General features: G+C 44.4%; 4 protein-coding genes across 7 annotated transcripts; all 4 read left to right on the top strand.

Annotated features, from left to right (window-relative positions):
- Positions 1–31,410: 31,410 nt before the first annotated feature.
- RPL14 (ribosomal protein L14) lies at positions 31,411–34,827 on the top strand. The gene is made up of 6 exons (XM_060162221.1): positions 31,411–31,463; positions 31,975–32,076; positions 32,671–32,765; positions 34,044–34,143; positions 34,233–34,286; positions 34,499–34,827. Exons 1-6 carry the CDS (start codon positions 31,461–31,463, stop codon positions 34,778–34,780), a joined length of 636 nt encoding a protein of 211 aa, XP_060018204.1. The 5' UTR covers positions 31,411–31,460; the 3' UTR covers positions 34,781–34,827.
- Positions 34,828–37,372: 2,545 nt separating this feature from the next.
- Positions 37,373–50,882, top strand: ZNF619 (zinc finger protein 619). The gene is made up of 5 exons (XM_060164073.1): positions 37,373–37,497; positions 38,049–38,131; positions 41,991–42,117; positions 43,072–43,185; positions 46,778–50,882. Exons 2-5 carry the CDS (start codon positions 38,111–38,113, stop codon positions 48,220–48,222), a joined length of 1,707 nt encoding a protein of 568 aa, XP_060020056.1. The 5' UTR covers positions 37,373–37,497; positions 38,049–38,110; the 3' UTR covers positions 48,223–50,882.
- Positions 50,883–56,839: 5,957 nt separating this feature from the next.
- On the top strand, positions 56,840–66,274 carry ZNF620 (zinc finger protein 620). Its single transcript, XM_060163905.1, is given in 7 exon segments — positions 56,840–56,852; positions 58,109–58,235; positions 58,771–58,868; positions 61,291–61,982; positions 61,984–62,188; positions 64,566–64,599; positions 66,256–66,274. Coding segments are annotated over 6 exon segments (1,161 nt in total). The 3' UTR covers positions 64,592–64,599; positions 66,256–66,274.
- On the top strand, positions 66,255–90,935 carry ZNF621 (zinc finger protein 621). Of its 4 annotated transcripts, XM_060162225.1 has the most exons (6): positions 66,255–66,307; positions 67,175–67,298; positions 68,022–68,108; positions 78,841–78,967; positions 79,550–79,654; positions 81,427–90,935. In XM_060162225.1, the coding sequence occupies exons 3-6, from the start codon at positions 68,085–68,087 to the stop codon at positions 82,485–82,487; spliced, it is 1,317 nt and encodes a 438-aa protein (XP_060018208.1). In that variant the 5' UTR covers positions 66,255–66,307; positions 67,175–67,298; positions 68,022–68,084; the 3' UTR covers positions 82,488–90,935. The 4 variants fall into 4 exon arrangements, with proteins under 4 accessions (XP_060018208.1, XP_060018205.1, XP_060018207.1 ...); XM_060162222.1 differs by having other exon boundaries at positions 66,266–66,307; positions 67,175–68,108; XM_060162224.1 differs by lacking the exon at positions 67,175–67,298 and having other exon boundaries at positions 66,287–66,307; positions 68,023–68,108.
- Positions 90,936–143,633: the final 52,698 nt, after the last annotated feature.

Below are 143,633 nucleotides of genomic sequence, written 5' to 3' on the forward strand. Positions count from 1 at the left end.
ATTAGATTAAGAACTTCTGTTCAACAAAATACACCATTAAAAGAGTAAAAGGACAAGCCATAGAGTGGAAGAAGGTATTTACAACATATATAATGGATAAAGGACCAGATTTTATGAAGAATTATAAATCAGTGAGAAGAAGGCAGATGATCCAGTTTTTCTCAGTGGGCAAAAGGCTTGAAAAGACATTTTACAAAAGAAGAAATCTAAATGTCCAATAAATATAAAAAGGTGCTCAATCTCATTAAATAGATAAGGGTAATGCAAATTAAAACTATAACAAGATAGCACAATATACCCATTAGTCTGGCAAAATATAAAAGCCTGACAATACCAAGTGTTAGTGAAAGTATAGAAAAATGGAACTCTCTTACAGCAGGTGGGAATGTAAGTTAGTGCAACCACTCTGGGAACCTGTGCTATTGTCTAATAATGTTGAAGATATGCATACCAGATAGCCCAGAAATTCCAGGCCAAGGTATACATACCTTTGAGATGTGTGTTCTAATGTACATTAGGATACATGCCTAAGAATGTTCTTACCAGCAACCAAGATGCCCATTCCATAAAATGGAAGAATAAATAGTAATATATTTGTACTAGAAAATACCATACAGCATAAAAACGAAAGAACTACAAATATATGCTCAATATGGATGGATCCTACAAACATAATGTTGAGGTTAAAAAGCAAGTCATAAAGTAGGTAGGTAGATAGATAGAATAATTCCATTTATATAAAGTTCAAAAACAGGTAAAACTAAACAAAGAAGGTAAACTCTAAGGAAAAGCAAGGAAATTATTACTCTTAAATTTGGAGGAAGATAGGGGTTGTGTTTGGAAAGAGATAAACAGATGTCATAGTTGGCTAGGGCTGCCATAATAAACTACCATAGACTTGGTTGCTTAAACAACGGAAATTTATTTTCTCACTGTGCTGGAAACTGGGAAGTCCAGGATCAAGGTGCTGGCCAATTCAGGTACTGGTGAGAGCTCTCTGGTTTGTATACAGCTACCTTCTCGCTGACCTTCCCTCTTTGCTTATGCAGAAAGGGAGAGTGAGCGCTCTCTTTTTATAAGGGAACTAATCCCGTCATCATCAGTGGACCCCCCTCATAACCTCATCTAACCCTAATTACCTCCCAAAGGCCCCATACCCAAACACTACCACACTAGGGGTATGCTTTCAGCATATGAGTATTGGTGGCATACAAGCATTCAGTCCATAACAACAAGACTTCTGGGGTGACAGTGATGTTCTATAACTGGGTATAGTTACAGGTGTTCTCTTTTTTCAACCATTCATATGCTTTCTGTATGTCCTATATGGCATTTACAAATAAAATATAGATCTGGGGTAACTCAAGGATTTGCTACTTGCTACCTCTATGATCTTCACAAAGTCTTTCAATCTCTTTGACCCTTAGATTTTTTCATGTATAATGGGGATAATAGGTACCTCATGGTAAATTTTTTTAAAAGAGAAAATTTAGCACTCAGCTAAATATATTAATATAATATATATTATATATTATATATATAATATATTATATATTATATAATATATATAAATATTATATATATATAATATATATATAATATATATAATATATATATAATATATAATATATATTATATATAATATATTAATATTAATATTATATATTAAATATAATATATAAATATAAATGTAGCACTCAGCTATACTCTGGCACAGAGTATAGCCAATGAATAAAAGTATAAAAAAGTATTTCCTTCACCCATTTATTTATTCACTCATCATACATTTACCAAAAGTGTATCATGTGCTAAGTAAGCCCTGGGCGGGGAGACTAAGGCTGGGAGAGAAATGATACAAGTTACTTTCCTCTTGAAACACGAGACACTGCCACCCCCTGCTGGAGCCATGGAGAAAATCCTTCCTGGTTGTGCACTTTTTTTCTCTCCATAACTAAAATGCTGAAAAAAACTCATAGTTCAAAAACATTTTCAGGGACTTCCCTGGTGGTCCAGTGGTTAAGACTCTGTGCTTCCACTGCAGGGAGCACAGGTTCGATTTCTGTCCAGGGAACTAAGATCCCACATACCATGTGGTGTGGCCAAAAAAAAGGTTTTTTTAAATTTTATAAAATAATGAGACAATTCGAAATTTAAACATTTGATATTATCAATGAATTGCTGTTAAGTTTTGTTTAGGTAAGATAATGGTATTGTGGATTTTTTTCAAGAATCCTTACTGTTTAGAAACTTGCTAAACTACTTCAGATGAAATGATGTATGTGCAGTACAACAGTCAGGATTTAATCCGAGAAATAGAACCAATAGGAGATACATTGATATATATAATTTCAATTTCATAAGAAACTGTTTTTGAAAGAAATTGGATTATGTGATTGTTGGGGCTAGTGAGGCAAGTATGAAACTCACAGGGCAGCCTCACCTAGATTACGTAGGATAATCTCCCTTACTTAAAAATGACTGATTATGGTTTTAATCACATTAGGTTAATGAATAATGGAGGACTGTAGTCTAGCCAAGGTGAAACATAAAACTGACCATCACATCTGTGAATTGATTCAAAATAACATGGAAGGGAGAATGCAGATGGGACAGGACTAGTCCATGGTTTGATGGTCATTGAGGCTGGGGTGATGGGTACATGGAGGTTTGCTATAGTTTCTATCTGCTTTGTGTATTTCACAATTTTCTACAATAAGAGGGTTTTAAAATATACTTTAAAAGCACTCAGAAACTCTGCTTTATATATGATATCTTTCTTTCTGGATCTTTTTCTCTATACGTTTTCACATAGTTAAGGTAATGCTAGAGTTATATCTTTATATCTACTTCTTTCATAGCATTATACCATTAGCAGTTACACATCTCATTAAAACTTCTTCCCAAATATCAAACAAAATGATTAATAACTCAGGCTCTGACATCACAGAAACCTGGTTTGAATCCCAGTTCTGCTATTTGTTGCTGAGTGACCTTGGTCTAAACTTCTTAGTCTCTCTATTGCTCAGTTTCTTTTAATATATTCATTCATTCAGCTAATATTGTGAGCGTCCTGTGAGCCAGATCCTGTTCTTGGTGCCGTGGCTACACTAATAAACAAAATAGACAAAGTCCTTGCCATCATGAACTGACATCTGTGGAGGAAACTGACACTAAGAAACTAAATACATATTGTATAGGGGGTCACAACTAATCCAGAGAAAAATGAAGCATATTAAAGCATAGTAAAGAGTGCAGGGATTGCTGCAAAGTAAAGCATAGTAAAATCCAGAGTAAAATGAAGCATAGTAAAGCATAGTAAAGAGTGCAGGGATTGCTACTTCACACAAATAAGTCAGCAAAGTCTTTTCTGATAAGGTGACATTTGAACAAAGACTTGAAGAAAGTGAAGGTGTCAGCCATTTGAATATTTGTTAGAAGAGCATTCTAAGGAAAGGAAACGGCATATGCAAAGGCCCTGCGGTAGGAGCACAAGGTACAGAGAGGAGGCCAAAGTGATTGGAGCTGAAAGAAAAAGTAGAAGATGTGGGAAATGAGGTCAGAGAGTTAGCAGGAAGTAGACTATGCAAGATACAGTCATTAGGGGGTTTTGAACAAAGGAGGGACATCTATCTGGCTTCTGGTTTAGAAGGTTTACTCTCTAGCTGCAGTGACAAAAATAAAGTGAAAGGGGCAAGGGCAGAAACAAGAAAACCAATTGGTAGCCTATTAGAATCACCCAGACAAAAGATGCTGGTAGTATAGACCAGGGTGGTAATGCTAGAGGCTCTGAGCAACCGTTAGATCCTGCATGTATTTGAAAATACAGCCCACATGATTTGCTGATGTATGTGGGGTGAGAGAGGGAAGGAGTCTAGGATTATTCCAAAATTTTTGCCTGAGCAACTGGAAATATGGGGTTGCCATTAACTGAGCAGTGAATGCAGCAGAGGGAGAGAGTTTAATAAGGAGGAAGTTAGGATCCAGACTGCTTTTTAAAAGTCTGCTTCTACCAGCACAAATCCACAAGCATGGGAGAACAGGAGGGAAGAAAATGGCAACAACATATTTGACACATAAAAAGCTGATGGACCAGGGTTAATGGGTTAGCAAACCAAGAAAGCCTAATCCTAAATCAATGAGGAAATTGAGAATCAACCATTTTAAACAGCAGCATCTTCAGAAAGCTCAGGAGTTCATGGTATCATGTACAGCTGGAAGCTGGGTTGGTGGGTATAAAATAAGGATGATCAAAAGATTAAAGATTAAAACAGTTTAAAGTTGTTTAAGAATTAGTAGCTCCCTAATCCCTTCTCCCACTCTTTGCTAATGGATGACTACCGCTCCCTAACTCAGGAAGAGGACTGGAAAGCACAAGTTACAGTTGAGGTTGGAGGTGTCATACCCAAAACAGTAGGATTTAGAGAACCAGAGCACATTCAGTGTTTAGACCTCAAGCCCACTAACCCCATCAACCCTCAGGTTCTGGCTAACTCTCCCTCCAAACAGGCCTTTAGAAGAGTTTTCTATATAAGGGGAACCCAAACAGCCCAGGAGAAAGGACAAAATGTGCTGACATCTGGAGTTCCACAGTCAGGTCATCCGATAGTGAAGCTTGAGTCAACAACTCAGAACTTACATCACCTTTTTATCCTACCCACGCTTAAAAATGAGATGATAAACAAGGACTGTCAAGTATCTAAGCAGAGCCTTATTTTACTTTTACTGGAGTGTCAGGAAAGAATACAATTAGATGTTTGGGTTCTATCATACATCTTTACCCAGAGGCTGTCTGTTGTTATTCTTACCACCCCTCTACCTTTTGTCCTTTGCCCTATTCTTTCCTTAAAAAAAAAAAGTGATATTCCAAGCGGCCCCTGATTTTGTTCCTTTGTTCTTGTCTGCCTAAAACTCACCTCTGAATCATCTTAGAACTTGACCTTTCTTCAGGGGGAAAGTCATATTGCTTTTCTCTGGATTTCAGAACCATGGTCAGGGATAAAAACACACTCCTGGTGTGTGGTCAGGGGTGATGTGGGCTCCATCAAGCACTCCTGATGGGATGTAAATTGGTGTCAACATTCTGGAAAATTATTGGTAATATGCTGCAAGATTTTTTTTTTTTCCTGCGGTACGCGGGCCTCTCACTGCTGTGGCCTCTCCCATTGCGAAGCACAGGCTCCGGACGCGCAGGCTCAGCGGCCATGGCTCACAGGCCTAGCCGCTCTGCAGCATGTGGGATCTTCCCAGACTGGGGCACAAACCTGTGTCCCCTGCATCGGCAGGCGGACTCTCAACCACTGTGCCACTAGGGAAGCCCCAAGCTGCAAGATTTTAAATGAGCAACCCAACAATTTCTAACTTCTAGAAATTTATACTAAGGAAATTTTTTAATGTGAACATTATTATTAGTGATACATACTGAAGTGTTTATGGATATACTGATACAATGTCTAATACTTGCTTCAAAATAATATTTTGCGGGTATGTATACATTTTCTCATATGGAAGCCACTAAGTACATAGTCCCATTTAAATGTGCTGTAAATGTATAACACACACTGGATTTTTTTAAAAATATTTATTTATTTGGTTGCACCGGGTCTTAGTTGTGGCACGCAGGACCTTCACTGCCACGCACAGGATCTTTGTTGTAGCATGCAGGATCTAGTTCCCTGACCGGAGATTGAACCCTGGCCCCCTGCATTGGGAGCAGAGAGTCTTAACCACTGAACCACCAGGGAAGTCCCTACATACTAGATTTTGAAGACTTGATACCAAAAGAAAAGGTAAAATATGTCATTAATAACTTGCATACTGGTTATATATTGAAATAATATTTTGGATATACTGGAAAAATAAAATATATCATTAAAATTAATTTCACCTATTTCTTTTCTTTTTCAAATGTAGCTACTAGAAAATTTTAAATCACATTTAAGTAACATTTTTAATTATAACGGTGGCTTGCATTTGTGGTTTACATTATGTTTCTATTGGATAGCACTGGTATAAAATCTATATACAGTCAGCTCTCCATATCTGCAGGTTCCAACATCCTTCGGATTTCACCAATCTCAGATCAAAAATATTCAGGAAAAACAAAATTCCAGAAAGTTCCAAAAAGCAAATTTGAATTAGACATGTGCTGTTAATGATTTACATAGAACAGTTGATTCTTCAACAACCCTAGGGTTAGGGGTCCCAACCCTCCGAGCAGTGGAAAATCTGAGTACTGTGTAACTTAGAGTTGGCCCTCCACATTCATGATTATTGCAAATTTGACGTCCGCAGCTATGGATTCAACCAACTGTGAATCATGAGGTACTGTAGTATTCACTAGTTAAAAATATTCAAATATAAGTATACCCCTGCAGTTCAAACTCATGTTGTTTAAGGGTCAAATGTATTTACAACCATTTACATAGCATTTACATTGTGTTAGGTATTATAAGTAATCTAGGGATAATTTATAGTATACATACAGGAAGATGTATGTAAGTTATATGCAAATACTACATCATTTTTTAAAAGGTACTTGAACCTTTGCAGATTTTGGTATCCGTGGAGGTCCTGGAACCAATTGCCCATGGATACCAAGGGATGACTGTATACTATCAATAAAACAAAACTTTCCATTAAACATGAACATGTTTGGATGACTGACCATAAAGGGGTAATTATTGAAACTAGGTGATGGGTACACAGGAGTTCATTATATCATTTTCTATACTTTTGTATATGATTGAAATTTTCCATAATAAAAGTTTTAAAATACATGAATAAAGCTGTTTTCAAAAAGGTGTTCATTCCTGTTTATAGTAAAAACTGAGGAAAAAAGGCTCAGTGCTGGTAACAATAGAGGACAGAGGACTGGTTAAGTTAATTATGTTCATCTATGTGCTGTATGCAGTCGCTAAATAGTAAAATAAAAGTAACATCTAACATTTGTAGTCTAATTATATTCCTGGCTCTGTGCTAATATTCACAACAGCTATAAGAGGTTGATAAAATTTGTATCCTCTGACCTCTCCCACTGACTCCAGATTTATATATCTAATAGCCTGCCAATTGACATCTATTAGCTAGAATATAAGGATAAAGAACAAAACAAATTAACAGGAAAAAGTGAATTGAAAGAAATATAAACTATGCATGGAACAGAAAATTTTAAACAAAAAAGGAAATTTTGATTAATATCCTCAGAGAAATAAAAGAAGATATTGCTTCTATGAAATAGCAACAATTTTTTAAAAATATGTATTTACGGGCTTCCCTGGTGGTACAGTGGTTGAGAGTCCACCTGCCAATGCAGGGGACATGAGTTCGTGCCCCAGTCCGGGAAGATCCCACGTGCCATGGAGCGGCTGGGCCCGTGAGCCATGGCCACTGAGCCTGCGTGTCCGGAGCCTGTGCTCCTCAACGAGAGAGGCCACAACAGTGAGAGGCCCATGTACCGCAAAAAGAAAAAAATATATATATGTATTTATTACGACTTCCCTGGTGGCGCAGTGGTTAAGAATGTGCCTGTCAATGCAGGGGACATGGGTTTGAGCCCTGGTCTGGGAAAAGCCCACGTGCCATGGAGCAACTAAGCCCATGTGCCACAACTACTGAGCCTGCGCTCTAGAGCCTGCGAGCCACAACTACTGAGCCCATGCATCACAACTACTGAAGCCTGTGCATCTAGAGCCCATGCTCCACAACAAGAGAAACCACCACAATGAGAAGCCCCTGCACCACAACAAAGAGTAGACCCAGCTCGCCACACCTAGAGAAAGCCTGTGCACAGCGACAAAGAACCAATGCAGCCAAAAGTAAATAAATAAAATAAACAAATTTTTTAAAATGTATTTATTTACTTATTTGGCTGCATCAGATCTTCATTGCAGCATGAGGGAATCTTTTGTTGCAGTGTGCAGGCTCCAGAGCACTTGGGCTCTCTAGTTGTGGCATGTGGACTCAGTAGTTGCAGCGTGCACGGGCTTAGCTGCCCTGCGGCATGTGGGATCTTAGTTCCCCGACCAGGGATCGAACCCACATCCCCTGCACTGGAAGGGGGACTCTTAACCACTGGATCACCAGGAAGTCCTGTGACAAATTTTTTAAAAAGGTAGGTGGGATTCAGAAAAAATAACTCTTGAAAATTAAAAACCTGATAAAAGACGTTAAAAGTTAACTAGAAGGGTTGGAAGATAACATTGAGGTAAACCCTCAGAAAGTAGAGAAAAGACAAAGGAATGGTCTCACACCAGCCAGAATGGCCATAATTAAAAACTCTACAAATAACAAATGCTGGAAAGGACATGGAGAAAAGGGAACCCTCCTACACTGTTGGTGAGAATGTAAGTGGGTACAGCTATTATGGAAAACAGTATGGAGGTTCCTCAGAAAACCAAAAACAGAATTACCGTATGATCCAGCAATCCCTCTCCTGGGCATATATCCAGACAAAACTCTAATCCAAAAAGATACATGCACTTCTATGTTCATAGAGGCACAATTCACAATAACCAAGACATGGAAACAACCTAAACGCCCATTGACAGAAGAACGAATAAGTGAGCTGGAAGACAAAATGGTGGAAATAACTGCCGAGGAACAGAATAAAGAAAAAAGAATGAAAAGAATTGAAGACAATCTCAGAGGCCTCTGTGACAACACTAAACGTACCAACATTCGAATTATAGGGGTCCCAGAAGAAGAAGAGAAAAAGAAAGGGTCTAAGAAAATATTTGAAGAGATTATAGTCAAAAACTTGCCTAACGTGAGAAAGGAAATAGTCACCCAAGTCCAGGAAGCATAGAGAGTCCCATACAGGATGAACCCCAGGAAAAACACACCAAGACATATATTAATCAAACTAACAAGAATTAAATTCAAAGAAAAAATATTAAAAGCAGCAAAGGAAAACAAAAAATAACATACAAAGGAATCCCCATAAGGTTATCAGCTGATTTTTCATCAGAAACTCTGCAGGCCAGAAGGGAGTGGCAGGATATACTTAATGTGATGAAAGAGAAAAACCTACAACCAACATTACTCTACCCTGCAAGGATCTCATTCAGATTCGATAGAGAAGTCAAAAGGTTTTCAGACAAGCAAAAGCTAACAGAATTCAGCACCACCAAACCAGCTTTACAACAAATGCTACAGAAACTTCTCTAGGCCGGAAACACAAGAGAAGAAAAAGACCCACAAAAACAAACCCAAAGCAATTAAGAAAATGGTAAGGAACATACATATCGATAAACACCTTGAATGTAAATGGATTAAATGCCCTAACCAAAAGACACACACTAGCTGAATGGATACAAAAACAAGACCCATATATATACTGTCTACAAGAGACCCACTTCAGACCTAGGAACACATATAGACTGAAAGTGAAGGGATGGAAAAAGATATTCCATGCAAATGGAAATCAAAAGAAAGCTGGAGTAGCAATACTCATATCAGATGAAATAGACTTTAAAGACTGTTACAAGAGATAAGGAAGGATACTACATAATGATCAAGGGAATCAATCCAAGAAGAAGATATAACAGTTATAAATGTTTATACACCCAACATAGGAGCACCTCAATACATAAGGCAAATGTTAACAACCATGAAAGTAGAAATCATCAGTTAACACAATAATGGTAGGCGACTTTTAACACCCCACTCACACCAATGGACAGATCATCCAAACAGAAAAAAATTAAGGAAACACAAGCTTTAAATGACACAATAGACCAGATAGATCTAATTGATATTTATAGAACATTCCACCCAAAAGTGGCAGAATACACTTTCTTCTCAAGTGCACATGGAACATTCTCCAGGATAGATCACATCTTGGGTCACAAATCAAGCCTCAGAAAATTTAAGAAAATTGAAATTGTATCAAGTATCTTTTCTGACCACAACATTATGAGATTGGAAATCAATTACAGGAAAAAAAACTGTAAAAAACACAAATACATGGGGGCTAAACAGTGCACTACTAAATAACCAGATCACTGAAGAAATCAAAGAAGAAATTAAAAACTACATAGAAACAAATGACAATGAAAACACGACAACCCAAAACCTATGGGATGCAGCAAAAGCAGTTCTAAAAGGGAAGTTTATGGCAATACAATCTCATCTCAAGAAACAAGAAAAATCTCAAATAAACAATCTAACCCTACACTTAAAACCACTAGAGGGGGTGGGGGGTTGTTAAGATGGCGGAAGAGTAAGACGCGGAGATCACCTTCCTCCCCACAGATACACCAGAAATACATCTACACGTGGAACAACTCCTACAGAACACCTACTGAACGCTGGCAGAAAACCTCAGACCTCCCAAAAGGCAAGAAACTCCCCACGTACCTCGGGAGGGCAAAAGAATAAACAGAGACAAAAGGATAGGGATGGGACCTGCACCAGTGGGAGGGCGGAGACTGCGGGTGGCGGAGGGGGAAAGCTTCGGAGACGCGGAGGAGAGCACAGAAACAGGGGTGCGGACGGCAAAGCAGAGAGATTCCCGCACAAAGGATCGGTGCCGACTGGCACTCACCAGCCCGAGAGGCTTGTCTGCTCACCCGCCGGCGCGGGCAGGTCTGGGAGCTGGAGGCTCGGGCTTCAGTCGGAGCGCCGGGAGAGGACTGGGGTTGGCAGCGTGAACACAGCCTGAAGGGGTTACTGCACCATGGCTAGCCGGAGGGAGTCAAGGGAAAAGTCTGGACCTGCTGAAGAGACAAGAGACTTTTTCTTCCCTCTTTGTTTCCTGGTGCGCGAGGAGAGGGGATTAAGAGCGCTGCTTAAAGGAGCTCCAGAGACGGGCTCGAGCCGCGGCTAAAAGCGCGGACCCCAGAGACGGGCATGAGACGCTAAGGCTGTTGCTGCCGCCACCAAGAAGCCTCTGTGCCAGCACAGGTCACTATCCACACGCCCCTTGCGGGGAGCCTATACAGCCCGCCACTGCCAGGGTCCCGGGATCCAGGGACAACTTCCCCGGCAGAACGCATGGCGCGCCTCAGGCTGGTGCAACGTCCCGCTAGCCTCTGCCGCCGCAGGCTCGCCCTGCACTCCGTACCTCTCCCTACCCCCGGCCTGAGTGAGCCAGAGCCCCCGAATCAACTGCTCCTTTAAGCCCGTCCTGTCTGCGCGAAGAACAGACGCCCTCCAGCAACCTACACGCAGAGGCGGGGCCAAATCCAAAGCTGAGTCCCTGGGAGCTGTGAGAACAAAGAAGAGAAAGGGAAATCTCTCCCGGCAGCCTCAGAAGAAGCGGATTAAAGCTCCACAATCAACTTGATGTACCCTGCATCTATGGAATACATGAATAGACAACGAATCATCCCAAATTGAGGAGGTGGACTTTGAGAGCAAGATTGATGATTTTTTCCCCTTTTCCTCTTTTTGTGAGTGTGTATGTATATGCTTCTGTGTGAGATTTTGTCTGTATAGCTTTGCTTCCACCATTTGTCCTAGGGTTATATCCGTCCATTGTTTTTTTTTTAATTTTTTTCTTAATTATTTTTTATTTTAATAACTTTATTTTATCTTACTTTATTTTATTTTACTTTATCTTTTCTTTCTTTTTTCCTTCCTTCCCTCCTTCCTTCCTTCCTCCCTCCCTCCCTTTCTTTTTCTTTCTTTCTTTCTTTCTTTCTTCTTCTATTAATTCTTTCTTTCTACTTTTTCTCCCTTTTATTCTGAGCCGTGTGGATGAAAGGCTCTTGGTGCTGCAGCCAGGAGTCAGTGCTGTACCTCTGAGGTGGGAGAGCCAACTTCAGGACACTGGTCCACAAGAGACCTCCCAGCTCCACATAATATCAAACGGCGAAAATCTCCCAGAGATCTCCATCTCAACACCAGCACCCAGCTTCACTCAACGACCAGCAAGCTGAAGTGCTGGACATCCTATGCCAAACAACTAGCAAGACAGGAACACAACCCCACCCCTTAGCACAGAGGCTGCCTAAAATCATAGTAAGTCCACAGACACCCCAAAACACACCAACAGACGTGGACTTGCCCACCAGAAAGACAAGATCCAGCCTCATCCACCAGAACACAGGCACTAGCCCCCTCCACCAGGAAGCCTACACAACCCACTGAACCAACCTTAGCCACTGGGGACAGACACCAAAAACAACAGGAATTACGAACCTGCAGCCTGCAAAAAGGAGACCCCAAACACAGTAAGATAAGCAAAATGAGAAGACAGAAAAACACACAGCAGTTGAAGGAGCAAGATAAAAACCCACCAGACCTAACAAATGAAGAGGAAATAGGCAGTCTACCTGAAAAAGAATTCAGAATAATGATAGTAAAGGTGATCCAAAATCTTGGAAATAGAATAGAGAAAATGCAAGAAACATTTAACAAGGACCTAGAAGAACTAAAGATGAAACAAGCAACGATGAACAACACAATAAATGAAATTAAAAATACTCTAGATGGGATCAATAGCAGAATAACTGAGGCAGAAGAACGGATAAGTGACCTGGAAGATAAAATAGTGGAAATAACTACTGCAGAGCAGAATAAAGAAAAAAGAAGGAAAAGAACTGAGGACACTCTCAGAGACCTCTGGGACAACATTAAATGCACCAACATTCAAATTATAGGGGTTCCAGAAGAAGAAGAGAAAAAGAAAGGGACTGAGAAAATATTTGAAGAGATTATAGTTGAAAACTTCCCTGATATAAGAAAGGAAATAGTTAATCAAGTCCAAGAAACACAGAGAGTCCCATACAGGATAAATCCAAGGAGAAATACGCCAAGACACATATTAATCAAACTGTCAAAAATTAAATACGAAGAAAACATATTAAAAGCAGCAAGGGAAAAACAACAAATAACACACAAAGGAATCCCCATAAGGTTAACAGCTGATCTTTCAGCAGAAACTCTGCAAGCCAGAAGGGACTGGCAGGACATATTTAAAGTGATGAAGGAGAAAAACCTGCAACCAAGATTGCTCTACCCAGCAAGCATCTCATTCAGATTCGACAGAGAAATTAAAACCTTTACAGACAAGCAAAAGCTGAGAGAGTTCAACACCACCAAACCAGATCTACAACAACTGCTAAAGGAACTTCTCTAGGCAAGAAACACAAGAGAAGGAAAAGACCTATAATAACAAACCCAAAACAATTAAGAAAATGGGAATAGGAACATACATATCGATAATTACCTTAAATGTAAATGGACTAAATGCTCCCACCAAAAGACACAGGTTGGCTGAATGGATACAAAAACAAGACCCATATATTTGCTGTCTACAAGAGACCCACTTCAGACCTAGAGACACATACAGACTGATAGTAAGGGGATGCAAAAAGATATTCCATGCAAATGGAAACCAAAAGAAAGCTGGAGTAGCAATTCTCATATCAGACATAATAGACTTTAAAATAAAGACTATTACAAGAGACAAAGAAGGACACTACATAATGATCAAGGGATCAATCCAAGAAGAAGATATAACAATTGTAAATATTTATGCACCCAACATAGGAGCACCTCAATACATAAGGCAAATACTAACAGCCATAAAAGGGGAAATCGACAGCAACACATTCATAGTAGGGGACTTTAACACCCCACATTCACCAATGGACAGGTGATCCAAAATGAAAATAAATAAGGAAAAACAAGCTTTAAATGATACATTAAACAAGATGGACTTAATTGATATTTATAGGACATTCCATCCAAAAACTACAGAATACACATTTTTCTCAAGTGCTCATGGAACATTCTCCAGGATAGATCATATCTTGGGTCACAAATCAAGCCTTGGTAAATTTAGGAAAACTGAAATTGTATCAAGTATCTTTTCCGACCACAACGCTATGAGACTAGATATCAATTACAGGAAAAGATCTGTAAAAAATACAAACACATGGAGGCTAAACAATACACTACTTAATAACAAAGTGATCACTGAAGAAATCAAAGAGGAAATAAAAAAATACCGAGAAACAAATGACAATGGAGCCATGACGACCCAAAACCTATGGGATGCAGCAAAAGCAGTCCTAAGAGGGAAGTTTATAGCAATACAATCCTACCGTAAGAAACAGGAAACATCTCGAATAAACAACCTAACCTTTCACCTAAAGCAATTAGAGAAAGAAGAACAAAAAAACCCCCAAGGTTAGCAGAAGAAAAGTAATCATACAAATCAGATCAGAAATAAATGAAAAAGAAATGAAGGAAATGATAGCAAAGATCAACAGAACTAAAAGCTGGTTCTCTGAGAAGATAAACAAAATTGATTAACCATTAGCCAGACTCATCAAGAAAAAAAGGGAGAAGACTCAAATCAATAGAATTAGAAATGAAAAAGGAGAAGTAACAACTGACACTGCAGAAATACAAAAGATCATGAGAGATTACTACAAGCAACTCTATGCCAATAAAATGGACAACCTGGAAGAAATGGACAAATTCTTAGAAATGCACAACCTGCCAAGACTGAATCAGGAAGAAATAGAAAATATGAACAGACCAATCACAAGCACTGAAACTGAAACTGTGATTAAAAATCTTCCAACAAACAAAAGTCCAGGACCAGATGGCTTCACAGGCGAATTCTATCAAATATTTAGAAAAGAGCTAACAACTATCCTTCTCAAACTCTTCTTAAATATAGCAGAGGGAGGAACACTCCCAACCTCATTCTATGAGGCCACCATCACCTTGATACCAAAACCAAACAAGGATGTCACAAAGAAAGAAAACTACAGGCCAATATCACTTATGAACATAGATGCAAAAATCCTCAACAAAATACTAGCAAACAGAATCCAACAGCACATTAAAAGGATCATACACCATGATCAAGGGAGATTTATTCCAGAATGCAAGGATTCTTCAATATACGCAAATCAATCAATGTGATACACCATATTAACAAATTGAAGGAGAAAAACCATATGATCATCTCAATAGATGCAGAGAAAACTTTTGACAAAATTCAACACCCAGTTATGATAAAAACCCTGCAGAAAGTAGGCATAGAGGGAACTTTCCTCAACATAATAAAGGCCATATATGACAAACCCACAGCCAACATCGTCCTCAATGGTGAAAAACTGAAAGCATTTCCACTAAGATCAGGAACAAGACAAGGTTGCCCACTCTCACCACTCTTATTCAACATAGTTTTGGAAGTTTGAGCCACAGCAATCAGAGAAGAAAAGGAAATAAAAGGAATCCAAATCGGAAAAGAAGTAAAGCTCTCACTGTTTGCAGATCACATGATACTATACATAGAGAATCCTAAAGATGCTACCAGAAAACTACTAGAGCTAATCAATGAATTTCGTAAAGTAGCAGGATACAAAATTAATACACAGAAATCTCTGGCATTCCTATACACTAATGATGAAAAATCTGAAAGTGAAATCAAGAAAACACTCCCATTTACCATTGCAACAAAAAGAATAAAATATCTAGGAATAAACCTACCTAAGGAGACAAAAGACCTGTATGCAGAAAATTATAAGACAGTGATGAAAGAAATTAAAGATGATACAAATAGATGGAGAGATATACCATGTTCTTGTATTGGAAGAATCAACATTGTGAAAATGACTCTACTACCCAAAGCAATCTACAGATTCAATGCAATCCCTATCAAACTACCCCTGGCATTTTTCACAGAACTAGAACAAAAAACTTCACAATTTGTATGGAAACACAAAACACCCCGAATAGCCAAAGCAATCTTGAGAATGAAAAACGAAGCTGGAGGAATCAGGCTCCCTGATTTCAGACTATACTACAAAGCTACAGTAATCAAGACAGTATGGTACTGGCACAAAAACAGAAAGATAGATCAATGGAACAGGATAGAAAGCCCAGAGATAAACCCAAGCACATATGGTCACCTTATGTTTAATAAAGGAGGCAGGAATGTACAGTGGAGAAAGGACAGCCTCTTCAATAAGTGATGCTGGGCAAACAGGACAGGTACATGTAAAAGTATGAGATTAGATCACTCCCTAATACCATACACAAAAATAAGCTCAAAATGGATTAAAGACCTTAATGTAAGGCCAGAAACTATCAAACTCTTAGAGGAAAACATAGGCAGAACACTCTATGACATAAATCACAGCAAGATCCTTTTTGACCCACCTCCTAGAGAAATGGAAATAAAAACAAAAATAAACAAATGGAACCTAATGAAACTTCAAAGCTTTTGCACAGCAAAGGAAACCATAAACAAGACCAAAAGACAACCCTCAGAATGGGAGAAAATATTTGCAAATCAAGCAACTGACAAAGGATTAATTTCCAAAATTTACAAGCAGCTCATGCAGCTCAATAACAAAAAAACAAACAACCCAATCCAAAAATGGGCAGAAGACCTAAATAGACATTTCTCCAAAGAAGATATACACACTGCCAACAAACACATGAAAGAATGCTCAACGTCATTAATCATTAGAGAAATGCAAATCAAAACTACAATGAGATATCATTTCACACCAGTCAGAATGGCCATCATCAAAAAATCTAGAAACAATAAATGCTGGAAAGGGTGTGGTGAAAAGGGAACCCTCCTGCACTGTTGGTGGGAATGTAAATTGATACAGCCACTATGGAGAATAGTATGGAGGTTCCTTAAAAAACTAAAAATATAACTACCATATGACCCAGCAATCCCACTACCAGGCATATACCCTGAGAAAACCATAATTCGAAAAGAGACATGTACCACAATGTTCATTGCAGCACTATTTACAATAGCCAGGACATGGCAGCAACCTAAATGTCCATAGACAGATGAATGGCTAAAGAAGATGTGGCACATATATAAAATGGAATATTACTCAGCCATAAAAAGAAACGAAATTGAGTTATTTGTAGTGAAGTGGATGAACCCAGAGTCTGTCATACAGGGTGAAGTAAGTCAGAAAGAGAAAAACAAATACCATATCCTAACACATATATATGGGATCTTAAAAAAAAAAAAAAAGGTACTGATGAACCTAGTCACAGGGCAGGAATAAAGAGGTAGACATAGAAAATGGACTTGAGGACATGGGATGGAAGGGTGAAGGTGGGGCGAAGTGAGAGTAGCATTGACATATATACACTACTGAATGCCAAGTATTTGTCTAGTGGGAAGCAGCAGCATAGCACAGGGAGGTTGGCTCGGTGCTTTGTGATGACCTAGAAGGGTGGGATGGGGGGATGGGAGGGAGGCTTAAGGGGGAGGGAATATGGGGACATGTGTATGCATATGGCTGATTCGCTTTGTTGTGCAACAGAAACTAACACAGTATTGTGATGCAATTATACTCCAATAAAGATCTATTTTAAAAAAAGAGAGATATGCACCCCTATGTTCATAGCGGCACTATTCACAATAGCCAAGACATGGAAATAACCTAAATGTCCATCGACAGATTAATGCATAAAGAAGATGTGGTACATATATACAATGGAATACTACTCAGCCATAAAAAGAAACGAAATTGAGCTATTTGTAATGAGGTGGATAGACCTAGAGTCTGTCATACAGAGTGAAGTAAGTCAGAAAGAAAAAGACAAATACCGTATGCTAACACATATATATGGAATTTAAGAAAAAAAATGTCATGAAGAACCTAGGGGTAAAGCAGGAATAAAGACGCAGACCTCCTAGAGAACGGACTTGAGGTTATGGGGAGGGGGAAGGGTGAGCTGTGACAGGGCGAGAGAGAGTCATGGGCATATACACACTAACAAACGTAGTAAGGTAGATAGCTAGTGGGAAGCAGCCGCATGGCACAGGGATATTGGCTCGGTGCTTTGTGACAGCCTGGAGGGGTGGGATAGGGAGGGTGGGAGGGAGGGAGACGCAACAGGGAAGACATATGGGAACATATGTTTATGTATGACTGATTCACTTTGTTGTAAAGCAGAAACTAACACACCATTGTAAAGCAATTATACCCCAATAAAGATGTTAAAAAAAAAAATTTTCTGTGCCCTTTGGCCTCCTCTTTCCCCTCTACAAAAAAAAAAAAAAAAAAAAAAAGATGTGGTACATATATACAATGGAATACTACTCAACCATTAAAAAGAATGAAATAATGCCATTTGCAACAACATGGATGCAACTAGAGAGTATCATACTAAGTGAAGTAAGTCAGAAAGAGAAAGACAAATACCATATGATACCACTTATATGTGGAATCTAAAATATGACACAAAGGAACATATTTACAAAACAGAAACAGACTCACGGATGTAGAGAACAGACTTGTGGTCACCAAGGCGGAGGAGTTGGGGGGGAAATGGAGTCGGAGGTTGGGGTTAGCAGATGTAAGCTATTATATATGGAATAGATAAACAACAAAGTCCTACTGTATAGCACAGAAAATTATATTCAGTATCCTATGATAAACAATGCTGGAAAAGAACATTAAAAAAATGAATGTATATATAGGGACTTCTCTGGTGGCACAGTGGTTAAGAATCCACCTGTCAATGCAGGAGACACAGGTTCAAGCCCTGGTCTGGGAAGATCCCACGTGCCGCAGAGCAACTAAGCCTATGCGCCACAACTATCGAGCCTGCGCTCTAGAGCCCGCGAGCCACAACTACTGAGCCCGTGTGCTGTAACTAGTGAAGCCCACGCACCTAGAGCCCATGCTCTGCAACAAGAGAAGCCACCGCAATGAGAAGCCCGTGCACCGCAACAAAGAATAGCCCCTGCTTGCCGCAACTAGAGAAAGCCCGAGCGCGTCAATGAAGACCCAACGCAGTCAAAAATAAAATAAATAAACAAATAAATATAAATATATATATTTTAAAAAGAATGTGTATATATATATGTATAACTGAATCACTTTGCTGTACAGCAGAAATTAGCACAACATTGTAAATCAACTATACCTCAATTTAAAAAGAGGAGAGGAGAGAAAGGAATGGGGAAAAGGAGCGAAAAGACAAAAGAATTCTAAAACCAGTCTTCAGGGCTTCCCTGGTGGTGCAGCGGTTAAGAATCCGCCTACCAATGTAGGGTACACGGGTTCGAGCCCTGGTCTGGAAAGATCCCACATGCCACGGAGCAACTAAGCCTATGTGCCACAACTACTGAGCCTGCGCTCTAGAGCCCATGTGCCACAACTACTGAAGCCCGTGCACCTAGAGCCCGTGCTCCACAACAAGAGAAGCCACCACAATGAGAAGCCCGCACACCACAACGAAGAGTAGCCCCGTCTTGCTGCAACTAGAGAAAGCCTGAGCGCAGCAACGAAGACCCAACACAGCCAAAAATTAATTAATTAATTATTTAAAAAGCTCTTAGAACACATTTTTTTAAAAAGCTCTTAATTAGAGCTCTTATTCAATACATTACAGAGACTAATTGAAGATGGATTCTGTGATAGGTTAAGGACCTCATCTAGACCAGGGGTTGGCAGACCATGGCCCATGGGTCAATTCCAGCCACTGCCTGTTTTGGTAAATAGCTTATAGGAGCAGAGCCACACCCATTCATTTTTGTGTTATCTATGGCTGCTTTTGCACTAAAACGAATGAGATGAATAGTTGTGGCTGAGATTCTATGGCCAAAAATTCTAACATATTCACTATGACGCCCTTTACAAGGAAAGTTTGCTGATTCCTGATATAGATTATTCCTTTTAGTCCTAACAGCCCTTGGAAGTTGACATTTTTCACCTTTATTTTACCACAAGGGAAACTGAGGTTTAGAGAAGGCAAATGACTTGCCCAGATTCACAGACATTAAGTATTGGGAACATGATAAAACGGTCTTTTGACAATAACATATGGTCTCCTGTTAGAGTCATTTCCCCACCTCATGGGAACTTTGTCTTGTAAGGAATCATTGAGAGGACACAGTAGGTCATAGAATTCCAAGGTATTTAAGTATTGAGCCAGCCAAGATATCATGAGTACTCTCACTGGAGCTAAAGGTCATCCCATGTATCTTTGTCCCTTTACTTTTTCAGAAGTGACCCTGTCCACTGGTGCAGGAGCACCAACCTTGTTCTGGGATCCCAACCAACACTCTAATCCTTCCCACAAATTCCCCCTACATCTCTATCATCCCTTCATCCAGCAGAAAGCCTGACCTTCTGAGGTAAATTCATTCTACAGTTGGTTCAACACAGCCATCATAAAGGACACTCTTGTCCGTCTCTGCCAGAGTTCTGCCAGCCCACACTGAGGAAAAGCCCTCATTCCCAGGCTCTAATGAGCACAAAGGCAAGAGTAAACCAGATCCAACTCTCCAGAGGGAAAGGCAGTCCCAAGCTAGGGTACAGGGTCCAGTCAGGTGAATTCATCCCAGGCTGCAGCACTGAGCTATCAGAGGCTAGAGCAAAGAGTCGTCCCAGGATAGAGTTTTTTGAGGGCAGGGCATGTCTTATTGCCCACAGGGCCTACTTAGCACAGGGTTTGGCACAAAAAAATATGTCCAACAAATAAGAGCTATGATCGTTATGTGTTCATAAGCATTTGCTAAATAAATTAATCAAAAAACATGGTCTCATTACAAACCTTTCAGCACCAGGGTAGTTAAACACATATACAGTCTTATAATTTACAAATTATTTTTCACATCCCCTATCTAAATTCACCCTACCAACAATGTTTAGGGAAATAGAGAAAGCTTTTAAACCCCATTTCACAGAGGAAAGGAGATTAAGAGATTAAGTAACTCAGACCAACATCACACTGCCAGGGGGCAGGGGTGAACCCAGAGAGGACTCAACAGTCTGTGTTTCTGCCAGAGAACCAGAAGCAATGACTGAATGTGTCTGCCCACTCCTTGCCACGCCACAGGCATGCCCTTCTTTTTTCTCTATCTCTTCCCTTCTCCCTAAGGGTCTCACTTTTCCTCCCTCTCCCCTGTCTCAGGTTCCAAAAAAAGGATTCCTTGACTGTACTAATGATTCTATACTAGATACTGTTGCCTTTTTAACAAGTGTGCCTGAGTTTCTACCCAAGGTTTCTCTGCAAAGTTTCATGTTCTAATAACAGAAGGTAAAGAAAATTTAAAAGGCCACTTGCATTTAAGAGATCTGCACACAACTTGTTTTCTTTACTGAACCACAGTGATTGGATTTCAAATGTATTGAACACCCCTGCCTGCCTCTTATGCTATTTTCTCTCAACCTAACTGCACTAAAGGTTTGCAGGATCTACTGTTAGGTAGTTAGTCAGACATGAGCAGGTCCCTACCCCGTCCTGGACAGGGTCATCGTTCCCTCCCCCGACCTGGACACTGGTGATCAGAACACACCCAGAGATACTCCATTTTGTGGTCAAGGACCACTAAGTTTCCAGCCTCATCAGGATCAAGCAAGATAAAACGAGCAGCACAGGCTGACGCAGGTGCACCAAAAACTAAAAAGTAGCACAAAGTAACCTGGGGTTCATGATGCCATATTTGTAATAAATTAACATTGCAGTTTTGCACACACCCCCCACCCCGTGGGTTTCACTTGGGTAAGCGCCTGCGCACAGGAGAAAAGTTATATAAGCTAAAGCTGTCAGTCAATCAACTTGTCAAATAACAGGACACAGGGAGGGACCACCACCCTAAAAAACACAACCCTATTCCCATTGCGAGGCTGCTTCTGGTTTCCAGACAGCCTGCTCTCCTTTCCCGGGAACATACTTTCATTTTGCTTAATAAAACTCGTGCTGCTTAAAAACTGCTCTACATCTCTCGATTGCATTCTTTTCTTCGGGAGGACAAGAACTGAGGAATTGCCATTTCCTTGGTAAAACTACTTCCCCTAGTACAAGTACAAACTCCATTTACTGGAAAGCCTTTTTAAAACTTTTTTTTTTTGACCGCACTGCGCAGCTTGTGGGATCTTAGTTCCCCGACCAGGGATTGAACCCCGGCCACAGCAGTGAAAGCATGCAGTCCTAACCACTGGACCACCAGGGAATTCCCTAAAACAATCTTATAAAACAGACAGCAAATCCCAAAAACATGTTCAGCTGACACGTTTGCCCTGGGGCAAGTTCCAAGTACCCGTATATTCAGCAACTCAGAAAACATTCCAACCACGGTCAGTGTGAATATGGGTCAAAGTCATCCAAGACCTCATGCATATCAGCTGTCCTGAGGAATACATGTCAGGGGCAGCCCAGGCAAGCTCTTGCTTCCTTCCAGAGTGCTTCTTTCAGATTCTGATACTCTCCACCCTCCAGGCGGGACATAGACAGGTATAGTGGCCAAAATAGTGGCCAGAATGGAGAGAGGTGCATTAATGCTGGGGTAGGAGATGAGGTTCAAGTGTTACAGTGCAGCAAGGCTATTATTTGGTTGTTCTTGCCTGGGAACATCCATCTACCCAGCCATCTACCTCTGCAGCTGTGCTTTACACCTGGCCATGTAGGGAGTATATCTCCCTTGAAAGCCTCATACAGTGACACCTCGGCCTCACCATTCTCCAGCAAACACAGATTGCTTGGAATGAGGGACTAAGAAATTAATCACAGCAAGAACTTTGCTGTTCCTGCACTTCAAAAATGACATGGTTCAGAAGGGGAACGAACAAGGCCTTTCTGGGGTTCTCCTGGAGGCCCCTGGCTGTGAAGACACTTGTGGGGAAATTTTTGGCCACAAAACATGGGCAAAGTAGGAGGAAATTCTTCTCTTCCCATGCTTTACTTCATTGTACAAGGACATCAAGCCTGGGTCTCACTGTCCTTCATTTTCAGGAACCTCTGGATTACAAGGTGGCTTCATTAAACAAGTCAATGAGGTCAGTATCAGCCTGCTGCATGTCCTGAGGCAAGGAGTTGGTGTGTGAAAGGGTTTATTCAACACACCATCATCATTAGGAAGTCAAACTTGGTGATGGAACAAAAAAAAATGTCTTTCAGCACCCTGTGCGTGCCTATTTCCTGCAAAACTTTGAGGATGACTGTACACTTAGCCTTGAAAAGACACAGACACTGAGATGCTGTCCACCTGGTATTTTCTCTGATACTACTCTGTTCCTCCTTGAAAAGGGTTCCCAGAACCAATTCCAACATGTGTGTGTGTGTAGGCTTCCCCACACCAACAAGAAATTCTTAGACACCAGCAGGTGTCTGAGAAATCAACTCAGTTCTGACACTAGCTACCCAGGTAAAGGGCTCAGTCTCACAAGACCACCCTTCACTTCAGACGCCAGTCGCAAGCCCAGGTCCTTACCTGTGCTTCTGACCAACTGGCTACAAATCAGAGGTTCCCAGGACATCCTCCTCGGGTCCAAAGGACCTGCTAAAATGACTCACAGAACTCAGGAAAACCCATGTACTCATCAGATGACTGATTTATTATAAAAGGATATTAAAGGATACAAATTAACAGCCAGATGAAAAGACATACGGCGAGGTACCGAACAAAGGCACTTCTGGCCTCTTAGAGCATGGGGCCCTCATGTGAGCATGAGGAAGCACTGTCGCTCTCCAGGTGGAAGCTCTCCAAAAATGGGACCAAAAGCTGTCCTTCTGGGTTTTCATAGAGGCTTCATTACATACCTACAATTGACTAAATCATTGGCCAATGGCAACTGAGTCAATCTCAGGCTCCTCTCCCCTCTTCCTGAAAATCAGGGGGTGGGACTGAAAGTTCCAACCCTCTAATCACAGAGTTGGTTCTTTCCTGGCAACCCACCATCATCCTACTTCTAAAAGTCACCTCATTAACACAACAAGAGACACCTTTACCACTCTGAACATTTAGGAAATTCCAAGGGTTCTGGCCATCTGGATGACCAAATATATATTTTCCTTATAAATCACAACATCCCACTCCTCTTCCTCCTCCCAGTGTTCACCCCCTTCACTCAGGAATGCCTGCAGCAAACCCAGCTGAGCTGTGAAGTGCTCTGAGAATGCCTTTAGCGTACCATGACTTTGCCCACAGCGTCTAGAAGTTTGGTGACTGGCTCCACTGCACAGGACCAAATAATAGCTGAGTCCAGCTCCTGCATCTTAGAAGCCAAGAACAAATCCTTCCAGCTGGCCATTCATGGAATCACCCTCTGATCACAGAAACCCTGCAGTAATTCCTTTGGTAAACCGCAGACTGCTATTCTCTGCAAGAAGCATTCTGTCGGGAGATTCTCAGTCATGTCAACAGCCTCTACGAAATCAATCAGATATTAAATAAAACTCCCACTTACCTTCTTCAGTCTGGTGAAAACGGCACACAAAGAGGGAGAGATTTTCTTTGGAAGAGATACCAGTGTTCCCATCTACGATCACACTCAAGAATTCGGCTGCTTTTACCAGCTCCGGGAACTTGTTCTGGGTTTGGAGGCCGGTTAGCCTGTTAGTTCATTCTGCATTTCTTCAGCTATTTCGAGCACCATGTGGTACGTAGCTAATTTTCTCTTTCAAAACTGGCTCCAGTTCTGTAATATAATGTGAGAATGCATATGTAACCTTGGTGTTAGTGAGCCTTCTATGCAACAGAATATTCTGTGTTCCACAGAAAATGAGGAGTTTAATGATCTATTTTAGAGCATGACAACTGTTTGTCAACAGCTTCTAATACTCAAAGGCAACAAAAGCCACCAACTTTGCTGTGGCCTCACCATGTTCCTTAGATCTGATATGTTTCCCAAGTATTTTTTTAAATTATTTTATTGAAGTATAGTTGATTTACAGTGTTGTGTTAACTTCTGCTGTACAGCAAAGTGATAGTTCCCTGTGCTATACAATAGGACCTTGTTGCTTATCCATTCTATGTATAATAGTTAGCATCTGCTAATCCCCTTGTTCTATCACCATATTTCCTGAAATCTTTTCTTGACACTGGACCAATTTGTATTGGCACAGAAACCAACACTAACTCCTTGGTTATTAAACAGAAAAGACAAACCACATAATACCCCATCCAGGCATTTGGAGTATTAGACAAACTTGCACTACTGAAAGAAACTGGGCACTGTATCCCAAGAGTCCTGACCCATTTCAGGGTCCATCAACCTCTTTGGGAACTTGAAGTTGGAATTGAGCCACCACTGGCTTGCTAAGTAAGCTTCATTTGATCTCACTCAGGTTCCTGTGATTTAATAGGCCAATGTCCTCCCCATGATGGACATCTTGCTCATCCAAGTTTATGTCATCACCTGTGGTGAGTTTACCTCCTGCTTTGCAACAGAAAAGATCTAAAATTTCCCCATTGATGAAACCCTCAGGGTACCTTCCTGCTATATCGTCAACATTTGTTAAGTAAAAATTAGCTCTGGGGACTTCCCTGGTGGTCCAGTGGGTAAGACTCTGAGCTCCCAACGCAGGGGGCCTGGGTTCAGCCCCTAGTGGGGGAACTAGATCCCACATGCTGCAACTAAGTCCACGTGATGCAACTAATATCCGGCACAGCCAAAATAAATAAATAAATAAATATATTTTTTTTAAAAGTTAGCTCTGAGAAAGTAAAACCTGCATGGCTAGTCACTGGGCAGGAAAAACAGATATAAATAAAGACAACTGTAAAGTTAACAGGAAACAATATTTCTGCCAATGAATGCTACATCTATGAAGGGTCATAATAACCCTCTTCTTTGAGTAACTACTGATTTCTTACTTATTGAGAAACTTTGTTCTCTAAAATCAAAGATTCTCAGAAACTTTGATGTTTTACATTTTATCAGTATGAATGAAAGTTTCAATTTACAACCCAGGGGCAAAGCTTCAGAAAAGGGGTTTCTGGACAACATTTTCAAAGAAACAGGACCATGGGTTCATTTTGCTGTCTAGGGCTGATGTTGACCACTTTAAAAAGTCCTGCTTTCCTTTGAGTCTATCAAAACAGTGTTTCATTTAAATTTCATCTAAACTTCACATCTCCCCACAATCCTATAATTCTCTCTCTTCTTAGTGGTCTTAGGTTGATTGGGCTTGGACCCTGTCACGTTCAGCTTCCAGGCTCCTAAGATGAAAATTTTGAAAATAGATGTGTGAATGAAAAATGTTGCCTGACATATCAGTAAACAAAGGCTATTGCGGCCATCAACCCGTCAACCACTAAGGCCATCCCAACTGTGCACTCTGAGGGGATTCAGGATGGAAAAAAGAACAGTATATTGGTCCTAGATAGCTAAGGTGCATATCAAAGGAATAATTTCAATGAGCCCAGACTCTTGCAACTTCCCATACACAGAAAAGCCCTAAATTCACTAACTTGCAATGTCTGTTCTTTTTTTTTTTTTTCCAATTGGGGTATAGTTGTTTTTGGTTTTATTAACAGTAATCTTTTGATGTTCCACTACCTGGTTTTTGCTGGAAAACTCGTATATATCCTGGCTCCTCCCTTGCCTCTTTGGAGCAGTCCCCCAAAGCGATTTGAGAGGCTGTCTTCCTGGCTTACGTCCTCAGAAAAGCCACCAAATAAAAAAATTCTCAACTTTTAGGTTGTGCAGTTTCTTCACTTCACAGAAGTAACGTGCATTTTTCATTCCTAAATATATCATGCCAGGTAGGCATACATATGACGGCCATGCCAGTTCCATCATAACCGGAATTGGTTCATAACTCAGAAAGGTTACAGGAACAAGGATGTCAGGGTTCTGCGTAGCTTTTGCTTCACTTCTTGAACAGGCTGAGACTTTTTTCTCTTTTGGGCCCCAGACAAACAGTTTGTCTGCTAAACTGAAGCCTCCATCCCTCATGACTGAGGGGAAAAAAAAAAAAAAACCCGAGATACATCTACTCAGCTGAAGCTGACAGGTATACTGGGGTCCAGTGTGTACAGGTGGACAGCTCTGGCCACGCTGACACCCGCAGGGATTCTGGAAACAGCGGGGAAGGGGGCGAGCTGCTGCCCTCCCTCGCATCGCCCGGCCTGGAGCTGACATCAGCGCTACCCCTCTGCTCGGAGCCTCAACGCTGAAACCCGAAACAGGACGTCCGCCCTGCCTTTCACATCCACTTCTTGCCACAGACAGGCGCTGCGGCGCGCGGCTTCAGGGGAACATAATTTCCAACACAGCTCACGCCAACAGCTGACGAAAGACTGAAGCTCTGGAGCGTTCTGCGGTCGCCATCTTTGTAGCAGGCACGGACCTTGACCCGCCTTTCCTCTCAGTGATTGGACACGTAGGCACGGCGTACGGCAGGGGCGTGGCTCCGCAGGGAGAGGCCCCGCGAAATAACGGGTGGGGCCAGGACGCCATCTTGGATCCTGGCGTCGTCCCCGACTTGCCCTTCCTCCCGGTGATTGGACAAGCCGGTTGGGTGTCCTGGAAGGGGCGTAGCCGGCCAACCAGACCCGGGCGTGTGCTTTGTCTGGTTCTCTTGCGTTTGAACCGTATAGGTGCTTAAGATGTTTTTGCTTATTACTGGACGCCGGCGATGTAGCGAGGTAGAAAAGGCTTGCTTGGAGAATTATCTTGCCATTATAATGAAGCTTTGAAGAACTCTGAAAACCGCCTGGGGCTGCTTTGAAAGGTGTCTTAAGATGCTTCTTCAGGGACCTCTCTGGTGGTCCAGTGGCTAAAACTCCGCGATCCCAATGCAGGGGGCCCGGGTTCCATCCCTGGTCAGGAATCTAGATCCCACATGCTGCAACTAAGAGCATGCTGCAACTAAAGATCCTGCATGCAGCAACGAAGATCCCGCATGCCACAACTAAGACCTGGTGCAGCCAAATAAATAAATATATATTTTTAAATTTATTTATTTTTATTTTTGGCTACGTTGGGTCTTTGTTGCTGTGTGAGGGCTTTCTCTAGTTGCGACGAGCGGCGGGCTACTCTTCATTGCGGTGCGCGGGCTTCTCATCGCGGTGGCTTCTCTTATTGTGGAGCATGGGCTCTAGGGGCGTGGGCTTCCGTAGTTGTGGCTCACGGCCTCTGGAGCGCAGGCTCAGTTGTAGCACACGGGCTTAGTTGCTCCGCGGCATGTGGGATCTTCCCGGACCAGGGCTCGAACCCGTGTGCCCTTTTTTTTTTTTAAAAAAAGATGCTTCTTCAAGGATGGGCTTCCCGGGTGGCGCAGTGGTTAAGAATCGGCCTGCCAGTGCAGGGGACATGAGTTCAAGCCGTGGTCCAGGAAAATCCCACATGCCGCGGAGCAACTAAGCCCATGCGCCACAACTACTGAGCCTGTGCTCCAGAGTCCGAGAGCCACAACTACTGAACCCGCGTGCCACAACTAATGAAGCCTGCGCGCCTAGAGCCTGTGCTCCGCAACAAAGAGAAGTCACCCAATGAGAAGCCCGTGCACTGCAACGAAGAGTATCCCCGCTCACCACAACTGGAGATAGCCTGTGCACAGCAACAAAGACCTAATGCAGCCAAAAATAAAATTAAAAAATAAAATAAATTTTAAAAGAAAAGAAGGGCTTCCCCGGTGGCGCAGTGGTTGAGAGTCCGCCTGCCGATGCAGGGGACACGGGTTCGTGCCCCGGTCCGGGAAGATCCCACATGCCACGGAGCGACTAGGCCCATGAGCCATGGCCACTGGGCCTGCGCGTCCGGAGCCTGTACTCCGCAACGGGAGAGGCCACAACAGTGAGAGGCCCGCGTACCAAAAAAAAAGAAAAGAAAATTCTGGTTTCCTTTCAAAAAAAAAGATGCTTCTTCAAGGATGCACTGTCATTTTTCAGGGAGAAAGATGGGGAGCACATTCTAGGAAGAGGGGGGCTGACTGCATGAAAAGCCATGAAACGTAGCTATAGCGGGATTAGGGGTGAGGGGCGCAGAACGGCCAGAGAGAAGAAGCTAGGAAGGGGGGTTGGGGTGAGATTATGCAAGGCCTTGAATGGCTAAGGAGTTTGGACTTTATCCTGTAGATTAGGTGATAAAAATGGACTTTTGGAGGACTTTAAACCAGTGTGACATAACCATTTAGTGAACTCTAGAAAAATAATTCTGTAACTGGAGAATCCCAGTCTTTCCCAAAATGTGTTCAATGAACCACTTGGGGAGCTTGTTTATTACATGCAGATTCTTGACCCTCTGCAGACCTGCAAATCAAGATTCTCTGGTTGTACAGCCAGGAAACACATTTGGGGGAAAGAAATGTGCAAATCATAAAGGTAGAGATTCGAAAGTTCACAAGCTGAACACACTCTGTGTAACTAACACGCAGACGAAGAAACTCTCCAGCAGCTCAGAAACCCCCCTTCCCCCTCCAGCCATTGCTGACTGCACCAGGGGTAAAAGTGACTACTTCTAATATCATAGATTAGTTTGCCTGTTCTGAATTTTCTATAAATGAAATCACAGAGTATATACTCTGTCTGGTTTATTTTTCCCAGTGTTCAGTATAAATTCATCCATGCTGTTCCCACGTAGTTGCTGTTGACTCCATCACTGCAAACTTCCACAATTTATCCATTCTCTTGTTTATGGCCTTTGGGTAGTTTCTAGTTTGGGGCTGTTACCAAGAAAGTGCTGCTATGAATATTTTTATTCACGCCTTCTGCTTTATAAATTATAAAGCAGGATACCAAGGCCTAAAGACTACCCAATTACTGAGCCCCTCCCTATTCAGGTACTGTACCAAGAAAAGATTTCAAGGTTCTGCTTTTATGGAACTTATGTCAATTGGCACAAAACTACAACCTAAATGAATGGAAAAATCAGTCGAACAATTGCCATTATGATGATAGCTCTAAGGAAGACAAAAAGCTGAGCTAGAAAAGGGAGAAGTAGAACAACTGCAATTTTTTTATGAGGTAGTCAGGTTAAGTCTCAGAAGCGGTATCTAGAAAAAAATACAAGACGAAAGTTGCTACTGCTATTCAATGAGTATGAAGAGGGAAGGGCATTCCTGGCAGGGGAGACACCATGTACAAAAGTCACAGCACAAGACAGTTCTTGGTGGCCTGGTCAAGATCAGTGTGGCTGAAGAGGCACAATGGTGAAGGAGGGATGGCATAAGATGTGTTGGGATATAGGAACACATGATGCAGGGCCTTGTAGGCCAGAGTAAGGAGTTTAGATTTTATTCTAAATACTGTAGAAAGCCACTAAAATATTTTATGTATTTACTTATTTATTTATTTATACATATTCTGGACACAAGTCCCTTATCAGATATTTGATGTGCAAATATTTTCTCCTATTCTGTGGGTTGTCTTTTCATTTGGCTGCGCAACGCGGCTTGCAGGATCTTAGTTCCCCCACCAGGGATCAAACCTGTGCCCCCTGCAGTGGAAGTGTGGAGCCCTAACCACTGGACCACCAGGGAATTCCCTGAAGTACTTTAAAAAGAACGTGATGTAAGAGGAAAGAGATATGAAACATATGTATATGTATAACTGATTCACTTTGTTATAAAGCAGAAACTAACACACCATTGTAAAGCAATTATACTCCAATAAAGATGTTAAAACAAACAAACACACACACACACACACACACACACACACACACAAAGAAAGTGATGTGATCCAATTTACTTTTTAAAAAGATCCCTCTAACTGGTGAGCAGAGAACAGAGTAAAGGGAGCAATGGAGAAGGCAGGTCACTTAGAAAGCTGCTAGAACAGTCCTGGGAATATACACTGGCAGAGAGCTTAGAGGAAAGGACTGAAATACATCTGGGAATTGTCAGCACAATGATCAACACCTTAAGGATGAAAGTTAACATTGCCATATTGGGACAAAGATATATCCTGCGGGTGTTCTGATGTGATGCATCAAGGGCACGGCATTTCTACCAAAAAATGTATAATCTGAATCTAATCATGATGAAAACTACAACAAATCCACATTGAGAGACCATCTACAAAACAACTAGCCTGTATTTTTAAATGTCAGTACTATGAAAGACAAGGAAAGATTTACTACAGATTTTAAGACTAGACGTGATAACCAAATACAAATTGTAACGCTTCATGAGATCATAGACCAGGAAGAATTTTTTTCATTTGCTGGAAATGACATAAATGGAACAACTGATAATATTTGAAAAAGGAGTACAGATTAAATAATAGACTATGTAGGAATTCCCTGGCTGATGAGGATTCTGGGATTTCACTGCCGGGCCGGGTTCGATCACTGGTCGTGGAATAAGATCCCGCAAGCTGTGCCGTAGCCAAAAAAACCTCCAAACGCTATGTTATTATTAATGTAATGAGTTCGACCACTGAACTGATTATGTAGAATAATGTCCTTGTTTTTAGGAAATATCACATTTAAGTGTGTAGAGATAAAGGAACATCATGTCTGCAATTTCCTCTCAAATGGTTCAAAAAAAAAAAGATTAAAAGATAAAGCAATGGTAAAATATTACCACTTGGGGACAATTACCCGCGGTATCAACTAAGCCAATCCAGCAATTCCAGTCCGGGAAAAGGGGCGCGGCCTCCGCACACTCCGGCGAGCTCCAGCTTGTTTTCCCAGTGAGCATGCGTGCGCGTACGGGCGAACGTCCCAACCAATCAGTGCCCACGTCGGCGTCTCGTGCATCGCAGGGGCGGGGCGGCCTTCTACACATGCGCACAGTAGGGTGGGCTTTCTTCCTTTCCGCCTAACGCCGCCAATATGGTGAGTGTCCCGGTCGTGGGCTCCGGGTCGGCCTGCCATGCTGTTCCATCTCTACTTGGGTTGGGGAGTGGAGGCGCGGAATGGCGCCCAGTGGGTCTTAGGTAGCGCGCGGTGAGGGTCCTCGGGTGGGCAGGACATGGGGTTGGCAGCTTTCCAGATGCGCGCCCGACGAGCGCGTGTGGGGCCCGGTAGGCCTGGCGCTGCCTGGGCCACGCGTGCGCGCTTCGGCCGCCTGCGTCGGACCGCTGGTGTGCCCAGTCGCTTGGCCCGGCTGCTAGGGCCAAGCCGGAATGGGGCTGGTGATCCGGCCGTGCAGGCCCCGTAGGCCAGCGAAAACTTGGCTTTTGCCGCCGCCTTTGCGGATTTCGTCTATCTAAGTTCCATGGCACCTGGGCGTGTTATCCTCAACATTCTTTTTCCCTGTTGTTAGCCACACTGCCTTTAAGCTGCAAAGCCTTGCAAACTAGGGAGTATGTTTAATCATTTTCTCTTCCCCACCTCTCAATTTTAGGTGTTCAGGCGCTTCGTGGAGGTTGGCCGGGTGGCTTACGTCTCCTTTGGGCCTCATGCCGGGAGGCTGGTCGCGATTGTAGATGTTATTGATCAGAACAGGGTAAGTGCAAAGGAAGAGTGTCACAGCTTCACATGGCAGTGGATGGTATGCAGTGTAGATGATAATGGTAATTGTCCCAACAGCCGTCTTAGGATAGGAGTACTACGGGTGGTAGCTTTATTTTAGGAAACCCAACGCAGATAGGGGTTAGGAATACAGACTTGAATTGGTGGGTACTGCTGGGTTTGAGTAATACTTATGCTCCTTAAACTAGGCAGAGTTTTTAACTAATTATGGGCTAAAACATAGGTGAGGTTTAAATCAGTTACTATGTTTAAAGCAAGTTTAGAACAAAGCCAGGCACACAGAAAGCCATTATTTGCTATTGTCACTATTAGAGCACCACAACTGAGGGATTGACCAAAGGCTGTGAATAATCATAAAGTTATTTGTTGGGAATGCAAGGATTAAAGATTTTAAATTATATGTAGTTGCGTTTTATGCTGTGCTGTTGTTGCTAAGTCTTTTTAACCTTTAAAGAAAAGCATTTAAATATAAGGATTTGATGATTCTGAAAGGAATAATATATAGAATATTTGCATTTTGAATGCTGTTACTTTTTTACACTGAGATCCTTGATTTTACGTCTTCTAGGCTTTGGTGGATGGACCTTGCACTCAAGTAAGGAGGCAGGCTATGCCTTTCAAATGCATGCAGCTCACTGACTTCATCCTTAAGTTCCCACACAGGTAACTATCCACCAACCGTCACCCCTCCCCTAGTTTTGTTAATGCTAGCAAAAGCTTGCTTAGTTTAATTTAGAAATGTTTTTGCTATTTTGTTGATTTTCTCTTGAGAACATAGTAAGCAGTGTGAAAGTGAGAGCAGTTTAGAAGAGGAATTTACATCGTAGAAGTGGACAGGCATTATTTACTTATAAAATTCCCTGCGGTCCGGTAGTTCTCCGGCTTTCTCTCTATCCAGATTTCCCATCCTTTTTCTCTTGTTCCCCTTTCTTTCAGGTTTTACACAACAAAAGCCTCCCTGTATATGTGGTTCCCCCAACATGTGTTAGTCCATTTTAGCTTCAGAACAAAACTACCGATTGTCTCTTGCAACTCTATCATCAGTTGAGCTTTTTGTATGTGTCGGCTATTAAGTATTTAATATACATCATCTCCTTATGACAGCCACAAAGAGGTTCTATTCCCAGTTGTTTGTAAGGGATTAAGGCATTCTGTGATTCTTGACATGATTTAGGTTATAGAAGTTAAACACTACGGTGTGTTGCTGTGCAGTGACAGTTGTTTGCAATGGAACATGTGCTGTGACATATTGCTAGTTTATTTTCTAAGCATACTGGGTTTTGATATTTGAAAGGAATTTCAAAATGATTATAATTCCATTTTATGGTGTTTGAACACAAATCTTTATAAGCGTTATTGTACAAAATAAAAGCATAAGGCATAACGATTTACTTTACATCATTCTTTATGAAAAGGAAAATGCTTTCTACACATCCACTATTTGAGTGGTATTATATACATGATCAGGTGATTTTTAAACCCAGAAAGTGGAATAGTTTGCATATTTTTATTAAAATTTTGTTTGAGATTATAAGATATTCTGGCTTAGTGAACACCGTTCCAACAAGTAAAAGATATTGATACATTGTGCCAGGTGGTGTGTTTTCTATGGAGACAACTAGAACTGGAAGTAGAAAAAATGAGAAGGGTTCTTTTGGCATTTTCCTTATGCTTTTTTAATTTGAGGGGTATAAATTGTGCTTTTTCAGAGGATGAAAAGCTGTCCTTGGATCTGTGTGGTTTCAAAGATGATATCTATCTGTTTATTTATTTTATTTTTTGGCTATACTAGGTGTTAGCTGCAGCATGCGTGTGGGATCTAGTTCCCTGAGCAGGAATCGAACCTGGGCCCCCTGCATTGGGAGCACGGAGTCTTAGCCACTGGGCCACCAGGAATGTCCCAAAGATGATTTCTTAATCTATGGTATTGGCTCTTTCTAGTGCCCGCCAGAAGTATGTCCGAAAAGCCTGGGAGAAGGCAGATATCAATGCAAAGTGGGCAGCCACAAGGTGGGCCAAGAAGATTGAAGCCAGAGAAAAGGTAATGATTTAGAGTCATTTGAATTTGGACCTTCTCTGGGGAAGATTAGAAGGTGGTATGACAGAGGTTTTTTTTTTTTTTTTTAACAGAAAGCCAAGATGACAGATTTTGATCGTTATAAAGTCATGAAGGCAAGGAAAATGGTAAGTTTTTAATTAATTCAGGATTGTTGTATTCTAACCCTAAACTAGTTTGTCTGGTTAATTCTGCTTGCCTAAGCTTACAGACCAAAGTTGACTTATAGGAGTCTTAGACATCATAAGGGTTGTCTTCTGTACATACATATTCCATACATATAAGATGGACATGTGTTTTGTATGCATATATGGTAAACATTTCTATTGAAATTTTTCAGAGGAACAGACTAATCAAGCTTGAAGTTAAGAAACTTCAAAAGGCAGCTCTCCTGAAGGCTTCTCCCAAGAAAGCACTTGCTGCTAAGGGGGCAGCTACAGCAGCTGCTGCAAAGGTTCCAGCAAAAAAGATGACTGCTACGGGTAAGAAGGCTCCAGCCCAGAAGGTTACTGCCCAGAAAGCTGCAGGCCAGAAGGCAGCACCTCCTCCAAAGGCTCAGAAGTGTCAGAAAGCTCCAGCCCAGAAAGCACCTGCTCCAAAGGCATGTGGCAAGAAACCATAAGAGGCTGTTATAAACAGAATAAAGGTTCTTTTTGACATGCTGGCAAATCTGTTTAATGTATGGATTAAAGTCTGTTACTGGGGCCGGGATTATGAGGCAGATTGATGGTAGGGTTGTTAATGTTGTCATTGGAGAATCAGTTCCTTAGTCCCACTCTGCCCAGACTCAAAGTCATCACACAAAGTCATAAGTAATGTTCTCATGGGAAATCGTGATAATTAGACCACTGGGTTTTTTTTCCCTTGTACAAATATATTTCCCGTAAATAAGTAAAATCCCAGCTGCTTTTGATGCTCGAGTTTAGTAAATTTTCTTATAAAAATAAACTAGGAAAACAAATACATTATACATTGGTTCCTTAAAGATTCTGGTTCCCAATCATTTCTAATCAAAAGCTGGCTTCTGAGCCTCACTGGGACAAGGAGGACAGCTCCTTTTTGCTTGGTGGTATTAATAGGCAGGTGAAACAGTGTAATAGTTTCTGTGATAGAGGAAATACAGGCAATTTTGGGTTACCTGTCCTTGTCTGAGGGGGTTGTCTAAAGTGGAATCTTCAGCTTCCACCCAAAAGAAAGATGGTGTAAGGGGAAGGGTGGTATGAACCTCAGGAATATAGAAGACTGGCCAGAGACCACTGGACCCGGAAGCCAGTTGTTGGGTCTGTGTTGGGCAGGTGGGGTGTAAGAAGCCATAGGGTGTTTTTAAATGGAGTGATACCTGAGATTCAGATCATGTGCTGTTGAACTGAATAAAACCAGGCAACAAGAGTGGGAAGGTCAGATGGTGTCAAGCTTGGCCGTATTCCTTACCTTGACAAGAGTCCAAAATAAAGTGGCAATGGTGATGCCATTTGGTAGTCTTGATGTTAATGTAAATAAGTGATGCCTTCTACTAGTCTCTTGGTTTACCACTAGTGCTTCTGTCCCACCTTTTCTTCTTGGATTTTTTTTTTTTTTTAAGTTTCATGAACTGCATTCTCTAGTATTCCAGGTAGCATTCATGAGTAATAAACTTTTGAATGCTTGCTTGTCAAAGTATTTTTATTGTGTGCTTATGAGTTTTTACAGCACATCTGATAGCGAATGTATGGGTTTTTTTGTTTTGCTTTTTCCCCCACACCATTTCTGTAATTCTCCACACTTCAGTTAAATTCTGACCCTTAACTACCCAGGTGAGCCTCAGGTTAAGGGGTCTGCCCCGACTTCAGACATCAATTGCAAGTCCCAGGCCTCCTGTACTTCTCACTGTGCAGCTGAAAATTGGAGTTCCCATGACTCCTTCCTTAGGTTTAACAGTTTATTAGAGCTAAGGCTCATTGCAGAACTGGGAAATACGTTACCAGTTTGTCACAAAAGATAAAACTAGGGAACAGCCAAGTGGAAGTGCATGGGTCAAGGTGTGGGGGGAAGGGGCATACAGCTTCCCTGCCCTCACTAGCTTACCACCCTGCCAGCACCTTCATGTATTCATCCTGGAAGCTCTCTGAGCCCCCCATCCCTTGAGAGTTTTTATGGAGGTTCATTAGGTAGGCACGTTTGTTAAAATATTGGCCATTGGTGATTAGCTAGATCTCCAGCCCCTCTCTGCTCCAGGCGGTGGGGGTTAGCATTCAAGCCACGTGGTCCCAATCCCCTGGTGGATTCCTCTGGTGACGAGGACCCCCCAAGTGTCACCCCCAAAGTTAGGAGCCCCCAGCTGCTGACTTACCAGGAGACACAAAGGCAGTCTCACTACTCCGGAGACTCCAAGGATTTTAGGAACTTCTTGTGTCAGAAAGAAGTGAAGACCAAACATTTCTTTTTTTTTAATTTAATTTGTTTAATTTTTAAATTTTTTGGCCGCGTGGCATGTGGTATCTTAGTCCCCCAATGAGGGATGAGCCTGCGCCCCCTGCAGTGGAAGCAAGGAGTCGTAACCACTGGACCACCAGGGAATTCCCCAAATATGTATTTCTTAAATCACATTATTACAGCCTGTATCTGTATGATAGTTTAGAACCAGAAGTTGTTATGCTTTGCATGAATTGACTCAGTTAATCCATTGAATTTATGAGTTTGAAACTATTACCATTCTCAACTGAAAAACTGAGGAAAAGGTTAGTAATTCGCACAAGGCCATACAGTGAATAAATGGTGGAGACAGAATTTGAACCTGGATGGATAGTCAGACCCCTGACTTAATGACTTTAGGTCACAGTCCAGGCCATCAGCCACTAAAGTGGGAGAATGGGGCTTTACATTCATTAGGTTAAGTTGCTGCTAGCAAATCTTAGCGCCAGAACTCGAAGCATCACAAGAAATATAATGTCATCACAAGTGGTAACTGTCCTTGAGGAAGTGATCGTCAGCTTGGGGTGAGCAGCCATAGGGAAGAGCCGGTGCGGGAGCAGCGGCTGAGGTCTGGCTTGGGGGAACCATGGAGAAGGGCCAGCCTCCCGGCTTCCTAGAGAGGCGCCCAGGGCGCCGGCCGGGAGCGCTTCCGCCTTGGCTCTGTTCGGCTGGGCTGCCGGCACTCAGCGAGCGGCTGGGGATTACGTGACCCTGCTCCCCAGTGGCCCAGCCCTCCCCATCCGGAGCTCGGGCGTCAGGGCCTGGCACTCGCTGCGGAGGGGCCCTCGGGGCGCCACGAACCTGGTCCCAGCCTTCTGCTGGAGAGGCGCGATAGACCTTCCTGCCTCGAAGAGCCGGCCGGATCTCCTCTGATTCGCGGTACTCAAGGTGGGGTCAGGTGGCGTTTGGGGTCGCCTGCTTCCCAGGGTGGAGTGTCCAGATGTGGATGTGGTCTCCGGTCCGCATTGCCCACTGGGACGTTGAGAGTCTTAGCTTTTCCTCCCGGGGTCAGAACACCCCTTGCATTTTTTTCCGCAGGCGGTGCAGAGGTCCACGGACCCCTTTTACCCTACTTTCTCTCCAGAAGCTTGTTTAGAGTCTGCCATTCATGATCAGTAGAAGCATTCAGTGCAGACTACTTAGTAATGCATTCACAGTGAGTCAGGGATTTTCTTAAAAACCATGAATACACCGCAGTCCTTGACTCTTGCTTCAGAGATTCTTTCTAGGAATTTACATCCTCATCAGGCAAATTTGTAGAGTGTACAAAGGAGCAGTTGCAGCACACAATGAATCCCTAGCAAGGGTGCAGTGAGGCCATCCCCAGTGTCCTAAGAGTATGTTTCCAAGGATAGTGGCGAGGAGACTGAGGGAGGAAGAGGTGGCAAGTGTGGGAAACAACACAGGGTCAGTCTCATTGTGGTTCTTTCTCCTCTTAGCTCTGCAGGTTCTTGCTTTTCCAAACAGAGAGGGCACTGCACGAAGCCAGGGGTCATCAGCCATGCTCCAGAAATGGTCCCAGGTGAGCTGAGCTTTCTTCCAGCTTTCCATATTCAAAACAGATATGAAAGGGCTTTGCAGGACCCATAGCCTGCCTTGGACAGTCCTGTGCTTAGCTTTGCATCCATCAAAGAGTATGGCAAAGGAGTGTGTTAGGGGAGTTGATGAGGGAGAGTAGGATAAACTTGGGAGGATCAGGTTGGGAAAGAGGGGAGCACCGGCCAAGAAATTCTCCTAGAAACTGAGAATCTATGTCCATGCAAACTGCAAGTACGGTGCACAGATGAGCAGCTTTGATCTCACTGGGGGGCTCATTAGAAAGGCAGAACCTCAGATCTCCAGAATCAGAAGATACATTTGTACAATCTGGGGAATTAATGGGCAAGTTAAAATTTGGGGAGTGCCAGTCTGCGTGACAATACACAGAGGAAGGCTGCCTCCTAGGATTAAACAGGCACGCCCATAAGAGGAGTTTACTCTGCAGACCACGGAGTCAGGGTACAATGAAGCCCAAACAGGGAACATTGGAGGGTGTGGATCGATGAAGGAGGTGAATTCTTGGAGGAATGCTGAGTTTGGAGCTGAAGCCAGTGCCTCTAGCCCATTGCAAAGACTGCAGCTTAACCTGCGTAAGAGGCTGTATCCATTGTTGGCACAAATTCATGCAGCATTGGAGGAAGTTTTCCCTCCAGAGTTTTCTTAGTGGTACAGGATAATTTCAGTAAATTTTTCTCCAGAGTCCTACATCATGTAATGAGAAAGCTGGGTATATCATGTAATGGATGTATCATATAATGAGAAAGGTCCATCCCAAAAATTTAAGAGCAATGTGTACTTGGTTCATTTTTCTGGACACTGGACCATCCACTTCTGTTTCAGCACTTAAGCCAACATTAGTTCTGTGTCAGGAAATGTTTAAACATCTTTGGGGACAGTCTGTTCTCTCCAAGTGCTTTGTCTGGACTATAGTAGTCATGGGGGATTATGTTCCACTAAGAGAACCCCAAGCGATAGTCGCTTAAACAAGATAGAAGCTTCTCTCTCACAGCAAAGAAGTCTGGGAGAGGCAGCCTAGGGCTAGTGTGGCAGCTCCACTGTCATCACACATCCAGGTCCTTTATTTTTTTAATAAATTACTTTCGTTTTTAAAATTAATTATTTATTTTCGGTTGTGCTGGTTCCTCCTTGCTGCGTGCGGGCTTTCTCTAGTTGCAGCGAGTGGGGACTATTCTTCGTTGTGGTGTGCGGGCTTCTCATTGCGGTGGCTTCTCTTGTTGCAGAGCACAGGCTCTAGGCACGCAGGCTTCAGTAGTTGTGGCATGTAGGCTCAGTAGTTCTGGCTCGCAGGCTCTAAAGTGCAGGCTCAGTAGTTGTGGGTCACGGGCTTAGTTGCTCGGCAGCAGGTGGGATCTTCCCAGACCAGGGCTCGAACCCGTGTCCCCTGCATTGGCAGGCAGATTCTTAACCACTGTGCCACCAGGGAAGTCCTCCATGTTCTTTCCGTCTTTCTGCTCCACTGTCCTAGCACTGGCTCTCATGCCAAAGGTTACTTCATGATCCAAGGTGGCCGCTTGATTTCCAGCTGTCATGTGCATTCCAGCTAGAAGAGATGCTAAAAACTCAAACCTCTCAGCTGAGTTGCTCTCTTTTAGGACCTCTCAGAGGTGAGATAGATAGATAGATATATAGATAGATATAACTGTCAGCCTTTGCTCCAGTCTCTATGAGAAACATTTGTTATTTGGAATCTTTTAGGAAGTTCCCCTAATCTCATCTGTGGTTGTAATAAGTGCTGAGATTTATATAACATCATGTGCCAGGTGATGTTTGCTTTACACATATTAATTCATTCTATCCTTACAAGAGCCCCATAAGCTAGGTACTGCTATTATCCCAGTTTTCCAAATGAAGAAACTGAGGCACAAAAAGTTAAGTGTCTCATCCAAGTTCATACAGCTAATGGCTATAGGGATGGGATTTGAACCTAGGGAGTCTGGCTCTAGAGCAGGGTTTGTCAACCTCAGCACTGTTGACATTTTGGGTCAGGTAACCCTTTGCTGTGGGGGACCCTCCTGTGTCCCCCACAGTAACATCCGTCCCTGGCCTCTACCCACTAGGTGCCAGTAGCCGACAGTTGTGACAACTAAAACCATCTCCAGGCATTGCCACATATTCCCTGTTGAGCACAGTATCACCCCCACCCCGCCCCCCATTGAGAACCACAGCTCTAAAGTCCGTGCTGTTAGCCGTTATGCTGTGCTGCTCTGTTATCTGCTTCCCACGGAGAGGAATCTGCAACGCTGTTGATTTAATAATGGAGAAGGAGGAAGTACTAGCAAAGGACCAAAGCAGAGTGATGAGAGATGGAGCCGGATGTTGAGAAGCTGAATGTTGCAGAGAACAAAGAACGAAGGATGCGTCGATAATTAGAGAGGAGAGGAGGGTGGAAGCCATAATGTGAAGGAAGAAGGTCAGTACCATGGTCTCAGCTGTTGACTCTCAAGGAAGTAAAGACAGAATATTACATTCAGGATCAGCAAAGTGTCTGTTCTCTCCACTGTTTAGTAAGGGAGCCACTAGCTACAGGTGCCTATTTAAATTAAAATTAGAAATCCAGTTCATCAGTCACACTAGCCATGTTTAGATTTCCTGGTCAAGGTGTTATCTGATTTCTTCACTGTACAGTTATTATTTTCCCCTTGCGACTGATAAATCCGTTGGGAAACATTTAAGAGCATGCACATATCCTGCTTCTCATCAAAATTTCCGCCTAGATTTAGCATCCAGCGATGGTTCTTGTCTGAACCAATCTTTACAATGATGGCGTGTAAAGTATCGGATGGCTCCGATACTTCTTTGGTTATTTCTTCCACCCATAAGGGACTAAGAACAAAGAGACAGTTGTTGTCATGACAGACTGGGATAGGGGACAGTGTGATTCAGGGAGAGATATTATAGTAGGACTAATTTATATAAGTGGTCAGTTCATTTTGAAATTTTTGCTTCCTTATTCAGCCTTGTAATAAATACTCAGATAAAGAGGTCTCACTTTTGTCTATTTGAAAGTGCTTACTATCACTGATCCCCATCATCTAGAAATGGGAATAATAATTCTGACTTCACAGATGTGTTCTAAGGATTGAGCTAATTGATGTGAAAGTAACTGACACGGGACAAGGCACAATGGCCTAAAGGAGCTATGACTTTCCTTCTCCCTTGGGAAGGTGGAAACGTCCCCAGTGAGAGGCAGGAAGAGACACACCTGGTGAAGAGGACAGTGTTGGCAGGTCGGACAGAGCTTAGGTGATCAGGGACAGGTCCACGTTGAAGAATGGAGACTGCCTTTCTGTCCCTGGAGTCAGATGTGTTAGGAAAGGAGAAGGTGACATTGCCTTCATAGGACAAACAGCTTCCTAATAAGGCAAGATGTTGGGAAGAGGAAGAATCGCCCCTCTGTCTATACTAAAAGATATGGAGGGGGCCGTCCAGAGAGGAACTGAGTGGGAGGCCCCGATGGGGGCTTCAGAATGGGTGGAGCCTGGGCAAAAGATACCTGCTGTGGTCATTTTAGAAAACATGCCAGAAAGATGGACCCAGCCCATGGAACCAGACGCAGGGTTGCTGTGATCACCAGGCAGACAACAGTAGGTGCTGCACTGTGTGCTTGGGATGACAGTAGTGGGACCCCAGAGGCAAGCACATTGAAAATGGGGATGCTGGCTGAGGGCTGTGCCTGACTGGGGTGCTGTGTGGCTCTTCTTTCCAGTACACACCTTCCCTAGGGCTCAGAGCCATGGACTCCAGGAGATTCCTCCCTTCCCTGGAGTTCAGGCCGCTCCCTCTGTCCCATCCAGGGCTTGAGCAGGAACCTGTTGTTTCAGGAATCAGTGAGCTTTGAGGACGTGGCCGTGTACTTCACCCAGAACCAATGGGCCAGCCTGGACTCTGTGCAGAGGACCCTGTATAGGGAGGTGATACTGGAGAATTATGCAAACGTAACTTCCTTGGGTGAGTCCTCCTTCCTTCCTAAAACTCAGCTTTTGCCATTGTGGGCTCCTGGTTTCCTCCTTAATGGATCTGGGATCTCTAATACTACCAGGATTGATGCTCCATGAGCTGAGCTCCCCAATCCCCAGTTGTAGGAGAAGCTGCTGGAGAAAGATCTGGGTTTACTTTGGTTTTTTTTTTTTTTTTTAATTATTATTTATTTGTCTGTGCCAGGTCTTAGTTGCGGCATGCGAGATCTTCAGTTGTGGCATGCAGGATCTTTAGTTGCAGCATGCGTGATCTTTAGTTGCATGTGAAATCTTTAGTTGTGACATGTGAACTCTTAGTTGCAGCATGTGGGATCTAGTTCCCTGAGCAGGGACCGAACCCGGGCCCCCTGCATTGGGAGCGTGGAGTCCTAGCTACTGGACCACCAGGGAAGTCGCCACTTTGGTTTTAAACGAGACTTCTCGGGAATTCCCTGGCGGTCCAGTGGTTAGGACTCCACGCTTTTACTGCTGAGGGCACGGGTTCAGCCCCTGGTCAGGAAACTAAGATTCCCACAAGCTGCAAGGTGTGGCCAAAAAAAGACTTCCCCCCTTTCCCTGTGGGAACTCTCCTGGGAGGGGCTTTGCTCTGGGCACAGAGCACTGAGAAGGTTCCATGTTTGTTCCTTCACTCTTTCAGTTCCCTGGAGGAGACTCTGGCCCCATCTCCTCTGTGTGAGAGTCTCCTGGGGCTCCCGCATACACACTTCCAATGACAGTGGGAACTTCCTTTGTTCTCAGAGCCAGAATAAACTTCCTCCTGAGCAAAACAGTTTGAGCCCTCCTTACACCCCAGAATCTCTCCATACTTGCCTCACTTCATCTCCTAGGACATCACTTCTTTTTCCACCTGACAAAGCAGAGGGTGGGCTGAAAGGGGTCAGAGGAGACTCTCCTCAGCTTCCTGTTCCTTTTCTTTCTCCTTCAGCAACATTTCCGTTCCCCAAACCAGATCTGATATTCCAGCTGGAGCGAGGGGAAGCACCAGGGGGCCTGGATCCCTGGACACCCATCAGGAGAGAGGTGAGAGGTGTCTGCACAGGTAAGCAGGAGAACCTACCATGTTCCTCTTCAGCTTTGCCTCCTTCGGTCTTTTAATGATTTAACATGAAAAAGGTTCCCTTGCTGGAGCTTCAGACCCAAACTGGAAAAGACGAGTCCAAACATTTCATTTTCTGTCATTTTTCTTTGTAAAACTAAAGGATTTCAAACCTTTTGTAGTGAAAATAGGTTTCTATTGGTCAACTTAAGAATATAAACAGAATATAGTAAGAACTTGTTTCTGTAAGAATATTTTATATGGGTGCGTGTGAAACTGTACAGGAGAACGGAATGTTTATGAATTCCTGAACACTAAGTTATAAATTAGCTTTTGGAAGAAAGCCTGTTTATTTTGGGGAGTGTTTTTTCTACTTCTGTAAAAAATGCTATTGGCATCTTGATAGGGATTGCATTGAGTCTATAGATGACTTTTGGTAGTATTGACATTTTAACAATATTAATTCTTCCAATTCATGAACACAGGATATCTTTCCATTTAGTTGTGTCTTCTTTGATTTTTTTTTTTCCCTCAATATCTTGTAGTTTTCCGAGTAGATATCTTTCACTTCCTTGGTTAAATTTGTTCCTAAGTATTTTATTGTTTTTGATGCTGTTGTAAATGGGATCAATTTCATTATTTCTCAGAAAACTCATTGTTAGTGTATAGAAATTATTCAGATTTTTGTATGTTAATTTTATATCCTGCAACTTTACTGAATTCGTTGATTAGATCTAACAATTTTTTGTTGAGTCTTTAGAATTTTCTATATATAAAATCATGTTATCTGCAAATAGAGACAATTTTGTTTCTTTCTTTCCATTTCTGGTACCTTTTATTTCTTTTTCTTGCCTGTTTTCTCTAGCTAGGATTTCCAGTATTGTATTGAATAGGAGTGGTGAGAGTGGGCACCCTTGTCTTATTCCTGATCTTAGAGGAAAAGCTTTCAACGTTTCACCCTTGAATATGATGTTAGCTGTGGGCATGTCATTTATGGCATTTATTATGTTGAGATATGTTCTTTCTATGCCTAATTTGTTAAGAGTTTTTATCGTGTATGGATGTTGAATTTTGTGAAATGCTTTTTCTATATCTATTGAGATGATCATACAATTCTCTTCTTTCATTCTATTAATTTGAAGTATTGGTTGGTTTGCAGAAAGCATGATTGGGAATGAGTGGTTTCCTTTCTTGAAAGATATTGAATTGAAGTAAATGTAAAGAACCATCCAGAGATTTGGTGTATAGCCTTTCTCATTCAATTGGCCCTGTTCTTATACTCTCTCAATCGCTAATGCTATTCAGAACCTCTGTAAACCAAATGCCCCTTTATTATTCACCCACACTCTGTTTTCATCAGTACCTTTAGGTTGACTCCAGCACTTCAGGTCACCTTGATGAAACCCTTTCCCAGGGACCCACCTGCAATTGTCAGTGTCTCCCTTTGCCACAGCTACACATTATTTAGTTAGCCTGCCAGCAGCTTTAAACCAGCATTGTCCAGTAAAGCTTTCTACAGTGATGCAAGTGTTACATATCTGCACTCTCCAATATGGTAGCCATTAGCCACATGAGCACCTGAAATATGGCTAATGCAGCTGAGGAACTGAATTTTTAATTTCGTTCCATTTTAATTAATTTAAATTTAGGTAGCCACATGTGGCTAGTGACCACCTAATCAGACAGTACAGCCTAAAACCATGAAAAAACAGCCTCCAACTGCCTCTTTTAGTTTCTAGATCGGTGGGTTTCAAACCCTAGTGTGCATCAGAATCACTTGCAGGGCTTGTTAAAACACAGACTGCTGGACACCACCTCCAGAGAGCCTAATTTGGCAGATTGGGGTAGGGCCTGAGAATCTGAATTTATAACAAGCTCCCAGATAATGATGGTCCTGGAACCACACTTTGAGGACCACTGTTCTTGAGAATCTTGAACTGTGTTTTTAAAATTCTGGGTTGCAACTCCTCAATGAGTTGTGCTCAGCATTTAAAAATTAGACTAGACTGTGCTAGGCTTAAATAAAATAGACCAAACTTGTATAAAATCTGTCATACGTTCATTACTCTTAAGGGTATCATTCTGCGAAACTTTTGTTTCTGTTTCAGTTTTGTACGAGTGTATACGTTTTTGTGTGGAAGCATGTGTGTACTGAGTGAGTCATGATCAAAATAACTCAAGAAACACTAAGCTAGAAATTTCACTTTTGGTGCCTGAAAAGGCAAAAACGGCTTCCCTGTTGTAGTGCCACCAGTGAGAGTGTGGGTCCCCCTTGCCCGCCAGTTGCCTTCTCCAGTCCTAGAAGGGTCTTGACTAGCCATGTCTTTTTTCCTTTCATGGGTAAGTCTCTCTCCCAGAGGACAGCACATAGGTTTTGAAATTGCGGTCCTTTTATGAACCCCTCACAACCGGCAGTGTTACAAACCGTTTTTGCCCCAGTCAGACTTGCTATAGAGCACATCTCCTTAAAGATTACAGAATACTCTAAAGCATTTGGACTTTCTTGCCTTGACAGGGCCTTGAGATCCACTGTTGTGGACAGCATCTCCCAGCCCTCTGGATGCTGTGTGGCATGAGAGCTGCTTACCCAGCTCTCTTTGCTGTAATTCAAAGATCTTCTTCCTCTACCTCAGCTCCGTCTGCTTTCCCTTTTTTTTTTGGCTGCTCTGTGTGGCTTGCAGGATCTTAGTTCCCCAACCAGGGATTGAACCCAGGCCCACAGCAGTGAAAGCGCTGAGTTTTAACTACTGAACCACCAGGGAATTCCCTCCCTCTACTTTTCTTAATTCCTTTCTATTCCAGCAATTTCTCCACCCCATTCCCATTTTTCTTCTTCCATTCGTCTCCATTAACAGTTTCTGCTGTCTGCACTGGTTTTGTTGTCTTAATGGCATTGCTTTACTTCTCCACCTCCAGTATTTTTTTTTTTTTTCGGTATGTGGGCCTCTCACTGTTGTAGCCTCTCCCGTTGCGGAGCACAGGCTCCAGACGCGCAGGCTCAGCGGCCATGGCTCACGGGCCTAGCCACTCCGCAGCATGTGGGATCTTCCCGGACTGGGACACGAACCCGTGTCCCCTGCATCGGCAGGCAGACTCTCAACCACTGCGCCACCAGGGAAGCCCCACCTCCAGTATTTTTAACTGTTCCTTCAGGGCACCATCAGGAGGCTATGTCTCCCTCCAAAAAGTATATATGTCCCGGGCAAGCTAGTACTGCTTAATCCCTTTCTCCTTCTAGCATAAATAAGTGACTGTTATGTTTTCTTTTTTCTTTTCTTTTTTTTTTCTTTGATACCTTTATCTTTATGTAATGCCCTTCTTTGTTTTTTTGTCAGTCTTTGTTTTAAACTATATTCTCTCTGGTATGAGTATTGCTACTCCAGCTGGTATGAGTATTGCTACTTCAGCTTTCTTTTTGTTTCCATTTGCATGGAATATCTTTTTCCATCCCTTCACTTTCTCTGTGTGTGTGTGTGTATTTATTTATTTTAATTTTTACTTTATATTGGAGTATAGTTGATTAACAATGTTGTGTTAGTTTCAGGTGTACAGCAATGTGATTCAGTTATATTATGTTTTCTTTTTATCATGCTAGGTTGTAAAACCAAGACTGAGAATGGAGGGCAAACTCCAGAGCTGAGCATTTCTAAAGGACCAGAGTCACACAGACCGATAATGGAGGTACTGCTGGTGGTTGTTCCCCAGCACCCTCACTTTGAGAACAGCTTAGAGAAGCTGAAGCTGTATGACATGGGGAAGAAAACAAACTCAAAGAATGGCGATTTCACAGATTTGCCAGTCCAGGATCATACATCTTCCACTGTTGAAAGAGAAGAGATAGCCAGACAACTGGAAGGAAGATGTGGTGTCCACACACATCTCATTGCAAAGCAGGGCCTCCCTAGAGAACAGGTATTTTATAAATGTGGTGAGTGTGGCAGATATTTCAACCAACGTTCAGACCTTCACCAGCATCAGAGAATTCACACGAATGAGAAGCCCTACAAATGCAAAGAATGTGGGAAAGCCTTCAGATATAACTCAAAACTGTCACGGCACCAGGAAATCGACACTGGGGAGAAACCGTACCCGTGCCAGGAATGTGGACAAGCCTTCAGTCAAAACTCCCACCTCCTTCAGCATCAGAAACTCCATGGGGGAGAGAAACCCTATGAATGTAGGGACTGTGGGAAAACCTTCAGCTACAACTCAAAACTTATCCGGCATCATCGAATCCACACTGGGGAGAAACCCTTTAAATGTAAGGAATGTGGGAAGGCCTTTCAGTGTAGCTATGACTGCGTCATCCATGAGCGAGTCCACACTGGGGAGAAGCCATACGAATGTGAGGAGTGTGGGAAAAGCTTCAGCTCGAATTCAGTCCTGATTCAGCATCAGAGAATCCACACTGGGGAGAAACCTTACGAATGTAAAGAGTGCGGCAAGGCTTTCCACCGGAGTTCGGTATTTCTCCAACACCAGAGGTTCCACACTGGGGAAAAACTCTGTAAGTGTCATGAATGTTGGAAAACTTTCAGTTGTAGCTCACGCTTTATAATACATCAGAGAATCCACACCGGGGAGAAACCTTATGAATGCCAGGAGTGTGGGAAGGCGTTCAATCAGAAAATCACCCTGGTTCAGCACCAACGAGTTCACACTGGGGAGAAACCCTACGAGTGTAAGGTGTGCGGGAAATCTTTCAAATGGAGCGCAAGTTTCATTCAGCATCAGAAACTGCATACTAGGAAGAAACCTGCCCAAGTTACAGGGCCGTCCCTCGTTAAGCCCCACTGCCCCACTTCAGTCCTCTCCCCTCCACCTCCCCAACATGCGAGCCCTGCCCCAGCCATGCCAGGGTCTCCCCTGTCTTCTCCATGTGCAGTGCTGCTTCCTTCCTCTGTGCCTCTCTTCATGCTGCTCCCCTCATCTGAAATGGCCAAGTCTTCACCTGTCCAAATCATGCATTTCTTTCAGGATCTTGCTTCTCCTGGGAAGTCATCCCCTCATAGCCTGAACCCTTTATCTCATTCCCCCTGAGCTCCCTCATGTTCTCAACTCCATTGTCCCTAGGGTAGCAGACTTTCCTCTGGTCTCCTGGTCATGTCTTTAATGATACTCTTCTGGTCTTCCATAAGTAAATCATTATTGTTTTCCCAGCTCCATTTAAGTTTCATGCATAAGGACCGTGTTTGATTACCCTCTTCTCTCCCTCGGGTAGCGAACGGTAGTATATATTTTTTTGGGGGGGGGCATGCCTCACAGTTTGCAGGATCTCAGTTCCCTGACCAGGGATTGAACCCAGACCACAGCAGTGAAAGCCAGGAATCCTAACCCCTAGCCCACCAGGGAACTCCCTGTAGTATTTGCTCTTTATCATGCCCAGTTTTGGCCTACCATCAGTCTGCTCCTGTCTTCAGGGGCTACTAGGGTTGGAAGAGTTGGCAGAACATTTTGGGCTTTAGGGGGATGTCATTACAATGAGATGAGCCATAGTAATTCAACAAGTAGGGAAAACGCAGAGTCTGTGGGAGGAAGTAATCAGAAAAAGTATCCAATGATTACCTTCAGTATTTAAGGAGGGCCATTTGGTGGGGCCAGTAGCAAATTTCATTGTGGGGAATCTGAGCCTTGGGTTTTCTATTACCTTGATAATGACCATTATGAGGATCTTGTGTAACTAAGCTATAGTGCAAGGAAATAATCAGCGACAAGAATATGATTGAAAGGGGATGTGCTTTTTCTGTTTGGGTTTCTTTGCTGTTCCCATCCATATCATTGTTTACTTTTAGTGTCCACTCAACTATGTAGGTACAAAAAGAGACTTGGGCTTGTGCAATTGAGGGCAGGTGCCTGGGTGTATATCTAAATTATACATGGGGTGATGCTGTTGGCATCACACTGGGGAACACCAGAGGGAAGGAGAAGAGAAACCCAACAGTGACTTGCTGTAGCTCCTGCCTTAGAAGAGAGCTCATTCCTGATCAGTTACCATGCGTGCCTCAGCCTGTTATCACACCTACTCCACGTCCCCTATCATTCATTTGTGAGGGGTGGTGCTTTTGAATTAATTTCCTAATGAACGACTTTGGTAACACCAGAGAGAAGAGTTTAAAGGACGCTAATCTTACCAGATGTTATGATCTCACTGGCTTGGCCACACTGTCCATCCAGTGGTTAGAGGCCCTGACCTTTCTCAGAATCACTGCTTCAGGACAGTGTAGTGACGTGGAAGGGTACTTTAAATAATTACGTGGGGATAAGTACTAAGAAAAGGATACATACATTGTCATTATAACACCATAAAATTGTCTCTAAGGGAGGGCAAAGAAAGGTGGTTTTGGTTTTGGTTTTGGTCAGGCTTATTGAGATATACTTTATAGACAGTAAAATTCACCCTCTTAAAGTATACAGTTTGGTGAGTTTTGACAACTGAATACATTTGTGTAACCAAGATACAGAAAAGTTCTATTACCCCAAAACGCTCCCTCAGCACAGGGAGAAAGTTAAAAGCTTGGCAGGATGTTAAGGATATTTTCTTTATTTTCATTCCTTGATAAAGTTTGTGCAATACATAGAATTCAGCGGACTAAAAGGCAGAAACCAACCTTACTTACCCAGCTGTGGTCAGAGCTTCCAGAATATGCAAAGATGCCTCATCCAGAATCATTGTTAAGAAAAGCAGTCAAAATATAGGAAAATGACAATAACTGTGGTTTCTTTATCACACATATTTCTGACACATGCACACATATATATGTGTGTGTCAAAAACATAATATATATTTATATGTAATATGTGTGTATCTATATGTATGTGTGTATATATATGTGGGTAACTATGTAAATTTTGTCCTATTTATTTTCCTAAAACACCATTAAACAGGAAGGGGCTCCTGGGAGGATTATAGCAAGGAAGGGCACCTGGGAGGATTATAGCAAGGAAGGGTGGGGGTGAGAGACTCTAAACTAGCCAGACTTCAGAAAAGGGGAACTTCTAAATATAGTTTGGAAGGGAGCAGATTATACCATGAGAAGAAAGCAAGGAGTGAGGGAAAAGTAAACAGATCTGCTCTGGGCTGAAAGTGGCTTTTGAGTGCTCACAACAAAGAGATTTATGGGTTTCTGACTTTGGTGACTTTTATTTTCTCATTTATTTCTTCCTTTATTCATTAATTCAACAGGCATTTAGAGCTTTTTCCTGTTGTTAATTGAATGTTATTACATAGCCTCCACAACATCTACTAGGTGCTGAAAGGTGAGCGACGTGCTGTCCTTTCTGATGCAGGGACCAGCATTGCCAGGTGTCTGGCACTTAATTAGACACTCAGGAGTTTTTTTGAAAAGGGCCATAATGTAGCTCACAGAGAGGACACGTGTAAAAATAAACTCACACATAACTTAGTGTTCTGGGGCTTTCTTGGTGGTGTAGTGGATAAGAATCCGTCTGCCAATGCAGGGGACACAGGTTCTAGCCCTGGTCCGGGAAGATCCCACATGCCACAGAGCAACTAAGCCCGTGCACCACAACTACTGAGGCTGCATGCCTAGAGCCCGTGCTCCACAACAAGAGAAGTCACCACACTGAGAAACCCGCACAGCGCAACGAAGAGTAGACCTCACCGCAACTAGAGAAAGCCCATGCACAGCAATAAAGACCCAATGCAGCCAAAAGTAAATTAAATAAATTTTAAAAAATAACTTAGTATTCTTTCAGGAGTTTCTATTTTCTCTGAAAGTGAAATAACATTATAACCAGCTGACTGCCCCACGCCCCCCAATTTGCATGAGGACTGCCTGCTTCCCTCTGGAAAGGTATGTGGGTGTCATTTTACCTGAGTTAATTCAATTTTGAGACTTTTACCTTTACCAGTGACTTGGCTTAGTACGTTATGTAGGACTCTGTTTCAGAATAGCAGAGACCTACTTGAATTAACTAAAATATACTTAATTTATTATAAGGACTCCTGTGTGCATCCTGACATCCAAGGGCAAGATTGCAGCCAGGAGGTCCGGGGGCTGGAAACCCAAGCAATCAGAACCACAGGCGGCACAGTTGGGCTCAGTGTCAGCAGGCTCCTCGCTTCCCATCTCCTCTCCCCTCTTGGAATTCCTATTTTCTTCACCCCCAGGCACAAGGCAGAAGTTGCCACAGGTCCCACAGTTTACAACTCCACTCCAGGGACCAGCCCGAATTGAGACTCTCCCAGACTTAATTCCAAATTCCTAGGAGAGTCTGAATTGCCCAGTTTCGGTGTTCACTTCTGGCCGACTCTCCTCTGGTGGGGGGTTGTGGGGGTGGTTCATACAGTGTAATGAGGCTGCTGGGGCCCCACCCTGTGGTAAGGGGGCAAATATCCAAAAGGTATCTGTTGCTGACTTCTTCGATTACAATCTTTTCCCTCATTTCTATTGCTCCATGTCTCCTGGCAATGAAGATAACTTCAGGATATTTTTTTCCCTACAGTCTGGAATCTTTGGGCAATTTATCTTTTTTTTTTTTTTTTCGGTACGCGGGCCTGTCACTGCTGTAGCCTCTCCCATTGCGGAGCACAGGCTCCGGACGCGCAGGCTCAGCGGCCACGGCTCACGGGCCCAGCCGCTCCGCGGCATGTGGGATCTTCCCGGATCGGGGCACGAACCCGTGTCCCCTGCATCGGCAGGCGGACTCTCAACCACTGGGCCACCAGGAAAGCCCTGGGCAATTTATCTTTGATAGTCTTCCATTGGATGTGTTGATCATCCTCCATTAACGTTTCCTGGCTCACAGTAAGCTCGGTCTGTGCATTCAGACTTTCGTTTGTTGTTGGCTTGTGACTGGCTGGTTTGGGGTGGATTTGCTGGTGGGGTTATGTGAAGTGTTAACCCCTCTGATTTCCTCTGTGCTCTGTGTTTGGGGTAGACAGGTACTTCTGGCCATGGGTTGAGTGAGGGTCAACCTCTGTGGCTCTTGGGCCTTTTCCTTTGGGGTGTATGTGTGTAGTTGACCCAGCAGTGGCAAGGCTGGCTCCCTGGTTATAGGTCTCCATCTAGTTCATTTCTGGTTATAGTTCTCCCACTTTTCCTTCTCTGTTCACAGTCACTCCAAAGTGGAAGCTGGGTTGTTGATCAGAAAAACAATGTGACTGCGTGATTTCTCCCTTAATCTAGCTACCACTGCCACACCTCCTGAAGGAATAAGCCTCCAGCAGGGTATTCCCTGCATCTCCCTTAACTGCCCCTGCCCCTGCCCTCATCCCGCCAAGCTGAGACTTCTAAGCAGCACCTTCAGGGAGATCTCATTCTGTGCACTCCCTGTACCCTACACATAACAGAGATTAGGCAAGCTGTGAGGCAAACTTCTGTCTGCTCCTACGGTTCAGTTTAAATTGTAATGCGCTCCGCTGACAGTCCTCAGCATTTATAGTGTGAAATCGAGCTAATTCTCTACTTTCTAGCCTTCTCCGGGAAAGTTAGCACTTAGTATGTGAAATTTTGCCTTGTTAACAAGTTAGAAGGAACAGCGATTGAGCCAACTTCAGACTGTTAGTTTAATCTTTACCAGTCCACCCTTGGACTGTGTCCCAGGAATAGGGAGGGATTAAGAAGAGATACAAACATTTGTTTCCATATATGATGTCACATCCTGGAGGCCAAGAATCCCCGCTTTTCGATCACAGTTGCACCAGCCCTGCTGCGGCCCCATCTGCAGTCAGCCGCTGAGATCTAGGCAGGCAGGGTTGCCACAAGACCGTCGCTGCCGCCACTGGCCATCTCCAACATCTCCAACGGAGATAGGGCCCGGCGAAGCGGGAGGGTCACGTAAGCGCCCTGGACCGGCACCACCGAGAGGAAACCTCCGGGCTTCCTAGAGCGGACTGTGGGCTTCCGCCGTCCTTCCGGCTCGGCGCTGGCTGGGGGAGCCCGCCCTCCGGCGGGAGAGTGGACTGTTGTGCTAACCGTCCGCCGGGGTGATCTCGGCCTCGGAGGCGAGGTGGCTCGGCGCATTCGTGGTCTTGGCTGGCTTGAGAGCCTTGACCTGGAAGAGCCTGGCCGAAGAGGCCCGCGCCCCTGCCCGCGGTGGCGGGTTCGTTCGTCTTCCTCCGAAGGGCTTTCTGTGCCCGCCGCCTTCGTTGGCGGCTGGTGATGTCGGCGTCGCCTGCTTCCCGCCGCTCCGAGCGGGCGTGCGCCCAGCATCACCCACCGGTCCACTTGAGCATCTCTTTTTCCTGTTTTGACCCGCTGCCAAGCCTCCACCAGCATTTTGTGCTGTAGCCCCTCTCGGTCCAGGCGCCCCCTTTCTCTCCAGAGGAGACCTCTCTTGGTCATCGTGTCAAAGTGTCCAGGGTGAACTGAACTCAGCTTCGACTTGTACAGAGGTGACCCGGTCTTTGAAAGGGAGAATGAGAGAGTAGAGAGGGGGCGAGTGGAGACTCAGTAAAGCAGGGAAGTCAAGTGAAACCCGTCTGGGTTTGCTAACTGGCGCTTATGGAAGTTAGGCTCCTACCCCCTCCCACAGAGACTGGGAGACAGAGGCCCTATCTTCAGGAGTTGGGTGGAACAAGCACTATATTCTTTAGACAACCTTGAATTTTCTCAAGCAGACCCTCTAAGAGGGGGTAGGGTCATCCTAGGGATGTGGCCTTGAACTGTTAGAGATGATGTTAATGTCTTGTTCATGTTTTCATAGGCCAGGGTTTGAAGGCCTAGCGGAGAAGGGGCTCAGGGGAGCCTGCCAAGAGTCTGGTCAAGGACAGAATCTTTGTCACTGGTCAGGGTCACAGGACATATTCAGTAAAAATTTTCTGTTCCAACCCAAGCAGTCACTGAGGCCAGGATTCTCCTCTAGCCGAGACTCAGTTCTGGATAATGTAGTGTTGTGGCATATTTTGAGAAGCCTTGTGCCTTGCCAGCAAGCGGATGGAGCAGTTATAACTCTGTGGGTGAGGGGAGGGGCCGGGCTGCCATGGAGTGGTAGGGCAGTCATTGTCCTAAGAGTTAAGGGAGCCCAGGGATGGTGTTGAGAGATGTGAAGGGGAGTAATGCACGTACGGGCTGCGAGAGAGGGGCAGTTTCCCTTGGAGCTCTTTTCTCCTTAGATCTGAGACTCTTCCTCTTCCCAAATCAGAGAGCAGTGCAGGAAGCCAGGGGACGGCAGCCATGCTTCAGACAGCGTGGTCCCAGGTGAGCCGGCTTCCTGACAGCTTTTCTTAGATCAGCTCTCAGAGAAGTCTATGCCAGACTCGGGCCTGACTTGGGTTCCCCTTTGCCAGGCAGCTGTGGATGTGTGTCTATGCGGGTGAGGGTGTGTTTGGGGAAAAGTGGTTTGAGGTGAGATGAGATTATCCCCAGTGGGAGTTACCTTTGTCTACAGAGAGGACATGATTTTCAGAAGATCCATTTAATTGCATGCGTTGGAAGCACTGCCAGTAAAATTTTCTGGGAGCTACAAATCCACATCAGTTTCTACAGATGAAGTCTACCAAGAGGCAGGTCTCCTGTGCCAGTAGTTTGCAACTGTCCTTGGAGGCCATGGAACTTAGAAGAATTTGGAAGACACCCTGGGGATGCTAGATGAGTAGGGCATGAATCTAGGAGGGGCAGGAGGAGGACTGCAAAACCGATGACATTAGGCAGTTCCAACAATTATTGGGGAAATAAAGGAGGACTGAGTAGTGCAGCAGAGGCTGTGGGGTGTGGAGCCAGAGAATTCTGTGTCATGTTTCCATGGTGTTTAAAATGCTTCCCAGCTCCCAGGAGAAACTGCACGGGTATTGGTTAATGGGCTTTTCTAGCTGTGTGGCCTCGGATTACTTCTAAACCTCTTTGGCTTCAGTTTCCTCAGTTGTAAAATGAGGAACGTAACAGTACCAGTCTCAGAAGTGAAAATGAAAAGTGATGATGCTTACAGAGCCTTAGCGCAGTTTCTAGCACCTATTAAGCTCCCATAAATCTTAGCTATTATATAAAGACTATTTAAGTGACTAGTGCAAGGAAGTTTAATTAATGAATATGAATTGATTGCAACAAAGTAATACATTTGTTTAATGTATTTAAAAAAATATTAGTTCTTCCTTTTGGATTGCGGTTGCTGTCTAGATGATTCTGTTTGGTTTCAATATCTATTTATATGTGTAGTTACAAGAGGGAGCTGGGCTGGAGCAATGTGCAGCAGATGCCTAAGTGCAGGAGACTGGTTACACGGTATGTGAAAGGCCCCCATCATTGGGCATTTGAGACAGCAGAGGAAAGTCTCTGGATACTGTAGCACCTGTGGTCACAGAAGAGAAGCCATTCCTGTTACTGTGCAGGCCCTCTGTCATGTAGTTGAACTAATTGAAGATGCCTTTGTAATTAAAACCTTTCTGGGTAGAAGCACTGAATTTCTCCAGGTTGGGCCTGGAACACACATCCGGGTATATGGTGGGAAAGGGCTCTAAGGCTAAACGTTAATAGCTGTTTCCCTACACTGTGTCACACATTGGAGCCCAAGCCGCACTTGTATCTCTATAAACAACACAAACTTGTAAGCACTTATTACGTGCCAGGCACTACTGTAAACACTTTGTCAGTCCATGAATTCATTTAATTATTATCCTTCAACAGCCCTTTGTGGTTGGTACCTCCATCATACCCAGTTAACAATGAAACAGGCAAGGCAACTTGCTGCTGGTCCCACAGCTAGTAAGTGGTACAGCGGCCAGGTTTTTGGACCAGGGGCTCTATGCTCTCAACCCATACACATCTGGCGGTTGAAGTGATGGGCTCCACTCTTCCAATTTCCAATCCTCCCACATTGGTGTAGCCACAGAACCCAGGCCTCTTGGGCATATGTGGAGCAATGGTCCCCTCAGTACCTGGAAGGGCAACCAGAAGTAGTGAACGCCAGAGAACCCTAGGTAATTCCCAGGATTGAAACCATTCTGTGGCTTGAGCCAGCCGGCCTACATCCCCCGGAGGAGCTACCGAATGGGGCCGCTGCGGGACCCGAGCCTCCGGCCAGCAGCTCTGTCCTTTGCCATCTCCCAAAGTAGAGGCTGGACGGCTGCGGCTGCGATAGGGAACCACAGAGATGGGAAATTTCCCAGGTTCCTAGAGAGGAGGGGAGACGGTTACCGCACTTGCCACTGAACCTGTTGGAAGCTTTCCCAGAGGCTGGCTGCAGTCCCATGCTTTCTCTTCGCTTGCACTGTGCGGGGTTAGTGGCTTCCTGGGATGCGGGTGCCGGTGTCCGGGTAACAGATTCGCTTTCCCGGGTGTGGTACCGGGTTCTCCAAACCCTTTGCCTTTGTGGTGAGGGGGTAGCGGAATGGAAAGGGGCCGAGGCGGACAGAAGGTATTTGCAGGGTGCGAGGCAGCATCACTCTTACCCGTACCTCTGTATTTTCCTTTCAGTGTCACATCTCAGGACCTGGAGGGCAGTGTGCGAAGCAGAGACGCCTGCCATGCTCCAGATCACCTGGCGCCCAGTGAGCGAGCATCTTTTCAGCCTCTGTGGCTCCCCTCCCCTGCCCTCTCACCCTTTTGATGTCAAGAGAGCAGGTGTCAGCTCTGCACCCAGATCCAGGTCCAGGCCTGTGGCTTCCGTTGTGCATCTGTCATTGTCGGGTGTGTTTGGGGAAGGGGAGGAGTTAAGGGGAGTGGAGAAATGAGAATTCCCAAACTAAGACATAATCAAGATGGAAAAAACAAGTGAGTGTGGGGGATTGATTGGGATAGATTTGGCAGTTTGGGCTGAAAAATGGAAATGCACTAAAAAGTGGAAATCTGCATCACAGCATACAAGGAAGACCCTTTTCACTTCTGTCCACAAGTTTGAAAAAGTCTTTGCTTGGATAAAGCAATTCCAGTAGTGTTTTTGTAGAATCCCAGGGCTCACCTCTCTGCTTCCCATCTCTCAGGAATTGCTGTCCTTCATTGCCTCATACCCAGTATCTTGAAAACCATTGTTTTATGTAACTTGCCTTATTTTGGTTCAGGCAGGAGGATAAATCTGTTCTCTTTGACTCCATCTAGATAAGAAGTGCAAGTTTTTCCTCAGCATTTAAAAAACATGACTCGTTTCACTTTGCCATCTCGACTCCCAAGTCTTCATGTGTGTGTTGTTTTCCTTCTCTGAAAGCCTTTAGGATCTTTTTTTAAGTCTCTTTTTCTGAGGCTTCTCAGTGATGTGCTTTTGTGTAGGTATTTTTCATTCATTCCCTATATACTCTGGGGGTCCTCTCTCCTCCCTGGTGCTTTGAAACAGAATGTGTTACCAAGTTATAAATCAACTATACTTCAATCAGAAAAAAAAAAAAACCCAAACAAAAAACAAACTTCCTTCTAAATAAATAAAAACTCAAAGAAAAAAGAATATTTTGCCAAGTTACAAAAAAGCAGTTCACACTTTAAAAATATCCAGAGCTCATCCTTTGTTCTGTGGTGTGAATCAGGCTCCTTTTTGTTTGCTTCCTCCTGCACCAGCAGTTAAGATTCAGCTTTCCCTTCTCTTCTGTGTCAGTTACCATTTATCCTTTCTCTGCCTTTCAAAATTCTGTTAATACCTCTAGTCTGATTTGACTCTTCTCCTGTTGGGCCTTTGTGTTCCAGTGACCTTAGCGGGATTAGGGAGGGAGTAGAGATCAGTACAAAAGTTCTGTGGGCTGTGTTTATATAGATTTCCCCTGTGCATGTTCACACAAAACCCACGTAGGGGAGAGGAGCCAGAGGGACCATAGGCACACAGAGCAGGACACAGCAGAGTCGACACAGAGATCAGCAGGTGAAGGAAGGGCTGTTCGCTGGGGATGACCACAAGGGATGCAGTGAGTCTAGGGCTCCCCTATTGATGAGGGCAATGCTGGCTGAGGGCTGGCCCCTGCGGAGAGGGGTGTAGGGGGCTTGAGCACTGGACAGCTGTCCTCGGCAATAAAACCAGCCCCAGTGAGTCTCTGCCCTTTACTTAGGCTCCTCTGCCCTCACGCAGGGCTGGAGCAAGAACCTCTTGTTTCAGGAGCCAGTGACCTTTGAGGATGTGACTGTGTACTTCACCCAGAATGAATGGGTCATCCTGGATCCTGTGCAGAGGGCCTTGTACAGGGAGGTGATGCTGGAGAATTATGCAAATGTGGCTTCCCTGGGTGAGATATCTTTTCTCCCTGCTCTTCTCTGCCTCTGCCCTTTGAGCATCCTGCCTTCTTTCTTACTTTGACTTTGTGGGGTCTCTAATAACCCTTGTGGGCAGTTGCTCTGGAGGCTGAGCTCCCCAGAGGCTACTGGGTTGGGAGAGCCCTGGGTTCCCAGGTTTTGAAATCACTATCCTCTAACCCTGGGAGGGACTCTGCCCCATGCATGGAGGGAAATGAAGAGCTGTCAGGAGCTCACCAGAGCCTTTGCCTCCGTCTTCAAGTTCTCTGAATATTTGGAACTTGAGTAGAGGATTATTCCAAGACTCTGCCCTGCGTTGTGGGAATTTTCTGTCCTCTAAGATGCACAGGTTGACTTCACTTTGTTTCTCCCCACCTGGCTCACTGGAGAAAAAGAGGGCTGAGAGGTGACCTTGCTTCATGATTCCCTCTACCTTTGTTTTCCTGTTTCTTTCTCCCTGGGCACCTTTTTCGTTCACCAGACCTGTTCTGGTCTCTCAGCTGGAGTGAGGGGAACTGCCATGGGGCCTCGATCCCTGGGAACCCGTGGGCAGGGAGGCCCTCAGAGGAGTCTGTCCAGGTGAGTATGAGACCCTACCTTTTTTGCGTAGCCTGCTTTCTTGTTTTCACATTTCAATATTCACAGTGTTTCTTCTCTTGTGAGACTGTTTTCATTCCTCTGGAATCGTTACATGTGGTGTTCTGCATTTATAGTGGTTGCCTCCCTCAAGTGAGGAAGGGCCCTTCTCTTCCAAAAAGGGTGTGGCTGCAAGATTTCTTTGCGTGTTCACATTTGCCTCTCCACCTCACTGCCAAGGGACACTGTCTGAGCAGCTCTTATCATCCCTGTCATGTGGAAACATTTTATTTTTCCATCAGTTTGTTTTTGCAAAGATGAGGATGTCAGCCACCTTATGAGGAAAATAGACTTCTGGGGGCCTGTCTGGCAATCTACGTATGCATAGGGTACATTATTTGTATGGGAAATTGAAGTATGTGTTCCCAAACACTAACTTAACAAATATTAAAAATTTATTTTTATAATGGAAATTTTCACACATATGTAGACACCAGCCAAATGCACCCAGTGTACCCCTCACCTCAAAAGTCCACCTATATCCTGCCGTTCTTGTTTCATCTTCCCTCCATGGACACTTAAAAGTATATGGATACCTCCCTGGTGATCCAGTGGGTAAGACTCCGCACTCCCGATGCAGGGGGCCTCGGTTAGCCCCTGGTCGGGGAACTAGATCCCACATGCATGCCGCAATTAAGAGTCCGCATGCCGCAACTAAGAAGTCTGCATGACGCAATGAAGATCCCCCGTGCCGCAACTAAGACCCAGTGCTGCCTAAATAAATAAATATTAAAATATATATATATATATGTATTTTTTAATAGATGAACTTTTGAAGGAAAACTTGTAAATGAAAGGTGAATGGCTTCCTCATTTTGAGAGGTATTGATATGAGAATTAGAAATAACAACATAGTATATATATATATATATGTATATATATATATTTTTTTGCCTTTGTTATTCTGCTTCACCCATTCTCTGCCTGTTAAAATTTCCTGTGCTCTTCAGACTCTTTACAGAAAATGTCCATTAATAATGCACATCGCAGGACTTCCCTCGTGGTCCAGTGGCTAAGACTCCGTGCTCCCAATGCAGGGGGACTGGGTTTGATCCCTGCTCAGGGAACTAGATCCCACATGCCGCAACTAAGAGTTTGCATGCCACAACTAAACATCCCGCATGCTGCAACTAAAAGATCTCGCATGCCGCAACCAAGATCCCGTGTGCCACAACTAAGACCCGGTGCTGCCAAATAAATATTAAAAAAAAATAATGCACATCGCTCCCCACCGCCTCCCCGCTCCAGCCTTGTGTGCTTTTCTGGATATGACCCCAAGACTTCAGGTTGTCTGGGTTAAAAAATATTTTCTAAACAGTTTGCTTGTAAACACATGAGGTTTTTCTCTGGCCCAGTGCTGATGATTATATTAGTTTTTCTTTTTTAGTTAGTTTAGGATTTCACATTCCATATTGTTGTGTTAGACTGTATGTGCATCCTGTATAGAGTTTTAGGAAAAAGGACAACGATCGTTACATGGTTGTCTCTAGGACTGATGTCCATCCTTGGAAGGGTTCTTCACATGTCCAGTGCTCTTTTCTTTTAGAGGCAAGCCTGCACATCTTCCCCTTCCTTCTGGATGCTGTGGTGTTTGCCCTGCATGGTCCCCTCAGCCACTGCATAGGAGCCTGCTGCTTTACTAGAGCCAACTTGATGACAGAGGTTGGGTCTCTCTCAAAGATTATGACATGGATAACATTTAAAAAATAAGCAGCTCGGGCTTCCCTGGTGGCGCAGTGGTTGAGAGTCCGCCTGCCGATGCAGGGGACATGGGTTCGTGCCCCGGTCCGGGAAGATCCCACAGGCCGCGGAGCGGCTGGGCCCGTGAGCCATGGCCGCTGAGCCTGCGCGTCTGGAGCCTGTGCTCCGCAACGGGAGAGGCCACAACAGTGAGAGGCCCACATACCGCAAAAAAAAAAAAAATAAGCAGCTCTTAAGGAATTTCAGCCTGTGGGACCTTTTGTGGGACTTGAGCTGTTCGACTGCCCCTTCTTCTCCACTCTCAGTGGTCTCTCACCTCGGGCTCTCCATTCATCACTTCTTTACATCTGCACCGATCCATCCGATCCACTTGGGAGACAGCAATTGGTCCTTCTGCCCTAGTGAACAGACTCTGCTGTTTTCCAGTCTTCACGCTCTTTACGGAAATGCTCCTGGCCTTGCTGGCCTCCCTGGCCTCTTTCACAGAGTTCCACTTGTGGAGCTCTGCTGCATGGTGGTCTTTGATCATTTGGTGTACATATTGGAAAATATCCCCTTACTCAGGGCAAATCAGAACCACTTGAACCTATTCCCTCTTTAGCATAAGTATTTTCTTTTTGTGATATTGGGGGCTGACACTTGTATTTTCTTTTTATAATATCAGGCGGGGAGACCAGAAATGACAAGGAAGAATCAACGCCAAAAGAACACATTTCCAAAGAAGCAGAGTCCCACGGACTGACATTAGGAGGGCTGCCAGGGAATGTTCCCCAGCACCTTGGCTTCAGGAGCCACCTAGAACAGCACAGCCACGGGATGGTGAAGAGGACAAAGTCAAAGAGGAGAGATTTCACAGATGGGTCAACCAGGCATCAGGAGGCCTGTGCTGTGGAGAGCAGGGAGAAGTGTGAGAAACTGGGAAAATACATTAGTGTTAGCACACAACTCACTACAAATCAGACAATTTCTAGCGGTCAGCTATCTTATAAATGTGGAAAATGTGACAGATGCTTCATTCGGATGGCAGACTTCCACAGACATCAGAGATGTCACACTGGTGAAAAGTCTTTTGAATGCAAAGAATGTGGAAAATACTTCAGATATAATTCCTTACTTATCCGGCATCAGGTAATCCACACTGGGAAGAAACCATTTAAATGCAAAGAATGTGGGAAAGGTCTCAGTTCAGACATGGCCTTGATTCAGCATCAGAGAATCCACACTGGAGAAAAGCCTTATGAGTGTCGGGAGTGCGGCAAGGCCTTCAGCTGCAGCCCCGTCTTCCTCCAGCACCAGGGGTTCCACACTGGAGAGAAGCTCCATGAGTGCGACGAATGTTGGAAAACTTCCAGCTGTTAGCTCAAGTTTCATCCTCCATCAGTGAATGCACACTGGGGAGAAACCCTGTGAATGTAAGGAGTGTGGGAAATGATTAAGCTCCAACACAGCCCTGACTCAGCATCAGCGGATCCACACTGGGGAGAAACCTTTTGAATGTAAGGAGTGTGGGAAGGCGTTCAATCAGAAAATCACCCTGGTTCAGCATGAGCGTGGCCACACTGGTGAGAAACCTTATGAGTGTAAGGTGTGTGGGAAAACCTTTAGCTGGTGTGGAAGGTTCATCCTGCATCAGAAACTCCACATGCAGAAGACATCTGTCCAAGAGTAGCACTCTCCACAGCTAGGCTCACAGTGCCTCTTCTTGTTTCTCCCCATCTTCATGCCTTTGATCAGTGTCATCACTGCATTTTCTGAACTGTGCTTATTCTATTTATTTATTTATTTATGGCTGCATGGGGTCTTAATTGCAGCATGCAGGATCTTTCGTTGTGTCGCACCAGCTTCTCTCTAGTTGTGGCGTGGGCTCCAGAGTGTGCGGGCTCATTAGTTGTAGCTCACAGGCTTAGTTGCCCTGTGGCATGTGGGATCTTTGTTCCCTGATCAGGGATCGAACCCGCTTCCCCTGCGTTGGAAGGTGGATTCCTAATCACTGGACCACCAGGGAAGTCCCTAACTATGCTAATTCTTAAACATATGCTGCTTCTCTCTGCATAACTGCAACGCGTGCTCCTCTGGCCTGTCCCACTAAGATGTTTAATTCAGACTCTCAGCTTGCATCATGAAACTTTCCTCAGGTTCTCTTAACCCTTGTTTCCCCAAGATGAACTCTCTTTACAGTTAGAAAAGACAAGAAACAAACCCCCAAACTTAAAAACATCAAAGGAAGGTTTTCAGATTGAAAGGATACACCAAGTGCCCAGCAAGATGGATTGGGGGGAAACCTACATCAAAGACCATCACTGTGAATGATCAAAGCACCAGGTTTAAAGAGAAGATGTTAAAACGTTTCTAGAGAGGGAAAACAAAAGATCAGGAGTAAGAATAGCATTGGATTTCTCAACAGCAACCTTGACAGATGACAATGGTGTATGCCTTTGACATTCTAAGGGAAATGATTTCCACCAGAATTTTATACCCTCAAGTGTGGGTATAGAATAAAGACATTTCAGACCTTGTACCTCTTAAAATTTTATCTCCCCTGCATCCTTTCTCAGATGTGCAACCCTAAACAAGGGTTAAGAAAAGGCAAGCTATGTGGACTCTCTATTAAAATCTGTATATTGGAAGTCTCTTAAACACAAAAACAGAGGGGCCCTGTCTGTGTGGAGCCATCTGCATCTTGGAAGGACAGTCCTAATAGGGTGCAGACTTCCAGAGACCTACCTTGGGTACAGTGCCCACCCTCACTACTTCTGACTCTGCAGTGACTCTTTGCTACTCAGTTGTAGTCTATGCCTTTGCAAAAATGGGGTGTTTGTACCCTTTGAATGAGATGCAAGGCCCTATTTGTCTTAAATTTGACCATCTCATTACTGTTCCAAGTGACCACCCATCAGCAAACATTCCCTTGCAATTTCATCTGGTTATTTTTTATGATCTGGAAGAAGCCACCATTATTTTCTGTTACCTGCGGTTACAAGAGAAGTAAATATGTTTTGTTGTAGCATCCACTCGTGCAGACAGCTTGACTTTGCCCACTGCAGGAAGCGGAGGGCAGTGGTTAATCATTCGGAGCCAGGCCAACTTTGGTATGAACCCAGGCGTGTGACCTTGGTTAAGTTACGGAAACTGCGCTAATTTCCTTATCTGTAAAATAGGGATGACCGTCTACCTCACAGGATCGTGCTGAGGATTAACTGCATTAATACACATAGAAGTGGTTAGAACAGTGACTGGAGCGTAATAAACAAAAGTGTTATTATCATAATGTTGTTGATAAGTTTTGACTTATGTATATACCAGTGAAACAATCACCACAATCAAGATAATAAACATAGCCATAACACCCGAAACTTCTCTTATGCCCGTTTGTAATTCCTCCCTCTTGGCTCTCCCCAAGCAAACACTGATCTGCTTTCTGTCACTGTGGGGGTTTTTTGTTCCTGTTTTTTGTTTTGTCTGTGCCTTGCGGCTTGTGGGATCTTAGTTCCACGACCAGGGATTGAACTTGGGCCCTTGGCAGTGAAAGCATGGAGTCCTAACCACCAGACATCCAGGGAATTCCTTCTGTCACTTTAGATTAGCTTTCCTTTTCTAGGATTTTATACAAATGTTAACACCTTGTATGTATTCTTTTTGGTCTGGTGTCTTTCTCAGCATAAGTTTTTTTTTTTTTTTTTGCCAAATCCTAACCACTAGACCTTAAGGGAACTCCACTCAGTATAATTATTTTGAGATTCATCCATGTTGCATAATATCAGTGGTTCATTCCTTCCTATTGCTGAGTAGTATTCTACTATTGATATACCACCATCTATTTGTCTGTTCACCTCTTGATGGGCGTTTGGGTTATTTCCAGTTTTGGGCTATTACAAATAAAGCTCCTGTGAACATTTGTGTTCAAGTCTTTGTAAGGATGTACAGTTTTATTTCTCTTAGGTAAACACCAGAAGTGGAACGGCTGAGTCATAAGGTATGTGTATATTTAACTTTTTAAGTATCTTCAGATTGTTTTACCAAGAAGTTGTGCCACTTTACCTTGCTACCAGCATTGTGTGAGAGTTCCATTTCTAATACATCTTTGCCTGCACTTGAGATTGTTAGCATTTTTAATTTTAGCTATTATAATAAGTGTGTAATGCTATCTCATTAAGGTTTTAATTTGCTTTCCTTAATGACTATTGATGTTGAGCATGTTTTCATGTGCTTATTTGCCTTCCATTTTGTCTTCTTTGGTAAAGTCTCTGTTTATATGTTTTGCCTATGTTTTTACTGGCTTTTCTTTTTATTGATCTTTGAGAGGTTTTTATATATTATAGATACAGGTCCTTTTTCATATATGTGATTTCCAAACATTTTCTTCCAGCCTGTGGTCTGTCTTTTCATTCTCTTAACAATATCTTTTGAAGAGCAGAAGCTTTTGATATTGATGAGGTCTAATTTATCAGTTTGTTCCTTTATGGATTGTGCTTTTAGTGGCATTTTTAAGAAATCTTTGCCTTGCCCAATTTTACAAAGGCTTTTTCCTATTTTTCCTTCTAGGAGTTTTATAGTTTTAGATTTTACATTTAGTTCTGTCATCTATTTTCAATTAAACTTTGTATAGGGCATGAGGTATGGATCCAGGTTCCTTCCTCCCTCTCTCTCACGCTCCCTTCCTTTCCAGCACCATTGTCCATGTATGTGTGGGTCTAGTTCTAGATTCTGTTTTGTTCCTGTTTGTTGATCTGTTTGTCCATCTTGTTGCCATTAACACACTGCATTAATTACTATAGTTTTTCTAAGTATCAAAGTCATACATTGTTAGTCCTCCTACTTTGTTTTCTGTTGTTTTGGCATTTCCAGGTCCTTTGCATTTCCATATGAATGTTAGAATCAGTTTGTCAATTTCTACAAAATATATCCTGGGATTTTGATTGAGATTGTATTGAATCTATAGATCAATTTTGGTATAATTGACATCTTAATTATATAGACTCTTTTGATTTGTGAACATGGTAAATCTCTCCATTTATTTAGATTTTTATTAATTTCAACAATATCTTGTAATTTTTACTGTATAGTAAGTAACTCCTGGGATAGAGTCATGTATACAGATATCTAGGGTCATTCTGTCTTCTAGCAGTGGGAGGCCAATTTCCCCTTTTAGCTCTGAAGTGCTTGGTGAGTAGGAACCATATATATGGAACTGTGTTCAGTAGACCTATCAGTGGTCAAAGAAAAAGTCTGTTCATGTTGGCAACCACACTGGCAAGAAGTGGTCACTAAAGTAAGGCTACTGTTGACCCATTGATTTTCAGAAGCATCGTCACTGTAGTGAGGCATTTGCTAATTAGCTGTTGTCCAGTGGGTAGGACTGTCATTGATTGGCTAGCTTTCAAGGGCATTTGTCACTGAATGGCTCATGTTCTGAAGATTGGGGCTGCCATTGATTTGATAACTCTCAAGCATAGTTGCAGGGGTCACCAAAGTGAGACTGTCACTGTCATTGGCTGTCTTAAGGGCAATTACTCGTTCATGGCTTGGAACTTTGGTCAAAGAACAGTCTTTTCGTTTCTTGAATCTGAAAAACAGTCCTTTTAATGTTTCAATTCTCAGCCGCCGCTCCCCCACCCCCCCCTTTCCTCAGACAAACCTGCCGGAGAGACTGTGAGGGATTATCCAGATCTTCATTTGTGGAGGTATGATTGTTTTTTTAGCCAGTGTTGAAATTTAAGTTACTTGCCAGTTAACTAGGCGGAATAGCTGTCAACTACAGAATTTTTGTACCCTATTGAAAAAAGCTAAACACAGGACATTTAGGGCATCCTGCCAAAGTCAATACAGGACAAAATCATTTAATATAGGACTTGTATATACAGGATGCCTGGCAACCTTAGTCACTGTTATTTTGGTTGTTAAATGAATCTGCCCTAAAAGGTCCCACACACGCCTAGGTCCTAGGAAGGGAGAGGGCCTTAAAAAGGTAGATGGGGGCTTCCCTGGTGGCGCAGTGGTTGAGAGTCCGCCTGCCGATGCAGGGGACACGGGTTCATGCCCCGGTGCGGGAAGATCCCACATGCCGCGGAGCGGCTAGGCCCGTGAGCCATGGCCGGTGAGCCTACGCGTCCGGAGCCTGTGCTCCGCAACGGGAAAGGCCACAACAGTGAGAGGCCCGCGTACCGAGAAAAAAAAAAAAAAAGGTAGATGGGAACCATGGTTCTCCTAACGGCTGCCCAGCCTAGAACCCAAGCAGGATGCCTGGCGTGGGCCTCTAGGAGATGACACAACAGAAGCCATTCTCCCCACACCTGCACAGCCCAGGCTCCAGGTGACCCAGGGAATAAAGGCGGCCGACAGCTGATGGGGCAGTCGGTTAACTGGGGCCCCACCTAGGTCTAGAGGCCGAGATCTGAGTAGAGCAAGGTGGCATCAGCGCCCTCACAGCCCGCCCTCAGTCGGCTCAGAGGTTGAAGCACAGGGGCGGAGGCACCCGCCGCTAGCACAGCGGTGCGGCGCCCGCAAACGACGTCACGGGCAAGAGCCCGCCCTTATTCCCGCCCCCTAAGGTCACGTGAGGCCGCGCCGCGGGGACCACCGAGATGGGCCGCTTCCGGAAGGCCTAGAGGGGCGTTCGACGCCCGTGCTCGGTTCCGTATCGGCTTTCGGAGACTCACCTCTTGGGGTTTTGAGGGGAACAGGCTTGGTTCAGGCGAGTTCTTCCTGCTAGTCTCGTCCGGCGCCAGCTTCCTCGCTTTCCTTAGCGATTCGTCAGCACTCCGCCCCTGAACTCGCCTCTCTGAACCGGTGCTCGGGTGTCTGGGCCTCGCAGAAGCCGCCGAGGTGGCTGCGGGGCCTCCTAGAGCCCTGGTCAAGTCCCTTGCTCACCGAGGCGTGATCCTCTTTTTTGTCCTAAAGAAGTTGGCCCAACTGCCTCCTGTGCCCGGTACCGAAGTTTCTGATATTTGGGGTCTCCTGCTTCCTTGGGTGGAGAACCCGTTGGGGTCTCCTGTCATCATCACCCACTGGAACACTTGAGTATTTTAGCTCAATCCAGATCCAGCTACCCCTGTCTCCCTTCTCCAAAGGCACCCTTTTTGGGGTCAATGTCATGGTTCCTCTAAGCGCTTTTTTAGGTTTTTGCTTGTTCAGACCCAGCACTGTAGGGACGGGATTCGTCTTGGATCCCTAGGTCCGCTCAATGTGAAAGGGCCCCGGAACGCTCTTGGGCAGAGCAGGCAGGTGGTGGATTGTCCCGAGGACCAGGCAGTGCAATTTATGAGGGTTTGGGGCGATCAGCCAGAGCAGGGCTGATAGAGCCTCCTGCCAGTGCTCGAAAGGAAAAGACGGAAGACTGTAGGCGGCTGTGGGTGACGTAGCACAGGGACTATTGCACTCATGGCTCTTCTTCTCTTAGCTTTTAAGGTTCTTGCTCTTCCAAACCCAGAAGACAGTGCACGGAGCCAGGGAACATCAGCCATGCTCCAAACCACTTGGCCTCAGGTGAGCTGAGCTTCTTTTCAGTCTTTTAAAAATCACATTAGCTATCAGGTAATCAGGAAAGGACCAAGAAGGCCTAACTTGGCCAGGCTATGGTTTCCCTCTTGAGTCCATCCCAAGGGCTATGGTTGTAAATACGTGGTGGAGGAAATAAGAGTCTTGTGTGTACAGAGTGATGAGTTTGGATGAATAGGTTTAAGTGGAAAAAGGGGGACCCAAGCCAAGAAATTCCCCCGAATGTGGAAATCCAGATCATGTTCTACAAATAAAAGTTGCTAGCACAGATATAGGAAACAGCCTTACCAAAGGGGAAATGAGTTGGGGTGGGGGATAAATTAGGAATGTGGGATTTAAAAAAAAAAAAGGTTGCCTGCCGAGATCAGAGAAATTTTTTTTTTTTTAATAAATAAATAAATAATTTATTTTTGGCTGCGTTGGGTCATCGTTGCTGTGTGCGGGCTTTCTTTAGTCGCGTCGAGTGGGGGCTACTCTTCGTTGTGGTGCGCGGGCTTCTCATTGCGGTGGCCTCTCTTGTTGCGAAGCGTGGGCTCTAAGTGTGCGGGCTTCAGTAGTTGTGGCACGTGGGCTCAGTAGTTGTGGCTTACAGGCTCTAGAGCGCAGGCTCAGTAGTTGTGGCGCACGGGCTCAGCTGCTCCGCGACATGTGGGATCTTCCCGGACCAGGGCTCGAACCCGTGTCCCCTGCATTGGCAGGCGGATTCTTAACCACTGTGCCACCAGGGAAGCCCCAGAGAAATTCTTTATTGAATAGATTGCTCCACAAGTAGTAGATGTATCCCAGAGAGACCAGCATTGTTTTTTCCATATGTGCTTTCTAAATGCTAGGTGCATAGTACTGAATAATGCAGACACGTTCCCTTTTCTCATGGAGGGTACTTTTACCAAAAACAAATAAGTTACCATAATTACCTGTTGCTAAAGTACAGTGCTTCGTAAAAGTGTGGTCCATAGGTGGGCAGCATCAGGATCACCTGGGTGCTCATTAGAATTGCAAATTGTTAGTCCCACTCTAGACTTGGAGTCAGATTGGTGAGGAGGGTAGGGTAAGTGGGGTCAGGAATCTGTTGTAACAAGCTCTCCAGGTGATTCTTAACGCACCTTCTCAAATTTGAGAAGCCCCAAGGAAGCTACCTTTGAAGGTAGTGGTCAGGGAAGCCCTCATGGAAGTGGTCACATGACATTGAGACCTCAAGGATGAGGTAGAAATAGTCTTGGAAACTACTGGAGAAAGAAGTAAAGAAGAACTTTCCAGAGAGGACAGCAAATGCATCGGCCCTGGGCTGGGAGAGAAAGCTGGGTGTACTCTGGAGACAGGGAGAGGTCAGAGGAAGTAGTTCATTGTGAGGTGGGACAGCTAGGCACATGGCTTGGAGGTCACTGTGAAGATTTTGGTTTCTATTCTGAGTTCAGTAGGAAGACACTAAAGGATTTTAAGCAGGGGAGTTGAAAGGGATGGATTTATATATTAAAAAGGTTTTCAGCCTGTAGTGGTGCATTGGTTGCAGAAGAGTGTGAGTCAGGATGATATTGCAGTCCAGGTAAGAGATTAAGTATTGCTCTCCCTGCCCCTTTCCCTTTCTTTTTTAGTAGACTTTATTTTTTTAGAGAAGTTTTAGGTTCATAGCAAAATTGAGCAAAAAGCACAGAGTCCCCATATGCTTCCTGGCTCCACACATGCAGAGCCTCCATCATTATCAGAGTGGTACATTAGTTACAACTGATGATCCTACATTGACACATCATAGTCACATAAAGTCCATAGCTTGCATTAGGGTTCACTCTTTTTTTTAGTAGATTTAGTTTATTTATTTAATTTATTCTTTGGCTGCGTTGGGTCTTCATTGCTGCACGCGGGCTTTCTCTAGTTGCAGCGAGCGGGGGCTACTCTTTGTTGCATTGCGAGGCCTTCTCATTGCAGTGGCTTCTCTTGTTTTGGAGCACAGGCTGTAGGAGCACAAGCTTCAGTAGTTGTGGCACATGGCCTTCAATAGTTGTGGCTCGTGGGCTCTAGAGTGCAGGCTCAGTGGTTGTGGCACACGGGCTTAGTTGCTCCACGGCATGCGAGATCTTCCTGGCCAGGGCTCGAACCCATGTCCCCTACTATTATTGTAGTATCATACAGAGCCTCTTCAAAGGCTCTAAAAATCCTCTGTGTTCTGCCCTCCCTTCCTGGCAACTATTGATCTTTTTGCCTTTTCCAGAATGTTGTGTAGTTGGTATCATACCTTTTCATTTTGGTTTTATTCATTTAGCAGTATTCATTTAAGGTCTTGTGTGACTTTTCATGGCTTGATAGCTTATTTCGTTTTAGTGCTGAGTAATATTCCATTGACTGTACCACAGTTTATTTCTCCATTCACCTACTGAAGGACATATTGGTTGCTTCCAAGTTTTGGCAATTATGAATAAAGCTGCTGTAAACATCCTTGTGCAGGTTTTTGTGTGGACGTAAGTTTTCAACTCATTGGGAAGATACTGAGGAGCATGATTGCTGGATCATATGGTAAGAGTATGTTTAGTTTTGTAAGAAGCTGTTAAACGTCTTCCAGAGTGGCCACACCAGTTTGTATTCCTGCCAGCAGTGAATGAGCGTTTATGTTGCTCCACATCCTTGTCAGCATTTGGTATTGTCAGTGTCTTGGATTTTGGCCATTCTAATAGATGTGTAGTGGTATCTCATTGATTTAATTTGCATTTGCCTGAAGACATATGTTGTAGAGCAGGGGTCCCCAACCCTGAGGCCAAGGACCGGTACTGGACTGGTCCTGTTAGGAAGCAGGCTGCACAGCAGAAGGTAAGCGGCGATCAAGCGAAGCTTCATCGGCCGCTCCCCATCGCTCACATTACCGCCTGAACCACCCCCAACACCCCCGTCCAGTCCGTGGAAAAATTGTCTTCCACGAAGCTGGTCCCTGTTAGGGACTGCTGTTGTATAGCATCTTTTCATATACCTGTTTGCCATCTGTATAACTTCTTTGGTGAGGTATCTGTTCAGGTCTTTTGCCCATTTTTTGAATCGGGTTGTTCATTTTCTTATTGAGTTTTAAGAGTTTTCTATATACTTGGGATAATAGTCCTTTATTATGTCTTTTAAAATATTTTCTCATTATCTATGGCTTGTAGTCTCGTTTTCTTGAAGTATCGTCCTTTTAAGGTAGGGTTTAATTCCCCCTCATCATTTCTTTCAAAAATGTATTTCCTTCAAAACCTTCTCAGCTAGTCTTTCACACTTACTTTTTTCAGATTACTCAAAATGATCCCCTACCCCTGTATAAATCTCATTGATTTTTTTGGTGGGGGAGTGGATTGTTTTGAATTCCTAGGCAAAATTGGGGTAATTGACTTCTTTACAAGTTTGATTCTTCCCATTCAGAAACACTGTATGTTTCAATTTATTCAGTTCCTCTTTTATTTATTTTAATAAACATTTAGTTATCTTGTCTTGGTTTTGCAGGTTTTTGTTAGGTTGGTTCTTAGCTATTTTCATATGAATGGCATCTTATTTTCTCTTTTTTTGTCTTCTAATTGTTTATGGTGGTATTTAGGAAAGGTAATCTTTTTTGTTCACTTATCCTATATCTAGCTAACTTAATGAATTATTTTGTCAGTTTTAAATGTTTTTTGTTTATTCTCCTGCGTCTTGGTATTTTTTAGGCAGATAGCTATTTCATCTGCAAGCAAAGATGTTTATGTTTCTTTCCTATATTTATGCTCCTCCTCCAGTCTTTCACAGAAAGTTGAACCTCAGTGCCTGGTGAATTATCAACTTTAATGGATGTGCTCTGGCACTTCACTGTTAAGGTGGTATTTGCTGTTGTTTTCTGACCTTCTTCATAAGTATAAAAATTTTTATTGGTGATCAAACCATTTTTGAAATTAATTCTTTCAGCAAATTCATATTAATCATCTTGCATCTGCCAGGCAAATGTACTGTGTGCTAGTAAACCAATAATGAACAAAACAGAATCCTTGCCTCATGACTTACAACCTGGTGGGGGGAGATAGACAATAAAAGTATAATTTGTCAGATGATGAAAAATACTGTGGAGAAAATTAAAATAAGTTGAGGTACATAGGGACCATTCATAGGAGGAAGAAGAATGTATCAACAACCTAACTGTCTTGAAAAAGTAAGTTCTCCTTTAATAATAGGCATTTTTTTGACTCATGATACCTGGGGTTATTTGACAGCAGATGGGAAGAACAATTTGGGTAGGAAGATGGTACTGGGTGGAGAAAGTTGTGAGAACAGCTCTGAAGATGTGAGGGAGTGAGGTTTGACTTGCTGCACGCAGAGGTGAACTTTGGTTTACCTGTGAGCCTGTGGTCGCTGTCGTCAGAAGCCCTTTAATGCCTTGTTGTTGAAGCAGTGATTACTCACAGGACATCACGGTTCTGTCTGATGTTTGGATTTGGGGCTCAAGCTATTTGGGGGGCCCTTTGAGCCTTGTCATTGCCCAGCTTAAGGGTCAACTCTCCCTTTGAGAAGTTTCTAAATTTGTTCTTCTCTCAACGTTTCCTTTTGAACTGAGTTCCTTAGTTTTTGTTTAAAAAGGACCCCCTAAGAAAGACCTGAGTGTAGTGCCAGTAGAGTGGCTGGGAGCAGTTTAAGTTGCCAGCATTTATGCTTGGGGTATGTTTCTTCCCTGCTTCCCCCAGGAGCAGTTGTGAGAGCATTCCCTTCTCCCTGTCCCCTCTGCTGACTCCAGTGCACAGGCTGCCAGGAGAGACTGGGACACTCAAAGAGTAAGGGGCTTAGCTGAGCCCCTGTGGGTAGGTGTCTTCCTTTTCATTGGACTGCATAGGGTGGTGAGAATCTCCTAGGAGACGGAATCATCTGTGGGGTCATGAAGGTGAGAAGGTGCAGAAGGCAGGAAACCCCTCCAGGCTGAGCCCAGTCTCTGTGGTCTGCACTGTGCTGTCTATAGAAGCAGAGAAGGTAGCCAGTGGACACCGTTAGAAACTGCTCCTACATCTCATGGAAGATGCAGAGGCTCTGGCTCCTAGGATGGTGTGTGCGGTTTTGAAATAGCTAGCTGATCCCTCAGTGTAGATTGGGGGAGGGGCCCCACATGGCCTGGAGGGAGCACAGTAAAGATGGTAATTTTGGAAGTTGGGTTTGAAAAGATGTTCTCCAAAGATGGGGCAACACCAGGTTATGATGAGGTTCAGGGGTTAGCTATGTGTTCGGAGAAGTTCATGAGCCCCGTGTCGGAGGCAGCATGCTATGTGGGAAGAGCCCAGGTTTGCTGTTTGACAGGTTTGGGTTGAAGTCCCAGCTGTGTCACTTCCTGGCTGTGTGATCTTGGGCAAAGTAATGAATTTTTCTGAATCTTAGTTTCATCCTTTAAAAAATGGGAGTAACAACTCTGACTTCATATATATGTTGTAAAGAGTAAATGAAAGACAAGATTTTTTTTGATGTGGACCATTTTTAAAGTCTTTATTGAATTTGTTACAATATTGCTTCTGTTTTATGTTTTTGGTTTTTTGGCCACGAGGCTTGTTGGATTTTAGCTCCCTGACCAGGGATTGAACCCGCACTCACTGTGTTGGAAGGTGAAGTCTTAACCACTAGACCACCAGGGAAGTCCCAAAGACAAGATTTAAAAGTACCCACCCAATGGGGCTTCCTGGTGGCGCAGTGATTAAGAATCCGCCTGCCAGTGCAGGGGACACGGGTTCGAGCCCTGGTTCGGGAAGATCCCACATGCCACGGAGTACCTAAGCCCATGTGCCACAACTACTGAGCCTGCACTCTAGAGCCTGCAAGCCACAACTCCTGAGCCCACGTGCCACAACTGAAGCCCATGTGCCTAGAGCCTGTGCTCCACAACAAGAGAAGCCACTTTCCAGCATTTATTGTTTCTAGAGTTTTTGATAATGGCCATTCTGACCAGTGTGAGGTGATACCTCATTGGAGTTTTGATTTGCATTTCTCTAATAATTAGTGATGTTGAGCATCTTTTCATGTGTCTCTAGGCCATCTGTATGTCTTCTTTGGTGAAATATCTACTTAGGTCTTCTGCCCATTTTTTAATTGAATTGTTTGTTTTTTTGATATTGAGCTCCATGAGCTGTTTGTATATTTTGGAGATTAATCCTTTGTCCATTGTTTCATTTGCAAATATTTTATCCCATTTGGAGGGTTGTCTTTTCATCTTGTTTATGGTTTCCTTTGCTGTGCAAAACCTTTTTTTTTTTTTTTGCAGTACACGGGCCTCTCACTGTTGTGGCCTCTCCCGTTGCGGAGCACAGGCTCCGGACGCGCAGGCTCAGTGGCCATGGCTCACGGGCCCAGCCACTCCGCGGCATGTGGGATCTTCCCGGACCGGGGTACGAACCCGTGTCCCCTGCATTGGCAGGCGGACTCTCAACCACTGTGCCACCAGGGAAGCCCTGTGCCAAACCTTTTAAGTTTAATTAGATCCCATTTTGTTTATTTTTGTTTTTCTTTCCATTACTCTAGGAGGTGGGTCAAAAAAGATCTTGCTGTGGTTTATGTCAGAGTGTTTTTCCTATGTTTTCCTCTAAGAGTTTTATAGTGTCCGGTCTTGCATTTAGGTCTTTAATCCATTTGGAGTTTATTGTTGTGTATGGTGTTAGGGAGTGTCCTAATTTCATTCCTTTACATGTAGCTGTCCAGTTTTCCCAGCACCACTTATTGAAGAGGCTGTCTTTTCTCCATTGTATGTTCTTGCCTCCTTTGTCATAAATTAAGTGACCATATGTGCGTGGGCTTAATTCTGGGCTTTCTATCCTGTGGGTCTTTTTCTTCTCTTGTGTTTCCCGCCTAGAGAAGTTTCTTTAGCATTTGTTGTAAAGTTGGTTTGGTGGTACTGAATTCTCCTAGCTTTTGCTTGTCTGAAAAGCTTTTTGATTTCTCTGTCGAATCTGAATGAGTTCCTTGCTGAGTAGAGTAATTTTGGTTGTAGATTTTTCTCTTTCATCACTTTAAGTTTATCGTGCCACTCTCTTCTGGTCTGCAGAGTTTCTGCTGAAAAATCAGTTGATAACCTTATGGTGATTCCCTTGTATGTTATTTGTTGCTTTTCCCTTGCTGCTTTTAATTTTTTTCTTTGAATTTAATTTTTGTTAGTTTGATTAATATGTGTCTTGGTGTATTTTTCCTAGGGTTTATCCTGTATGGGACTCTCTGCTTCCTGGACTTGGGTGACTATTTCCTTTCCCATGTTAGGGAAGTTTTTGACTATAATCTCTTCAAATACTTTCTCAGACCCTTTCTTTTTCTCTTCTTCTTCTGGGACCCCTATAATTCGAATGTTGGTGTGTTTAGTGTTGTCCTAGAAGTCTCTGAGATTGTCTTCAATTCTTTTCATTCTTTTTTCTTTATTGTGCTCCTTGGCAGTTTATTTCCACCATTTTGTCTTCCAGCTCACTTATTCATTCTTCTGCCTCAGTTATTCTGTTATTGATTCCTTTTAGTGTATTTTTAATTTCAGTTATTGTGTTGTTCACCTCTGTTTGTTCTTTAGTTGTTCTAGATCTTTGTTAAACATTTCTTGTATTTTCTCAGTCCTTGTCTCCATTCTATTTCTGAGATTCTGGATCATCTTTACTATCATTACTCTGAATTCTTTTTCAGGTAGATTGCCTATTTCCTCTTCATTTATTTGGTCTTGTAGGTTTTTACCTTGTTCCTTCATGTGTGACATATTTTTCTGCCATCTCCTTTTTTTTATTTTCCTTTTATTTTGTGAGTGGAATTGTGTTCCTGTCTCACTGGTTGTTTGGCCTGAGGCTTCCAACACTGGAGTTTGTAGGCTGTTAGGTAGAGCTGGGTCTTGGTGCCAAGATGAGGACCTTTGGGAGACCTCACTGCGATGACTATTCCCTGGGGTCTGAGGTTCTCTGTTAGCCCAGTGGTTCAGACTCGGAGCTCCCACCGCAGGAGCTTCAGCCCGACTCCCAGCTCGTGAAGCAAGATCCCGCAAGCTGTGCAGGTGGTGCAAAAAAAAAAAAAAGAAAAAGAACAGTAACAATGTAAAAAATAAAATTAAACTAGGAAGCTAACAGATATGTTAGAAAAAATATAAAAATAAAAATATAGATGAAACAACAACCAGAAGGTAAAACAGAACCATAATAGTAAAAACAAGGTGTAGGAAAAAAAAAAAAGATGGAAAAGGCCTTGGCTCTGGAAGGCATGGCCTAAGCAGGGGCGAGGTTTAGGTGGTGGGCAGAGCCTATGCTTAGGACCCACAGGGCTGTAAAAGGCCCTGATGGGGGTGGGGGGTGGGGCTTAGGCTCAACAGAACAGAAGGGGCCCAGGCGTACCCCCCACCTCTGGTTTCAGAGGGTGGGTGACCCCGCTTGGGAGCTCAGCAGGCATCCTGGGCCCGAGTGGGCAGGGCAAACGCCCTCGCTCCTCTCCTGCTCCTCCAGTCCCAGAGGGCCTCTCCCGCCTGCCTCTCCTGTTCTCCCCGGTCTCCCTCCCCAGGACCGATGCGGCCTGGAGTAGGCTTTGGAGGGCTGGGGAATCAGCCTGGGAACTTAGCAGTCTCCGTGGGCCCGAGTGGGTGGTGCAAGTGCCGTCCACCCCTCTCTTGCTCCTCTGGTCCTGGAGATTGGGCAGGGGAAATGCTGGGTGTGCTCCCCATGATCCGAGCCCCTGAGGGTCCCACTAGTCATGGGACCCCCTCCCGCCTCTCAGCCACCCTTCAGGGCTGCTGGTCCTATCTAGCCTCCACCTCTCCTCCCCGCTCAGTACCCCCACGTCCTACCGGTTCACTTGGGGCTTATTCCCATCTCCATGGGCATCAGGGTCCCCCACCAGCGTCTGGCAGGTGCCCTAGTTGTGGGGAGAGGCAAACTCTGCATCTTCCCACACCACCATCTTCCTGATGCTTCCTAATTTTTATTTTATTATGGAGTATAGTTGATTAACGATGTTGTGTTAGTTTCAGGTGTACAGCAAAGTGATTCTGTTATACAAGTATCTTTTCCTTTTCAAATTCTTTTCCCATTTAGGTTATTACAGAATATTGAGCAGAGTTCCCTGTGCTATACATTGGGTCCTTGTTGGATATCTGTTTTAAATATAGCAGTGTGTACATGTCAATCCCAAACTCCCAATCCGTCCCTTCCCCCCACCGCCAGTCCCCTGGTAACCATAAGTTCATTCTCTAAGTCTGTGAGTCTGTTTCTGTTTTGTAAATAAGTTAATTTGTATCTTTTTTTTTTTAGATTCTGCATATAAGCAATATCATATGGTATTTGGCTTTCTCTGTCTAACTTACTTCACTTAGTATGATAATCTCCAGGTCCATCCATGTTGCTGCAAATGGCATTATTTCATTCTTTTTAATGGCTGAGTAATATTCCATTGTATATATGTACCACATCTTCTTTATTCATTCTTCTCTCAATGGACATTTAGGTTGCTTCCATGTCTTGGCTATTGTAAACAGTGCTGCAGTGAACATTGGGGTGCATGTGTCCTTTCGAACCATGTTTTTCTCCAGATATATGCCCAGGAGTGGGATTGCTGGATCATATGGTAGCTCTATTTTTAGTTTTTTAAGGAACCTCCATACTGTTCTCCATAGTGGCTGTTACAAATTTACATTCCCACCAGCAGTGTAGTGGGTTCCTTTCTGTCCACACCCTCTTCAGCATTTATTGTTAGTAGATTTTTTGTTAATGGCCATTCTGATTGGTATGAGGTGAATCTCATTGTAGTATTGATTTGCGTTTCTCTAATAATCAGAGGTGCTGAGCATCTTTTCATGTGCCTCTTGGCCATCTGTATGTCTTCTTTGGAGAAATGTCTGTTTAGGTCTTTTGCCCATTTTTGGATTGGGTTGTTTGTTTTTTTAACATTGAGTTTCATGAGCTTTTTGTAAATTTTGGAGATTAATCCCTTGTTGGTCACATCGTTTGCAAATATTTTCTCCCATTCTGTGGGTTGTCTTTTTGTTTTGTTTATGGTTTCCTTTGCTGTGCAAGAGCTTTTGAGTTTAGTTAGGTCTCATTTGTTTATTTTTGTTTTTATTTCCATTACTTCAGGAGACGATCAGAAAAGATCTTGCTGTGATTTATGTCAGAGAGTGTTCTGCCTATGTTTTCCTCTAAGAGTTTTATAGTATCTGGTCTTACATTTAGGTCTTCAATCCATTTTGAGTTTATTTTAGTGTATGGTGTTAAAGAATGTTCTAGCTTCACTTTTTTACATGTAGCTGCACTGGGACTATTCCTAAGGAGTGGCTCCTCTGCGCATAGTGGAAGCTGTTGGGGAAGGCCAGGAGAAGCTGGGGCAGGGAGTACATGCGGCCATGCATATGTACTTCGGCTGAGGGAAGACAGAGAGAGTGGTTGGTGTACAGAAAATTAGGTGACAGGTTAAGAGTACATGAGGGCAGCAGGTGCTAGAGGGACAGATCCATGGAGAAATGAACATAGGGGTTGATGCAGTTACCAGGCAGGAGAGCCCCAGATGCCAAGTTATGAGGTTAGGATGACAGTTTGGAGCCCCAGAGCTGAGTAGGTGGGAGAGCATTGGTGTTCTGAGTTTGGAGGTGGGAACACTGGCTGAGGGCTGGCCTCTGGCTGGGGTGCTGAATGCTCTTGTCCATAGAGCAAACCTTCCACGGGGCTCAGAGTCAGAGACTCTGGCAGGTCCATCTCTTCCCTGCAGCTCAGACTGCCCCCTTCTGGCCCTCGCTCAAGGCTTCAGCAGGAACCTGTTGTTTCAGGAGCCAGTGACCTTTGAGGATGTGGCCGTGTACTTTACCCAGAACCAGTGGGCCAGCCTGGAGCCTGTGCAGAAGGCCCTGTACAGGGAGGTGATGCTGGAGAATTATGCAAATGTGGCTTCCCTGGGTAAGGTCTCTCTCATTGGCCCTCTGTGATAGTTTCACGTCTTCTCAGATATCTTGGGGATTCTAGTAGTCCTTAGGTTTGATGGCTCCAGAGGGGAGTTCTGCACTCATCAGCCTTTGGAGATGCTGAGTGGGGAAATCCCAGGTTCCCTTTGGCTTTGAAATTGGACTTCATTACTTCCCAGGGAAGAGCGTGGTTCTGGACCCTGAGGGTGAGGATTCTCCCGGGTACCCCCGGGAGACCTCTGTTCCTCCATCCTTCCAGTGTTGTGGGATGTGGGCCCTCTCCTGTGTGGAGGAGCCTCCCAGGATATCAGTACATACATCCTTCCTGGAGGGATTTCCTTTCTTCTGAGTCAGGGTGAGCTTGCACTTTCTCCCTGAGGAGAATCACTGTCTCCCTGGCCATACCTTGGAGCACAGTTTGGACCCCTTCCTCAGAACCTCTGGTGGCCCATTGGTCCCCTGGGCAGTCCACTTCTCCCCTCCCCAACTAGCCCACGATGGGGTGGGCAGAGAGATCTCAGGAACAGCTCTGGATGTCTCCCCTCAACTTGTCTCTCTCTCTTTCTTGCTGGAGAAGCACTTCCATTCCCTACACCTGTTCTGATCTCCCAGCTGGAGAGAGGGGAAGCACCATGGGGCCCAGATCCCTGGGAAGCAGAGATTTTGAGAGGCATCTGTCCAGGTGAGTAAGAGGACCTAGTGCTTTCTGGTTTGCCTTCCTGGTTTACTAGAAATATTTCTCCTGCAGCAGAGAACAAAGCTCCCTGTAGTTTTTATAAGGTAGTACTCAGTACACTCTCTGACCTCTGTTGAGCTCCCGCGCTGAGCCCGGAAGGACCAGTCCCTAGGAGTGCATAGCTGCACGCTGTCCACATCCACATGGCTATCCTCCCACGGAAGAGCTGTGACCCACTACCTCTGAAACCACCTCTTTTCTCACTTTACCAGGGAAAATACTTAATTTTATGCCAATTTTCATGGCAAAGAAGTAGGGTTTCAGCCATACTTTTAAGGAAAATATTATTCTGTGGGTCAAACTGATTTATCTGTGCCATAGCTATGGTTTTATTTGCCTCTTTAGTGTTTAAATCATGTTTAGTATTTAAAAGTTCCTGATGTCATAATCGTGAGGTTTACGATGTATTTGTTTTCTATAGGGCTATAGAGGAAAGGGCAAGAATATTCCCCCAATACCACACCCAATACACCCACCCACCCTAAAATTTCCCAGAGACTGCTTACCAGTCCTGGGAGCTTTTGTTTACTTGGATTTTCTTTCTTTTAGGAAGAAAGTTTCCAGGCCTCATTTCTCACACATACTGCAACGTTGTAAATAGTGGTTCCTTTAGCAGTAATACCACAGTAGCCTACAGCTCTTCGATCAACTTGTGTTCTGGCTGACTTTCTGAAAGAACTAATGTTTTATCCCAGAATATTATGTGGATTTTTTTTTTTTTTTTTGGCCGTGCTGTGTGGCTTGTGGGATCTTAGTTCCCCGACCAGGGATTGAACCTTGGCCCTCAGCAGTGAGAACACAGAGTCCTAACCACTGGAACACCTATGTGGAATATTTAAAAGTAGAATTATCAGGGCTTCCCTGGTGGCGCAGTGGTTGAGAGTCCGCCTGCAGATGCAGGGGACGTGGGTTCGTGCCCCGGTCCGGGAAGATCCCACATGCTGTGGAGCGGCTGGGCCCGTGAGCCCTGGCCGCTGAGCCTGCGCGTCCGGAGCGTGTGCTCTGCGATGGGAGAGGCCACAACCAGTGAGAGGCCCGCGTACCGCAAAAAAAAAAAAAAAAAAAAAAAGTAGAATTATCAGGCCATTATTTAGAATTCGGAATATGGGTGGTTTCCTGGCTTCCAGGTGGGGCATTGGGATCCATTGTTTCTCTGTGTGTGTTACCGTACTGCTCAGCCGCTCATCTAATGGGTGTCTTTTCCCTTCTTCGAGATCTCCCTCTCTCTCTTTTAAAACCTGTTTCCATTTCTTGCTGATTCCTCTCACCTCTCCCACTCTTTTTTCTTTTTTTCCCCTCCTGCCTCTTTTCCTTACCCCCATCCCCTTTTTTTAACTGGCTGTGCCGCATCGCTTGCGGGACCTTAGTTCCCCAACCAGGGATTGAACCTGAGCCCCCTGCAGTGGAAGCATGGCGTCCTAACCACTGGACAGCCAGGGAAGTCCCCTTCCCATTCTCATTCTGCCCATTTCACCTGCTGGTTCATTCCCCAGCCCTTCCTTATAAGAGGCACTTCCTGGACTGGTTCCGGTGTCGTCACTTCTCCAGTTATATGTTACTGTTTTTCTTTTTCTCTCTCATCCTCCTTTATGGATGCTTGTAGCCATCTTATCGGTATGTTTTTTAAAAATCACTTCCTACGAGAGAAAATCAGGACAACTGGATCCTGTTTCCCTTCCAGTTCAGTAACGAGGAACACTTGTGGTTTCTTTGGTCAGGTGGTGAGTCCTGGACTAAGACAGAAGAGCCAATGGTAAAGCAGGAAGCCCCTGAAGAAACAGAGGTGCACAGCATGCCAGTGGGAGGGCTTTTCAGAAACGTGTCTCAGCACTTTGATTTTAAAAGCAAGGCACCATGGCAGACTTTCAGTCTGAATCCCAATCTAATACTTCGAGGTGGAATGAAGTTCTACGAGTGTAAAGAATGTGGGAAGATCTTCAGATATAACTCAAAGCTCATTCGGCATCAGATGAGCCACACTGGGGAGAAGCCCTTCAAATGTAAGGAATGTGGCAAAGCTTTCAAGTCCAGCTATGACTGTATCGTACACGAGAAAAATCACATTGGCGCAGGACCCTATGAATGTAAGGAGTGTGGCAAAGGTCTGAGCTCCAACACAGCCTTGACCCAGCATCAGCGGATCCACACGGGCGAGAAGCCCTATGAGTGTAAGGAGTGCGGCAAGGCCTTCCGTCGGAGCGCAGCCTACCTTCAGCATCACAGGCTACACACTGGGGAGAAACTCTATAAATGTAAGGAATGTTGGAAAGCTTTTGGGTGTAGGTCACTGTTTATCGCCCACCAGAGAATTCACACCGGGGAGAAACCCTACCAGTGTAAGGAGTGTGGCAAGGCGTTCACCCAGAAGATTGCTTCCATTCAACATCAGAGAGTTCACACCGGAGAGAAGCCTTATGAGTGTCAGGCATGTGGGAAAGCCTTTAAGTGGTACGGCAGCTTTGTTCAGCATCAGAAATTGCACCCCGTGGAGAAGAAGCCTGGCAAGGCTCTCGGGCCGTCCCTGCTGTGTCCCCAGGGCCCCTCTTCAGCCTTAGCTAACATGCCTTTCCAGGGCCCCTGCTCTGCTCCAGCTGTGGCCATGCCTTCACTGGCCTTGCCACACGCCGTCCTCATTCCTGCCTCCAGGCCCGTGTTAATGCTGCTGCCCGCCTCTGGAGTCCCTTCTTCTCCTGTGCAAATAGTACGAGTCTTCCAGGGTCTTCCTCCCACTGTGAAGCCTTCCCCAGTTATTCTGACCCCTTCTCTTCAACCCTCGTGAGCTCTGTCTTGGCACTTCTCTGGCTGTTACACACAGCAGATCTCCAACCTAACTTAAGCTTGATTTGTGGCTTTTACACCGTATGTGTGTTAACGACTGTTTCGGCATAAGCGCCATTGTAATCGAGATATATTTAAAGACTGTGCTTGTATGATATTTTCTGTTTATTTCTGGGTAGAAAATGGAAATACTTGACCTTCATTTTGGTCCCTTTCAGACTTGAACAGTAACGGCTGTGTCTGCATTGTGGGGCTGCTGGTGGTCGAAGTGCTAATAGGACGCTTTGGTGAATTAGGGACGTTTGAGAGAGAGGACATCCCTGTATTAGGTCCCTGTGATTAGAGAGAAGCAGCCTGGGAGAAACAGAGGAGGCATTTAAGACCTGTCAGAGTTGAGAATTGGAATGAGCTTCCAACCATAGCCTTTAGAAATGAATGCAGATTGTTCAGTGGGTGAAGGTGTGGTGTATTCATGCAGTTGAAGTTGGGTTGCTATTGACACAGCTCATTGAGGATCTTGTACGTCTCTGCAAAAGATCATTTGAAATAACCAGTTTAAAAAAAAAGAAAGCATACAGTGATAACAATCATTTATATGATGAATAGCAATCATGTCTTTAAACATGAAGTTTTTTTTTTAATCTTTGGTTTTGCTCTGATATCTAGATGTTTCCTTGTAACTTTGGTTTCATAAGTAAATATACACCAAGGCATTCATCTTTGCTCCATCTGTTGCATAAATTTTTCTTGGTGTGCATTCTGGTTTCCTGTTTGCAAGCACTGGTTTCTACATTGACTTTTCTCCAAATTGTAAACATGAACTTTGGCAAATTACTAAAGAAATAGGAGCAACCGATTTGGGGGAAATCTGAATATGCCTGCAGAATTGTATTTTAGGAATAAAGAGGGCTATGTAACGGGTCAGTGGTTAAGCTTATGTGACAGGTTAGTGAAGTGGAATTTTGGATTGCTCTTGCTTTTGACCTTAGGTGAGAATCTTTTATAACTGTGCAAAGGACTGTGTGAAGTAATTCCTGGAAAAAGAACTTGAGTTATGCATTACAGGCACACCTTGTTTTATTGCACTTCACTTTATCCATTTCGCAGATAACTTGTTTTTTACAAATTGAAGGTTTGTGACAAAACTGCATTGTTGGATAATGGTTAAGAGTTTTTAGCAATAAAGTATTTTTTAATTAAGGTATGTTCTTTTTTTTAGACAATGCTATTACATATTTCATAGACTATAGTGTAAACAACTTTTATATGCACTGGGAAACCAAAATATTTGTGTGGCTTGCTTTCTTGCTATATTTGCTTTATTGTGGTGGTCTGGAACTGAACCAGAAGTATCTCTGAGGTCTGCCTGTATTAGCACTAATATAAAGTAAATCCTTAAATGTTGATGGAAGGGGCCATAACATTTTTTTAAAGTTGCTTTTGCTGTCTACATGTGTCTCCATTGCAGTTAACAGAAAAACCTTTACATTAGTGGTTCTTAAAGTTTACCATGTGTCCGAATAAGCTGGTGTAAAAAGAGTAATTTTCTGGCCAAACTCTCAGAGATTCTGATTTTGGATATCCATGGTGATGCCCAGACCTTTAGTGTGGACCACACTTTGAGAGAGGTACCTTGAGCAGCATATGCCTGGGGGGTGTACCTTGATAAAGGGCTTGCCCTATTTCACAGTGATCTTCAGGAGAGAAACCTCTAAAAGTAGTTTAGGTGGTGAGAGTTTTAGAAGAAAAGAGAAAAGTAAGTGAAATTTGTTCTGTAGGGAAAAAAAGGGGGCAAAGAGAACTGATGTAGCTTATGAAGAGTTCTTGAGGTCTCCACTGCCAGAAGGTTCGTGGGGTTGACATTGGTTACCTTTTGCTGTTTTTGTGCTTTATTTGCATGTTGGATGAAAGAATGAGGAAAATTTTTTTCTTATATAAAGTTAGTACACTTCAAACCAGCTCTTGGGTTAAAGAGAGCGCAAAGTGAAAGCTGCAGATGATTTAGAACTGAACAACAGTAAGAATAGATCATAGCAGGGTCTAGGGGATGTGGCGAAAGGTGGTACTTGGAGCAGTGTTTACAGTCTTGGATGCATTCTTTAGAAAATGAGTTTGAAGGCTTGCAATTCAGAATGTTGGGGTGGGCAGCGGGATGGTGGTGGGAAACAAAAAAAATTAACCAAAAACTAAAAACCAAGCAAACAGACCAGCAGCCCCCTTCCCAATAAACTTAGAAATAAGATACACAGCAGAGTTTGGTGTTTGTTTATTTATTTATTTACTTAATTTATTTTTGGCTGCATTGGGTCTTAGTTGTGGCATACAGGATCTTCATTGAGGCAGGCGGGATCTTTCGTTGTGGCACGGGCTTCTCTCTAGTTGTGGCATGTGGGTTTTCTCTTCTCTAGTTGCGGTGTGCAGGCTCCAGGGCGCGTGAGCTCTGTAGTTGTGGTGTGCAGGGTCCAGAGCGCGTGGGCTCTGTAGTTTGCAGCACGCACGCTCTCTAGTTGAGGCGCACGAGCTCAATAGTTGTGGCGCGCACGGGCCTAGTTGCCCCGCGGCATGTGGGATCTTAGTTCCCTGACCAGGGATTGAACCTGCATCCCCTGCTTTGTAAGGCGGATTCTTTCCCACTGGACCACCAGGGAAGTCCCCAGGGTTTGGCAAAGATGGCAGTTGAACATGTTAGCATTTACACCCTCCTGAAACTCCACTAAGATAGTAAAGAGTTTAAAAATTAAAAAGCATAAACTCAGAAGAACAATGAAAATAAGCTGATGACAACATTTTGGAAGCTCAAAATCAGGTGAAAGAGTTGTGACTTTTAGCAGAGCTCTGAAAGGTAAATCCTAAGCCACATTGCAGGAAGCTGAGCAGCACCCCCATGTGGCAGAATTACCAGAAAGGCTTAGGAACTGAAGATTCAGAAACCTCTGGAAGAAGGGGATGCTGGTGGGGTGAAGAACAGGAAAATTGGCTAAAAGTCTTTAAGAAGAACTTAGATTCCCGGTCACTTCCCCACCTCTCTCTTCTCTGGAGCAGTGTAGCAGGAATTTTGAATGTTGGGGAACCACACTGAATGTTAGGTCCTTCTCTGTCACCCCCTCACCTACTCCTGGTTCTATCCAGAACCTGCTAATAGACTTGTGCACCTTCTAGGCTGGAAATCAGAACTTTCTTTGGGAGATCTGATCAAGTCAAGTGAAGAGACCAGTGATTCCTCAGTAAAATAGCTCCACACAGAAGTGCCAACTGTGCACGCAGAACTTCTCACCAGCTTTTTGACGCTCCATTTTTAAATATAAGAAAAAAGCCAAGGATATGAAAAAGGCTGAAGCGGGGGGAAAAAGCCCTAGTGAAACAGACTATGCAGTAAGAAGAAAATTTAGCATCCTAAGGTTACAGAAGATGTTTGCAACTAACCCTGAGGCAATAGATTGCTGAAAAAAAGGAAAATTCAGAGAACAAAAAAGAACTCTTGAAAACAAAGTTGATATCAGAAATGAGACACTCAGTGTCAGCATTGGAAAATAAAGTCAAGGGAATCACCCAGAAAGTATAACAAGAAGAGGTGAAAGTGGTAAAAAGAGGTCCAGGATAGGTGACCTAATAGTTAAGTAGGCAGTAAAGAGAGGAATAGAGACATGGGAGAGGAGGAAGTCATAAAAGAAATGTCAGTACTTCAAGGAGATTTCCCAGAATCGAAGTCTAGGGCTTTGTGCCTTCATCAGCCCGTATTAAGAGGAGGCCCCACGTATTGGAGTAAGACTACCCTGTCCTCAGGCCTCAGGCGGCAGGAATGAAGTAAGAGCCTCGCTCCCTAGGGGTCCAGACCCCACCACCATCCTGCAGTCTCAGCCTTCCCATTGTTAACAGTCCTGAGACTGTCAGAACATTCTCAGCACGTACTATGTGTTTATCTCAGTCACCACAAGGAACCCGGAACTCAAGGGTAACCTCCACCTCTTGCAAATGTAATCCTCTACATCTCTGCAATTCCCCTTTTTGTCTTCGTGTGTTACCTTTCTCCAACTCCTGAAAACTTCACTCTACTCTCTGAAGCTGGCGGCCCATTGGTAGTGAAAGTCCCTTCGTGCTCAGCATCCCTGAACATTGCCTTTACCTTCTCGCTGTAATCAAAACCTCATCCCTTGAGGGTGCTGTTTCTTCCCAGGCACCCTCTGAAATGGTGGTTATATTTCTTCCACATTCCTAATATCACATAGCTTGGGTCCTCCTCTTTCTCTCTGTGCCAGGTTCAGGCCATTCTCCACCTCTCCCTTTTCGCCAAAACCTCCATCTTTGAATCTTATGTCATCAGGCTGGAACCTCTGGGTCACATGCCCTCGTTCCTTGAAGATGTTATCTTGTGGCCTGCTGTCACTCTGTTCAACATTAATCTTTTTCTTTTTTTTTGGCCTTACCATGTGGTTTGTGGGATCTTAGTTTCCCCGACCAGGGACTGAACTCAGCCCCATAGCAGTGAAAGCACGGAGTCCTATCCACTGGACCACCAGGGAATTCCCCAGAATCCATTTTAACACGTTTAAGCAGAAAGGGATTTCCTGCCTACCACTAGGTAGCTTACAGAATTTCCAAAAAGGAAACAAGCTGGGATGCCACATAGATGCCAAGAAAAATGACGAGGGTCAGTACCAAGAGGCTCCAGTGGAAACCCAGCAGCTGCTGGTGCCTGCTACTAGACTGCCACCCCACCCCACTGAAAAGAGAGGCTAGACCTCCAGGAGGTTTGCTCCATATTCTGAGAAAAAGCAAGTACACCCACAACCATTTTGGTAGGATACTGACTGTATGGTCTCATGACCTTTATTTCCATCTTTTGAGAAGCTGTACCTGCTCAGTGGAAATTGGTTGTATGTGTACATCTAAGTAGCAAGGGCTTCTGGGAAATAGTTTTTGGATTCTACCTGGGAAAGTGAGATTCATAATGTGGGGAAATCCTAAAATGGGGAAGGGATTTTCAAAATATTTTGGGCAGCTATAAAGTAGCAGATAGTCATCACAGGCATAGAAAATGACCGAAATCTCTGAAGAATGCACTATATTCATGCGTAGAGAAGGTCAATATCAAGATTACAATTTTTGCCAAGTGAATTTATACATTAAAGGCAGTTCCAGGCTTCCCTGGTGGCGCAGTGGTTGAGAGTCTGCCTGCCGATGCAGGGGACACGGGTTCGTGCCCCGGTCCGGGAAGATCCCACATGCCGCGGAGCGGCTGGGCCCGTGAGCCACGGCCGCTGGGCCTGCGCATCCGGAGCCTGTGCTCCGCAACGGGAGAGGCTACAACAGTGAGAGGCCCTAGTATCGAAAAAAAAAAAAAAAAAGTTCCAATCAAAATTACTAGGGGGTTTGTGTGTGTGTGCGTGCGTGTGCGTGTGCGCACGCACATGCAACCTTACAAATTGATTCTAAAATTTATACAGAAGAGTAAAGGGCAGTAGCTAAGACAATTTTGAAGAAGGTGGGAGATTTTGTGCTACCAGATATTAAATATATTGATCTTCAAAACAACAAAACAAAGCAAAATCCCCCAGAACCTAAGATACACTGTAATATGATTTATATGAATTAAAGCAACAATATACTGTTTAGAAATAAACACATTTTATGCAAAATTATACACATGTATACAAAATACAGAATTATAGAGAAATAAAGTGTAGTGTGATCAAGCATCAGTGGCACAGGCTGAGAAAATATACTTCTATTCCTCTCCCCTCCTTCCTCCTTTATTCTCCTCTTACTGCTTCTCTCATTCTGTCCCAGATTCCAGGAACTCAGTCCCAAATGCTGCCCCCCAGTGGTCCAGCACCCCCCGTTTGCTGAAAACAATAGTAGATATTTTGTTTCTAAAATATCTTGAATTAATGATTCTCAAAGTACTTTACAAAATGTGTTCTCTTAACACCCGTATAAGTAGATCAGTACAAATATTTTATGGCTGTCCAGAAAGAAATTATGTGATTTGCTGTAATCTAAATACATTGTTTTAAAAGCTAGATAATATAGAAAAGAATATATTGCTTAAAGGAAACATTTTGAAACTTTTATTACATGAAGCCCAATTATAAGGCTGGCTCATATATTCTCATAAATGAATCAGTAATGAATGTTATTTCATTTCTACCAATCTGCCTACTAGTTACAATAGATTTGTGGTGTTATAGGAAATTTCGGTTGGTCAGAATTTTCAATTTACACCTTTGCCACCTACTCAAGGACACCTTGGATTTTACTAATGATAAAAATATATACTTTCCCCATGCTGTTTCCCATGCAATATTAAAGCACAATGCACTGCAAGTTAGATTTTCTTTTTGTAAAATTTATTTATTTTTGGCTGTGTTGGGTCTTTGTTGCTGTGCGCGTGTTTCTCTAGTTGCCACTCTTCATTGTGGTGCACAGGCTTCTCATTGCGGTGGCTTGTTGCAGAGCACGGGCTCTAGGCACACGGACTTCAGTAGTTGTGACGCACGGGCTTAGTTGCTCCACGGCATGTGGGATCTTCCTGGACCAGGGATCGAATCCATGTCCCCTGCATTGGCAGGCGGATTCTGAACCACTGCACCACCAGGGAGGTCCCCAAGTTAGATTTTCTATCTCAGGTTTGTATAAAAAGAAACTCCAGAGATGGTAAATGATCTTGCTTAAGGGACACAGTGGCTAGAGAGAGAACTGAAGCATTTCGATGCCCCCTTTCAGCTCTGATTTTAACTTTCTAAGAAAAACAGTCTCAAGTATAGCAGGAGTTTTCAGTGTATCAAGTAATTACTTACATGGGATAGATTATTTTTTTCTTGCTGTTGTTTTGCAGGCAGTCTTAGCAGCTTAGTTGCAATTTGTTCTTCAGTGACTAGTAGCAAATTGGTTAATTATGGAAGGAGTGATGTCCATTAGATTGCAAAAGTGCAAATATTGAGTCTCAAATGTATAGGTAGCAGAAATGTGAAGCCAAATTGTGTCCGTTCCTGAGAAGGAGGTTCTCTTTATAGCCACTGCTGTGCTGGGACAGGGCAGTTTTCTTGTACCTTCTCAACTCTCTCATTTCCCATAAACAAGACGTCTGATTATTTTATAAGCAGTTGAGAAGAGGTGTCTACATTATTTCCACTTTTAATCTCTTGATCATATAAAATGGCTTTTAAATTTTTTTAAGTTTTTTTTCTAATTAGAACTACATGTTTTGAGCAAAAATCTAGCCTAGAAGAGTATCTAGGCCTGAATTTCACCACTTTTAATAGTTTGGTGAACACACAAACACACACGCACACACAATGAATGTGCATTCTGTAATATGCATATTGTATCATAGACTCCTTTTTTCAGTTAGCAGAATACCATGCACTTGTCCTAGTCGACAGATGATCTATAATGTCATGTTTAATAGCTACATAATATTGCACTGCATGGATTTCTTCATGGAACCAGTCTCTTATTAATGAACATTTAGGATATTTCCATTTTGAATCGCTTTAAATACTTTGATGAACACCTAGTACATACATGGTTGACACAGTCATGATTTATTATTTTTTAGCTGATGTCTACAGTTTTTTTAAATAAAAGAAATAGAACATTTCTCATAAATTAAGGGTTCCTTTGATACTGAGTCCAAGCTCGTCCAGCTTGCTGCACAACAGGCCAGTAAATCGGGAGACGAGTTGTTGATGCAAGGAATAATGGCTTTAATGGGAAAGCTAGCAGACCGGGAAGATGGCAGACTAGTGTGACAAAGAACCATCTTCCTTCAGTCAGAATTCGGGCTCCTTTTACACAGAGGAGGGGGAGGGGGCCCCTGCGATGCCAACCAATGGCCGAGCGGGACCGCTAACGGATGCTCGCTAACAGCCCTGCACTAACAGCCATGTGCCCACCCTGCCCCTATTATACCTTTTGTTCTATTTTGCTGTTTTATTATTTTTCCGGAGCTAATCTATAAATAGTAAATGGCACTGCTTTTCACATTTGAAAAAGTTGACGTCTGTGCTGTTGTCCCAGAGAGGCAGGAGACAGTTATGCCGTGTGCAATCACGTACTCTAATTCTCTCTTCGTCTCTGTGGGTTATTAGTCTATCCCGTTTTTCAGCAACACCGCAACGAAGAGTAGCGCCCGCTCGCCGCAACTAGAGAAAGCCTGTGCACAGTAACAAAGACCCAACGCAGCCAAAAATAAATAAATTAATTAATTAAAAAAATATTAAATTTACTAAAGATAACAGTATTGTTATTATGTAAGAGAATATTCTGAGGAAATATACCCACTGAAGTATTTATGGATAAAGGGCCACAATGTATGCAAATTACTCTTAAATATTTCAGAAAAAAATGATCATCTATCTATCTCTGTCCATCCATCCATCCACCCACCCACCCACGAGAGAGAGAGAGAGAGAGAGAGAGAGAAGGAGGGAGAGAAAGAAAAAGCAAATACTAAAGAAAATGGAGCAAAATGTTAATAGTAGGTGAATGTAGGTAAAAGGTAACAGGTTTTATGTACTATTCTTATTCTTACAAACATTCTATAAATTTGAAATATAAAAAAAGTAATATAAATGTATTTTTGGATATTCAAGGACTAAGTAATTTAACCATCATGTTACAAGAATATGTGTGCTTCAGAAAAATGAGAAAGTAATGTAGAAAAAGTACAGAAGATCTAGGAAATTGGAAATCCAGCACAGGAGAAGGAGAAAGGAAGCCCCAAGAAGGCAACAGTAACCAGTCCAGACTGGAATAGAAGGATAAAGCATTGTGGGAGAGAGAGGTGAAAAACAAACAAACAAAAAAGGAACTGATAGGGACTTCCCTGGCAGTCTAGTGGCTAAGACTCTGTGCTTCCACTGCAGGGGGCACGGGTTCATTCCGCGCTTGGGGAACTAAGATGCCACATGAGGCATGGCATGGCCAGGAAAAAAAAAAGGAGCTAATAGATTACTTGAAGTGTTTGAGTGTTCAGAAAAAATATTGTTTCACAGATCTGTGAGACAATTTGGAAAAAAATAATAAGGGGTAATACAAAACAAAGCAAATTACAAAAGAAAAAAAAATCCAGGCAACTGTGAAGTACAGGAAAAGCAAAAAGTTGAGTAAGAAAATGTAGTCATAAATCATAAAACACACCTTGGCTTATCAAGTAACAATATTTACAGTCATGATAAATAAATACTACAGTTTTTTATAACCAAAATTTGTGTTATAATTATATTGGGAGAATGAGGGAGTATATGAGGGAGGGGGCTTCCCTGGTGGCGCAGTGGTTGAGAGTCCGCCTGCCGATGCAGGGGACACGGGTTCGTGCCCTGGTCTGGGAAGATCCCACATGCCACGGAGTGGCTAGGCCCGTGAGCCACGGCTGCTGAGCCTGCGCGTCCGGAGCCTATGCTCCACAACGGGAGAGGCCACAACAGTGAGAGGCCCACGTACCGCAAAAAAAAAAAAAAAAAGATCCAGAGGACTTCGTAAACACATTACCTTATGCCATCCCCAGAGATTGCCACACTGCAGGGCTTACAGCTCAGTCCTCCCAAGGACCAGTGGACAAACTCACCTGCAGTCCTGCCACCTCAGACTCTCTGAATATGCACGACTCATGTCCCCATGCCTACCATTTCTCTTTCCAATCCTGGGGGAACAATTATCTTCATTCTAGATTTCCCTTCCAACCAGAAAAGCACAAAGCCTGCATTGCATCCTCTCCCCAGTCTAGTTAATGCCCTCAACAAATTTATGCTTTTAACAGCAAATGCCTATTTTTTTAGATATTGTTTTCATGCTAAACTCCTGATTTGCAGTTCTTTTTTTTCTTTGTCTTTCTTTCCTTTTTTTTTAAAGAAGAACACTTATTAACTGCACCCATAAGGAGAGAAAAATCCAGATTTTAGTTTGTGAGATACCTGGCTACTCTCCTGGGAGAGGAAAAACAATTATCATCACTTCTTGATGATTGACAGCAGCAGAACAAAACTAAAAAAAACCGCAAATCACAAGCCGCTTTCTTAATCACCCTCCCACATCCACAAGATGCCGCAGTAAGCTCTGATAAGTCATTAGATGAACCTTTGCATCATGTTTTCCGCCTTGTCCTTGACTGATTTACCCTGTTCTTTACAACATATATCCCCCCAGAAAGATGACATGCTCATTCTATTTGATTTTTCTACCTACCCCCAAGCCTAGGTCTGTTATGGAGACATTGAGAAACAAGCTGGCAGAGACCTCCAGGGAACATCAACTGACCTGAACCTAAAACGCTAGCTGTTTCTTAGAGAGAAACCTCAACACTCTTTGATGCAGAAGAGCCCCCAGGTGGTGCTGGCCTCCTTCCTGCTCCTGCTCTTGGGACTGGGGAGCAGGAGAGGAACAGCTTCCATTTATTCCGTGTCTGCTTTAAGCAGGTCCAGGGCAGGTTTATTTTCTCCTCCTTATGAAATCACAAGTAAGAGTGCTGATCCTGACTGGTGTGGGCCTGGAGGCGGCCCATCTCCAGGTGTCTCCAGCACCACCTTCTTCCTGCCTGGATTCCTGTAGTTGGTCCCAGGAATCTAATGTGAGCTTCATCTACTCTGCCATCAAGGGCCCTACTTGTGGAGGTAAGCCACTGGCGGGATGGCCGGGCAAGGCTGCCAGACAGGATCCAGTGTCCTCATGTTCACAGCGGGCCCTTTTTGGACCCACACCTTGCTCCATTTCCCTCATCTCAAAGGAAAAGCCCCTCCAGCATCCTCGAACTCGCAGTCCCCTTGGGAGTTTGCTCAGGAAGTTTCTGCCACGCAGGCCTGGGGCGCCATACCTGGGCCTGGGAAAATCACTCCTTGCCTGTCTGTGTCTTAACTTATTCTTGGGCCCTGGGGCTGCTGGGTTGGTTTGTTTTGTGCTAATACAAGGGTAGTTAATTTTAAAAAAACATTGTCTTGTAAAATATCCCCTAGTCTTGATTTGTATGGTTAGTTCCTCTGGGGATTGACTTGTTCCTCTCTTCTCTATTTCCTGTATCCCGGAAGTTTGTCTAGAGGTTTGATTAGGTTCTGGCAAACATTTCTGGCAAAAACTTGTGATGGTGATGTTGTGTCTTTCATACTGCATTTCAGGAGGCACTAAATGCCAAGACTCCCTACTATTAATGACCCTCAGTTTGACCATTTGATTAAGGTGGTTACCACTAGATCTTTCCATTGTAATTTCCATTCCATTGTCCATCTTTCCATTCTTTCTTGTTGAAATCACTATATAATTTATGGCATGATACTTCAGCATCATGGTAATTTCTTATTCCCCAACAGCTTTTTGTGTAATCGTTTTAGAATCCATTAATGATTTTTTTCCTGAATCGGTCACTGGGGATTTCAAGAGAGCACTTTTCCAGTTCTATCATTTCTTCTATGTTTATTAGCCAGTATTCTTCTGTAAAGAAAATCTTTTTAGGGAATTCCCTGGCAGTCCAGTACTTAGGACTCCACACTTTCACTGCCATGGCCCAGGTTCATTTCTTGGTAGGGGAACTAAGATCCTGCAAGCCACGCAGTGTGGCCAAAAAGAAAGATCTTTTTATCCCCTTTTACTCTAAGTATCACTGTAGACTCATGCTTTTTTACAAAATTATCATTCAATGTATTATAATCAATTATAGTTCTTCCTCTTATTATTCTTAAATTATCCTGCATTTGGCCACTGGGAGCCCTTTCAATCTGGCTTTTGTGTCCTCTGGCCATGTCCTAATTAGTCTTTAATCATTTTTGTGTTTTCTGGCTGATAATTCCCATCCCCAGCCCTGAAATCAACCATTTCTCCAAGGAGCCCTGGTTTGGGGAAGATTATTTACAAACTGAGAGCTGGGAGCTACTGTGTTAGCTTGACCATGAATTGTCCAAGGCTGGGATTTGATATATTTAGTCTAGTTCTTGGCTGTGGGGCTGTTGGACTTTTTTCTGGCTTTCCAACTCACTCTTCACATGGAAACCCAAACTGAATGATAAGTAGATCTCTGTGAACCTGGGGCTGAAAGATGGTGATCAGGAGGCATCAATTGTTGTTTCTCATTTGAACTTGCAGCCATTGTGGTGGTTTTTTGTTTTGTTTTGTTTTGTTTTTAGTATAAGAAAAGTAAATAATCCATGATTGTCTAACTCATACAGCTATCTTATTCCAAATAACTGACAGAGTGCCTGACATGTTGAAGGCTTTCAATAAGTGCTTTTTTTTTTTTAGATAAAGGATTTTTAAAAATTAATTTATTTATTTTTGGCTGCGTTGGGTCTTCATTGCTGCACGTGGACTTTCTCTAGTTGTGGTGAGTGGGGGCTACTCTTCATTGCGGTGTGCGGGCTTCTCATTGTGGTGGCTTCTCTTGTTGTACAGCACGGGCTCTAGGCGCATGGGCTTCAGTAATTGTGGCATGAGGGCTCAGTAGTTGTGGCTCGCGGGCTCTAGAGTGCAGGCTTAGTAGTTGTGGCGCATGGGCTTAGTTGCTCCACAGCATGTGGGATCTTCCTGGACCAGTGATCAAACCTGTGTCCCCTGCATTGGCAGGCAGATTCTTAACCACCGCACCACCAGGGAAGTCCCTCTATAAGTGCTTTATGAAGAAATAAGTTGCTAAAGCATCTTTGTATAAGTAGTTATTACCCTTATCCTAATTCAAGCTGTAACTTAATGTCACCAGAAGACTAAGCAGTAAATATATAGAGATTCATGAGCTATAAATTGTAAAACAGCCCTCACTATGTATTAAAATACAAATGATATCTACAGATAGTTTGTTTACATATTGAACAAACTGCTCCCACAATGATAGGATTACTATAAGGACATGCAGAAAAGATTATCTTAAAACACTAAGCAGGGACTTCCCTGGTGGCGCAGTCGTTAAGAATCCGCCTGCCAATGCAGGGGACATGGGTTTGAGAGCCCTGGTCCAGGAAGATCCCACATGCTGCAGAGGAACTAAGCCCGTGCACCACAACTACTGAAGCACGCGCACCCACAGCCTGTGCTCTGCACCAAGAGAAGCCACAGCAATGAGATGCCTGCACACCGCAACGAAGAGTAGCCTCTGCTCACCGCAACTAGAGAGCCTGCGTGCAGCAATGAAGACCCAACGCAGCCAAAAAAAAAGCAAATGTATCTTAGTAGATGAGTGCTTGTTATAAGCAAAAGGGAAATGAACAACGTGAGAAGCAGCACGTTTAATCTTTCCTTATTGATGAGGAAGGGAGCAAAATTTGGCATTGTTTACAACTTTATTTTACTTGTGCCTAGATGTTAAGCATGTGACATTTCTAAGAAAAAAGTGGTACTGTTATGTGAGAGAGGACATTAACCATGGAAACAAAGGGAAAAAAACGAAGGTGATCTGAGTCATTTTAGGTCCCCTAGCTGGACACACATAGACCCCAAAACCAGTTCAATTTGTTGCTATTGGGATCAACTGAGAATTCTTCTGACTTTTTCTGGTATGAGAGTGATCCAGAGAGGGGATGAGTCTTGTTCAGATCTCCACCCTCATTTTTACCCCATTTGAAAAAAGATTCACACAGATTCACCAATGATGTATTAACAGTTTCCATATTTGGTTTATCATCCTCTCTCTCCATATGTATATGTGTGTGTGTGTGTGTGTGTGTGTGTGTATACATACATGTGTACACACACTTTTTTTTTCTGAACCATTGGTGAGTAAATTGAAGGCCTCCTGTCCCTTAAACACTTCCATGGGAATATCCAAGAGCAAGAATATTTTCTCATGTAACCTCAACATAGTTGTCAAATTCAGGAAATTTAACATTGATCCAATACTATTTTCCAATTTATGGTCTACATTCCAGTATCGCCAATTATCCCATTAATGTTGTTTATAGTTATTTTTATTCTAACCCAGGATCACACATTACATTTAGTTTTCATGTCTCTCAGGGGTCCTTTAATTTGGAACACTTCCTCAGCCTTCCTTTGTCTCTCATGACTTTGACATATAACTTGGGTTTCTATGACGTTTCCTCGCTACTAGATTCAGATTATGCATTTTGGCCAAGAATATCCCAGAAGTGATATTGTGTCCTTCTCAGTGTATCTTATGAGGCATACATTGTGGGTTGATTTCATTATTGATGCTATGAATGTCGATCATTTAGTTAAGGTGGTGTCCATCAGGTTTTTCCACCATTAAATTCCTGTTTTTCCTTTTGTAGTTAATATGTACTTTTGTGGGAGATATTTTGGGTTTATGTAAATATGCTGTTCCCTTCTTGCCTGAATCGTCTCCCTAATCTTTAATCTCTCTCTGTATGTATAATCTGTGGAGCACAAGACAGAATGTGAATCAAGTTTTATAATTCTACTGAATTATCCTCAGCAGGTGAAATGGCTGCAGAATGCCAGCAAACTTCAGTAGACTGAATTAATTCAGTAGACTGACAAAAACGCCAATCAGGTGAAAGCTGCCAGATATTTTTTTTAACTAAATTTATTTATTTATTTACTTATTTTTGGCTGTGTTGGGTCTTCGTTGCTGCGCGTGGGCTTCCTTTAGTTGCGGCGAGCGGAGACTACCCTTCATTGCGGTGCACAGTCTTCTCACTGTGGTGCCTTCTCTTGTTGCGGAGCACGGGCTCTAGGCATGTGGGCTTCAGTAGTTGTGGCTCACGGGCTCTAGAGCACAGGCTCAGTAGTTGTGGAGCACAGGCTCTGCTGCTCCATGGCATGTGGGATCTTCCTGGACCAGGGCTCGAACCCGTGTCCCCTGCATTAGTAGGTGGATTCTCAACCACTGCGCCACCAGGGAAGTCCCAACTGCCATAAATTTTAAAACTATAAACAACACCAGGGGAAGAAGGAATAAATTCAGGCTGAGACCGGAGCTTCTAGGTCTTCAGTCTCCTACTCAAGGTTAGCCAGGCTAACCTTGACTAAGGTGACCCTCTAGGTGATCCAACATTATTCTTAGGACTGGGAAGATCCTCCTTCTCTCTGTTGAGTTACTGAATGTTTATTTTCAAAATGTGCTTAGCTTCCAAGGCTCAAGTTCTTTCCTGGGGAACAGCTTCACTTCTTCATGAAGAACCCTTAGACTTGTGAGGGGTGTGTGTGGGTCACCTCCACCCTAATGCCCTCCAGTGCCTGACAGTGAAGGGCAGAGAGGTCCCTGGCTTCACCTAGACAGCTGGGTTTGGGCTTTCTCTAGCTCACTGCATATGGTGCATTTTGGCCTCTCAAATGAGAACATTCATTTTATATTCATTGGTCCTGCGTGGTATGGGTCATTGACATACCTCATGAGAAAAAGTGGTAATTCAGAATGAAGATCCCTAATTGGGTGATTTGTTAGTGACAAACTCCTGCTGGGTTTTTCTAAGTTTCTCTGGCTCTTGGAGAGAATTATTCTCATAGCTAAATAACAGTACAGTTATTTTCATTCATTTCTTCACAGGTAAGGAAAATTAATGCCTGTGTGCTTGCACAGAGATTTATGTACAAAGAGAATGTCCATAGCGTTAGTCATGAAGAAAACCGATGGCCAGAGCAAGTGTTCTTTAAGCTAAAAAATAACTATTATGATAGCAAGAGACTAAAACCTACTTTTATTGAAATATAATTAGTATATAATGAAAAGCACATATCTTGAGCACTTGATGAATTTTGACAATTATCTACACCTGTGTACCATCAGCAAGACAAGATGTAGAACATTTCAATCATCCCAGAGAGTTCCCTCCTGTCCCCTTCCAGTCAATACTCACCACCCAGAAGTAGGTACTATTCTGATTTCTATCACCATCACTCCCTGAAAGGCATTTTTTTTTTTAACATCTTTATTGGAGTAGAATTGCTTTACAATGGTGTGTTAATTTCTGCTTTATAACAAAGTGAATCAGTTATACATATACATATGTTCCCATATCTCTTCCCTCTTGCGTCTCCCTCCCTCCCACCCACCCTATCCCACCCCTCTAGGCGGTCACAAAGCACCGAGCTGATCTCCCTGTGCTATGCGGCTGCTTCCCACCAGCTATCTATTTTACGTTTGGTGGTGTATATATGTCCATGCCACTCTCTCACTTTGTCACAGCTTGTCCTTCCCCTCCCCATATCCTCAAGTCCATGCTCTAGTAGGTCTGTGTCTTTATTCCCATCTCCTGCAAGGCATTCTAACCACTATTCTAACTTGTTTCTCAAAAGGTTGGTTTTGCCTGTTTTTGCTCTTCATCTAGAGGTAATCATACTCTTTTGGGGTGTAGTTTCTTGACTCAACATTGTCTGTGAAATTCATCCATTTGTTTGTTTTTAAAAATCGCTATGTAATATTATCCAATATTATTTTGAAGCAAATTCCAAATATATCATTCCATTAATAAATATTTCAGTAGGGAACTCTAAAAGATAAGTAGTTTAAAAAGACCCTATATTATCACTTCTAAAAGAAATCAACACAAATGCTCTGACATACTTCTGATCCTCTGTCTTGGGGGGCATGTTGGGGGTTGTGGTTCAGGCTGGGTCAGGAACACGGGTTGGGCGCTTGCCCAAGGCAGAGGGGTACAGAGTGGAAGGAACACATTTATGAACCCTTAGTGAGGTGCTGCGGAAGAAAAGGCACAACGAATGAGGTAGGGAGGGTGACATCATCCCGTGGTCCAAGTTGGCTCATGAACGCCAGGGGCCTGGGGCTTGCTAAATGTACATGGAATAAATGAGTGACAACATCAGTGACCTGGGATGGCAAAAATGCCCTGTTTTCTACTCCTTCTGCCTTTTGTTCTTGGGCTTCCAGCCGCTGAACCAAATACGTTAAGAAGCATTTATTCTCCTTATGTGTGTTTATTATGCTTAAAGATTCAACGATCCTGCCTTAGGACACACGGTATCTCTCAACCCCAAATACCTTTTCTTCTCTTTGTTTAAGATGGGTCTTTAGGACTTCCCTGGTGGCGCAGTGTTTAAGAATCCGCCTGTCAAGGCACGGGACACGGGTTCGATCCCTGGCCCAGGGAGATCCTACATGCATGCCGTGGAGCAACAAAGCTTGTGCGCCACAACTACTAAGCCCGTGCGCTGCAACTACAGAAGCCCACATGCTCTAGAGCCCGCGAGCCACAACTACTGAGCCCACGCCCCCTGCGCCTAGAGCCCGTGCTCCACAACAAGAGAAGCCACTGCAGTGAGAAGCCCGTGCCCCACAACAAAGAGTAGCCCCTGCTCGCCGCAACTAGAGAAAGCCTGCGCGCAGCAACGAACACCCAACGCAGGCAAAAATAAAAAATAAAAATATAAAGAAATAAAATGGGTCTTTATTCACATACCCACCCCTCTTTTTGTGGGGATTTAATTTTGGCTGGAAGAGATTGGCCCTGTTCCCAGGTTACCGTGAATCTGCCGGCACACTCTCTTCTCTTGTTCATTAAAAAACATGCTTTCTCATTTTCTACTCCAAAAATGGTGTGTATCGGCCCAGTCCAACATGCAAATCAGTGATAGCACATTTCATGTTCTTGGTCTGTTTCCCTGTGCCTGCCTCTCTCTCTCTCTCTCTCTTTCTCTCTCTCTCTCTCTCTCTCTCTCTCTCTCTCTCTCTCTGCAGCCCTCCTGCTGTTTTCCTGCCTGTGTGTTCTTTTATTCTGTTGATAGCTTTCATTTTGGTCTCCCCTTCGCATCTGGCCCTTCAAGCTGGGCTGCAGTTCTGCACTGCGGTTGGGCGGTTCAGCGTTTGGCCTCTTTCCGGCCCCCACCAAATGCCGTCTCTTTCTGTAGCAGGAAGATGAGCTTAGGATGTCTTTCTTATGGTGCCTTGAATGATGTATTTTGCTTTGGGTGCAAAAGCCCGACTTGAAATGGCTTGATTTTTGTTGTTGTTATTTGAGATCTATAGATGAAAAGACAGGATTCCTGTCTTCAGGAAACACAATATAACAAAAATATCAACATATAATTATATGTAAAATATATAATGGGGAGTAGAGGACATGAGGTATGTGGTATACTTAGAAAAATGAGTAATTCAGGGTCCTCATTGCTGGGTGAGGTAACATGCATCACTATGCTCTAAGGTAGGTATTTTAAAATTTCCTTTAAAGATAAGGATTCTGTTTACAGACTGGGGTGGAGATGGGGTACAATGTGCTGCAGTAACAAGTAGCCCACCCTATTTCAATGGCTTAAGACAATAAAGGTTTATTTCTTGCTCATATTCAAGTCCATGGTGGGTTGCTCTGAGACCCTCTTCTGCATCATTGTTTTCATGATAGAACTCTGGTGATGGAGTATCCGCCACCTGGAATGTTGCTGATCACTGTATCAAAAGGAAGGAAGGGCTTCCCTGGTGGCGCAGTGGTTGAGAGTCCGCCTGCCGATTCAGGGGACACGGGTTCGTGCCCCGGTCCAGGAAGATACCACGTGCCGCGGAGCGGTTGCGCCCGTGAGCTATGGCCGCTGAGCCTGCGCGTCCGGAGCCTGTTGCCCCGCAACGGGAGAGGCCACAACAGTGAGAGGCCCGAGTATCACAAAAAAAAAAAAAAAAAAAAAAAAAGGAAAGAAAAGCACAGAAAAGCTTTCACAAGCTCTTGAAGCTTCAGCTACGTGTAAATGTACTCGATTCTGCTCTTTTTACTGGCCAGAGGAATGACTCCAACAGGGCAGGAATATATAATCTTATCACCCAGAAGTTAAGTAATTTATCCAGAAGGGCAGAGTCTGGACTTAAACCAGATCTTATGATTCTAATGCTTTCTGTCCTGCACCATAGCTGTCCCAAATGATCCTTGACATAGTATCATTTCATTTACTTATTCTTTCCATAGTTTTTTGTTCTATTTCTAAGGCTGAAATATTCCCTTATTTGTATTTCATCAGTATGGGCCAGGTACCTCATGTACAAAGAATTTATTTATTTAGCATGCCTGTTTACTTTATTTACCTACAGTTTGATTTCTTCCTTTTCAGTTCAGAAAGCTCTGTTGGTAACGAATTTTCATTGAAGTGGTACAAGACTGGAAAATAAAATATGCTTCAACACATTTTCTAAAATAATCAACACAAACCCAAAGTGAGAATCAAACAATTATTACCTTCAAAATTAGCCCCAGATTATTAAAATGCAATTATACTTGGAAAAGTAACACAGCAGGGGGGGCACGTTTATTTATTTATTTTTCTTATTTTCACAATAAATTTTCTCAGTGTGTAGGGGACACCACCTCCACACTCTCCTGATATCTGAACAATACCCAGGACTCAAGGATAAAGTAATTTGTTTCTTCCTCTATTGATTTCAAAGAAACCAATCAGATACCAATCAGATACGATCAAATATGGCCTGCAGGTGTGTTTTATGTTGCTCACGGTGTTTACAATTAAAAATAATTAGCTGCCAATAGTTAAAAATCTGGCGTGCAAGTTTGGATTTTCAGCTTCTCTTGGAAAACTGGAAGAGCTGGCAACTCTGGGCCCCATTCCGCTGTGGCAGCACCGCTACTTTAGGAAGGCCAAGTGCCCTGCTATTAGATCCCCCCTCCCCTCCCCTCCCCTCCCCTCCCCTCCCCTCCCCTCCCCTCCCCTCCCCTCAGCCTCTTCACTCATTTGAGATTCCCAAGTGAAGTCAAAGAGGAACTGGGGCCTTTCTCAATATCCTCCCCTCCCTGATTCTCTGCAGCCTTCCCAGCCCCAGCTGTCAGAAGCCTCGTGATGCCCTGAGCTGCTCTGTAGGGGAGCCTTCCTAAAAGCTGCCTGCAGGGCCGAGAGCCAGATGCTGTAGCAGCAGGTACCAGTGGACTCGGCCCCAGGCGGTGCACGCATTCCCTCGGCTCTTGTCATGGATTTTAGGTGATGCCTGGTTCCTCCTGACTTGGGGCCCTGGCTTGCCTTTCTGCTTCCCCTCTTTTTACAGGGACAATCCACCCCTTGTTTGGTTCCATGAGGTGCACAGACTCTCAGAGCTGGCTGTAACCTACCCTGAGCTCACAGCCTGGCCACTTCCTCTGGCTCTGTCCACCCCTTGGGCTCCCAAGTGGGCGTGGCACTGCTTAAAATTGTCATTGGCATAAACTTCGTTATTTATTTGCATAGAAAATGTCTGTAATGGGGTCTTTGCCTCAGGAACCTGGTTGAATAACTGACCAATGGGACAGAATAAAGTCTAGAAACTGACGCACGCATATACAGTCACCTGATTTATAACAAAGGTGACCCTGCCATGTAGTGAGGACAAGATGGTCTTTTTTAATAAAAGTATTGGGTCAACCGCATATCTATATGGGAAAAAGTCTATCTTTACCTCTACCTCACATATACATAAAAAGGCAGGTGGATTTCAGATCTAAAACATAAAGGCCTCTGGAGGATTACAGAGAACATCCTCATGACCCATTTGTTTATTTCGTTCAGTTTTTTCAGTCATTCAAGACAAAGCGGGATTGAGAGCCTACTGTATACTGGACTCTGTGCTGGGCAGCAAGGATACAAGAGTAAAGAAGACAGTCCCCTCGCTGAAAGAGCATGCAGTTTAGTCAAGTGAAGAGAAAAGGAACAGATGATGACAACTAAGTGTTACGAGAGCCATAGCAGTGTGCTGTGCGAGCTAGAGATGGAGGTACTCAGTTCAGGGGAGGGAGGAGGGAGGGCTTACTGGAGGAGGTGATGGGTGTATGAGGGAGGGATTAGCTAAGAGGAGTGGGGCAAAGAGCATGCCAGGCTGAGAAACCAGCATCTACAAAGGCAAGGAAAAACAGGGCATAAGGATTGCCACCTATTTCTTTAAAACATGTAGAAATTCACTTGGCTTGTTTGTTGGATTCTTGCAGAGAAATATCATATGTTTGTTCAGCACATTCACCATGACTTGATGTGATATTGAGGCTGAGTCTTATCCTAGTTACACAGAAGGGGACAGGTGGATTTGAAGCACTTGGATGACTTATCGGGTCCACCTAGCTCTCAGGTGAAGACAGTGAAATTAGAACTCAGGTCTTTGGATGCTTACTTTTATATACTTTCTACTATGTCAGGTGGCTGCCACTTCAGCTCTGGCCAGGCCTTTGGGACATCACAGAGCTCTGTGGGCTTTGAGAGCAAGAGGGAGGATGCTCTGAGCAGTCTTGGACAGGGTTTATAATTAGCCAGTTAGTGCCTTGAGGCTTCCCGGCATGGTTAAAGCTAAGGGGTTGGCACAGGGCAGGTTACATGGACAGGGTCGCAGAGGACCAGGGCCTCAGGGGTGCCGAGTTCAAAGTGTCCACTTAGCACTCAATGACTCAGTGTAGGCAAATGGCTCCGGAAGAAAATGCACACTTGGACGCCATGTCCAACACCTGCCACTAGGTGGAGCTCGGATGCAGGCATAAACGGGCAACTCGAAGCGTTTGCGGTGGCTGCGCTTGCACAGAGGGTACGCGAATGTACTGGTATCTCTAACCGAAAACGTGATGGGGGTGGGGAGACCTGGACACATGAAAGACGGTGATATCCACGTGCGGGCCTGCCAAGATCTGCCTTGGTGCATTGTCAAGCCCTGGGTTGAATGTCCAGTTGGCCTCATGAGGTCTGAATGCCCTGAAACTAGCAGGGAAACGGGAAGTACGTGCGTAGGCTCTCCTCCCTGCCCTGTCCGCATTTATCTGCGGCAGGGGGGGCGGGCGCAGCACACGCAGCTGGAGTCGGACTCTGGAAAGATCATGGTACCCCTGATGTGTAAACACAACGCTGCACCCACAAGACTCCAAATGTGCATGGTGCAAATAGGCAAGGAATGGCTTTCTAGATTTTCTGCTGGTGAAATTCTGCATGGCCTCATCAGACCTACTCTCCTTTTCTGGTGTTCTGTTTTGCTTTCCATTGGGCAATCCATGTGGATGACAAGCAAGTCTCTTGGCACTTTGAAACCTCAGTTTTCTCCTCTGTGCTGTGGGGATGATTACAGCTTGAGCCTCCTAGAGCATCAGGTGAAAGAACAGAACCCAGAGGGCTTTGCAGACCATAAGGTGCTCCATATGCTTCCTGCAGCTCTACCTATGGCGCCAAGTCTTCGTTACACTCTTTACTCTTCTTCCTGCTCCTCGATAGCATTTATCGTGTGCCAGGCATGGTGCTAAGTGTTTCATCATTCAAAAATCTCCCCACACCCTGTGAGGCAGTGCTTCTAGACCCCCAGCAGGCTAGTTAGTGGCAGAAGGAGTCTTCAAACCCAGGCTTGTGGCTTCAAGACCTAGCCCCCTCCCCAATAAGCGAGATGGCCTCTTCCGATCAAAGACAAATTGCTGCAGTGGGAAACCATGTGCCTTATCTTCCACAGTTTCATTTGTTACCAGATGGAGACTTCAAAGTAGTTTCCCCTGTGGTTCTCGCCTCTGTTTATACACACTTGCAGCCTCAAGGCTCCTCTTTGGGCTCAGCTGTACTTCACTCCCATCTGCTTCTCCCTCCTGGGATGGAAGGGAAGAGAGGAGGGTGGCAGGAGAGCTGGAAAGGCAGGGTGGGAGAGCCCTGCTCTGTGTGTGTCCTGCTGTAGGGAGGGTGGATGAGGTGAGGGGTCTCCCCACCCCCATGCACCACTTGGCCTCTTTAGGGATGGTGACATTTCCAGGTATGCTTGTCAGTGACCTGTTTGGGCCCTGTTGACTGCAGTCATTCTGGGCATGGAGAATTAGAAAATACAGGACATTCTTCCTGAGGCGGATGGCCTCCTCATCACCTCAGAGCTGTTACCTCCCACCGTGGGCCAGTGAGGTGGACCCTCTCTCCTTTCTCTTCTCTGAAAGACCCCAGGGGGTCTGGGAGCCTCCCAGGTCACAGGGCTTCGTCTAGGAGATGAGGGAGGGTCTCATTGGACCTGGTGCCTTTTCAGTTTTTTGTAATTTCACGGAGGGATACCTGTATTAACAAGGATCATGGTTAGCATTTTAATTTTCAACTCATTAAGAAAGAGCAAAGGGTGTGAGAAGGGGGGGTAGGGGATGTGTTTTATAAATGTATCAAGTTACGGCAGCAGCACTGATGGACAGGATGGAAGCCAGCTGGACAGAAGGGTGGAAAGAAAGGGTGCTGGTTGAAGGCTCCCTTTGATCCTCAGGTTCTGGGATTCAATGACCAGATTGCATTCATTTGTTTTCATTAAGGTGTAAATGACTGATACGTTATACAGCTCTCCTTAGATTTTATGCAGGAACTATGAACAAGGCCTCTCTCAGTCAGATTCTCCAGACAGCAGTTCCAGGAGCAAACAAAAGGAGCTGCACCGCTGTGGCACATTCCATCCTCAGCTCCCAGAGGCACACTCTAATAACCAAGCCTTCTGGGAAGAGGTGGCTCGAAAGGGTCAGCCGGGCCAGGGGTGGACCTGGAACTGTGGCTCAGGGACACCTCCCTCGAGTGGCTGCTCCCCCTCAGACCCGACAGGCACCTCTGGTCAAGTGATAGAGGGATGATAAAGTTGGCCCCCCTCCCTGCCGCCCAAGTGCCCTGGGGAGGGAGTGGACCGGGAAAGAAACCTCTTCTCCTTTGGAGGACAACTCCAAAGGCAAATATTTAGTCCATGGTCAGGTCCCAAGTCCCAGTTTGCAATTCAGCAGGTTGGTCCCTGAACATAAGGGCAGTGACATCCAGATGCAAAGAGATTAGGGAATCCACCAAATATTTGCTAAGGACTTTCCAGCCGGCCTCTAGAAACAGGAAGACGAACCAGTGGTCAGGTGACTGCATGGTGATGTTGCCAGCAGAGGAAGGCGAGGGGAGGTGGCATGGTGGAGCTCAGAGTGTGTGTGTGTGTGTGTGTGTGTGTGTGTGTGTGTGTGTGCTCCGCCCAAGGGGTAAGGGAAGGAGAGGAGGGAAGAACTGTCCGTGGGAGGATTGACACTTGGTGACAAGCCCGAGTCGGGCAAGTGATGAAGGGCTAGAAGGGCTTCCAGGCAGAGGAGCGGCTTGTGCAAAAGCCCAGGGGTGTCTTGGGCTCAACAAGCAGCCCTGCCTTTGAGAGAAGAAGTCCTGTGGAGAGATGGGGCCAGAGAGGTGACTGGACCACTTTAGGAGGATTCAGAAAAGCAAGGAGTGCCCAAGGGTCCACACAGTGTCTTGAGTCAACAGCACTGGCAGGAAACCAAACACTCCCCAGAGCATCGTGTCTAGTCCCATGACTGCGGGGATCAGGCAAGCCAGAGGGCGTGGAGCAGGGCGGAGCAGGGCTGCGCTGCCTGCGGGGCGGTGGGGGCAGAGGTCCTTCACACTAGATAAAACGTGAGTCACTTGTGGGGTCCTTGCCACGCCCGGCCTCGTCTAAAGGTCACTGATCCCGAGTGTCTGGCATCGTGATTTGTAGCTGCCGCCAAGTGGGATGTCTCTGGTCAGGGGTAATCTCAGGGTGATGTTTACAGAGTCAGTCCCTGTGTAAAGGCAGGGGGGTGGGTAGCAGCCCAAGACAGCCAAGATAGTAGAAGTGCAGGGCTGTTGGGAGATTCCAGAGGCTAGAGGGTGGCCGGGACACTCCTTGCTCTACAAACCCTCCCTGAGCCCTGGCTGGGTGTGCGGTCAAGGAGCCCACCTCCAGCCTTAGGCAGGAATAGCATCCTGGGCCACTCCCAGCCTGAGGCCGCAGGACGTGCAGCCCCCCAGCCTGGCCCTGCGGGCCTCACAGGCAGAGCTTCCTCCTCGCTGGTCTGATCAGGTTTGGATAACGGAGGTCCAGTTACATCATTCCATCTTCCCTGAGAAGGGGCATCCCGGCAGTGATGGCCTCAGCACACAGGGTCAGGGAAGGGGCACTGGTGTCAAATGCCAGTACTGAATAAACCAATTGCACCCACTGGGCAAATGACTCAACTTCTTGGACCCTGTACTTTACAGGGGCAACATCTCCACCTTGCCAGGTTAGAGATTGAATGAGATTGATTGGTGTATGTAATGCCGAGGTGCAGGCCCAGCACAGTCCTTCCAGCCATGATCTGGCACCTTGCAGAGGACCATTCTCCAGCCACCTTGGGCCAGATGGTCAGAAAGTCTCCATCAGCTGGCGGAGGCGTGGCTCAGCCCAGGGTCCCCAGCCTTGGCTGGCTTCCGGGTGCCCTGCCGCTCGTGGCCTGCAGGGGGAAGCAATGTGATGCACAGCCGAGTTCAGGACTCTTCCCCACCAGGCTGTGTGTTTTCCCTGCTGTCTGGGATAGAAAGTTCTCCATTGCATCAGTGAATGCAGCTTGGGTCGATTTGTTTTTAAATGCGTGATGTTTGAGATTCCTTTATGAAAGCCCTTCACATCTGGCATCCAAAGAAATCATCAGTCTAGACTCTCAGGCCGATAGCAGCGTGTATGAAATTTGGGCCTGTTTTCCAGTAAAAGTGCCTGCCTGCTCCCAGCCCCAGCTCCCGCCTGCTCTCCCTCCTTCTCTTCTTGTGACCTTTTATCTCAGCGGGAGCCCTGACTAGAAAGAGGGTTCTGGAAATGTGGTGTGTTTCTCATTAAGTTTCTGTGGCAAAAAATTCACGTGATGCAAAGCTCTTTCTTCCCCTTCTTTCTTTACTCTACGTATCTACAATAACTCCTGCTGCTTAGGTTTTATTCAATTTGAGATGACTGAAGACCAAAATCTTGTTGATACCAAGAGTTAAAAAAAATCTGTCTCTCGGGTCCCGGTCATATGCTTGGGTCCTTTTTCCTTGGCCTTGAGGTGGTTACAGTATTCCAAATAGAATCAGTCCTCTGCTAGGGCCCAAAGGTCCCCATTGCCTTCTCTTTCCAAACCTGAACATTTCTTTCTTGAAAACTTGAGGCTTTGACTTGGAAGATTGTAAGGATGGAGGCTGCCGAGTGGGCCCAGGATTCTGAGGGGCTCTAAGGAGACTCTGGGGGCCAGAGGGAGTCTCCCAGCTCTCAGAAGGTCATTGCTGTGAACGAGGTGCCCCTTCCCTGCATCTGTTGAGAGGTCCCCATCTGAACGCAGTGGTCTGTGGCAGCAGAGTCGAGACAGTGGGGCACTGAGAGAGAGAGGAGGCCACAGGTCCTGACGGCTCCAAGTCCCCCTTATCTTCTCCTGGGGCCTGTGGCCCTACTTCTCCTAGAGGCTGCAAAATGTGAAGCCACAGGTCAGAGTGTGTGCAGCTGGTTTGTCTCAAAATAGGCTTAAAATACGGGACTTCTCTGGCGGTCTGGTGGTTAGGACTCGGCGCTTCCACTGCCGGGGCCCGGGTTCAATCCGTGGTTGGGGAACTAAGATCCCACAAGCCGTGTGGTGTGGCCAAAAAAAAAAAAGAGGCTCAAAATAGGCTTCAGGCCTAAAGCAGAGGCCTGTGAGAGCAAGGATTGGGTCACACCTGTGCAGGTAAGCAGTCCGATCATGGAGGTGTGATCCCAGGGTCTCTCCTCAGCTATTCTCTGCACACTCAGCCACTGGGCCTCCTCTCCCCTCAGCCCCTCACCTTGGCCTTGGCAGTGGGAGGGGCCCGCCTTTCATTTTCCTTTGAAGAACAATGGGGTCCTAGAGCTCATGGGTCAGCGCCATCTTCTGCCTTCGGTTGCCCCTCATTGTGCCTCCTCAGAGGCTGACCTCAGGTGGGAATGCTGACAACTGTCTCCATGCCTGGCTCTTGGCTCTGCCCCTTTCCTTCTCCTCCTGGGGCAGCATGTCACCCTCTATCTTCAACAGTCACAGAAGCCCTCAGGATCCAGCCCTACCCATATATGCTTCAGTTCTGAACCACGGGGTAGAAACAAGGAGTGGGCCATCCATTTCTAGTCTCACTGCCACTAGCTCCCCGGGGGACCTTGGACAAATCCCTCCCACCCTCTGCGCTGGTCCTCGTCTTGCCATCCGGGGCTGGATCTGATGTTTGCTAAACTCCCAGTTCAAAGAGCCTGTGGCAGGGGTCAGCAAACGGCTGCCCGCAGTGGCCTGTTTTTCTAAGTAAAGCTTAATGGGCACGCGGCCAAACCCATCATTTGCGTACCGTCTGGGGCTGCTTTTGCAAGGCAACAGCAGAACCGAGTAGTTGTGACGGAGGCCACATGGCCTGTGAAGCCTAAGGTATTTACTATCGGGCTCTTTACAGAAGAAATTGCCAACCTCTGGTCTATGGCTTCAATTTTATTTCATTTTCCCTGGAGTGAGGCAGAGTTGCTCCCAGAGCCACAGTCCTTTGTTTTGTGGTGAGGGGTCATCTGAATGAGGCAGAAGAGGCTTTTCCAGGATTCCAGCCAGAAAGCATGTGAAGGAATCTGTATTAGTCAGCTCGGGCTGCTGTAACAAAATACCACAGGCTGGGTGGCTTCAACAGCAGATATTTATTTTCTCACAGTTCTGGAGGCTAGAAGTCCAAGATCAAGATGCTAGTAAATTCAGTTTCATTCTGAGACCTCTTCCGTTGGCTTGGAGGCCGCCATCTCTCTATGTCCTCACATGGCCTTTCCTTGGAGTGTGTGCATGGGGTAGGGGGAGAGGGGTCTGGTGTCTCTTCTTATAAGGACATAATCCTCTTGGATCAGGGCTCCACTCTTATGAACTCATTTAACCTTAATTACCCCCTCATAGGCCCCATCTTCAAATACAGTCACATTGGGGTTGGGACTTGGACATATGAATTTGGGGGAGACACAATTCAGTCTATAACAGAATCCTAACCCTTTTCTCAGGAGACTTTCTAATTATGCCACCCTGACAGATAGGGAAACTAAGGCTGTGGAGGGTCAGAGCCTTGCTCTGTGTCTCGGTTGGATTCCCCAGAAGCAAACCATGAGATGAAGACTTACGTGCCAGTGATACATCGAAGATGGGCTCCCTGGGGGATAGGTCAGGGGGTCTGGGGGCAGGGCAAGAGCTCAGATGTAGACCCGCAGCAGGGGGCTTCATCCTGCCCCTGCACGGGAGCGGTGGGCTGTGAGTCTGTCTCAGAGCCTGAGACGACCGCACCTGTCAGTCACTGGCTCAGGGCTGCCTTGGGGGGACATCACCTCCCAGGCATTTCCGATCTCTGCAGGTGTGGGCAAAGCAGCTGTAGTTGCCTGAGGGCAGTCCTCCAATGGGAGTCGCGGGTGCAGGCATCAGAAGCCAGATCACACAGAAGCCAGAGGGTTTCGCAGCAGCTGTGAAAGGGATTGGAGGGCATCTGGGCAGGGCATTGCCTGTGTGGCTGCATCCTACAAAGAAAAGAATGAGACAACAAGAAAATGTACATCCAAGAGTGCGAGGTTCTCACATTCCCAGACCTGGCCCACAGGAGGTACTCAGTTAGGCTACAGGGCTGCTTGGTGAGGAGCTGGGGTGATGGGTGAAAAGCTGGGTCAGGCGTGGAGGCCATGGCCCTCCTCACGGCTAGGACCCCTGCCCGAGCCTGACAGTCAGAGAAGCTTAGGGTTGGACTGTTTGGAGGAGTTTTCTGAGTGTGGGTCTCAAAGACTTTCTTCAAAACAGAGGGGAGGGATTTCCCTGGTGGTCCAGTGGTTAAGAATAGGTGCTTCCACTGCAGGGGGCACGGGTTTGATCCCTGGTCAGGGAACTAAGATCCCGCATGCTGCGAGATGCGGCCAAACACACACACACACACACACACACACACACACACACACACACACAAAACACAGGGGAGTAGGCTTTCCCCAGGGGTGGTGTGAGGGGAGGGGCACGGGAACATTGGGATGGGATGGGTGGGAACAGAGTACTCGCAGGTAGCCTGAGTGGGATTTTGTTTCTATCTTGATTTTTTTATCCATCTCAGAACAAATAGAATGGTGGCTGATTTCACATGCTTTTTGGTCAGTTTTGTCACATCGCCTAAAATTTTTTGCTTTCGGAGTATTGAACTGAAAAATTATTAGAAATAATGAGAGTTCAGTAAGGCAGCCAGTCACAAAATAAATGTACAAAAATCAATAGCTTTCCTATTTCCAACAGTAACCACTTAGAAAATATAATGAAAAAAATGGTCTCACTCACAATAGAAACAAAAGATATTTATTACTTCAGAGCAAACTTGTAGAAGACACATGCACTGCACCTTCCTCCCTCTGTCCCAGGCATCCCTCCGTGGTGGGAGAGAGAATTGTTATGACTACAGTTTGGATTCCTGGCCCCTACCCCTCGGAGCATAGGGGACCAGCGGTTCCCTGGCTCTCTTGGTGGGAGGTTTTTGTCTCCTTGGAGGCACGCTGCAGGTATAAGCTCATGACAGCTGCTGTGAGCAGCAGCCATAGGGTGGCTGGGCCTGCTGGTTGCCTGTTGTGGTCACTGTGGGTGGTCACCTGAGCCCAGGGCCCGGCCTAGAGCAGGGAGCCATAGGAACAGTGCTGTTTCCTGGAGGGCTGGCTGACTCTGGACGGGTACAGGGGTGGCCATTGCTCCTACTCAGGGATGTCTGAATGAACAAGTTTGCTGTGCCTGCGTGTGTGCAGGACACGGAAGAGATCATTGGTAAGAGTTCCTCCTGTAACCAGGCTGGTGTCATGTCTGGGATGGGGTTAGGTCAAGGAAGAAATCCAGGGCTCTTTTATCCCAGGAACACTCTAAGTTGATTTCTGACTTGGGTGGAAGTGTTACATACATTAGTCAGGATGATTTAGGCAAATGGCTGGAAGTCTAGCCTAACCTGCCCTCCATCCCCCCACCTGGTGCCAAAAGGATACAAAACAAAACAAGAGGATTCCACCCATTTCCCCTTGGTACAGGGCAGACCACTTTGACTGCCTGCTGCCGGCCCCCATGGCTGCCCAAGGAGCCTGCTTTGCCCATTCTCACGGTGGGTCAGCCATGAAGGGTACCAAGGCCCCCCAGGAGCAGCCTGACACAGCAACAGGCAGAGAGATGGGTCAGTACCCCAGCCCCCTTGCCCCTCAGGTGGAATGGCTCTGAAATACGTGCTCCACGAGGTCTCCCGGAGTTCCTGAGTGGGACTGAGCCCAAGTTGACCTTTAGCAGTTACCTGCTCAGTAATGTACCTTCTCTTCCCTGTCTCCCTTCCCCAGTCTCCTGCTGGTGTGTTCTGAGATGCTTGTCAAATAAACTCTTCGCATATGCATCCTTTTAGAAGGAGCCTCAACTGAGAGAGAGAGAGAGAGAGAGAGAGAGAGAGAGAGACAGAGAGAGACAGAGAGAGACAGAGAGAGAAAGAGAGGGAGAGAGAGAGAAAGGTTGATTTAGCCTCATATAACTGGAGCCCAGGCATAGATTTGGCTTCAGGTAAGGTTGGATCCAGAGGACTCAAACAATGTCATTAGGATTTGATCTCTCTCCTCCCATCACTTGGTCCTGCTTGCTTCCCAGGAAGAATTTCTTAACACAGTGGTTCCCAGCAGTCCCAGGCTTATATTCTCCCAACTAAACCACCCTAGCAGAAAGAAGAAAATCCAAGCAAATCTTAGAATTGCAAACCACTGGCTTGACGTGCACATCTCTGAGCCATCACGGAGGCCAGGTGGATGGAATGGCCTGATTGCCCAGTCCTGAGTCTTGTGCCTGTGGTTCCCTTTCAGGTCCTCTTCTATATACTTCTGTTCTCCTTCCCCCACCCACACCATTTCATACACTGGAGAGACTGGAAGCAGGGACAAGGGACTTGTGTTTTGGAAGTAGATAAGGGCAGACGCTTGCCTGTGTCATGTGCTGACGTCTATTTGTAGAAGGGAGAAGCCTTGAATGTATATGTGCCTCTAGAGTCGGATCACTTGCTAACCATCAGACAGCATTTGTGACCATTTTCAGAGAACCTGTGGGTAAGCCAGACCACTCTTTTCCTCAAAGTTATGAGACAGAAAGAAAAGAACACCCCAGCCGAATTCCGCATCCCTCTACTTTTCATACTAGTGATTTCTGTGGGTGAAACCAATCTTTGACAGGAAAATAGAAGATGAGAAGGGGGGCTCATATCTGAAGGGTAACTACTGTGTGCCAGGCATCATCTTAGCCCTTGTGTGGTTGGGATTCATTTATCATCAACCCTCCCTGCTCGTCTTACTGATGGGAACACACAGAGGTGGGAGACGGTAAGGCAGGTGCCAAGAAAGCAAAACAGGTTCTCTGAGCCTGGACTGTTTTCACCCCTCGGGCACGGTATTGCCACTATTTTAGATGCTTTCCCTCGGAGAGTGGTGTTGGGAAAGGGAAGTCTGCTCTGCTGGTTCTGCGGTTAAGATAACCTGTCTTCCCATGAGTCTAAGTACCACGATACTGGAAAGGAGAAACTTTAAGCGAGTGGAGCATAGTTATATGTGGTGTAAGAATTAGAAGCAATCAATCCATTAGTGCTCGTGAAATCACAAAGAGCTTAATAACAAAGAATTAGTCGTGTGCTCAGATCCAGGCTGGAGAAGCCTGTCTGTGTAATCCCTAGTGCAGGCAAGAGGGACAAGACAGTTTGTATCCCCAGAGCAAGGACTCTGCCTGCACGTGTTATGACTTTGTCTCCAGCGCCCAGCACAGTAGGTGCTCAGCATGCACTTGGTGAGGGAGTGAACAAATGGGTGCACGTTGGTGGCTTTTTTAAAAAACAATACTACTTTCCAAGTATCTTTCCATGACAACAAATAAATCATTTCTGCTGGCTGCATAATACTTCCTAACGGTTCCATTTATTTAACACTTTATTGAACTAACAGTTCAAAAGTGTTTGATATATTTAACTGTTAAATTCTCTATTTTTGAACACTTGGGTAGTTTACATCATAGGGGATATTAAACAGTGCTACAAATGAACACCCTTGTGCTTAAATGTTTGCAATTTTTCAAATAATTTCCCTAAGATATATGCAGAAAAGAATTGCTTGGCTAGGGACTTCCCTGGTGGCGCAGTGGTTAAGAATCCGCCTGCCAATTCAGGGAATATGGTTTCATATCCCTGGTCTGGGAAGATCCCACATGCTGTGGAGCAGCTAAGCCCGTGTGCCACAACTACTGAGCCCGTGTGCCACAACTACTGAAGCCTGTGCGCCTAGAGCCTGTGCTCCGAAACAAAGAGAAGCCACCGCGATGAGAAGCCCGCGCACCGCAACGAAGAGTAGCCCCCGCCGGCCGCAACTAGAGAAAGCCCGCACACAGCAACAAAGACCCCATGCAGCAAAAAATAAATAAATAAATTTATTTAAAAAAAAAAAAAGAATTGCTTGGCTAAGTAGCATGCACGTTTAAAGGATTCCCCCCCTTTTTTTTGATATACATAGTCAAATAGATATCCATATATAATAAGAAAAACATGTAATTTATTTTTAAAATGAAACAGATTTGCCCTTGACACAGTCTTGGGCTAGACATAGCACATATTAGCACTCCATAGCACATATTAGCACTCCAAAGCTAATTAATTCATTTTTATGGATTATTGTTTTAAGAGGAGTGGGGCACTGCATAAGGTTTGAAAATCTTCTGCTTGTTCTTTATTCCCACCATCCTGTTCTGTGAATCTTGGGTGAATCTCTGGAGAGGATGAACACCTTGTCTTTGGGCTGTGACGCCATGTCTTATGGAGCTTACATCTTGCTCTGCTTCCTCTCCACCCCCGTCACCTCATTAGTGCCTCACACAGGATCCAGATTCCAAAAATACTTGTGGAATTAAGCATTGGCAAGAGTGTGGGAAGTCCAGACATGCACACACTGTTGGTGGGAGCATTAATTGGTACAGCCACTTTGGAGGCCATTTGGCAGCATCTATTAAAATGTAAAACGTGCACACACTGTGATTCAGCAGTTACAGTTCTCAGCGTCTTCTCAAGAGAAACTGTTGCACATGTGCTGATGTTCACTGCAGCATCGATCGTAAGAGTGAAAAACTGAAAGCAACTCAAATGTCTGTCAGTAGGGGAATGATTGAAAAAAATTCTGTCCCGTGTAGTGGTTAGATTGAAATAGATCAGAGACTGACAGTTGGGTCCTGCGGGCCAAATCCAGGCCAGCAGATATATTTTATTCATGTTGCATAGTATTTTTGCTCCGTATAATCTGCAACTATTTTAATAGAGTCGATTCTTGTTGTTTGTGGTAGTTAGGTTCCATAAAGTCACCATGAACGCTGAATTAGTGAACACTGAACCGTTACTCCCAGGGAAGATACAGGAGTAGGTTTCTGTGAGCCTCTGGCCACATTTTCATCGACCGATAAATACATAACCTTGTTGTATGTGTGTTTTTGTTTAGAGACAACTTATTTAATATACATTATTGATTCATTAACATTGAACTCACGGCCAACAGCATCATAACTCATGACTGAACGAAGTTTATCTAACAGACGTGTATTCTCCATAAGGCATATCACAGCCTTGCTCTTAGGAACATCGTTTCAGGACATAATTCGGGGGCCATCTTAAACAGTGAAATTACCAACAAAAAGTGGCACACAAATGTGAACAATGTGACATTAAATAGATCACAGAAAGGACACTTTTTTATAGTATGAAGGCTGAAACAAGAAGGCAGAGGCCCCTTGATCAACCTCAGCTTGGAATGTGCAGGGTAGGTGACTCAAGGTTTTTGCCACTCTTCACACGTTTGTGAATGACCACAGAAACACTGAGGTTATTGATTTGGGGGTTACCAGTAAATTTTAGTGAGTACGGAAATTCACAAATATAGAATCTGTGAATAATGAGGATTGACTGTATTTATCTCTAGAATATAAGAACTCTTCTAAAAACATAACCTCAATTACCATTATTGCTTCTAGATTCCTTAATATTATGTAATATCCATCAAAATTCACATTTTTCAATTCTCTTATTAAAGAATCATTATGAATCCATTCATTTAATCATAGTTGACATGTTTGAATTCACTTGCAATGATTATTATGATTCATTTTATTATTTTATTATTTATTTTTAAGATTATTATTACTGGCGCTCAAATTGTCCCATCTTTGGCCAGTGGGAGTATTTTTTCAAGTTGGCATAACCTCAGTAGTCTTTGATAATTTTCTTTCCAATACAATTAGATGTTTACGCTCCTCTTTATTTATTTCCGGTTCCAGACCTGGAATTAGCTATTTCTCCAGGCAGCTTTGGTTCCTTTTCTTGGGAAATGGTATATAGAGACCCTGATATGAGTGCTAAGGGTGCTCAGTGCTATCAGCATTGTCACTGTTTCCAGTCCTCTTAAGTGGACAGAACTAGGAAATATAGGGAGTACCTATCTATCCGCCTGTCTATTTAGCTATCTGGTTAATCAATCATGAAATACATTATGAATTTGAACCAATACTTCCTTTTCAGTTTCAGGATTATATGGTTTTTACTCAACTTTTCTTAACACCTGCATTTCCTTCTTCCCACACCCAGAATCTTTGTTCTCAAAAACACCGTGGATGATAAAATATCATGTAATTATTCAATAGTTTTATCCCATATTACATTACCCATAATGACAGTTTTAGAATAGCAGAACCACACACTATCACCACCAATATCATTACTGAAGACAGTTACTTTGTTGTTGTTTTTACAGTCCCACAGGAGCTAGGAGTGTGCAGCCAAATTACTATAGCTTCTCTCTGTGTAGTTTTGCTACCAAAATGGATACACAGTTAGGTTCATTTATTTCATTTTATTTTTTATATTTGGGATTAATATTTTAAAATTTAATTTTGTCTGGGACTTCCCTGGTGGTCCAGTGGTTAAGACTCGATGCTTCCACTGCAAGGGGCCCAGGTTCAATCCCTGGGTGCGGTAGCTAAGATCCTGCATGCTGTGCAGCGTGGCCAAAAAAAAAAAAAAATTAATTTTGTCTTAGTATATGTAAAAGAATTACGTAGCATCAAAGACATATCTAAAAAACAAAATATATGCAAGTAAGTCTAGCTTCTGTCCCTGTCTCACCCACTCTATACCTTCCTCTCTCCTATAGAAAACCCTTAAAACTTTTTGTGGTTTATTCTTCCACTGAAAAATAGAATTAAATCTGTATATATTTATGTCTACATATCTCTTCCTTTATTATAGAAATAGTAGAATATGATACACATTTTTCTGCACTTAAAAAAAATCACTTTAGGGCTTCCCTGGTGGCACAGTGGTTAAGAATCCGCCTGCCAATGCAGGGGACACGGGTTCGAGCCCTGGTCCGGGAAGATCCCACATGCCGCAGAGCAACTAAGCCCGTGCGCCACAACTACTGAGCCTGCATGCCACAACTACTGAAGCCTGCAGGCCTAGAGCCCACGCACCGCAACAAGAGAAGCCACCAAAATGAGAAGCCTGCGCACTGCAACAAAGAGTAGCCCCTGCTGGCCACAACTAGAGAAAGCCCGCACACAGCAACAAAGACCCAATGCAGCCAAAAATAAATAATAAATTAATTTTTAAAAATCACTTTAATGATGTATCTTGGAACTTACTCCATAGTAGAAGATGGAGATATTCCTCATTCCTTATCATAGTTATATATTACTCTATCAAAAGGATGCACGTAATTTATTCAACCAGTCCCAGATTGTGGCATTTCAGTTGTTTACTGTCTTAGCTATTATAGTTAGTGGCCTTGTGCATATATCTCTTTTGTAGTTTTGCCAGTATATATTTGAAATAGATTCCAAGAAGTATGATTATTGGATCAAAGGGTAAATGAATATGTAATTTTGCTAAATATCTCCAAATTCTCTTCTGTGGAGGTTATACCATTTTGCATTCTTTCTAGCAATATGTAAAGGTGCTGTTTTTCCCAAAGTTTCACCAACAGAGTGTATTGCTGAACTTTTTGATTTTTGCTAATCTTTTGGATAGGTGAGAAATTATATCTCAGTATAGTTTTAATTTGCATTTCTGTTATTATTGCCCAACTTTTCAAGGAAAATAAAATGTATCAATAACATTTAAACTAATACATTTCATAATAAATCTGAATCCCCTTCTCTCTTGAAAAATTAATTTAGCCACGCTAAATCAACATTTCCACCTGGCGTAACTGGTTGGAACTGAGTACCAGCTGTCCACCTTAGATGGGTGTGTTTTTTTCCAGTTTAATACAGACTCCACTTTACCTCTTCACTGGATTATAGTACCTGTCTTTCCCTGTCAACATTTGAATTTGTCAGCCCATTCCTTGACTTGGAAAGTAGGTGTGTCAGTTATCTATTGCCACAAAACTGCCACATCACAAGCATGACAATCACAAAACTGCAGTGGCCTATGACCCTGAGCCTTTACTGCTCTTGCATCAGGGGTGGTTGGCTTGGTGGCTCTGCTGATGTTAGGTGGGCTCACTCATATATCTGAGGGTTTGGGTAGCTATCAACTGATCTAGATTATTTTTGGCTATGTGGTTATAGAGCCATACAGAGAGTGTGATCCCATAAGTGTAAGACAGTGTGTGTATTGGATGCTGTGCTCTTTGTCCAACTGCTGCTCATGCATGAGCCCTCACTGCTAGGTTTAGGGTGGTGGGGGGCTGTGTCCCCCTTAGACCCATACGTCCTATTGTTCCTCTGGACCCCTCTCATCCCCTGATGACCCATTCCCAGCACTCCAGTCTCAGGGGTCTGCTCAATGTCAGTAAGGAGTTTTGCTTCTAGCTGGCTGGGTCCTTTGGTTCTGTCAAAGATGGGAATGTACTCTGGTTCTGCATGAACCATGCGGTGGGGCAGAAAATGGAAGTAGTAATGTTGACCTTCATAGAAGAAGGCTAATCTCCCCAGGGGAAGGGGGAATCCTGCCAGCAGACCACATCTGGATCCAAACTGCAACTCTTCCCTGGGTCTCCAGCCTGGCAGTGCCCCCTGCAGATTCTGGACTTTCCAAGCCGCCACAATTGCATGAGCTAATTTCTTAAAGTAAAATCTCTCTCTCTCTCTGTACAAACACACACACACACGCACACACACACCACACACCCTGTTGGTTCTGTTTCTCTGCAGAACCCTGACTAATACAGAATGTTAGTGGGGAAAGGGCTTCAACCTGGGTTGTTGCTTGTTTCCTTTTAAGGTAACTTAAGAAGAAATACATTTCACCATGGAGAGAATTCATTTCCTTCAGTTTTACATGAAAATATGACTAATCCTCACATAATCAAAATGTTGCCTTTATTTCTTGTCCATTATAACTCTATTCTTAGGATTCCATCCCTTCTCATTCTGAGTTGCACTATGGAAATTTCTGGAATTAACTGACTATTGAAGGGTCTTGGCTCCAGATAAATGTCCTGTAACCCCTAGATTTTTCTCCTGGTGGGTTGAATGGGGTAGTGAAAGGGTAGGACTAGGGTAAAAGAAGTCACTTCACCCTGCCACAGACTTTTAGAGGGTCTTTGTAGTTATGCCCCCAAAATATTTAGACCTTCCCTAAGCACTATTTATTTTCTGAAACTGTCCTGGGCTCTGAGGCAGGTTTGATTCAGGCCAAACCCAATAAGAGGGATGGTGCAGACATAAGAATATTTGGGGCCATTTTGTCTCATTGAACCTCCCAGAATTTACACTCAAGTCTTTGAGTCTCAGAAGTGGGAGGCTCTGTGTGTCCTGGAAATTCTCAGTCTTGTACAAATGGCACCACTGACACACAGATCTGACTCAGATCCCTGAGAACACATGAGAGAGATCTCAGTAGCCAGACTGGGAAAAGGGGAGGAAGCGCGAGGGCATGGCCGGCACCCTAGGCTCTGTGTGTTCCCAGCAGCTGAGGCCAGGATGCCCCTCTTCCTTTCACATTATTTTGCAGATATTGCAGGGAGTGTTCGTGCTAAATATCCCTGGATTTGGCAGAAGCACCTGGGCATCACGGGGAGCTGGCAGCGGAGAAGTACTGAAGGTGCTTTGCTGTGGGGGCTGACTTCTCAAATGCTCCTAAATTCTGCATGCTGTGGACGTAACAAAACACATCACAAACACATGCTCGGAAATTCCTCTTATGAATCCTTTTCCATCTGTGCCTCTGCAGAGAACACGGGCACCATCTGAAAAATAAATAATCACATGGTCTCCCAAACCCACAATGGGATGAATGAGGGACTGATGGGCTTGACCTCCCACCAAAGTTGGATCTCAACCCCCAATTCCAACATTAAAAGCCCACTAGTGGGGGAAAGGGTGGAGGGGTGAATGGAGAAAGGAGAGAGAAGGGAGAGAAAAGTGAGAAAGCCAGTCACCCAGTGGACCTGCAGCTCTTCTCTGGGGAAAGAACTGATGTGAGGAAGGTGGGAATAATAGTCAGCCACCGCGGCATAGAGGTTTTTGAGCCAAATATACCCGGGTTCAAATCCAAGTCCTTGTGACCAGAGGCAAGTTATCCAAAGCCCTGAGCTTTAGCTTCCTTATGTGTACAAAGAGGGTAATAACACCTCAGAAAGTTGTTCGCAGGCTAAGATCATGAATGCGAAGAATATGGCACATAGTAGGTCTTCATGAATGCCAGTTGCAGCTTTTATTTTTACCACACACCTTATTGTGGCCTTGTGAGGAAGGCCTCTGGGCATCATGTCTACCTTCTGGGAGGGCCATGGGGAAGTGAGACAGAAGAGAGAAGAGGTCCTGTGACTGGTGAGTCAGTGGAGGGTGGGGCTGAGAGTTGAATTCTTGGCTCCTGGTCGAGGCTCAATCTAATTAAAAGGCCTGATTCTTTTTTTCTTTTTTTTAATAAATTTATTTATTTAAAATAAATTTATTAAAATTTATGCGTTGGGTCTTCGTTGGGTCTTCATTGCTGCGTGCAGGCTTTCTCTAGTTGCGACGAGCCTGGGCTACTCTTCGTTGCGGTGCACGGGCTTCTCATTGTGGTAGCTTCTCTTGTTGCGGAGCCTGGACTCTAGGTGCACAGGCTTCAGTAGTTGTGGTGCGCGGGCTCAGTAGTTGTGGCACACAGCTGGTTGCTCTGCAGCATGTGGGATCTTCCTGGACCAGGGCTTGAACCCCTGCATTGGCAGGCAGATTCTTAACCACTGCGCCACCATCCAGACCTGATTCTTTTCTTTGTTTTTTTTGTTTTTTTTTTTAGGTTTTGAAAGTCCATCTGTCACTGTACTTTTTTTTTTTTAACTTCTTTATTGGAGTATAATTGCTTTACAATGGTGTGTTAGTTTCTGCTTTATAACAAAGTGAATCAGCTATACGTATACATGCATACCCATATCCCCTCCCTCTTGCGTCTCCCTCCCACCCCTCTAGGTGGTCACAAAGCACCAAGCTGATCTCCCTGTGCTATTTTACATTTGGTAGTGTATATATGTCCATGCCACTCTCTCACTTCATCCAAGCTTACCCTTCCCCCTCCCTGTGTCCTCAAGTCCATTCTCTATGTCTGTGTCTTTTTTTTTGTGGTACGTGGGCCTGTCACTGTTGTGGCCTCTCCTGTTGCAGAGCACAGGCTCCGGACGCACAGGCTCAGCGGCCATGGCTCACGGGCCTAGCCACTCCATGGCATGTGGGATCTTCCCGGACCGGGGCACGAACCCGTGTCCCCTGCATCGGCAGGTGGACTCTCAACCACTGCGCCTCCAGGGAAGCCCTATGTCTGTGTCTTTATTCCTGTCCTGCCCCTAGGTTCTTCAGCACCTTTTTTTTTTTTAGATTCCATATATATGTGTTAGCATACGGTATTTGTTTTTCTCTTTCTGACTTACTTCACTCTGTATGACAGACTCTAGATCCATCCACCTCACTACAAATAACTCAATTTCATTTCTTTTTATGGCTGAGTAATATTCCATTGTATATATGTGCCACATCTTCTTTATCCACTCTTCTGTCAGTGGACACATAGGTTGCTTCCATGTCCTGGCTATTGTAAATAGAGCTGCAATGAACATTGTGGTACATAACTCTTTTTGAATTATGGTTTTCTCAGGGTATATCCAGGCCCTATTCTTGATAAGCCATTGCCTGAATGATTGGAGGAACTGGATCAGCCCTGGGGACAGGTGTGGGTTTTGTTCTCTGACCCTTGGCCACCTTGCCTGGGAGAGGCAGCTGAGCATGGGGAAGCCTGGCTTATCTGACTTCTGCTTATCTAGGCTGTGGGTTTATCTGGACAGAGTCCTCAGCTGGCTGCCTGTGTTTCTCCCACACGCCCCTCAGGATAGGCACTGACCCCTGAGATGCTGAGGCTCCGTTTGGGGCGACTTCTCTGGCCTCCTTAGAACACATTTCTCTTAGATTATTCAGGTGTGTGTGTGTGTGTGTGTGTGTGTGTGTGTGTGTGTGTGTGTCCTAATTCAGATTAATAGGAAGTCTGAAAGGTGATAAAAGTCCAAAAGGAAAATGAATCAAAGACAAATAATCACTTCACGAAGAGACCTCTCCCCACCGCCGCCCCACGCCGCCATGTCACCCTTCTTTTGATAAACATGATGCTAACCCCAGCTGTTGCATCGTGGTGAAATCTTGGCCTTTCCATACTATCCAGGAAGGTTATATCAGGGTCATTTTCCCTCACAAGATAAGTTATATGGAAGAACTGAGCTACCCAAAGTGGGGAAGCAGCATGGTGTACTGGCAAAGTCAGAGGATTTGGGTACAGTTGGCCTGAGTTTGTGTCCTGACCTGTGACTCTGGGTCTGTGTGACCTGGAGTAAATTACTTACCTGCTCTGAGCCCTAGCTTCCTCATATGTGTAAATGATCTTGGTCTGCTTACTTAAAACAAAAAAATCTTTTTATTTTTAAACAGCTTTATTGAGATATAATTTACATACCATAAAGTTCATCTATTTAAATTGTATATTTCAATGGTTTTAAGCATACTTAAGAGTTGTGCAACCATCTCATAATATAATTTTAGAACATTTTTACCATCCTCCAAAGAAAGGACTCATTAACAGTCACTCTCTATCCTTTTGACTCCACCCTCTCCCATTCCCTGGCTCTAGGCAACCACTGATCTATTGTCTGTCTTTTTGTCTATTCTGGACATGTCATATAAATGGAATCATAGAACATGTGGTCTTTTATTTAACATTATTTTATAATGTTTTCAGGTTTCATCCATGCTGTAGCATGTATCAGTACTTTATTCCTTATTATTGCCGGGTAATATTCCATTGTATAGATATACCACATTTTATTTATTCATTCATGAGTTGGTAGATGTTTAGGTTGCTTTTACTTTTTTTTGAATTGCAGTATAGTTGATTTACAATATCGTGTTAGTTTCAGGTGTACAGCAAAGTGATTCAGATATATATATATGTGTATATATATACATGTTTTCAGATTCTTTTCCATTATAGGTTATTACAAGACACTGAATATACTTCTTCAGTATTACTGGGCTATACAGTAATCCTTGTTGTTTATTTTATATACAGCACTCTGTATCATTGGTTTGCTTACTTTTTGTATGTGCCTCACTTTTTTGTAATATTTGTGTTCTGTTCGAAACTGGAATTGTGATAAGTTTAGAAGGTAAATAAGAACTGAACATCAAAATTTTAGGTGATTATTTATAATCATGCCTTGGATTGTGTCCACCTCTGGATCATGTCAGGGTGTCAGGAAAAAGGCCAAAAATTTCCTGAGGTTTTATTATATTGGGCAAGATTGAGAAGAACTGAAGATTTTGAATAAGGACAGATAAATGAATGTCCCTCATTTTTGATGTCAAGAATTAGAGCATTGAAGGAATAAAGATCCTTAAAAAACTAAAAATAGAGTTATCATATAATCCAGCAATCCCACTCCTGGGCATATGTCTGAGAAAACTGTAATTCAAAAAGATACATGCACCCCTATGTTCATAGCAGCACTATTCACAATAGCCAAGACATAGAAGCAACCTAAATGTCCATTGACAGAGGAATAGATAAAGAAGATGTGGTGTATATAAACAATGGGATACTACTCAGCCATAGAAAAGAATGAAATAATGCCATTTGTAATAACATGGATGGACCTAGAGATTATCATACTAAGTGAAGTAAGTCAGAAAAAGAAAGACAAATACCAAATGATATCGCTTATTTGTGGAATCTAAAATACGACACAAATGAACTTATCTACAAAACAGACTCACAGACATAGAGAACAGACTTGTGGTTGCCAAGGAAGAGGGGGGATGGGGGAAGGATGGATTGGGAGTTTGGGATTAGTAGATGCAAACTATTATATACAGAATGGATAAACAACAAGGTCCTACTGTATAGCACAGGGAACTATATTCAATATCTTATAATAAACCATAACAGAAAAGAATATGGAAAAGAATATATATATAACCGAATCACTTTGCTGTATACCAGAAACTAACACACATTATAAAATCAACTGTACTTCAATTAGAAAAAAAAAAAAATCCCATGCCACGTGGAGCATGCCGCATGGCAACAGCTCATTCTCAACAATCTTGCAAATACTGATTCTACCCAAACCTGCTCAGAAAGAGCAATGGTGGAGCCCACTGATGACCAGGTGCCTCTGATCGCTCTGCTTAGAGCTAGAGTTTCATCCAACAAGGCCATTGTCCCTGCACCAGAGGTGTCCCAGGCTGTGGAGAGCCTGCTGTTTGAAAGTCCTCCACTGTGTGGTAGGATCCTGGAGGGACTGGGGGAGGTTCACAGCATTCCCTGTTGGATGGTTTCTCCCTACAACCCACTTCTGCTTTAAGAGCCTGGGGGATGGGCTGTTACTGGGAATGGGAGGGTGCTGGACATGAACTCTGATGAACTTTGGTTGATATACTGGATGGTCAGGACCATGGGAACTCTGAGGTTAGCAAATACCAGTGACCCTGAAAGAGTCCCAGTCTCCCCGTAGAGCTCAGTTTATATGATGAAGCTAAACGCAGCCAAGGGAGAAAGCTGAGGTTCTTGAATTCCAGGTGGCTTGTTAAAGCCTTCCTCAAAAACGCTTCATTGTACTGTTGTTGGTGGTGCAGGGCTTCTGACCCCAGAGGAGGTGCCCTAGTGCTCCCACCTACAGCTCCTTAACCCAGGGGTCTTTTTGGAACGTCCGTCAAAAGGAGCACAAAATAAGTATCATAGAAGTACTTTGTAAACAATGCCCTTTATGAGAAACTTTAAGCTGTTGTAACAATTATTAGCATTATGCTCTTCAATGGAGAGTGTTTTTCATCTCCAATGGAGTATTTAGAGAAACCTCCCCCGACAGTTGGATGCAAGTTCTTGTCCCTGTTCCAAGAAGAAAATTCTCCCAGGAATGTAGTTTATGGAATCTTTTCCTGATGATGCTGTTTTCCTCCAAGTGTTTATTGGTGAAGCTCTCCAGAGCAATATTATCCCCAAGACACCTTAATGTGGATAATATCCAACCTCTTATTCCCTTTAAAGAGGCAAACAATCTTGGTAGTTTGCTTGCTGGGGGGTGTATGTGATACTTTATCGTCTTTACTTAGTTCTGTGAGGAGTTCAGAAAAAGATGCGATTTCTGTTTCTGGCAAAATGGAAGACTAGAAATTCTAAAACCCTTCTATTATGAAACAACTGAAAATGCTAGATAAAAATGCTTATGTAAGGAGCATAATTTTAAATGCGTGCACGACCTTGTAAGAAAATGAAGGAAGTCCTCAGAGACCGGGGATGGAGTGGGGGTGGGAAGAAGGGCAGGAATGTGAGTGAGAGCTGACATTGCTGGCCGTCAGGGGCCCCTGCAGCCATAGATATGAGGCAGACAAGACATCAGGCCTGGGGAGAGTTAGAGTCTTCTCTCCACTCCATACAAAGCTATGATTCACAAAGCGCTACACATTTAGTAAAAAAGTAAACCAGGAGAAACCCTCCTTGCCAAGGAAAAATGCAAGGAAACACACCTGTCTCAGCGCGGTCTTGATTCTGAGGAAGAGGGGAAAATTATCCTCCGTGAATCTGTGGACCTGGGCTGGCCCTTGTGTGGGGTTGGTGCCTGAATGCCAGTATTTGCAAGATTTGAAGTAAACAAGCTGACAATTGTAATTTAACACGGGCCTAGGATGGTCAAGCCCCCCAGTACTTTAAAGAAGCAAGTGGAGATCCTCTCTAGACTCAAAGAATTCCCCCGATAGAATTCCAATGATTATGGGCTCACACACACTCACGGATTATAAAACTTACAAAGAAACAAGGCAGCCTGAGAAAGTTGTTTCAGTAGAAACAATTGTACAGGAAAAACTCTTCTGTTTCTCTGTACTATCAGTGCTCTCAGTACTTCACTTCTGGTCATCAAATGTGAGTTTTTCCCTTACACTTAGCAATTCTCTGACACCAACTGGCTGTCCTACAATTCAACTCAATTCTAACCTTATCTACTTGGAGATAGCATCAGATCCCACAGGTGAAGGGCTCAGTCCCATAAGACTGGCCCCACTTCAGATGCCAATCACAAGTCCAGGCTGTCACCTGTGCTTCTGACAGACCGACTATAAAATGGAGGTTCCCACAACCCCCTCCTAGGTTTCAGTAATTTGTTAGAGTGGCTCACGGAACTCAGAAAAACAGTTTACTCACTAGATCACTGGTTTATTATCAAAGGACACAACTCAGCAACAGGTAGATGGAAGGGATATATAGGGCCAGGTATGTGGAAAAGGCTGTGGAACTTCTATGCCCTCTCCAGGTGTGCCACCCTCCCAGCACCTCTACATGTTCACCAACCCAGAAGCTCTCCTACTCCTTTGGTGAGGGTTTTCTATTGAGGCTTCATTACATAGGCATGATTGATTAAATCATGGCCATTGGCGATTCAACTCCTCTTCCCTCCCTGGAGGTTGGAGGTAAGGAGGGGAGGGGAGGGGGTATATCTGAAAGGGTCAACCTTTTGGTCACGTGGTTGGTTCCTCTAGCAACCAGCCCCTTCCTCAGGGATTTCTAAAAGTCATTTCATTAACATAGACTCAGGTGTGGTTGAAGGGGACTTGATAAAGAACAACAAAAGACACCTATAAGCTAGTTCTTATCACTGAGGAAATTCCAAGCGTTTTAGGAACTCTGTGCCAGGAAGGGATAAAGGCCAAATATATTTCTTATAAATCACAATATCATAACAACATACTTTAGAAAAAGATGCAGTAAAGCCTCAGAGATCAGAATTATCAGATATGGAATATAAAATAAATATTCCCACTGTTTTTAAAGAAATAAAAGAAGGAATTGAAAACATAACAAAGAGGAAGAGAGTGAAAGAATTGAAAAAGAACCAACTCGTACTTCTGGAAATGAAAAGCATAACTATGGAAATTAAAAACCAGTGGAAATTAATAATGAAAATTTGAAACCCAATGGAAGTGTTCAGTAGCTGATTCAGGACAGTTGAGGCAAGAACCAGTAAACTAGAAAAAAACAGGAAGCACAGAGACTGTGGTACGAGGAGAAGATGTACAGAGTGTAAAGTGTATATTCTAGTTTGGGTTCTAATTTGATTGGGAGAATGGGGAGGGGCAATGGCCAAAGAAATAACTGATGAAAACTTTCCAGAATAGATGAAAGACACCTATTTTCATATTCAGGAATTCCCTCAAATTCCTTCCCTGTAAATGGGGTCGTGACTCTTTACCTTGCCGAATTATGGGTGTTAAATGAGATGAGAGATATGAAAATAGTGATTATACCATCAGCAGACTATAAACATTTCAGCTCAATTCTGTTCATAGAACAATTATTGGACACATACAGTTGTAGCTACCACATATAACACTTGCTAAGTGAAGCGGCCTTCTAAGCTCGAAGTGTGGTCTTCGGACAAGCACGAGTGGCATAATCCAGGAGTTTGTAGGAGAGGCAGTATCTCAGGCCCCACTCCAGACCTGATGAATCTGAATCTGCATTTTTAAGGAGACCACCACATAATTCGTATGCACATTACCACGAGAGGAACACTGATCTAAGCACATGAATTAATTTATTTAACCCTTGAAACAACTCTTTGATTCAAATCCTGACTCCAGAGCCATCACCCAGTCTCGGAGCCCTAATACCCAGTACAAGGGCTGGCCTGAGGTGTTGGCCCTGAAGAAATACACATTTGGCTCCTTTTTCCATCTGGAAGTGGGGAGAGGCCCACCGAGGGCGATATCATATCTAGGGAGGGTCCACAGAGTTTAAGGGAGGTTGAACCCCCGAGTCCTGGGACTTTCTCAAATCCAAATTAACAGTGGAACGGAGCAAGAATCTGGAGTTCCTTACCCCAAAGCCCTGCAGCCACTTCTCATCTTGGTCCATTCACTCAATTCTTACAGGGGAAGAATTAAAAGTCGAATTAAAAAAATCACGAAGGCTTGGTGACCCAGTCTTTCCTTTTGATGAGCAGGTGTGTTTATGTTTGTAAAAGTAGCCACAGGAACCCTGGATGGGGTACAGCGCTGAGAGCCCACAGCCTGGGAAAAGCTGATGTCATTTGTAAATTGCTGGATGGATTGCTCTGCCTGTGTTTCAGAAAGCTCTCGGTCCACTTCTGGGCGCCTCAGCATTTGCCCAGAGGGAATCATTCATCAGTCCGATCACCTTAATTAAAGCTCTCCAATATTTCATTGGAGATTAATGTCTATTTGCAAAGAGCTGAATTTTCAACCCTTAGGTACAATGACGGTTAGGTGCAATGAGCTCAAACTCTGAGTCACAGACACTGTAAATTCCATCAGCACCTCTAGGGCAGAGCCATGCATGGGATGACTTTGAAGGTCTTATGGGGCACTTTATGTACATGGAATAATTGTTCCTACTCTCCACCATCACGACCACTAACATTCTACTACTATTACCAAACGATAGCAACTATTGTTACTGCGCACCAGACACTGTGCAAAGTTCTTTTTGTGCATTATCTCATTTAATCTTCACAACCATCCAATGAGGTAAGACTTATTATCCCTAGTTTGCAGATGAAACCGTTGAAAAAGGTTAAGCAATGTGCCCAGCAGCAGAGCTGGTGAATATCATAGCTGGGATTTGAATACAGTTTGAGTCCATGTCTTTAACCAAAATGCCAAGGTTTCATTATGTTTTTCTCATGTTCCCATGACATTCCCATAAGGGTCTTTCCCAATCCTTGAATTGGTAAAGGGATTGCATCTGTTAGAATGCTTACTGCAGCAAATACCTTAGTCCATGTCTCTATCTGGCTTAAGCCGTCAGGAAATATGACACCTCACACCCTTGGACAACAGTCCAGAGGAGGTGGGTATTAGAGAGGAAGGTAGGTGTCATCATGGTGGCTCTGGCACTGTGCCTCTGAAATAACTGGCTAGATCTTCCTCTGTGTGGGCTTCATCCTCAGATGGGCTTCCCTCATGGTGCTAGTGTGGTTGCAGCTGCTCCAGGCTTTGCTTCTGTACTCCAGAGGAGGAGAAGGGACTGGCTGCTCTTTAGACTGAGGAAGACTGTGATGTGTCCAGTCTCTTGTGTCCTCTCACCTCCTCTTTATGGGCTCAGCTGACCTTGAAGATGATAGGATCTGTCATGACCGTCCTGTCTCCAAACTGGGCCTGTCCCTTCACCCCAGCAGCACTGCCGTGGCTCACTACCCCATCCTGTGTCCTAGGCTCTTGGGGCCTACCAGGCTACCAACCAGAGCTAACTACGAATTGATAGCTGCCCTGGTACGTGCTATGCTACAGTGGGGGAAATGGATCTGTGAGCAGCTATGCTGTCTTAACGTGGAAATTCTATGGTTTTAACTTGAAATGGAACCATGGGTGGATACTTGGTACTGTGGCAGCGGGTGAATTATATTCAGAAGAAGAGCCTTATGATGTTCCTCATTCCAAAACTGTTTCTGGATGGCTGAAACAAACTCAGTAGTCTTGTAGTAAGAACATTGGACTAGGAATTAACTTAGCTACTTTGTGGAAAACGGATTGAAGAGGGAGAGGCTGGAGCTCTGAGACCAGGGAGGAAGCTGTGCAGTAATTCAAGAAGCATTGAAGAGGAAGGGGAAGAGAAATGGACATATTTGGGTTTGATTTAGGAAATCAAATCAACAGGGCTTGGTGACCAACTGGATAGAGGGGTGACAGAGAGGGACCTGAGGGGGTCACCAGGTATCTGGTTTGGGTGAGTGGCTGGAGCCAGAGAGACAGGGAAGGCAGGAGGAAGAACCAACTAAAGGATGCTGACCACGTAACAGGGGTCTAATAGATCCAGATGCCACTCAGGAAAACCTCCCAAGGATGACTTTCATGAAAATCTGGATGTGAGGCTGGAGTGTCACTGTGGCTCAGAATCTCTGTGCTCCTCTCTGTGTCCTTGGTGAAGATGGCTTGGCAAACAGGACAAAGCAGAGGCTCACACGTGTGCCAAGTGGATGAATCCACAGATGCTGATAATTGGTATTCTGTCAACCAAGACAGGCAGCAGGAGGGCTTTTGTCTGCGTTTTGTGGCATTTGCTTGGGGTGACTCAGAGCGATTTGAACATCTCCGCTGCTTGCAGATGTGGCTGCATGGTAATGCATTCCTTTGTCTCGTCCAAATATTAATAAAAAATATTTTGCGAAGAGCTGTGGGAGCCTTTCTGGAAGGTCTAAGGGCTTTGAGCAGGCTCTTGCTGAGGAAGAATTGACCTCTGTAGGGGAGGGAGCTGTATCTCTGTGTTGCACACCAAGTCCCTCAGCTGAGGATTTCAGAACTGCTGACTGCGAAGGGAGAGGCCTCTCACGGCTTTTGCTGAGGCGAGAGCATCTCCTGAGATGCTTAGCTGCTGTACCAGGACTGGGAGCCAGCGCCTCTGATTCCCACCCGAGCTGAGCCTGGAGAGACCAAATTACTGATACAGCCACCTGAGGTGGAGCCAGGCTTAATCACAGGGAGCTTGGTTTCCTCCCACCTTCCAGGCCACTCACTACTTCCGACTTTGGACAAAGAGGTCCTGGGTGGAGAAGCAGAAAGCAGTGAAGAGTGTGTGGTGGTACAGGTGCCAGGCTAGGAGTGAGCTTTTGCTCATCTTTGATGTTCAAAATAGCCCCGTGAGGGAGACATTCTCATTCCACTTAGAAACGAGGAGCTGGAAACCAAGAGGTGCTAAGAGCTTGCCTAAGACCATGCAGTGAGTCCAGAGCTGTGATCTCCCCGCTGTCTGATTTTAAAGCCTATGCTCCTTTCTCAATCAGATGCAAAGAAGAGAGGACAGAAGATCCACAGGGAGCTAGGGTGGCACTGAGGATTCCTTGTGTAAAATGGATACAGCGCCTCAAATTTCCACCCAATCCCCAGGGAATAAGCAAGATTCAAACTGCTGAACTAATGGAAACCATGAAAACTACTGACAGAGTCGGGTCCAAAATAGTCTCAAAGGACTAACAAAAGGCCAAATCTAACAAGATGATACAGCACAAGTGTTATATATTAGATTCTTGAAAGTGCTGTGGACTAGAGCTGCCCATGCATTGTATGGGTGCTTTGCACATATAATCTCATTTAATGAGCACTGCTACCCAATGAAGTAGGCACTGTTATCCCATTTTACAGACAAGAAAACAGGTGTAGAGAGGTTAAGTAATTGGTTAAAGTCACCCTACTAAGTAAACGGTGGATCCCATCTGACCCAGGACCTAGGTAGTCTGATCTGAAAACCCATCCGCTTGACCACCACAAACTGTTACCTTCTGATAGCAGCCAGCTCAAAACCTGCTTGGGCGGAACATTAGATGGGCTCCCATTACCATCAGGGAGGAAACAAGGATGCTCACCTTTGCTGCTGTTACTTAACAACTTACAAAATACAGTAAACAGAGCAAAGGAATAAGCAGAAGTAAGGCTGAGCTAACCATTACTCATGGATGGTATTATTATCACCTATTTAAAAAAAAAACCCAAGAGACTAGACTGAAAAACCATTTACAATAATATAAGATTACAGTATGAGGGTCATATTTAAAAATAGCAGAATCAATGGTTTTTCTGTGTCAGCGATAATCACTTATAGATTTTACTTTAAAAATCCCATTCAAAATAGGAATACAAATGTAAAGATCTTAGGGATAAACTCAACAAGAAATACACAGAAACAATATATAAACAGACGACAAAAATTTTACTCAGAGACATAAAGGAAAACACGAATAATTTAAGAGACATACCTACTCAAGAGTGGGAAGACCCAGTCATTATGGGTGTCAGTAATTACCATATTAATTGCTGAGTTGCAATTCTGTTAATTCTATGTATGTTTTTAAAAAATCGACATAATACTTATCCATGGGGTGACAATAATTCCCACATTAATGGTGGTGTACATTTCTTTTAACTGTATATTATATATATAACTGTGTATATATATATGTATATATATGTATGTATATATATATATATATATATATTTTTTTTTTTTTTTTTTTACTTTGGGCTGTGCCATGTACCTTTTGGGATCTTAGTTCCCTGACCAGGGATTGAACCCAGGCCCATGGCAGTCAAAGTACTGAGTCTTAACCACTGGGCCACCAGGGAATTCCTTATATTTTTAATATAGGTCTTTTAAGTGGCGTACTACATGTTCTTGGTTAAAAACTCAAATTGTTCAAAAAGGTTTATAAAGGTGTATAAACTGTTTCTTCCTTCATCTTTCCCCCCGAGCCCCACTCTTCAGAGATGGCCCTTATCAACACGTTTAGCCATTTCTTCTGAAAATTACCTCCATATTTTAAAGTAGAGATTGATCAATTTTGGACATTCATTGTTGACCTCCTGCTATGACAGATGGGGACTTAGTTTCCTTCCACTACCTCTCCATCTCTCTCCAATGGCCCAATATATTAGTATCATTCTTTACAGTTTCTATGGGTTAAATTTGTCACTTTTGGAGATTTGCTTACACTCTTTCTTTTTTTTGGCCGTGCTGCACAGCCTGTGGGATCTCAGTTCCCCAACCAGGGATTGAACCAGGGCCCTTGGCAGTGAAGGCACTAAATCCTAACCACTAGACCACCAGGGAACTCCCAAAACTCTGTTTCTTGTAAGGTCAATAATAGTGTCTTCTGCCTCCTCATTTGGTAAGAGGAAGGTGTTAACATCCCTCACAGATCTCCTACCCCTTTCCACTCCAGTATCTGTACTTAAATGTCTACACTGTCAAGGCGGAGGATGTTCATGTTGTATCCTTTAATCCTGAGTCTTCTTGCTTGACTCTAGGTAAATTTCTAAAGTGGAAAATCATTAGACAGTGACTGCATTGTTGTGACTACGTAAACACTGTTCCTTGCAGAGCCAGCTAGTGTGCTGTGATCACGGCACCTTCCTTGAACAGGCTGGTTTTTATTTTTCCTGGAGTTAAAGAAGATCTTTCTATTTGTTTTTAAATTATTCCTGGAGTTAAAAAAGATCTTTTCATTTGTTTTTAAATTATTTGCCTTCAGTCCAAACTCTGGACAGTATAAGATCTCTCAAATCTCGCCCCCAGACTCCAGCCTTCCGGCCTCTGTTCCTGTTTGAGCTGATTGCCCATCTCTCCGACTTCTTCTCACCGTTTGTGCTGACTCTACTGTTTCATGGGGACCATGTCTGCTCCCTTATTTGGTGGGGGTGGGGCTCACATCTTGGTGAATTCCTGAGAAAGTACAGATGGGACGTAGATTTTCTCACTTCCACATAACGAAAAATGACTTGATTCTACTCTAATTCCTAATGGCTTTAAATCTCATTGATAATCATTGTCTGAATCACTTCATTCAGGGCTGCAAACTGGGAGATTTTTAAATGTGCTCACTCCTTCTACATCTTTTAGCTGGCGTTCTTCTGCAAAGAAGATTTTAAAAAAATCATCAACTACGTGCAAACTGCTATTCCTAAAAAGCAGAGGATTGCTTAATTCTTCTCTTGTGACAATTTTCAGTGTAAGGAGTTGGTGAAAGCATCACAGGTCAGGTTTTTTGTTGTTGTTGTTTTGTTTTGTTTTTGTCTTTAAATGTCAGTTGAATGTATCTGTGAAACAGAAAGCAAAGAACACCTGGCTACCCTTCCATGGGGTTGATGCATAAGCAATCCACTGTGATTTCCGGATTTCTTCTTGTGTGAGAATCAGGACAGGGAGAATCCTGGCACCAATGGATTCAAATCCCTAGCCATTGCTTCAGGACAGGTAGAGAAAGAGGACAGATCTCAACTCCTGGAAAAGCTTCCCGGCCTCTCCTGGGGCATCACACAAAGAATAACTTCGGCACCAGCCTAACCCACCGTCATTCTGGCATTTTAAAACTTCATGCTCCAGGTGTTTCTAGAATAATTGCTGTGCCCAGCGAAGCTGTGTCCGTCTTAGCAAAGGTGGCCTCCTCCCGGAACTCCACCCCCACCCCTAAGCCCTGTCCTCACATGGGGGCTTGAGTTAAAGGATAAAAGATCCCTAATGACTCTCCAGTCCTATATGGTTAATCTGCTGTGTTGCAGTGAATACCCCCGGGTTTGGAGTTCATTGGAGCTTTGCAGTAAAAGGAGAAAAGGAGGACATTTAAAATGTTTTCTAATCCTCTTGTCTCTTCAAGCAAAGATTGTAATTTCTGGTTCAAAGGAACTCTAGCATAGACAATCTGCCTTATTTTGTTTGTCCCGGGGAAAAAATACAACTAACACCCGAAGTGGCCTCCTTTCCTGGTGTGTGTGCATATATGTATACATTCACCTACCTCTCCTTGGCTGTAGATTTAATTCCTTTCTCCACACAGATGTGGGCCCTCTGCTGCTGTCCTGGACCCTGGACTGGACCCGAGAGCTGTGGAGACTGGACAAAGATAGTGCGGCCACAATCCGGGGTGGACAGTTATTTCCACACTCTCCCCCAAGAGAGTTTCTGTAGGCAAAGCCAAATTGCTCACAAAGGGTCTCCTTATCAGGAAAACGACAGGGTGCAACTTGGCAGAAGTCCTGTGTTGCAGTGTCCCGCACAGTGTGGGCACCAAATAGGCAGTCAGTAGACATCGCCTCCCCACTCAGCCTGCCCCCCACAATGGCAACCCGAAAATCTCTAGATCTGCAGTTCTGTGCCTCCATATGTAAAATGGTGGGGATCAAGTGGAATGCTTCTTGGGGAAGCAGACGGGAACGCTCTGGACTCACAGGCAGGGATTTCAGCAGTGCTGCTCATAAACGGGAAGAACTTTGGGGAAGACTCTTCACCCAGAAGTCTATCTTGGGGAATTAGGCCACCAGAAAGGCCGAGCTTATTACTCCCATGGTTCCCATTGGCTTTGTCATTTTTTCCTTTCAAAATGAAACTATATTTATGCACTTTTTCCTACTACTTGAATAGTATAAAAAAAATTCAAGCACTACAGAGATAGTCCAAGTCCTCCTATCCCATGGAGGGAACTATTGTTAATAGCTGGATATATAGTCGTTCAGACCTAAAAAATCAATATTATAGAAATGCGAATAACTTAAATTTTATTACATAGATGTAATCTCTGATTCTATTCTCTCTTGAAGCGTATATATGTATGTTCTCCCCCGTGTCTGAGTAACCCTGTATCACCGACATCTTGTATCACCAGCACCTGTATCTTCCCAGGTCTGCCTATATTTACACGGAATTCTATTGTCTGGAATTCTGAACCCCCTTCTTCCTCCTGGCTGGTCTACAGACCTGACATCACATACCTGTGGACTCCTTGGGGCATTCTTGCTGACTTCTCAACCTAACATGTTCCCCAGGAAGGAAGGTTGGGGAAGAATCAGTGTTTTAGCATGTTTTCCTCTCCATGAGTACCAACCACGGTGATACTCTGAGAGAGAGTGTACCCCAAAGTAGGAGGGTCCCAACAGCACCACGACCCTGACTTGTGTTTGGGGCCCCCCACTATTCATGAAATATTTCCTCTGCTGTTCTCTCCCAGAGAAGGTAAGTCTGCAAAGCCTTAAACCAGATCTCTGCTCTTCTGCTCTGGCCTCATTTTTTTTTTTCTTCCTCGTTTCACTTTTGATTGGAGTATAGCTGAGATACAGGAAAGTGCACACATCTGATATTTACAATATCAAATGATACTGGAACCATCCTTATATCCACCACCCAGGTCGAGGTGCTGGACGTGGCAGCGTCCCGGTGCTTCCTCCTCGTGGCCTCCTTTTCCACTGCTTGTGTCTTAGAAGCTCTTCTGGCTGCCTGTGGAGCCAACAGTACCAGGATGCGCAAAGCTGGGCCACTGCATTTCTTACCCCAGAGGTCACTTCCTCACCATCCCCTCCCCCCAGGACCTTTTCCAAAGAAGTCACCACTCTGGAAGAACCAGCCAGTTTCTGGGTTCTTCCCATCTCCTTTTTCCTGCATCCCCACTCCGGCCTGGACCCAGATCCAGACCAGACCTCCCAGCAGCAACCTCCTGCAGCTCCAACACAGTTCAGAAAGGGTTAAACGCAGGCGAGCAGCAGCTTCACGCAGTTAATCCGGGATTCTCGGCACCGATCCCCGTGCCTGTCATTTGCATTTCTCTCCTTTGTGCCAGCTTTTCTTCCTCCCCGTCCGTGGCCCGGGCGCCCGCATTAGCATACGGAGCCCGGCGCGGGCTGCGGGCTGCAGGGATCCCGCTGCGCGCCAGCCTGCGCCATCTGCAGGCGCCATCAATTTTTCAGCACTTTTCTCATTTCTCATTTCAGTCAGGCCCATGCGGCTCTCCACTCAACACTTTCCTCTGCCGTCCTGCCGGCGAGCTGGCGAGACAGGGGCTGTCACATCCCTCCCCGACCCTTCCTTGCACGCCCTCTCTTGTTGAGGCTCTCACCGTAATTAATCACAGTATTAATCCTGGCCAAGCCTGACTTCCTGAATAATTATGTCAACGCGCTTGGGTGCCTGAGCCCAACAGAAATCTGACCAACTTTGAGCACTGGACGGTACCCCTGCAACCAACACTGCCACGACCCCCTGGGCTCCTTACTAACCCCTCCCCGCACGCACAGACGTGCACGCACAGACGTGCACGCACAGACGTGCACGCACAGACGTGCACGCACAGACGTGCACGCACAGACGTGCACGCGGGTCGGCTGATATACACTTAACAGGCACCGGCTGTGCGCGAAGCCGGAGGCGCTGTGAGGAGCGGAATGATGGAGACCACAGGAAACAGCATTTGTTTTCCAACAAGGAAGTGCTGTAGGAAAAAGTGGGGCCAGAGGATGGGCATGTCCCAGGTCTCCGTCAGTCTCTGGGACGGGCTGCCAAGCGAGGGTCCTTGGCTTCCCACAGGAAAGAGTTCAAGAGCCAGTGGTAGTAAAGTGAAAACAGGTTTATGTAGAGAGAGACTCCACAGAGTGTGGGCCGTCTCAGAAGGCGAGAGCGGCCCCGGCCCCGGGAGATACACACTCCATAGACAGCATTTGGACCTGCTCAAAGGTGAGAGCGGCACTAAGTTGTGGTGGTGGCTAGTTTTAGTGGGGAAATTTCATAGGCCGATGAGTGGGAGAAATGTTCTAGCTATCTTGGAGAAGCAGCAGGGATTTCCAGGAGTTGGGGTACCACCCACTTTTTGGCCTTTTACTGGCAGCCTCAGAACTGTCATGGTGCCTGTGAGTGTGTCGTTTAGCATATACTAATGTGTTACAGTGAGCACAGAATGGGGCTCAAGGTCTACCCGAAGTCGAATCTTCTGCCGTCTTGGGCTTCCTAGGTTCTAACCAGTTTTTGTCAAATCCTGTTCTTAATGGTTGTGTCATTCTTTTAATGGTTGCGCCCTGCCCCCTTCCTTCCGGTCTCAGAAGCATGGCCACACCATGAAGTTATCTTTAGGTACCAAAGTGAGTGGTTGTCATAGCGATGTGTGCATTATTAAGAGAGTGTTGTTCATCCCGGCAGCTAATCTTATAATGAAGCTGGCTCATTATCAGGTTGAGACAACGTTGGCTTTTCTCTCCTTTTTACTGTGGGCCTGGGGTCCAATGGGATCCCCAGGTCCAGCTCCAAGCTGGATCACAGACTCGCAGCATGTGTCTTTTGTTTGGTTACCCCACCCTCCTTCCCTGGTCTTCTAGGGGAAAGATGCAGGAGGATGGGGCTGGGCAGGGCTCCTGGAGCCTTTGCCTAGGATTCATCCCATCACCAGTGCCTGCTTTAGTCTGTGAAGCACTTAAGAGCACCTGAGAACTCTGTTGGCCCAGGCAGCTGGAGCCTGTGTGAATTAAAATTCCAGATTGGCCTGCAAACAATCAGTTCCTCTGCTTTTCTTCTGCACCTGTTTCTCTTGCCTACACAGTCCCAGGAAACCAACCTAAAGGACCAAATAGTGCTTTTTGCATCACCACCACCATTTAATGGAGACTTCTTTATTTCCCAGTGGTCACTGCAATTTTGTGAGTCTTCAAGATTCATTAGGCGTCCACCATTGCCTCAAGTTTGGGTGCCTGGTGACTCTCTCCCTTTATGACCAGATGTCAGTTAATTTTAAATCATTTTGGAGATTGTTTGCCATTGCTTTCTTTGTCTCTGCTTGTTTTTTTTTTTTTTTTTAAGATTGTTACAAAGGTTTGTTGGGCTCAAGTTTAGATTTCAAATTTAGATTCATGCTTGTGCATCTCAGCTTCCCCTTTCTTTTAAAATTATGCTGCTTCTAATTTTGCTTACCGTTCAGGTTAGGGGAGCATCCTCTACAAAGGGAAAGGAGCGAGCAAAGAAAGTAAGCTGCTGCCAAGTACGCTATCCAGTGACATTGTTGTCATGGATCTGAGAGGTGAAATGGCTTGTACCTTACTTTCTTATTCAGTGTCGTGTCAGGGTGAGCAGAGATGCTGCCCTCCTCGGGACAGCCCTCGGTGATGCCCAGATGCCCTCAGCACTGTCTGTCTCCATTCCACCAGTTCCTCCAGAGCCTTCAGCAGCCTGCCCTGCAGCCCTACGACGGGCTAGCATTTTGTGGCAGGTTTTCTCAGAGCACAGTCCACCGATGTGAGAATCACTTGGGGACTGATTAGAGATGCAAATCCTGGAGTCCCCTGACCGATTGGAGCTGCCATTTTTAACAGGTTCCTCGAGTAATTATAATACACATAGATTATTTTTCATGAGCCTCTTTGTTTAATTTAATAGTGCTTTTCCTTTTTCTTCCCCCCTTTTAAAAGTCATATAGGGATATGGTGAAGCTGGTTCAATGAAAAGGAAAAATAATCCTTAGTCCCCAGACTCCCTCCTCAGGGACTCCTACATTTTTCAGTTTTTTTTAATGTATCTTTCAAGAGATATTCTTTACATATATATTTATAAAAAACCCCTTTAAAATCCACAAATAGTGGTATCCTAAATACATTGTTCTGTCACTTGCTTTCTTCCCCATGCAATATATCTTGGCTGTGGTTTCAAATCAACATATTGAGATCTTCCTCATTTTTAAAAATGGCAGTACAGTACATTTTGTATGGGATATAGCATGTTTTGTGGGTTTTGGTGATATTTCTTCCCAAAACCAGAGTTAGGAATGGTTCTTAAAGAAAGAGAGCTTGAGGGACTTCCCTGGTAGTCCAGTGGGTATGACTCTGTGCCCCCAGTGCAGGAGACCCGGGTTCGATCCCTGGTTGGGGAACTAGATCCCGCATGCATGTCACAACTAAGAAGTATGCATGCCACAACTAAAGATGCCCACATGCCACAACTAAGAAGTCCGCGTGCGGCAACTAAAGATCCCACATGCCACAGTGAAGATCCTGTGTGCCGCAACTGAGACCCGGCGCAGCCAGAAAAAATAGATAAATAAATAGTAGGGAGAAAAAAAAGGATATATATTCTAAAAGAAAAAAAAAGAAAAAGAGAGTTTGAGCTGGTATTTAAAAGCAGCCACAAACCACCCAACTGGGCAGCAAGGTCAGGGCACTTGTGGAAACAGTAGACGAATGTTTCCTTTTAACCAGGGGATTCTACTTTCTAAGACAGTCAAAGGCTTGGGCCTCACAGTGATTCTGTGAGTGTCAGAAGCCATCTCTGTCAGGAACTGTGCCTCAGTTTCTCCTGAGAGCTGATGGAATGGTTGTCTGCTGGGGCTGGACACAAGCCTGGGACAGCCATGCACTTGCTGGACCTGGAGGAGGGGAGGGACTGGTGGGTATGGGGACAGGTGCCACACAAGCAGAAAGTAGCGGTCCCCGCACTATGCCGCCCTGCGGGGAGGGGGACAGAAAAACAGGAGCGGAGGGAGCAGTGATGGTTCTGGGGCAATGGCCAGTTACAACAGTCATTTTACAGAAAAGCTGACAGGAAGGAAAACCAGCGTCTCCAGAATTGTAGTCAGGCCTGAACTCAGAGTGTGAGTAGAAGGACTGGACAGCCCCTTCTCATAGTGCAGAAACCCTGACATCAGGAAATGATGACACCGGTCCAGAATGGTGGGGGACACAGGAAAGATCTGGAGGAAATGAAGGGTTCTCTTCCAATTATTTGGTGAAGAAATACTGGAATTCCATACTAGGACTGCATCATACCATGGATTATTCTTAATTTGTCTCATAAAGGTGGAAGGATGATATTAAAACAATAGAAACTCATATTTTCAGTTCCCTTATTTTTACCACAGTGATCCCAGTGATCTCAGGGGAGAACCTGAGATAATTGTTTCAGGAGACAAAAGTGACAAGCAGAAAGCTTGCCTGCCAAGTTTCTTCCTGGCTTTGGGCTTCACAAACAGGGGCCTTCAGGGGATGGAGGGAACTCGGGCATAGATAAAATGCTCAGGGGACATAGTATGAGGGAGGGAAGAATGTTTGAGGGGAGAGGGCTTCTCCCAGGGTGGGGCTAAAGGGAGCCAGAAGGAAAATGATGAAAGCACAAACTCTGATGGTCCTAGAGAGAAGGTCGCCAGCTCTGGTTTCTCCACGGAGCATCAGGGAAGCAGCCAAAACCAACAGAGGCAGACGAGACCTGAGAGTGGGCTTCTGTGTTCTTCCCTTGGTAGAGCCCTGGGCGTGTGGGAACGGCTATATGGAATGTTTTGAGAGCCTGATCAAGGGATTCTGTCACCCCTACGTGGCCTGGCATAGAAATAGGAAAGAGAGCTGTGGGGCCTGAGGGGCCAGAGGACGGGAACAATGGACAACTCAGCAGCACTGTGCAGCCTGGTGACTGGGATGATGGGATGGGGATGTCTTAGCTGATACTTAAGGGAGCAGGTGACTGGCCCATTGGTTGTTCCATCCCATCCGTCCTGCTATGCCTTGACCCTGTAGAAATTCCCAGGAACTTGGACTTAAACCACGTTAGTGTAAGTTTCCCTGAGAGCAGAGCCTGAGACAAGGATTCATGTGCACGTAGTTTATTTGGGAGGAGATCCCAGGAAGCAGAAGTGAGGGGGTGGGAGGAGTGAGTCAGGAAAGGAGGAGAAGCCAATAAAGGGGGCAGTAATGAACACCTTACCCCGCAAGACCTGGGGCTCAGTTTTTCTGGAGACCCCGGGAAGATTGGGTCTCAAAATTGTCTTCTTTGATGACGTGGAGGCTGGGGCGCCTCCCCACTCAGGCAGCAAAGCAGAGAGGCATGGTGGCTCGTGCTTGACGTAGGCACTGGCAGTGTATGTGGACCTTTGTGGACCTGTTACCCGCAACTGGGCTAAAACCAGATGCCCGAGGGGACGTGGTATGGAGCTTCCCGAGGGCCTGCTGTGCAACCTGGGAAGGACAGGGGCAAGCAGTTGCCTGAGTTTAAGTTACCATGGCCCTGGTGGAATGAAATTGAAAGAGAAATGAAGTTGGGTAATAGAAAACCAAAGAAAATTATATCCGTTAGACATGTGTATTTGTAGACTGAGATTTTATATGTGCTTTATATAAAATAATAAAGTTAATGTCAGTTTCGTATAATGGAAAGAAAATAAATTTTAGAGCCAGATTGGCATTGGATTCGAATTCAGGTCCTATCACTTAGTTGCTGGGTGACTGTGGGTTAATTGTGTTTTTTTCTTTTCTTTTTTTTTTTTTTTGGCCTAGCAGCATATTGGATCCTAGTTCCCCAACCACCTGACTGGGGACCAGGGGTCGAACCCACGCCCCCTGCAGTGCAGTCTTAACTGCTGGACCGCCAGGGAAGTCCCAGTTGTATTACCTTTCTAACCTTCATTCCTGCATGTGTCAAACCAGGAATGATGACACTTACCTTGAAGGTGGTTAGGGGATTAACAGTGATTCATGTGAAAGCTCCGATGATGGGTTTTCAATACGTATCACTTTACTAAAGCTCAGTTTTACATGAAAACAGTTTACAGTTCTATATTTTTACTAAAGCTCCGTTACCTGCTGTTGGTCCACTTATTCTCAACAGAGTCTTCTTGTTATTCAAAAAGTTCTTAGCAAAGCTATTCCTTCTGGGTACTGTTGTAAACAGATTTAAATGGGGTGAACCCTGATGTCATTGACCTCGTGGCCCTGGAGTCTGGCAGAATTGTACCTGGGACGCAGGCCACTTGGACAGTGGCCGTCTTGTCCTTCTTTCTGCCCAAATATGACACACGTTACACGTGGGCTTGATTTCCCAGCTGACCTTCGGGAATTAAGCATTTGGCTTTGGTATTTGTTTTGGGGTTGGAAGCAGTGTAGCAGAGGAATTTCCTTCCTTTCTCCTTTCCAGCGTTTCTCCCTACAAGTCAGTAAAACCTGAATGTTCTGTAGCTCATTGCTACAAGTGGTGAGAAATGCATCTGTATTAGCAAAAGCCAAATCAACTGCAGCTGGATAGAGCTTCAGTCAAGGTGGAAAAAAAGGCAGCGAGGTGGCTACACTGCCTGGTGTACAGCACTCATTAAAAACTGGCTGACTCAGTGGAAAGACTCTCGCAGACAAAATGTCTGCCATCCTCAGAAGGGCTTCTCTTGGAGTGCGTTGCAGCTTTCGTGCTGAAAGCAAGGTGTTCTAGGCATCCTGTCCCCCCCTCTCCCCCGTGGTGCCTAGTATGGTGGCCTTTGCTCCTAAGGATGGCACTCACTTTGGGCCCACCTAGATTGACATCACAGTATCTGGACACACTCAGAATTCTCAGTAGCCCCTCCTCACCCACAGTGGAAGCCTCAGGCTTGCCATGTAAGGTCCTGGAAGCTCAGTTCCAGAACCTGGGAAGGCATCACTTCCAAGTCCTCTTTTGAATTCACTTACTTTTGCCTGGTGTCCTCAGTTTCCATTCCAGCTGGAGTCAGCCTCCCTGCTCATTCCTCAGGTAGAATATGATTTGTTTTTCTGTTTTCTTTTCACCCCTGGGTGCTTTCTTTTAGCTGGACTACCCAGGCTTTTTGTTTTGAGGGAGTTTATTTCACTCCATGAATCACCATGTATATTAGTCAGTTGTTATTGCAATAATGCAGCATAACAAACAGCATACATTTATTATTTTTGCTTATTGGTCTGTGGGACATTGAAGGTGGTTCTGCTTCACACTGTGGTTCTCCATGGGGCTCCTTCATCTG

This window comes from Lagenorhynchus albirostris, chromosome 10, assembly GCF_949774975.1.
Source record: "Lagenorhynchus albirostris chromosome 10, mLagAlb1.1, whole genome shotgun sequence".
NCBI lineage: Eukaryota > Metazoa > Chordata > Mammalia > Artiodactyla > Delphinidae > Lagenorhynchus > Lagenorhynchus albirostris.

Bases quoted from the DNA above. Each gene is read 5' to 3' on its own strand.
- ZNF621 (XM_060162222.1), top strand. From the start codon at position 68,004: ATGGCTCTTCTTCTCTTAGCTTTTAAGGTTCTTGCTCTTCCAAACCCA. The intron at 68,109-78,840 runs GTGAGCTGAGCT...CTGTTGTTTCAG, and splicing joins TCCAAACCACTTGGCCTCAG to GAGCCAGTGACCTTTGAGGA. The intron at 79,655-81,426 runs GTGAGTAAGAGG...TTCTTTGGTCAG, and splicing joins TTTGAGAGGCATCTGTCCAG to GTGGTGAGTCCTGGACTAAG.
- RPL14 (XM_060162221.1), top strand. The intron at 32,766-34,043 runs GTAACTATCCAC...GGCTCTTTCTAG, and splicing joins ATCCTTAAGTTCCCACACAG to TGCCCGCCAGAAGTATGTCC. The intron at 34,287-34,498 runs GTAAGTTTTTAA...GAAATTTTTCAG, and splicing joins TCATGAAGGCAAGGAAAATG to AGGAACAGACTAATCAAGCT.
- ZNF619 (XM_060164073.1), top strand. From the start codon at position 38,111: ATGCTCCAGAAATGGTCCCAG. The intron at 38,132-41,990 runs GTGAGCTGAGCT...CTGTTGTTTCAG, and splicing joins TGCTCCAGAAATGGTCCCAG to GAATCAGTGAGCTTTGAGGA. The intron at 42,118-43,071 runs GTGAGTCCTCCT...TTTCTCCTTCAG, and splicing joins TGCAAACGTAACTTCCTTGG to CAACATTTCCGTTCCCCAAA.